Source organism: Cupressus sempervirens, chromosome 9 (genome assembly GCF_028749045.1).
Source record: "Cupressus sempervirens isolate cs-2001-9-10 chromosome 9, ASM2874904v1, whole genome shotgun sequence".
Taxonomy (NCBI): domain Eukaryota; kingdom Viridiplantae; phylum Streptophyta; class Pinopsida; order Cupressales; family Cupressaceae; genus Cupressus; species Cupressus sempervirens.
The window spans coordinates 2,167,718-2,311,896 of record NC_143126.1 but is presented as its reverse complement, the minus strand read 5'-3'; the positions used below and the strand labels follow the sequence as shown (position 1 = coordinate 2,311,896).

The 144,179-nt window shown below is 34.7% G+C and overlaps 2 protein-coding genes across 2 annotated transcripts; both read left to right on the top strand.

Moving 5' to 3' along the window:
- The first annotated feature begins 23,732 nt into the window (after positions 1-23,732).
- LOC149537325 (beta-phenylalanine coenzyme A ligase-like) lies at positions 23,733-93,736 on the top strand. The gene is made up of 6 exons (XM_089802836.1): positions 23,733-24,944; positions 25,839-26,028; positions 92,697-92,842; positions 92,919-92,986; positions 93,167-93,269; positions 93,378-93,736. The coding sequence occupies exons 1-6, from the start codon at positions 23,880-23,882 to the stop codon at positions 93,495-93,497; spliced, it is 1,692 nt and encodes a 563-aa protein (XP_089658962.1). The 5' UTR covers positions 23,733-23,879; the 3' UTR covers positions 93,498-93,736.
- On the top strand, positions 85,405-87,324 carry LOC149537326 (uncharacterized). Its single transcript, XM_089802837.1, has 4 exons — positions 85,405-85,830; positions 85,940-86,163; positions 86,267-86,452; positions 86,551-87,324. The coding sequence occupies exons 2-4, from the start codon at positions 86,130-86,132 to the stop codon at positions 86,763-86,765; spliced, it is 435 nt and encodes a 144-aa protein (XP_089658963.1). The 5' UTR covers positions 85,405-85,830; positions 85,940-86,129; the 3' UTR covers positions 86,766-87,324.
- Positions 93,737-144,179: the final 50,443 nt, after the last annotated feature.

Here is a 144,179-nt window from a genome sequence, read left to right as displayed (position 1 = left end):
TTGTGTTTGATGATTTGATTTTATATGAAAATGATTTATATTGTTAGGGAGATTTTATTATTCGAAAAATCTTAGTAATTAACATACTTTAAAAAGATGAAAACTATGATGTGTATGTTCACTGAACTCTTATGTTTCGATAACAAAATGAACTATGAAACAATGTTTAAACAACTTTATATGATTTGTTGAATCGTCTGGAATTCTAGTGAACTCAGAAACCTTAGTAAATCTGGTAACTAGAGAAGTGGAAACTGAAACCCTGTTTGAGATCGTAAACTTTATGAACTATAATATTTGAAAATAAAATAAAAAATGAAAACTTGAAAACCTTTAATGAAAATTAAACCGTTGTGTTTTCTAAACCTAATATTTTGTGAAAGTTACTTTTGTATGCACTCTTTTTATGACATGTGATTCTACTATTAGGTGTCGGGTTGACTTAGTACTTTGACTAAATTACGATGTTTACTAGAGGCTCGGGAGTTTTGTTTTGTGATGTTATGATGATGTTTTGATCACGGTCTTTTATACTCAACCATGGTAATGTGTCTTGTATGCTCTATGAGGTGTTTTGATCTATTGATTGTTATTGCTTTCTAGTGTTCTTGTGTGAAACTAAGGTGAATGGTCTAATATAACCTTTGAGTCTTTGATCAATTGTATATGGATTGCTTTCCAATCGCTTGTATAGGATTCTTGGTAATGTCATGTTATGATGTGGATTGGTTTATGTGTACTTTCTTGGATCATACCTGTTAGGATGATCATTTTAGTGATGCTTATATTTTGACCAATGATATTTCAATGCTTGTCAGTTGCTTTTTTAAGAACTGATGTATAGTATGTGGTCTTTTGAGATCTTTCTGATTTTACTGAGCTTAGGGTAGGTTATCTATATTTCATGTTGGGAAGTGGCTTGCAATGGAGGCAGAGGCCCTAAAGAGGCTAAGGGGTAACCCATTGTAGATTATTTAATAAGTGATAACATTTCATTAGATGGGTTTAAAATAAATTAATAAGTCATTATTTTCCTAGCCCATGCCTTGAGTGCTAGTACAGGCTAGGATGGGAGTAGAGAGGATGCTTGTTTGTGACCATGTTTCGTTAGTATTCCTTGTCAATATGAAAGGATATTAGTGCCACATAGAGTTAGTAGGGGGTCAGAGGATTAGAAGATTAGTCAGGTAACCTTAGAGTTGGTTCATGCGATAATAATTGCCCACATGCATAATAGATTTCCTACATGTTTGTGTTGCCTCTGGGATTGTCTTGGTACCCTTGAGATATTTTTCTTTCAGGTGATTCCTTGAACCTAGCTGTTGGTTTTGACTTTTGAGTTTGTTATCCTATTTGGGACTTGAGTTTATCTCCTCAACACAGTGGGAGTGGACCTTTTTGGGTTCCACAAAGTCAGGTGGTAGTGCTTTTTCTTATACCATTGAGATCTAACTATCAAATGTCGTTGTTGGATGTGTTTGTGCAGATGCTCTTGCTATCTATTCTTGTATCTCTATGATGGATGGCTATACCTAGTGTATTGTATTTGATTTCATAGATCTTACGAGATGATGTTATCTATTTCATGGTGTATATTATTTCAGCCTTTAATACCCTATGACCTATACAGTGGATGATTGTGCATTATGATTATTGCCAAGTGGCATTTGAGATGACTATATATTATTTAAATGGATTCATACTTGTGTATTATTATTTGATGTGGATTTAATATATATTGGATTTAATGTTAATTAAAACTTAAAAATGTGATTCAATGTCATGGGACCCTTAAGAGTTGTAACATGTTTATGTGTTGTTGATATATGAGTGTATGTTAATTGCTTCTGTTATTCTATAACTATTGTTGTATATTTATATTTTAAAAAAATGTTTGACAAACTTAGTGATACTATAGGTTAATTTCTCATTTGCCAATATTGTTTAACATCTACTACTGTAGAAATTATCACTTCTACTATCTGACCGTTTGTTTACTAACTCTAAAATTAGTTTAGCTACTTCTCACTTGATGTTTATATTTGATTGTATATTATTCTACCTTGTATCTTATTAAAAAAGATTTCTTAAGACCTGTTGACTAACTGATGCTTTGTTTAACTGTTTGGATTTATCTTTAGCGTAAAGTCAAAGCTAATTCTGCTAGTAAGAATGAGATTTACATTATTCAGTTTGATTAAGATGTTTATTTAATTTATGGTTAAATTACTTCTAATTATAGATTAATATATTTTCACTGTTAACACCCTTATTTGCTAGCTGATCTGCCTCTTTATTACCTTCTTGGAATATATGTAGAATCTAAAAATATTCGAAGAGATCAAGGAGATTAAGCACTTCTTCCAATTTTGAATTTAAAACCCAATTTGGTGTTCCCCTTTTTCTAATGGCATTCAAGACAACCTGTGAATCTCCTTCAATAATGAGTTTTGATATGCTAAGATTTAAGCAAATTTGTAGACCTTGAAGGGCTTCTAGTTCAGTGAGATTATTAGTGGTTGATCCTATAAATTTAGCCCTTTTCGCTATCCAATTTCTAGAATCATTATTAATAATACATCCTATTCTTGCGGTACCAAGATTGCCTCTTGAGGCTCCATCAAAATTTAGTTTGGTCCAACCACTGGGGGCTGGAATCCATCTACATTTTTCCCATGCCTCTTTATTCTTTTTTTATACATAAGTGGGGGATTAATTAGGTTTTTCCAACTCTTTTTCATTAGACCATCCCATTCTGAAAATGATCCTTCCTCTTCTGGGTTTTCCTAAGGTGAGAGTTTAAGGTTTCACCAATACAGACGTCAATTTTATTAATAATCTCACCTACAGACATAGCCTAATCATGAAATATTCTTCTATTCCTTTCTTTCCAAACTTCCCAAATAAGGATAGATGGGCAAGTATTCCATAGTTTTCTATATATACAATTACTACTATTAGTTGGCCAGCCCCTAAGGAGATCATCTAGCAATTCTAGAAAAGGAGCCATCCAACCCAACATTTGTCTGAGCCAATCCCTATAGTATTGTGTATATAGACATTTATATTAGAGATTATCAGAATTTTCACTGTCTTGCTTACATAGCACACATCTTGATGGTCCCTTAATGCCCATCTTCCTAAGTTTGTCTGTCGTTAAAATCCTCTTCTGGAAGGCAATCCACAAAAAGAAGCCTGCCTTTGGTAAATAGGATGAATCCCAATAGATTTTAAGGGGATATTCAAAATTCTTCCCACCTTTGGGATTAGGTGATTACTCTATATCCATTTTTAACATTATACCTGCCGTCTTTTGATGCTACCCATATGAGTTTGTCATTTCTCTCTAACTTCTTTATTTTCCTCTTATGGATATTTTTTCGTAAACCTTTTTTACTACTAGTTCTAAGTCAATATTGTCTAGAGATTTCCATTCCCAACTTATACTGCCATTATTATCTTTTGTAGTTTTATAATTGCTAACCTTACACCCCTAGGGTTTGACTAATTGCTCTTTAAGGATGGCTAATATCCCCATGTTGTCAATTGGGGGGTGACCATCCGATGAATCCTCCTAGAAGAGAGTTTCATCACCATTACCAACATCCCACGTGAGATATTTACTAATAAGGGGCTTTTTACTATAAAGTTCCAGCTTTTAGATTCTTTAGGGAGGATCCTCATTCTAAACAAGGAGTAGGGATCGGCTGCATTAAAGTATTTGTTGTACATAGTTTTAGCACATTTTTTATCGCTTTCAAGAAAAATTCACCATGCCAGTTTAGCCCCTAAAGCTTCATTTTGCCAATTTCAGTTTTTGATACCCTAGGCCTCCTACTTCCTTTGGTTTACATAATTTTTCCCATTTTATAAGAACCAATTTTTTATGCTCATCAGTGTCATTCCAAAGGAAGCTTCTAAGTTTTGTTTCAAGCTTCTTATTGATACTTTTATATAGCAGTAAGAAGGAAAGGGGGTATGTTGGAAGGGCAGATAAAACTGCTTTGATCTTAGTAACTTTACTCACTTTTGTAAGCCATTTATCTTTCCAGCCTCCTATCCTTTTATCTATCTTGTCAAGGATATTTTGTCATCCTTTGTTAGTTTTACTGTCTTTCTCTAACTCTATTCCTAAGTATCTATAGGGGAATGCACCCCTTTTATATCCCATAAAATTACAGATTTGTTTTTCTATTTCAAGTTTGGTATTAATGAAGAATATTTCTAATTTTACAACATTCACTCTTTGACCTGAAGCTTCCATATATTGTTGAATGATTGTCTTGTTGTTTAGGGCCTCTTTTATTGTACTTTCTCTTGGTAAAATGATATCATCTACATATTATTGGTGGGTTATATTAGAGACATTTTTGCTTACATTAATACCCCTAAATTTGCCTTTAGAGTATGCTTTGGTAATTGTCCTACCAAAGGCTTCTACCATGATAATGCATAGGAAAGGAGATAGGGGGTCTCCTTTCCTTATACCTCTTGATGTATCAAAGAAGTCTTCAGGGGTCCCATTAATAAGGATGGGGATTTTAGTTGTTGAAATGCATTGATAAATAAGATTAATCCATTGGTGAGAGAATCTAAATGCTTCTAAGGTTTTGGATAAAAACCTCCAGTCAACCATATCATATGCCTCTGAATATTTAGTTTCATGAACATGCTTGCCATTTTATTTTTATTGGCAGAGTGTAATTTTTCTTGTATAATGAGTATCCCATCTAGAATCAGTCTTCTTGGTACAAAACCTGTTTGTTCTTCTGAAATAAGCTTAGGGAGAAACACTTTCATTTGGTTAGCTAGAATTTAGATATGATTTTATAAATGGTGTTGGAAAGAGCTATATAGGTCTAAAATCTCCTAGGTTTTTAGGATCTTTTTTTTGGTATTAAAGTAAGAAAGGTAGTATTAATTTCTGATAGTAGTGACCTACCATTTCTTGATGCTTCAATGGCTTTCCAAAGATCAATTCTAATAATATCCCAAAAATTTTGGAAGAAGAAAGCTTGGAATCCATCTAGACCTGGAGAACTATCAGGGTTCATGTTGAATAACACAGATTTGACTTCTTCCAAAGATACAGGAGAGTTTAATGCTTTATTATCTTCTATATAAATTACTTTTGGAATAACTTCAAGTATTTTTGCTTGAGCTATCATATTCAAACTCTCGAAATTGTTTAGTAAATTATTGAAATGATCTACAAAAGTATTTGATATGTTGTCAAGGTTTTCAGTGATAGATCCTAATGAGTCTTTAATTTTATTAATTTTGCTTTTAGCTCTATTATATAAAGTCTTGTTATGAAATTTTTTTTTATTACGGTCTCCCTCTTCTAGCCATTTTTCTCTTGATTTTTGTCTCCAAAAAACTTCTTTCTTTGATAGGATTTTTTCCTATCTGGCAAGGAGTTCTTTTTCTAGTAGGAAGTTCTCATTATTCATACCTTCTTTAATTATTTCTATGTTTAATTTTTTAATCTTTCTTCGATGTCTAATTTTTCTTTAAATATAGTGTTGAAATGTTCTTTATTCCACTTAAGTGTATTTTCTTTAATCTTTTTCATTTTGGAACCTTTAAAATTGCCTTGATTCCACCATTCTCTAATGAGTACATAGGTGAAAGACCAACTCAACTTCCCTTTTATTGTTGTTCGTCTATTGAGTACATAGGTCAAACTTCCAATGTGAAATAACTCAAAAGTGTCCCCATAACCCCAATCAGTCATAGAAACTACTATTCAATACCACTAAAACTGGTATGGGCTTCAAGAATATACACATCACAAAGGGCTTACATTTCATAGTGCAACAATCAACATTGACAACATTGAATTACATAGGTTGACATTCATAACTATTTAAAGGGTTCATGAACTTACAAGACTTAGTGTACACCCCATCTTCACTTTCAAAAGATATGCACACATTAAAAAAACTCCATATATTGCTTGATAAAAAGAAGAGAAGACACACTTGACATCATTATCAAATGCAATTCTTAAAACACTATAATTTAATTGCAACCACTCCATATTTTCTCAATAAATTAACCAAATTTTTAATACAATACATATACTTAGTCAACTTTTATTCTCTGTGGTATTCAGTTAACAATCAATGTCTTCTTATAATAACCAACCATGTATCTCTCTATATTAACATACCCCCCCAATTCCCCTCTCAAATACTATGTCCTTTACTATATTTCTACAAGTTGTTTCCCTTTACATAAATGAACCAAAATTGTTCATCTATCAAGTAATACTCATTCTAAAAAATGACAATTGTTAATAGTGGACATACAAAAAGTGTCTCCACTTTTGTAAATTATTGTTATTAGTTGCTCTATAAACATTACAAATATTTGATAAGTCACATTCTAAAAAATGACAATTGTTTAATAATGGATATACAAAAAAAATGTCTCCACTTTTGTAAATTGTTGTTATTAATTACTTTATAAACATGACAAATATTTGATAAGTCACATTACTAAATATTAAAAAAATTGCACCTTCCTCAAAATTCATTTAATATTTCACATCTATGCTCCCCTCTTAAAAAAATTTGGACCTTCCTTAAAAAAAATTCATTTCAAATTTTACATATACACTCTCCTCTCGTATCTCGTTAGCATACCCATTGCACACATCATTGTACTATTAAGTTTTTTCATTAAATGATAATTTCCATCAATTAATTATTTGCTTTTTTTTTTTTTTATGAATAGTCCTGTATTGCATAAAATGTAGCTAAGGAATAAACAATAAGCAACTAGGCATATTCCTACATATTCATGCAAACCTCAAATATGAAAGATATGGAGAAATCATGCAAATGTATTGAAATAAAAATAAGAAGCTAATTTAATATACTCAATACAACACATGTAAACCTCCCCAAAATGAAGAAGTGTTGATGTTGTTGTTGAGGGTGTGTGGTTGCTCACAAAATCTATAGCATAACAATGGGTAGAAGATTGCCTATGGAAATGAGAAGAGGGTTCTTCTTTTATAGAAAATGAGATGAAATATATATTTGAGATTCAATGTAAGATGAAGGGCTGGGATCTCTTAGGATCGATGAGGTGTCAATGAGGTGGAGGCCAAGTGTACTCCATGTGGATTAGGGTTTTTGACTATTCAAAGGGGGAAAGATGCTCACACATGTGTGATAAACCTTTGATGCAATGAGTCAATGACAGGTGTAAGAGTGTTGGAGGATCAAGGTTTCTCACACATGTGTGAGACACCTTTGAAAATGATGGGTCAATGACAGGTGTAAGAAGGTGGAAGCTCAAGGTTTCTCACACATGTGTGAGACACCTTGATTCACATGTGAAGGAGGACAAATGTGTAAGTGTGTAAGAGCCACATGTCACATGTGACTAGGGTTTGCTAATCCTTTGATTAGGATTGTGCAAATGATTAAGGATATGATTAGATGAGAAACTAGGATTAATTAGTGGATAAGTGGATTGACCTAGGTTAGAAGGATGGGTTAGGTCAGGGAAGTGAGGTTAGTTGAGGGTTAAAGTTAGGAGCCATGTATTCAAATAGATTTAAATTTAATATTTAATTCCAAGTGGGATTAAAGGGATTAATTAAGTAAAATAAGTAATTTACATAATTAAAGTAAAGGATTAAGATGCAAGTGGGATGAGGGGAAATAGGCTAGGATTAAATAAATCTAAATTTATTTAAATCAAGGAAAGATGAATGTAACTAAATAAATGTAAATTTATTTAATCAAAGGTAGGATAAGACTAAAATTAAATAAATAATAAATACCTATTTAATTGGTTAGGAAAAGGGTATTTGTGTTCAATTGGAAAATTTTAGGTGTCTAAAAGTCTTTTCTATTAATAAAATAATATACTTGTTACATATTGACAAAAAAGGGGTCAGGGGATACAAGATCAGCCCATGAAAGTTCACATGACAGAAGCTAGAAATAACAATTATTCACCAAAAAAAATATAAGCAACTCCCTCAGGTCGTAAGAGCAGTGTCAACTAGAGGGGGGGGATCATCATGATCATTATAACCCCAACAATCCCTAGATTGGTAGGCGAACTAGGAATAGTCCAACCATAAGTAGTGTCTTCATCAATAACTTTATCTTTGTCTTTCTCCTCCACCCGCAATGGAGAAATTGCTAGATCGTGGTGGGGGAAAAGACCACTTGGAGCCACCAAAAATAGGAGAAGCAACATGAGGGGGAGCCACAAGAACTGGGGACCATCTAGAACCGTTGCGAGGAGGAGAAGCCGAGTGACACTGCTAACCAACATTGCCACCACTATGAGAGCGGTGACGGGGACCCTACGAGCACGATGTATGTGATCGATGCGTAGAAGAATTGTGACCCCGATGGCAGCCCCAGGGGGAGCATGGTTAGCCGAAGAGTTAGGAGGAACTCTAGTGATCATGCAAGGTATGTTACCCCAATGATTAAGCAATTCCTGGAGGTGGGCCACCTCCAGCGCCACCTTGTTGGCTTGGACCTAGATATGAAACATGACATTATTACAAATGCATGCTTTAGTGTACATAGCAACATTGATATCAAGAAAGTCGTGAGTAAAAAGAACAACGTTCCTATTTTTCCACAAAATAAACAAAATCTCCATTCGAAAAGTATGCCAGATCTGGGTAAATTGATGAGGAATCCTTGGGGAATCACCCAACATAATCATGTGCCAAGAAAAGGGTTTTGGGTTGAAAGGCTTGAAAAAAGCTTGTATCCATTACCAATAATTCTGATCACGCCTACAGAACCAAAAAATATGCAAAAATAACTTAGGATGCCCACAAAAAGGACACCAAGGATCAAGAACACCAAGATGTTTGGGTTGCAACCCAAGGGGAGCCCTTGAAACAAAAGGCACCAAACAAAATGGAAATCTTAGGCTTAGTGATAGCATCCCTAATAGTATCAAATTGAACCCTCCAATGACGAGGAGAAGATTGAAGATGCCATCTTTGGTTAAGAGTATTAACCATAGGGAGATGGGGAGAAACCCATCGATACCCTAAGCTCAACTTATAACTAGCAAAGGGTGTGGCAAGATACCACTTCCAAGCTTTCCACCAAGGTCGTACAAACTGGATTCCCAACTTGTGAAGCAAATGATCAAGAATGACAAAGAGCAAAAAATCAAAAGTATGACATTTTGGACAAGCAAGACAAAACTAGACTTGCATATCCTCCCAAGATCTGAGACTCATAAAGACCCTAGAGAAAAGGTCCTTAGGAGTCTTGATGCCATGTTTAAAAAAACATAGAGCACTGGCACCTTGAGCCTTGAGCCTTGGCTAGAGGAACAACCTGAATGGAAAACATTGAGGACCACCAAAGGTTCTATTGATTCAACAAAAGCCCATCAGAAAACCCATCACCATCCCAGTGAAGCCAAGGCTTTACAGCTTCCCAAGCTTTGCAAATGTTCTTGATAACAAAAGAGCCTTGGATATGAGCATGTTCCCACATAATGAGAAGGTTTTGAAGATCAATACCCTTCTACATAGGCATGTTAATAGGAAATCTAGAAGAGATACCATGTCGAACCAACACTTTTCAAGCTTCATCACTAGTAAGGGAATGAATAATCCACTTAGCACAAAGAGAAAGCCCTTGTTGTTGTGTGGAAAGAAGGCCAAGACCTCTAGACTCTTTAGGGAGACAATAGGAATCCTAGGAAACTTTGTGAAAGTCCTAATGATTATAATGATAAGTTGAAAGAAAGTCATGAAGAAAGTGTTCTAGCTTGAGGTAGGAGGCTTTGGAGGGAGCCAAACATAGCCAACACCTTCAAGAAAATCTAGAATTTCCCCGCAAGAGAGAGGGGTTTGGTAATCTAGTAGTCAAGATTTTTCTCAATTTTCATGAGTACAACATTCCACAAACCCACCAGAGAAGCTTGAAAGGCAAAGGGGATGCCTAGAAAGTAGAAAATCTCCCCATGAGTGACACATTTCCACTCATATTGAGCAATCCAAGGCAAATCTAGAAGAAAGAATTGCCTGTAATAGAGCATCTTGTGTCATTGAACAGCTAAACCAGAAGCTTGACCAAAGGTATCCAAGCATTGCGAGGCATTAGTAATATTCTCCTCATCCTCCAAGAGAGTGAGAAATGAGTCATCAACAAAGTAACCATTGAAAAGCTAGGAAGAAGAATTAGGCAAGGAAATGCCATGCACCAAACCAGAAGAAACAAAGTGGGCAAGTAGGTAACCAAAACCCTCACCAACAAGAACATACAAAGCCAGAGCCAGAAAGAAACCCTAACAGATAGATTGAAAGAGCCCGAAGGCTTTAGATTGAGAGCTGTTGATGGTAATACAAGCATTAGCATCACCAAAAAGCATCTCCATAGACTGGAGCAAATTAGGGTTGAAACCCAAAGCTGGAGTATAGCCAAAATGAAGGGTCATTCAATTTGATCATAAGCTTTGACAAAATCAATTTTCAAAAATAGAGTCTGTCGGTTAGACTTATGAGCCCACTCCATGCCTTCCTAAACAATAATGATGTTGTCAAGAATATACCTGGATTTGATAAAACTAGTTTGCTCAAGTCACACGATTAAGAAAAGAAGATGTTGAATCTTGAGAGCTAAGGCCTTAATAATGATCTTGTATGACACATTAAGCAAGGTGATGGGATGCCAATTGCAAATATCCTCAAGGTCACCAGCTTTAGGTATGAATTTGATGTTTCTTTTGTTAATGATGGCTCCTAGACTCTTAGCATGATATGCTTCAAGATAGACTTTGTGCAAGTCTTGGCCAATAGACTCCCAAAGATGCTTGTAGAATTCATAGGGGAACCTGTCACACCTAGGGGACTTGTCATCTACCATAGAAAAGACTACCTCCTTGAGGTCCTTGATGGTGAGAAGTTGCTCACAAAAAGCCCATTTCTTCACTGCTAGATGGTTTGGAGTAACATAAATACACTTTCTGAGTGCTTCCTCTCGGGCAAACAAATTTTCGTGCGAAGAAAAAACATTTTCATAATGGTGCACAAAACCTTGTAGGATGTCAGGGAGATTGGAAAGAATAGTATTGCCTTGTTTAATATTTTTAATCCCAAAGTTGGTATGATGGGACTTGAGAGACTAGAAGAATCCTTTAGAAGCTTTATTGCCAATCTCCAACCAATGAAGGTGAGCCTTGATTTGGGCATCTCAAGCAACATAGTTATCAACAATTTGTTTATCATGGCAAAACTTGGCAAGCTAGACTTACAAATAAGAATCAAATGGATTAATGGAAAGAGCTTCAAAAGTCTTCTTGAGAGCCTTGGTATTGGCTTCATAAGACCTCTTTTTGAATATAGCCAATTGTAGCCCATAGATGCAAAGAAATCTAATGGTTCTGGTAATAGCATCATTCCACCATTGAATCCAACCTATTTGAGAATGGGGTCTTGGCTCCAAATTCCAAACATGCAGAATGTGAGCAATAGTGGAAGGATGTGTCAACACCAACGTGTTGAGGAAAAATTGTGTTCTGACAGCTTATTGGACAACACTTTTTCGAGAAATGATAAAATAAATGGAATAGCGGTATGATAATGTCACATTTGACAAGGGAATAACATGTAACTCTTGATCTTCAGAAAAGGAAAAAAAGATTGTGTAGTAATCATGTCATGATCAAGACGTCTTAATATATAGTTTTGTAAGAATTTGTCTTAGGGCAGAATTCACCCAAGACCAAGGAACTCAAACACAAGCACAATAATAGACCAAAGAGAGTATGATCAGCATGACGAGATATTCATTCAATATGCCATATGAAAGTACACTAGGAGTGCCTATATATAAAGGCCTCTAGAGAGCTTCTAAAATGCATAGAAGTCAGCAACATGATAAGTCATAGAACCATGCACATGTCCACCAGATATGGGTTATCCTCCATTAAGCATAGAAGTAAGTGCGATGATGAGAGGATAAGCCTACAATGGTGTAGCACACAAATTTATGTTGTAGACAACATGTGCTAAAAAGGGAGTGTGAATCACTATGTTGTCTACATGACAACTCAGTGAATGATGTAAACTCCAGTGTTGTAGACACCATGTGTTGAATTAGAGTTGCGTACTTCTGTGTTTTCAACACGACAACTCATGAAGGTACACAAAATCCAAATAATAAAATAATGCAATATAATAAAATAATGCATTAACCTAAGTAATAATTAAAGAATAAATAGTAAATACTTATTTACACCAACAAGTTTGAGCCAACTCAAAAGTTAGACCATGTGTGCCAGATCCCACTTTGCCGACAACGGTTAGCATTAGGATAAAAAAGGTCCAATTTATTGCGCATAAAATATCACACTTTGCTTTCCCCTACTGTCTGTCCAATGAAAAGACAAAATACCTTCCTTCTTAGAAGCCAACTCTACCATTTTAAAATCACTACACATAACCCAAGTAGCAAGTGGTAAGTTGTCAACCATTCATCACCAAAGTTGAGATTGTTCCACAACATCGTTGGGAGCATAAACATTAAATATACCAACGGAATGATTATTGATAGAAAGCAACATCCAAATAATTTTGTGCATGGGGTCAGAACCATGCAAAATAATAGCATAATTAAGACAGGGTTAAAGGAGAGTAACTACACCCCCTCTACCAACTTTGTGCTGAGAGGAAAACCTAATGTCATCCGACCAAATGATGCAACAAAAAAAAGAAAGCATGAAACCAAAGATTTAAACCTCTTGCATTCAAAGGAAATCTAAATTACCAAGTCTATGATGGATATCCCGAACATAGTACTTTCTAGAGAGGTCTGTAAGACCTCGCATATTCCATGATAAAAAATTCATGAAAACTCTTCTATATTTGTCTCATCCTCAAGGGAGGAGTACATATTTTGTAAAAAGGTTAGAACTAGGTTAAAACCAAAGGGAAACCCTCAAGGGAGTGATTACCTACCGCTTCTCTTCTAGTTTCTTAGCACGCCTAGGTGGACTGTGAGAATGCTGCATTGTCTGTGTCTCAATGGAGGACACAACGAGTGGAGTGCAAACCACTAAAGGAGTGGTAGCCCTCATAGTAGCCTTGATCCCCTAAGGAGCAACAAGGTTTGAAACTTGTGAAATGATAGGAATTAACTCCTCTAAAATTGTTATCGAACTTGCAATGGCTAGGGTTTGTGCTCCATTCTACATAAGAGGGGTGGAAGTTGACGCTAACTTTGACTATTTGGGGGCTGAGGAAGCCTTTCCTTTGCACCCAACAATGGTTCATTCCTCCTTCTAGTTTCCTTCCACTAGCTTGACATGAGCATCCTTGGGTGGGGGTTTAACTCTAGACATTGCCAAAGGACAATCCCTAATCTTGTGTTTTGTCGACTAACACCTATAACATGTATTTGGTAGGTTCAAACAAAGCACCTTCTAGGAGAAGGTGTGGGAACCAACCTGAATCTCCATAGAATCCTTGAAATCCTTCGAGAGATCAACCTCAACAAAAATGCACTTATGAGGGCAACCATTGAAAAAATTATCATGTTCCTTAGTAAAAACTTTGCCAAGGGTGTTGGCAATAGACTCAAAAAATGACCAACAAGGTTAGGGGAGACTAGGGTACTCAACCCAAATAGAATTAGAAAATAGAACAACAAGAATACAAAGCATAAAACAGAGAAAATGAAGAGCTCATTAATTTTGTCTATTGAAAATAGCATAAGCAATACATATTTATACACAAACTACAACCAACTACTCTCCTATAAAACTAGAAACAAACTCTACATCTGGCTATGACTAATTGACAACAAACTAAGCCTTATTGATAGCAAACTAGAATTGTTGACAACAAACTAGAATTATGAATAGATCACCAGTTCTTTACATACTCCTATTAGAACTCAAACTATGACTCTCTCTTTGTTGATTTATTCCAATACTCCCCCTTAATCAACAAGGGAATTAAGATGCACTCCTAACATATCTCTACATTTTACAAACATTATTTTTCCCAATGACTTAGTGAATACATCAGCCATATTATCATTTGTGTTGCAGTATTGCAACTCTATTTCTTGAGAGTGAACTTTCTCTCTTACAAAATGATGTTGAATTTCAATGTGCTTTGATCTTGCATGATAAACTGGATTACCGGCCAGCTTGATTGTACTTTGATTGTCACATTTGATTGGAGTAGGTCCATCTTGCTTTTGTTCCATATATTCAAGAATTCTCCTTAAGCAAATTGCTTCACAGGTAGCACTGCACAATATTTTGTACTCAACTTCAATAGATGAAAGAGGAATAGTTGGTTGCTTCTTGTTGGTCTAAGAAACAACACCTAATCCTATGTTGAATGCATAACCAATTGTTGATTTATGATCATCTGGATCTCTTGCCCAATCAGAATCATAGTAACCTATCAACTCAACATTCAAATGGTTAGTATATTCAATGCCAAAAGATATGGTGCCTTGTAGGTATTGAAGAACTATTTTTGTTGCATTCTAATGGACCTCTAGAGGATAAGCCATTAATTTGCTAAGTATGCTGATCAAATGATGCAAAAGCATCCAGTGGTGTAAGGGCAATCCTGTATCACCCAAAAATATTCTTAGTGTTAGTTTATGTTTAATGTGTTTTCATTCTTGGATACCCATTTGGGTCAAATAGAGACTCCAACTCTCGTAGTTCCACTATTGATTTTTTGGGCTAGAGTTTTTGAGCACCTTGGGGTACATGCCAATGTAGAAAATAGGTTACTTTGTAATTGAGCCATAATTATGATAGTTAGAGGGTTTAAGTTGGAGGGATGATTATACTTGTAATTTAAAGCACTCCATAAAAAAAAAAAAGTCAAAAGATTTTACGGTTTGAAAGTTATTGCAGTTTAAAGTTGCCTAGAGACCCCTTGAGAGCACTTCAAAGTCATATTTGAAGCACTAAACTGCCTCATATGGACCCAAAAAATGAGGGACAAGAAAAACTGGTCCATAGGGCTATAGAGTGCTTGGAGAGATTTCTAAAAATGTAAACGGTTTGTCAATTGAAATCCTGGATCAAAAGTTATGCCTCCTAGAAGTTGGACTGCCATTTCTAGATTCTTCTAATTTTACACCGACTTCTGACGTGTTTTCTAGAACCTTTTATTTTGGTGTTGGATGCCAAATGGCATATTCTAAAATGTATTCCTAACTCTAAACCTAATTCGGGTTACTTAAGGTCATTTCTTGCATTGTAAATTCAGTTTTCGATGGAGTTTGTTTTCTCCAGAATCAAACAACATTGTAAGCCCAAGGGCACATCAATGGGTCTTTTTTCATTGTATTGAATGTAATAGCATATCACTTTTGATAATAATATTCCCCTTTTTCTATTGTTTTCATTTTTGGTCTTGGGTTGTGCCCTCATCACAAAATATGAAATATCAGGTCTTGTAGTGGTCAAGTAGTTGAGACTTCCCACCATTTGCTTGTACAATGTCCCATTGACTTCTGAAGTATCACTGCCACAAGAGAACTTGAAATTTTGTTCCAATGGAGTACATGTTGTTTTAAAATCTTGCATATTAAACTTTTGGATTAATTTCTTTGCATACTTACTTTGAGCAATCAAAGTCTTACCATTTTGTTTCCACACCTCAGTTCCTAAGCAATAATGCATTTCTCCGAGATCCTTCATTTCAAATGTCTATGATAGAGCCGCCTTGATTGCATCAATCAATTCTATAGAACTTCCTGTTATGATTAAGTCATCGACATACAAAGAAATCAAAACAACATTCCCATATTCATCATTCTTTATGTACAAATTTGGATCATTTTTACTCTTGATATATCCTTGTTGAAAAAATAATTTATTGATTTTATCATACCATAACCTTGGTGCTTGTTTGAGACCATATAATGTCTTTTTTAACTTTCATACTAAATGCTCTTTTCCCTATTTTACAAAACCTTCAGGTTGGACAAGATAAATTTCCTCTCTTAAATCACCATTTAAAAATGATGATTTAACATCCACTTGATGAAGAACCCAATCAAATTTTGTACTAAGTGAAATCATTAGTCTAATACTATTCATTTTAGCTACTAGTGCAAAAGTATCTTCATAATCAATTCCTTCCTTTTGTGAGTACCCTTTTTGCAACTAATCTAGCTTTGAATTTATCAATAGTGCCATTAGCATTAAACTTTGTTTTGAACAACTATTTACAACTAATAGAAATTTTATTTGCTAGTAGTTCAGTTAGTTCTCAAGTTTCATTATTCAAAATTGAAACATATTCTTCATGCATTGCATTCATCCATTCACTGTAATTCTCAGCTTCTTCAAAATTTTGAGGTTCATCTACTCTCATTATTTGAGTCACTAAGCCATAATAATATTACTTGATTGGTGCCTTGATTTTCCTTATAGATCTTCTTAGTGCTTCATTATTAGATGGAGTGGCCTCAACTTGACTTGTCTCATGCCCACTTTGATCATGAGTTTGTTGATCTACAATATTTGAACTTTCATTCTCTACTCCAAGTAGTTTAATGAAATGGTTTTGTCCACCTTTTCTTTATCTTGAATATTATTTGCAAATTCATGAAATATAACATCTCTACTAGCAAATACCTTATGAGTAGTAGGATTATACATCCTGTAGGCCTTGAGATCAATACAATAACCAACAAATATGCATTTGAATGACTTTGCATCAAGTTTCCTTCTATTCTCTTTTGGAATATGACAATATGCCTTACTTCCAAAAATTCTCAAATGACTAACAATTGGCTTAATTCCAAGAAAAGTTTCATAAGGAGTTTTGTTTGTAAGATACTTGGTAGGTCTTCTATTTAGAAAATACACAACTATATTAACTGCTTTTGCCCACACATTATTAGGGATATTCTTTTCTTCAGCATACTCATAGCACATTAAACAATTGTTCTATTTTTCCTTTCAGCTACACCATTTTGTTCAGGAGTATGGGCCACTACATATTGCTTAAGAATGTCATTATCTTTACAATATTTCACAAAATTTTCTAACATATATTCCCCACCTTGATCTGATCTAAGAATCTTAAACAGTGAGCTATTTGTTTTTCTACCATAGTTTTGAATTCTTTGAAATATTAAAAAACTTCACTCTTATTCCTTAAGAAATACACCCAAGTGTATCTAGTGCAGTCATCATCAACTATAAGAAAGTAAGATGCTCCCCCAAGCGATCAAGTTTGCATAGGACCACACACATCTGAATGCACTATTTCAAGAATAGTTCATTCTTTTACATTAGTTCTTATTGAAAATTCATTTCTATGTTGTTTTCCTAATGCACATCCATCACAACTGATTTTTTCATCTTTAAATGTTGGAAGACCTTACACCATCTCTTTTCTTTGTAGAAAAATCAAATCTTTTAAATTTAGATGACCATACCTCTTATGCCATAGCTCTTCAATAAACACACTTGTAGAAGTCATTGCTTTAGCAATCACATTATTTTGATTTTTCATATCTTTAACTTGGAAACCTCCCTTGAAGAACTCAACTTTTAGACCTTGGTCAGTAATAGCTAAAACTAAAATCAATTTTTTTAAAATTCTTGAAACATACATAACATTAGAAAGTTGCTTTACATGGCCATTAGGTAATTGCACACTTATATCACCACATCCTTTTACATCATGTGACCTATTATCTCCTAAATAGATCTTTCTACCATCATCCTACTTTTGGAAAATTTTAAACCAATTTTTATTACCTGACATGTGAATTGATGCTCCTAAATATATAGACCAATCATTACAATCACTTTATTCAGTTGAAAGAGCAGAATCAAAAACAAACAATTTTTAATCATTAATGTTGTCAGTTATTGTATCTGGATCACCATTCACAAAATTACCTTCATATTTGTTATTTTTGGACTCATTATACTTCTTTTTTCTACATTCATAAGCATAATGTCCAAACTTTCCACAATAATTACAATTACCATTTTTTTTCATATTTGGATTAGATGATACCCCTTCATGATACCTCTTTTCATTGCTAGACCCTTGATTGTGAAAATTTGTTACCTTCATTATTCTTTGGCAATTGTTTTCCTTTGAATAGATTCTTTTCTTTTTCCATCGAAGTTGAATCCGTACTCTAAAATTTATTGTCCACATGCTTCTTCCTTTCTTCTTCTCGTAGAAAGATACCTGCCAAATTCTCAAAAAGAGTGTTTTCTCTTGCAACCAGACCAACAATAAATGCTTGATAATCATGCACCATTCCATTCAATGTAAAAATAATTAAATCACTACTTGAAACTGATTCACCAATGTCAGCTACTTTATCCCTTAAATCCTTGATTTTGGATAAATAACTACTAACATTTTCATTTGCTTCCATGTTAATTGAAAGTAACTTGCTCTTTAAAAACAAAATTTTGTTTGAATTTGTAATCTCATTCAAACCTTTTAAGGCATTCCAAGTACCAATAGAAGTAGTGTTGTCCCTTATATGAGGGATGATAAACTCTTTTATAGACATTCACAAAAGAATCTTGGCTTTGGTTTCTCTTTTCTTAATCCTGAACATCATTTGGAGGTGTAGTAGGCTTAGCCTTAGAACCATTTACAATGCTCCACACATTATATCCCTCCATTAGAGTATGCATCTTAAACTTCCAATTAACATAATTGAAACCATCTAACTTATTTGACTCAGTTAGATAAGAATCAAATAGACTTGTCATTTTTGAAGTTACTAGAGAATAACAAATAATGAAAATTTACCAATTCTTGAACTCAAATCAAATTGTTGAACATATACTAGTTGCAAATTTGAGAAAATCAACTCAAACATGGCATCTTCACAGCTGCTCCACTTCTAGAAGGTTGGATTAGACTTCTTTCTTTATGAACTACTTTTACAACACTATCAACAAAGGTTGTACTAAGCAGGAGACAACACAATAGGGCATTACAACATTCCTCAGCTCTGATACCAAATTAGAAAATAGAACAACACAAATACAAAGCATAAAATAGAGAAAATGAAGAGCTCACTAATTTTGTCTATTGAAAATAACATAAGTAATACATATTTATATACAAACTACAACTAACTACTCTCCTATAAAACCAGAAACAAACTCTACATCTGATTGTGACTAGTTGACAACAAACTAAGTCTTATTGGCAACAAACTAGAATTGTTGACATCAAACTAGAACTATGAACAGATCACCAATTCTTTACAGACTCCTATTAGAACTCAAACTATGATTGTCTCTTTGTTGATTTATTCCAACAAACAAGAACTCTAAGCTTTTTGTTATCTGAGACTGTAAAGTCTTGAGACTGCCTTTGGGACACAAACAAGGAGGAACAAACCAACCAAGGGCCATTGCGAAAGACCGCATCAGCCTAGGACAGGTTAGCAAAGTGGAAAAAAAAACTTTTGGTAAGGTCTTGCACAACCTCAAAGCGGACTCCGTGAAGAGTCCAGCTCTTGGTAACCCATTCTTTGACCATAGTTTCGAGAGGAGTCCTACCCACAAAATACCCTATCAAAGTATGTTGTTCTAACCATTCACATGCAACATCAAATTCTTACATAGGAAAAATAATATCAAGATTACCTCGTGGAAGACCTTCAGGACGAACTTGCGAGAATGTTTGTTCAATGGAGGTGCCATGGCTATCCGAAGCAGTAACGCAAGCACTGGTATCAACTATCAGGTCGTAGTGGGTCAAAGCCATTATAATCTAGCCTTAAAAACTCCTACACTAAATACGCTATGACAGATGGAAAACTCAAGAGGAGAGCTTATACAACTGTACGCAAGAAACACATGAAACCCTAATAGAGCAGAAAAACTAACCAATTTTTTTGCTATTTTCATAAAATGATCATTTCGATTAATTAGCCGATAGGCTTTCCCTTTGGAGTTCACTCCAATCGAAATTTGTCTCACGCTGAAAAATGATCGTCGGTAAACCATTTTTCGATCGTGGTTTCCAGTATGATCCGCATACAATGTTGGATGTTAGAATCACATCAAGTCTTTGTTTACCATATCACATCATTTATTTTCAATCTTCCTCTACACACTATTTTGCTGCTTCTCCCCACATTATTTCTACTTAGCATCACACTTATGGTGCAGGCACTCAAACATAAAATAATTTAATTTCTAGTCCAAAATATCCTTTGACAGAGACAAAATTGTCTTGAGAGAATATCTGATCAACCTGATCCCTTTGTTCATATTACCATCAATCCGGAGCATTAATTGAAATCATTTTAAAGGCCGAAGATGAGTTGTATGAAGCGCTAGCAAATTCAGTTGACTGAAGTGAGTAACCATGATAGCTATATTGCTAAGAGCTCCATGTCACATATCCTGCGTTAAGTACACACCAATTTCACAAGGTCACCTCCTCTACCGTGGAATTCCCAAAGCACAAGGCCTCAAGTTCGGTGCAACTCAAAAGGCAAGCTTTTACAGACTTTTGTGTAAAGCCCAATTGAGTCTAGATAAAGGAGAACTGGGGTTCGAATCCCTGAAGGTTAGTAACGCGGGTAGTTCAACAGAGCTAACAGATAACATCGTGGGAGAAGACACTGCAGTCTTTGACATTAGCAGGTAGAAAGTGCTGTCTTGGATAAATTTTAGTTTAATTCTTGGTGTTGTTCTTGGAATTCTGTATGTCGCCCAGATCGATCCCTCCACCGACTATGGTGACGATTTTGTCGATGCCATTTCATCACTTTCTTCCAGTTTTGAGGTTAGACTTTGTCCATCCTAAGTTCTTTTGGTTATGGTGTTGTAGATGGGGTTTTTCACAGTGCTTGGGATTGAAAATGGAAAATATTTGGGAATTTAAATTTTATTTTTATTTGTAATAATACTTAGTTTTCATCATTGTTTTGTTTGACGCTATATTACATTACATCTCTTTGTATATGAATATTTTGTGACAGACTCGTTATGATTTCTTGTGCTTCTGTTTGTGGAAATAATTACTCCTATAATGCCTTCAATGCAAGTATATGTTTACCTAATCAAAATTAAAAACATTACGCCTAAAGTACCTTAGAATCTAGCAAATTTAGTCTGCACGTGTAAATTATATGTACCAAATGACGTACTCTTATAAATTTAAATAGCCCGTGGGCAATTTTTTTATTTGTCATTGTTTTAAACATATTTGAGCATAAAGATAGCAGATTGTGCAACGAAGGAGGATGGAAGAGCCTATGAACAATCAATCTTTGGGATTATACCAAATCGAGATAATTTTGCAGAATGATATGGTCCCCATTTTGGCATTTTGCCTATTGGTTTCAGCTTTGAAAACTCAAGTTAAGTTTTTGCTACTTAGAGGTCATTTGCAAAATTAGTTTGAGCTGGTTACGTGCTTGTTTTGCTCAGAATTACTTAGCATATACCTTAGTGAAATTCTATTGAATTATTCTTTTTATAAACTTTTTTCTACTCTTAAGTATGAACAAATCTAAATTAATAATATTACATGAGCTTATGAGTTTTTCATGATAACTTTTAACTGAATTTATTGGGTTATAGAATATTAGTTGTTATATAGTTAATATTTTCTATACAAATAATTTATAATTCTAAATTTAGTTGTTGTAATTAGATTATTTATACAAATATTCTAATAGTTGTGTACTATTGAATCAATAAAGTTGCACAATTCTTTTAATTATTATTTTTCTCATCTTATAGTCATATGAATAAACTAATATCGACACACTTGTTAATATTTTAGAGTCATTTTAATTGGTGAAATGCAATGGATAAATTATGTAACATGTAGAGGAATATCAAACAAGAATGCTTCCCTTATCATTTAAAATTTTGATCTACTTGATCTACAACTTATCGTTTGACATCTCTCTTCTCTTTATCATTACTAATAATAAATCGTAAAATGTGATAAAAAAATGTTGATGAAATGTAATATGGATTCTCTAATATAAACTCAGTTAATACAATATTGCTAAAAATCAATGTTGAATTTTAGTAAATAACACAAATTTTGAAGCACAAAGACTTAATATGGATTCTCTAATATAAACTTAATTAAGGTTAGCATATTTTAATGCTAACTCACACTGAATTTTGAACATTTTAATTGTACAATTACAAATAAAAAAATTATTATTTTCCTAATAAACCCATGGCTGATAAAATTGGGTGTGAAGTAGCTTTGGTCTAGTACCAACTTCAAGCCCATTACTTTTTCGACCCTAATTGAGTGAAGTAACATCGTGAAGGGTTGTCCACTTTTAGTCACTTTATATTTCACTAAAATTGTATTCAATTATGTGTCATTTGGTTAAACAAAGTCTTTTTCTATTGCAATGAGGAGAGATTCATTATGAGGTTGGTAAAAAAATTAATGGCCATCTTGTCGTAGATATTTATTTGTGTTTAATATGCAGTCTTATCATTTTGGGAAATGATTGGTTATATTTCAGTCTTTGTGAGATAAATGGGCTCATAGTGAGGCAGATGCCCATCTTTGTTTACATCTACACCTCTATTCAAAGTAGTAGGGATCACAATGTCCACATCCTTCATCAACAAAAAATAATTAAATAGATTTGTCTCCATCTTTCAAGAGTTTATTTCAGTAATAAGCATACAATGTAGTTTGGGTTTATGACAATTAACCTTGGGGTTGTAAAAAATCAATATCTCGGTGAAATGGACAAATTTAGGTGTAAAAGAATGTATACACCTTTCTTCTATGAACATTGGTCTAGAACTCACATTTTCTCTTATGACCCAAATCAACAATTTCAAGAAGTCACATTGTTGGTGATATAAACCTTTCTTGAAAAGCATGATATACAAGAGAAAAGCCTTTTCATTTAATTTTGTTTCCTATCTTTAAGGTAGAAGTGATACAATTTTATTGTTTTGTAGTATTCTATGGAGTTGTGTATGCCTTTGTTGCATGTGCATCACACTTGTGGTGGAATTTTTCTTTGATTTGATCGAATATCATTTACATATAATGGAGTGATATGCATCACAAATCTCTTTCTAATTTTATTTTTAAAAAAATTAGATTGTTCAACATTCCTATTTTAAAAAGATTGCATAATAAAATGAAATCAGGAGGTTATACATTGACATATTTGTGATAGAAACTTGTATGTGGATGAAACATATACAAACTTAAGGCTTCTAAAAATACATCAGTGCCAATAGTTCATTATACTTTTATTTTATAATTATTAGTATTTCTTTTAATAGAATAAATGATATTATCTTTTAACTCTTGAAATCTATTGCCCATGGGCTTAGTTTTTTATGTTTTGCAACCTTATGTGATCAATTTTGGTATGCATTGATTGATTTTAGTATTGATCTTGTGTTTCTTATTTATTTTGAATTTTACATTAAAAATATTATGTCAAACTAAGAGAATGAGCTCTACACTCACTTTTAATGTACTAATTGTTAAATTACTTTGTTTCTTCAATTCATAAAAATTATTCAGTCACATATTATAACATTTCACCTTTTGAATTAGAGAAGATTTGTAATTAGGAATAAAACATTTTTTTTCACATATTTTAGTACAATTTTTTTTAGGACCTACAAAAGCCACAAACTCTATTTGGCCCTACTATTCTGTAGATTGCTTTCTATAATTTTAGTATACAAAAGTTCAATTATAATTTCAAATTAAATACCTATCCGCGTACCTCTTGCACCTCTTTTGGGTGCAAGTGCTAGTTAATATTTTGCTAGTGTTTTTTCCCGCATAGAGAGTCCAGCGATCCGTGAAAGCCATATGTTGCAATTTTCTGATGTTCTGAAACCCGAATTCAGGGACCGCACCCATGGCCAACAGCTCAAGGATTAAACCTGCAAGCTTCCATATTGATGGCAAGAGTGGTTTCTGTGAATTGACAGGGATCTATCACAGCAAAAGAGAGGCCGTGACTCTGCCTTCGCCTCATGAGCCCTTAGACATCGCCACTTACCTTTTCTCCCAGCGGCATCACTCAGAAATTGCTCTCATTGATGCCCCTTCCGGTACTTCACTTACTTATTCCACGCTTCGCCACAATGTGAAAGCCCTGGCCACCAGTCTGAAGCGGCTGGGGATTCGAAAGCGTGACGTGGTGCTTGTCATCTCGCCAAATTCAATCCATCTTCCCTACATTTACCTTGCCGTACTGTCAATTGGAGGAATTCTCACGACCGCCAATCCTCTCAATACCGAAGCCGAGATACAAAATCAGGTGAGAGATTCCAAACCCACAATCACCTTTACAGTTTCCCGACTCCTCGGAAAATTAAGCTCGATCAGAACACCATTTATTCTTATCGATGGAGCCGAAGTCAACAATTCCTCGACATCATCCCGCGGCACCAGCGTTTCTGCTCTTTTGCAGTCAGGTACTGGCGCACAATTATCTAGTGAATGGATAGATGATGGAATTAGCGAGAAAGAAGCTGCCATTGCACAGGACGATATAGCAACCCTTCTGTATTCATCAGGAACTACGGGTAAGAGCAAGGGGGTCCTTCTAACGCACAGGAATCATATCGCCATCATTGCAGCCAACCGTGCAAGATACGAAATGCAAGGTATCTACCTGTGCACAGTATCAATTTATTATATCTATGGCCTTCGCTTCACGTTGTGCTCGCTGGCAGCCGGGGCGACCGTTGTGATCATGCCAAGATTTGATATGAACGAAATGCTGCACAATATAGAGAAATACAGGGTGACTTTGTTGCCCACTGTTCCCTTTGTTTTATCGGCGCTTGCCAAATCAAACGAGGCCTGTAGGTATGATTTGAGCTCTCTGAAGCAGATTGGTCTTGGCGGGGCGCCTGTGGGGTACAATGTCATGAAGGACTTCTCTGCTAAGTTCCCTGGAATTGAACTCAGACAGGTGAAGTATATACATCATTTTTGTGAATTATGGTTTTATGCTGTCTATAAATTGTCACCAAATATCAGGTTCAAGAACATATACCTCACGTCTTTATCAGGAATTCGTTTACTAGCTAAGGACTTATTTATATTAAGGCCAATATTGCCTCCTGCTAACAAAGTCAGTCACTGGGAACGCATGAACTGCACCAACATCATCCAACCTTATGCCTGCGTTCAGTACCCCTGTTTACAATTGAAACTTATTCATATATGGCAGCACCATCCTGTACTAAATACTAACTAAGCCAGTCATTGGGATTGCATATAGCCTCAACACTATCCATCCATGGCCAAGCATAAAATACTAGGTGTAGATAGCATATTGTAACGCTAGTGTTAGCGTTGTTTAGAGCCATTTATGTACTCCAAATGGTCGGCTTTGTTTACAGGGAACAATCATTTTCTTCGCATACTCTCTTCATTATCCTAATTCTAATTCAAAATGATGTCCTTCCCTCTGTACATATTCACCCACGTTGGTGCCCAGTTTAAAACGATGTCCTTGTCCCTGTTCATACGCCCCCAGTCTAGTGCTCTAGATCAGAATTATGACCTTGCATCTGCTCTTACACTTCCACTCTAGGGCCGTCAATCAAAATGATGTCCTTGCCACTCTCCATATGTCCTCACGCTGGTGTCCGAATTCAAAATGATGTCCTTTCTCCTCTTTATATGCTCCTGCTCTGGTGTTCTCTTCCAAAACAATGTCCTTGTCCCTCTTCATACACTCCTGCTTTGCTGCCCTAATCCAAATAGATGGCCTAATCTCCATCACCCATATCCATCTGTTGATGATGCCAACAGAAAAAATTGAGTGAATTAAAGATTGAATGGAATTTGATTTGGGCAGGGGTATGGAATGACTGAGACTACAGCTGCAGTGGTTTACACCAACAGTAATGAGGAAAACTTGCATAATGGTAGTGTGGGATTGTTGAGTGGTGTTGTGGAGGCTAAAGTGGTAGATCCCATTTCTGCAAAATCTCTGCCCCCAAATCATAGAGGAGAGCTTTGGCTGCGAGGCCCCACAGTCATGAAAGGTACTCTGTGCCCCAATAGTCTGGTATCCATTTCTTTAGGAAAGTCAGTTATTGTACTTGCAAGATCTAAATATAAAGACTTATACGAAACATCAGTAATTCGGAGAATTTGATAATAGGAAATTGGCGGAGGGTTCATGTAATGCCTCCCTATTGGACTTCCATTAATTTATTTCATTTGTCTGATTGCAGACCAATTGCATATTTCTCCATTTCTGAATGATTATCTCTCAAAGTTATTTTATTGTATATATATACTCTTAATTTCAAGAGTCGTGTATTTTTATAAATAAATATTATATTATATTAATAATTTAATTATATCAATTATATTACTAACATAATATTTATTAACTTAAATTCTCATATTTAATATATATTATGTAGTGAATATAGCAAATTTAGCATTATTAATATTTAATTTATTTATTATTTAATTTTACGAATTTATTTTGACAGGGATATCACAGTCCTCCCTTCTCTAATTTTTCTTGTCCTAAAGTAAAAATGACTTTTTGTAGAATCATCATGCAAAGCATATAATTCGGTGCAAGAACATTCTAGTATACATCATAATCCATGAAAACACAAAGCATACATGAAGTTGACATATGGATGCATGAAAACACGAAGCAGACATGATGTAGACACATGATACATGCATTCTTGATTAATGCCTTATAGTTCACTAGAGTCAAGAAGATGATTTACCAAATTTACTTCTTTGATAGAATCCTGCAACCACAAGTGACCATTAGTACACGTGTATATATAAGTTCAAAGAAAATGCGAGTTGTGATAAATTACTCCAAGCGAATGCATACGAAGTCCAAGAGCGGAATGCTTGTTTGTTTTGCTCTTATTATCATTCTTAGTCAAGGAGAAAACTTAGGATGTAAACAGATTGTAGGCATTGAACTCAACGGTCTTCCTCAAGGTTTCTGTGGATCCAAGCCCTTAATCCCATCTTGGAGTAACCTCAAGGCAATATGACCCCATCTTGGTTAATCCTCAAGGCATCTTACAAGGACATTGATCCTTACCCATCTCGGAATAACCGATTGGTTGGATTAAAAATTGTAATCTATTTCAATTGCAATTCTGAATTAGAAGAGTGTTGGATCATAGAGGATTGTTTGAATCCAACAGCAACAGCCTTCCTCAAAGTTTCTATGGATCCAAGCCCACGATCCCATCTTAGAATGACCTCAAGGCAACTTGATCCCATTATGCTCAAACCTCAAGACAACTATAGGGATGCTGATCCTACCCATCTCAGAATGGCCTATCAATTGCACTAAACAAGCCTGCGCTATACCTTATTCTTCTAATTCAGTATTCTAATGATTATGATATTGTATACTAATTTAATAATAACAGGAGGTGTGGGACACTTACCTCAATATTTCTGAGATAGACCAATGATTTAGAACCATTTACTATGTCTGTTTGTGCACTGACGTTTGTCTGGTTTTACCTAAAAAAAAAAAGTATTAGTATAAATAATTTCTGAAACTTGCCGATGATCACTTACAGAGCAGATTCTATCTGTAATCTCCAGATTAGTGCAGGTATTTTATTACTGCTTTTCTTGTTTTCTTTTCGTTCCATGTTATCTATTTATTGTCATTTTCCTTAACTCAAAACTGTTCTTAATTAGAAATTTAATTGCATGAAACTTCTTTCAAACCCAGTCGCAATTGGCATCCCATCTTTTGTAACAATATTCTTAGCACCTTCTACTGTTGGCATTATGATAGCATGTAGATTTGTATATCTGGGAAATGTCCAATCGACAATAGTTGGAAATGAAACATTTGTATTTCATTGCTCAAACCGTAGTTATCCACATAATATAAATTAATCCGCTTTGATATTGGTAAATGTTGATGGCAATGAAAGTATTTCCTGAATAAAATACTTCTTCCTCAATTAGATTAGTGATACTTATTTGTCATTTTTATTCGTATGTGGCTGTGTATAAAGTGGAAGACTGCCAATATTCTTCTCCGTTATCGCCGTTTATTTCAAATGTATATTTAGCTGCAAGATAATTTATCAAATTTCCAATTCAGGCGTTCATCCAAAATATTTTTGATGCCTCCATCACATGTTTCTATATAATTATATATGTACTCTTAAGGTCCCTTATTGGCCCTTGTCAGCCATCTCCCATATTCTTTCATTTTCGATTCTTAATATGTGTTGGCCGCCGAAAATTTATCTCTGCGCACTTTGAAGATTCCATCTTAAAATAAAGATGCTACCGCTTCTTTTATTTTAATTCCTGCAATTTATCAACAACCCCTATTTAATTCCTGCAACACTGCAAATTCTGTTCACTCCTACACTTGTCCAAAATTCCTCATTTTGACAGCTACGTGTAGTAAGAACTGTAACTCCTCTCTTTGTGTTGACTTCATAAGAACCGCTCAAATACAACGAGAATGGTTGTCGGGTAATAAATGCCAAAGAGAATCATTCCAATTTACGAAAGATAGACTTGTCTGTAGTTGCAGGCTCCTGAAATATTACACAAGCACAATAATTTGAAAGGTTTCCATAGTTAAAGCAGAAACAACCCACATAAGATAATCTTCCACCACAATATTGGAGAGTTGGGATGAATTATTTAAGCTCCAACTATAATATAATATTTGGCTCCAATATTTATAGCCACATAAAGCTTTCGAAAACATTCACCCATCTTTCAACATTTATATAGATTGAGGCAACATCTGATCAATAAATGCCTCCCCAAAAGCATGTGCCATCAATATATATTCTTCCTAGTAAAGACAAACTTCAGATGTATTTTTCGGCGGTTATAGACATGTGAAAAAATATATATGCAAATATTCTGAGTTGAGTATAAATATATTTCTTTGTTTTCTTTAATTTTGATAGAAATTTTAGAACTGCATATATCCATTATTCTCTCTGTATATCTGCAACTATATTCTGATAAAACTTTAGATTATTCCCAATAGGATGGCAGGTTCAATGGTTCTGATACCATTTGTAATGCCCTCCCATGGGGATTTCCATTAATATATTTCATTTTTCTGATGGCAGATCAATAGCATATATTTTCTTTGATATTTCTCCATTTCTGAATGAAAATCTCTCAAAGTTATTTATTTCTATATATATTCTCCTTATTTTAAGAGCCATGTCTTTTCATAAATAAATACTATATTATATTAATAATTTAATCATATCAATTATATTAATTATATATATTATATTACTAACATAATATACATTAACTCTAATTCTCATATTAGATATATATTATTCAATGAATATAGCAAATTTAACATTATTAATATTTTATTTATTTATTATTTAATTAGATGAATTTATTTTGCCAGGGATATCACAGCTCATTATAGTCTTGATAAACTTCATTGTGCTCTGGCAAGCTTCAATAGTTTTTGTAATAAGAATCCCCAGTAACACTGAACAAGATTTCCACCAATATAGTCTACTCTCCTACATATAATGTTACGATTTAAATACTATGCAATTTATTGTTCGAATCAGAATGCTATCCCCTGCACCCCTGGGTCAAGCACATAACCTGTAGTCATTTAAGTGCTATCTCACCTTGCTAGTTGAACAAAACAGAAAGATTGTTTCCCTTTTTTGGAACCCTGACAAATTTTCCAAAAACATTACTTAGGTTCTCCAGCAAGGCCAATAACAACTTTGCACTCATAGATGCATCTACTGAATGCATTAGTTAGTATCATGAGAAAAACAAAAAGGAAAGTATAAACCAAGGAAATTTTATGGTTTGCCCCACAAATAACAAAAAGCAACATTCAAAATGCAAAGTACCCGTCCATTAAAGAGGCACAACATTTACAATATATGATGAGATAAAATAAACTTTGCACAAACTCATTGATGAGATACCACACAGACTACAATGTTATAATTTGTTATTGCATTTTTGTCAAACTTTCTACTGTGAGAAGATTTCCCAACCTTTTCAATTTAATTCTCTTTTAGTTTGTGATTAAGATTGTGGGAAACAAAATGCTTTTCTAGCTTCTTCTATGCTGCAGGAGCAACTACAGGAATAACATTTATGTATTGTTTATGGGGGGTACAGTGATGTTTTAGGTCATTTTATTATTTTAGTGCATATTTTAATATTTTTCTATCACTTAATAGATGATTGATGTTTAGGGCATATTATTTTTAATGTTTTAGGGCATACTTTGATGTTTTGTTAAAGGATTGAACAAAACATTTACAGGTCTGGTGGTTGCCAAAAACAGTTTTAACTGTTTATCATTGTTTATATATTCTCTCCAAAGTTGATCGTTGGGGAGGAGGATTTGATTTTCTTTTCTGTGGAAAGAAGGCTGAGATATTGTGAAAGTTATCTGAATAGATGAAATAGATAGAATTGTGGTGTTTTCTTGTTACTTAGTTTATATTTTGTTGACACTACAAATTGATTAGAGGCAGATATCATAGTTATTGGTTTCTGAATAAAATAGTAGTGGCATTGTTTTTTTGTGTAGAAATTATTGCTGCAGCAAGCCAGACTCACACAAGAATCTCTGGAAATTAATTTGGGCAGAAATGCCTCTTGCTTGCATCAACACCATGTGAAGTGGCCTAAGTGTGGTGGAGAGCAAGCAGGAGGAATGTACCATATTTTTCCCATGGTCATTTGCAGGAACGGGCTAAAGTTTGAAGAAACATGTGTTTGGTAAGGCAGCATCCCTATGTGCTTGCCATGAATGAACACATGTAACCTGTGAGGTGCTGTTTATATTTAATGTTTTCCCTATAATCTTCTCTAGTTTCTTCTTTCCATCCAATTTTGAAGCTATTATAGGCTTTATTTTTGTTATCTCCTCATCATTCTATCACCAATTGAAGATCAGCCATCCCGTGTTTGCAACAAGGGCCTTTTAGATTAGCTGCATGATTGATCAGCAGAAAGACCTGAGTACTGCTATGAGGCTCAGTAGTTTGTGAGCCTGAGCATTGCTGTGAGCATAGTTGAAAAACTCACTAAAAGAAAACACTCACCGATGCTCGAAAAAACAAACTTGGTAACTTAATATTTTGTGTAAATTTAATTAGAAATGTATTTTTATACAAAATTTAATGAGGACATGCATCCAGTGAGTTAGTAAATGAGTACATAAAAGAAACAACCTAAGTCTAGATATATTTTATTGATTTAAATGTAGTTTGGATACAAAATGGCATCCTTGTGTGTAATGCTAATGGCTAGCAACTTATATTTTGAAGCAAAATTAAAATATAAAATTGCTTTTGTAAAACAAAAAGTGAATACAACATTAAAACATTTTACATCTTCCTCTTCCCATCTCTAGTTAAAACTGGGAGAGAGGTAGCCGTAAATTTAGATGGTCTAGTCCTAGGAGTCCGCTATGGCCACACCTTATTGCTCAACTCAAATGGTTGTGCTCAATCTCCATCTTGGATGTAGATGTTGTTGGGTGGATATTTTAAAACCAGCAATTTTGTGAAAATCCAGTTGCAAAATAGGATGACCAGCCACAACGTATGAGACAGAGTCTCTCCTACCTTAAAGGGAAGTGATGCATGAGCATTTTTGGGGTAGTCAGCAATCCTGTATGTAGGAGCTTTGAGCTCAAATTTGTCAAGTTGTGATTCGCGTAGTTGGGGATGTGTTTGAGACATATTGGGCAACCTTTTCCTAAGTGCGTATAATGATTGGAGTAATCGTCTTGGAGTTAGAGCCTTTTTGGTGGCTGCTAGTAACATGTTCTTGATTTACTGGGAGACATTAGAGATTGTTCTTGTGAGGTTCTATTTGTGGGAGTTGGCTTATGCGCTCTTGGATTTGGATCGTTGGATGGCATGTGGACCTATGTCTAAGTGCGCATATTCTTATTTGGTCATATGAGTTAGTTATGCATTGTAACTAGGGGACTTGTCCTAAGCATTTAGTTATTTCATGTATTTAATGTCTGTTGCAAGCCGACTTGTGGCTTGAGAGTTTATTTAATGTAACTTACTAGGCTGACCCGTGGCTTGGTTTAGTATAAGTAGAGGGTTTTGTGGAGTCTTGAGTAGAGGATTCATTCAACATGGAGTAGTTGAGAGGAACGAAGTTTAGCAAAGCTAGTAGCTAAGTGTCGGCTTGAGAAAAAATAAGGTTGCTTGGTGGCTTGCGAGCACGAGTTTAGTTTCTTCTTTGAGTTCTCCACTAGATTGCAGATTTGGACTAACTAGGAGTTGGATCTTACGAGGTCTTGTAGAACTGTTATTGTAATTACTCATGTACTTGGCCGTAACCCAGAAGGCTTTACAGACGGGCATGTTGGATGTAACCTTATGATTCTTGGTGTTGTTTTGGATCTAAATCTTTGTGTTATTGTTATTATTCCATCATGTGGTTATTTGTTAGGGGCTAGGACATCTCCTTGGGGATTCTCCTACCTTGCACTGCATCAAGTGGTATCAAAGCCTAGTTGATCTTGTGGATTTGTTGCTTTGAGTTTGCAAAGATCTTGGAAAATGCCTCTGAGAAGATTGGACCCTAGGGTGATTGATGATCTCTGTGATACTGTGGGACTAGGATTTCATAGAAGGTTAAATCAGAATTTAGATCTGAGATGGAGTTGATGAAGAATGATATGGTCGCTAGGATCATGAGAGCTATTGTTGGTGTACCAAGGAATGTGCATACTAAGGATGGTTATGAAGAAGCTGCTGAAGACTGAGGTTGTTAGATCTAGTGGTGAAGATAGAGCTGATCGCATGGAGAGACCTGTGGAAGACAGAACTGGTTGGTTGGATAGATCTAGAGCTCAGTTGGAGTTGAAACGCCAGATGAATGTTTCTAATTTCTCAAGTACTTTGAATCCTGAAGACTTGATTGATTGGATTGATGAGTTGGAAGACTCCTTTGAGTTAGAGGATATTGGTGATCCGCTTGGAGTGAGGTTGGCACAATCTAAGTTGAAAGGACATGCTTCTTTATGGTGGAAAGAATTGCAAAAAGATAGAGAAGGGGAAGGTGAAATGAAGATCACTAGGTGGAGATTGATGGTGACAAAATTGAAGGCGAAGTTCATTCCTGCTGATTATAAACTTGAATTGTTTAAGAGATTGCAAAATCTAAAGCAGAAGGATATGTTTGTGATACAAAGGAGTTCTATAAGTTAACTATTCAGTCTGGGCATAGAGAACTTTCTAAGGAAAAGGTGGCTAGATATATTAATGGCTTGAGATTCAATATCCAAGATGAGATTGGTATGCTGAATATTGCTTCAGTTGAGGATGCTTATTTGTATGCTCCAAGAGTCGAAGAGAAATTGGAGAGAAGACATCAAGGTAGTTCCAGAGGAAAGGAAAGAAAGGAACACTTTGAGAAGGATAAACAGATTGTTGAAGATGAACCAAAACCTGTCGAGCAGAAGAGGAGAACAAATAGAGGTGCATTTAAGGGTATTTGCTACAAATGTGGTGCAGGACAGATCTTTTGAATGTCCCAATACTAATAGGAGAGCTAGTGATTAAAGAGTTGTTGTGGTGAATGAGAATGTGGATTCAATGAATGAGCCTAAGATAGAGGGGGATAATTTGTTCATTTAAAGAGTGTTGCATCGTAAGAAGACATTGGAACCTTGTCAAAGGAGGAATTTGTTCAAGACTCGTAAGTCTAGAGGTAAATGCTGAAATGTGATTGTGGATGGTGGTAGTATTGATAACCTAGTTTCTGAGGAGATGGTTCATAAACTTGGTTTGAAGACATCGAGACATCCTTATTCTTATAAGATCAATTGGTTGCAAGATGAACATGCTTTGGAAGTAAGAGAACAATGTCTTGATAATTTTTAGATTGAACAATATGTGGATCGAGTGTTATGTGATATTTGTCGATATGAGTTCTTGTCACATATTACTTGGTAGACCTTGGTAATATGATTGCAGGGTAGTGCATGAGTGTGTCAAGAATTTGTTTACTGTTGAGAGGGGTGGCAGGAAATATTCCTTGATTCCTTTGCGGAATGCAGAACTTGGTAGGAGGAACCTGAGTTTGGGTAGCCGAGTTGAACTGAGGAATTCTCAAGGGGTTAGAGATCAGCATGGGAAGTAGAACTGTGGCACACTAAAGATAGTTGTGAAGATGATAATTGTAGGAAAAGATTTGTAGAGGTGGAACAGAGGCAAGAGTGTATAAGTTGATAACTTAAAAGGACATGTGTGTAAAGAATTAATTCGAGGTTTATGTGTTGAACCCTGAAAGATGTTCTTCCAATTATTAAGAACATATTTTCTTCGCACCTGGGGTGTCTGATGTAGGAGCATCCTGGGGTAGTCAACAATCTTGTATGCAGGAGCTTTGAGCTCGGATTTGTGAAGTTGTGGTTTGCGCAGTTGGGGATGTCTTCAAGACACATTGGACAACCTTGTTCTAAGTACGCATAATGATTGGAGTGATCGTCTTGCAGTTAGAGCCTTTTTGGTGGCTATTAGTAACGTGTTCCTAATTTGCTGGTAGACCTTGGAGATTGTTTCTACGAAGTTCGATCTGTGGGAGTTGGCTTATGTGCTCTATGATTCGGATCATTGGATGACAGACAAACCTAGCTCTAAGTGCGCATATTCTTATTTTGTCATATGAATTAGTTATGCATTGTAAACTTGGGGCTTGTCCTAAGCATTTAGTTATTTCATGTATTTAATGTCTGTTGCAAGCTGACTTGTGGCTTGGTTTAGTGTAAGTAGAGGGTCTTGTGGATTCTTGAGAAGAGGATTCATTCAGCATGGAGTAGCTGAGAGGAGCAAAGTTTAGCAGAGCTAGTAGCTAAGTGTGGGCTTGGGAAACAAGAAGGTTGCCTGGTGGCTTGCAAGCACAAGTTTAGATTCTTCTTGGAGTTCACCAGATTGCAGATCTGGATTGGCTAGGAGTTAGATCTTGTGAGGTCTTTCAGAATTGTTATTGTAATTACTCATGTACTTGGTTATAACCTAGAAGGCCTTGCAATCGGGCATGTTGGATGTAATCTTATGATTCTTGATTTTTTTTTGGATCTAAATCTCTGTGTTATTGTTATTATTCTGTTGTTTGGTTATTTTCTGGGGGCTAGGACATCTCCTTGGGGATTCTCCTGCCTTGCATTGCATCAGGAAGGCTCCCCCTTCTTACCGTTCCTTGGATAAACTCAAGGAAAGCAAGAAGTTAAGAGATTCTAAAAGGGTATTACCAATATTCTTTCCTCTTAACCTTCAGGAAAGAAACCACTTACGTGCAAAGCAAGTAATGGGCAAGATGAAATTTCTAACTACACTTCTATTTAAAGCTAGAAATAGTAATATTGATAAACCAACACTAACTCAAAGGCTAGTTGAAAGCGTACTAGTTTGGCTCTAAGTCCGGTTATAATCTATTCTATAAGAATAACCTTTACTATTGGGGCTCAAAGACGTCTAAAGTAAATAATTCTAACCATTTTTGTAAATTAAGAAGGTAATACAAGCTACAGTCAAAGCTCCTAGTCTATGAATTACCATAGTCACTTCTTGTCAAAGCTTCAAATCTGACTGTTTCTTAACTCTTTATGCTCATTTATTTAAACCAAACAATAATATCATGAATCAAAGAAGACAAACACAAATTACAGCCAAAGCTTCCAATTTGCACTAATCACAATTGCACTCAATCAAAGTTCAGCTCCAATTGTTTCTTTGTATTTTTTTTCATCCAAAATAGTACTACACAATCAAATTTATGCTTGCACAATTCCTTAGAGCTTTCTTACATACAAAAAAGATGATTTTTACAATGGGGGGGTACTCTTTTATATAGGCAAAGCAGTTGAGGAAAAAGTAGGAGCAACTTAACTAACTTTGACCCAATCAAACTAGGTGAGAGAAATTATTGGATTACATGTCATAAGGATATGTAATTGAATTACAAGTAATTACATAATTTCATGCAATTCATTCTCAACAACTACAAACACGAAAACTAAATAAGGAAGAAGACAAAAGAAAGTTGAAACAATCCTAGGGATTGTTTTGAAGGCCTTGTACTTGTCGATGCAATCACGTACTGTAGGAAGATCTGAGATTTTCATTGCCTTCGATATGGCTTCAATTATGACTGCATCGGCATATGCTAATTTCACAACCTTGTAATTTGGTGAAAGAGAATCCCATATGTGCTTTGCTACTGATTTGTATGCAACAAACACCTTTTCATCCTATGTGATCCAAATTCTTCAAAATCAAGATAAATATTCACTCTGATTGTATACTTTGAAGTTATCTCCTCCTCTGTGACCAGGTTATCATGTTCATTAAGGACATTACATCCCGTTTGCTCCAAATTATACATGATCTTTGTTTTAATTGTTTGGCTTCTTGCAACTTTATTAAAAGTTTTTCCAGTGTCTCTTCTTTGTGGCCCACGAGTCCTTAACATCTGTAGAACATTTCTGAAGATGGAATGACTTCACATGCAATCATGCCGTCCAAATCAGCATTAGCCATTTGATTCCAACCACCCTGGATTTCTTTCAACGTATCAACTTCTTGATTCAAAGAAGCAATCAGGTCATGTAACATTTCTTCAACACTTCGGATACGTTCAAGAACTTTGACTACATCTTTGATGACCTAAACTCCTTTAGAGACAACCTCTCCAAACGAAGTGTTTGCTGCTTCAATTATCTATTTTTCCTGAGGTGTTTGAGATGTGGTGATGGCATGTTGTGAAGATTGTTGGCGAATGACCTCATTTAGGTGAGTAACTTCTTGTTTAAGTTGATTCTTCTTCTCCCATAGCTCGTGATTGCTTTTTGAAACATTGGCAAGTGCATCTTGAGCATCTTGCAGACAACTCAATCGTGATTGTTTACCAAGTTCAATTTTGGTGAACTTGTAATTTGAATGGTTAAGTTCTTCAGCTGGTTTGGCTACCAAAGGTTTAACAATTTTTGCATACTCAGTCTTCTCAGAATCCACCACAATCCTCAAAATAATCTTGTTTTTCAAATAGTTATACTTATTTTTCTTGATAGGAAGATTATCTGGAGGTACGACAATCTTTCTTCTTTTCATAGTGATTTTACCCAACCATGCAGGCAAACTAAAATCCTCATTTGTTGAAACAGGGACAATGGCCACCATAGATATTGATCCTGATTGTATTTCTGTTGTGACCGTGCATGCTTTAGTTTGCACGGCTGAATTCATGGGCGCCTGATGAGAAGATTCTGTCATAAACATTTCAAAGCCAATCATTGAGGCATCAAGTTGGGAAACTTGACCTTCCACGAGAGTTGAGAAATCTTCAAATACATTTCCCAAATTGTCAAACTGTTCAACTGTGAGAATAGGAGGGGCCGCCGAAGAGATAGGGAGTGCCGACATGGTCACCTCTGAAGCGAGGATGGTAGATGTGACAACTGTGGAGAATGAGTCCACATCATTGTCTATATCATCCAAAAGGGATGTTTCTTGAATGGATGGATCTTGAGTTTTTGTCGGCTACAGAGGAGAAATGATCAAAATCTCTCCTTCCTCTTCGTCTTCCTCTTCATACTCTTCTTTAGATCCGTCCTCAGATTCTTGAGCGTGCACAAGCACTTGAGAAGATTCCTAAATTGATTTTGATCCCTTTTTACCTTTAAGCTTGAACTTGCGAGATTTAGTCGAAACTGAGGAAGATGCACCATCTTTGCTTGAAATCTCTACTTGAGTTTGTTGGATTTGATTGCCGCAAATGTAATGACATTGCCTATTCGGCATGTATTTTCCAAATGACAACATTATATTATTTATATTGAGAATAAGCCGAGAAGAGACGTCCCTCCATGGGACATGTCTATTCATTAATCTTGTAATTAATATAATAGCAAATTTAATCTCTCTCTCTCTCTCTCTCTCTCTCTCTCATACACACACACATCATTATTATATTAATTTTTCTCATATAACAATAAACATATATCTCAAATATATTGAACAAACATATATAAATTATATCTCATATATAATTATAAGTTTATCCGACTAAGCTATCAAACATCAACACTCCCTCTTAGCTAGGGAGGATAAATACAAGACAAATATTACACCATTGGTAATATTAGGAATGACAAACTTTTAAGGATATCTTTGATTAGAAGATATCCACCTTTTTGATATCATGAGTATTGGCCTTCAAAATATATGATATTCATTGAATACTCTGATTAATGGTCTTTAGAACATTAACACTTGATACTCACCATGTACTCAATAAGGTAATGGAATGTAGAATATCAACATATGATATTCACCATTTGATATCACATTTGAGTATTGGTCTTTAGAATAAAAATATATGATATTCACCAAATACTATTTGAGTATTGGCCTCCAGAATGAGATGTAAGATATTCACCAAGTCCTATGAGTAATGGCCTCTAGAACATCAAGCCGTATGATATTCTGTAACATCCGGATTTTCTCAGGTCTAAATTAACATTTAACATACTCAAGGAATACAGTTATAATTTCGATTTCATAGGAAGGCAGTTACATCATTCAGGTTCATGTGAATATGATCTACCGTTAAAATCAGTTAGACAAAATTTCTTAACTAGAAACTTGAAATACCATGAAATTACTTTAGAAAATGAAATCACATACCTCGGAAAAACTGTGACTGATAATCAACTAAGGATGCTTCTGCAACCACCTAGGTTAGACCACAAATACACTATAACAATTTCACAAGTCAACTATCATCTAAAAACTGCTATCTCAAAATCATATGATGATTACAACTAAATTCCACTATAATTAAAATTTAGGGCATCACAAACCACTGTATCAACTAGGGCATCAATTACCATCGGTTCATTAAGGGCTTTTGATATCGCTTTACCACTTAGGGCTTCCACTACCACGGATTCATTTTAGGGCTTCCGCGACGATGGATTTAATCTAGAGCTTCCGCGATGACGGAATCAATTTAGGGCATCCCCGACGACGAATTCAAATAGGGCTTTCGATTTCTTTCCTTTTGATTGCCTAACTGTGACAGTATCTCAAGTTAGAAATATACTTTATTTGATTTCCTTATAAACGAAAAACAATCCTCGATTCTATATCTTGCATCTAGGTGTACAATAATGGTAACAATGAACTAACTCATTTTAATCTTACCTTCTCATAAATGCAAATGATAATACTTGTTTCTGATAACAATTGAATGCGAGGCTTATCTCTGTTTGACACATGTCCGACATCTTGAGAGAGGTGAAACATTGTCAGGGGCTTTACCACCCAACTTCGGACCACAGCAAATCCCCACATGATCTCCAATAAGAAAGGCCCTCCCTACCCGGAATTGACAGGGAACATCTTACCAATCTTTGGGCATCAAGATATACAACATGCCATACGACTTGGCAGCAGGAGATCACAATAACAGGAATGTGCATGAGCTATTACTTAATTCTTATAAATGGTAAATATTGAAATGTCATAGCTATATTGTTTCATACTATTCAGGATTCATCACCCATCTTCTTGGCTTCACCGTCGGGTGAGTCCCAAGTATTCGGGATTCGCAGAGCAGACGACTCCTTTATTTATTCAACCATCATTTCATATTCTATGATTATATTCTTAAGAGTTCTCAAAAAGTCAACATTCTTGTATTTTATTCTTTAACAGGTTCATTTACACCTCCTCACCATAATATATTACATTCTTAGCCTGGTGAATTCCTTAGTACTCTGGTTCATTAATTTATCTTAGTTATAAGCATTATCTCAATTTGTATAATAAATTGATCAAAGAAGAAAATGAAACCTTTCAAGGATGATTTACAGAATTTTGCATATTCGAATGTTGAAATAATAAACAGACTCAAATTGGAACATCACAAAGATAGTCGATTGCTTTTGAAAGATAACAGTAAACTTTGGAAAAGGATGACAGTCGGCTTCAATCCTTATCTTGCATCACTATTAATATAAAGGCAGATTAAATATGGAATACGTGTGGCTCATTCATGGCTCAGATTTTGTAATACATGAGGAAAAAGGATACACATATATATGACATTAACAAAATATATAAATACACTTGCATATGGCAATGACAATATATATATAAATACACTGGAATATGTCAATAACTATATATAAAAGTTTGGAATGATTGCAGTTAGCATAATATATTACATCCATTACAAATAAATTAAAAAGGTTGAATAAAAGAAGGAATGGCTTCATACTTTTAATAACAAAGAAAAACATTTGTCAAACTTGCATAGGTTTAACCTATGTTCGACTCAGCTTTAGAAAAAAGATAATTAAAGAAAAGAAGAACCACTCCTTACGTGACACACAGTCACCGTAGTCAGAGAAGGCACTCGCTTGGCTTTGAATCGCCTCTCTACTTTGTATTCCATTGTGATTAGCAATGGTAATAAGAGGTGCAAAAATGATTAGGTTCTGGATGCAAATGACACAGTATTTTGTTAATAAATTCAATGAAGAAAATGTGCATGCAAGGAAACAATTTCAAAATATATGAAGATGTCACAAGGAAACTTAGAATGGATTTCTAATAGCTTGAATTACACAGAATAAATATGTGATATTCAGGGGATTATCATCCCGCTCAAGATTAAAGGAAAGGAACGCCAAAGGCTTGGAGAAAACCAAGATACGACATAGGTTGCAATAATATTATGCCGACTATACGGCTACCCCGTAGTTACGAAGATTACTCAAATTTTTAATCAATTTGGCCAAGGCAAGAAAGGTTTTAAAAAAAAAGTTAATAAGCAACATCACTTATTAGATAAATAATAAGAGCCTGACTCTATGGCTTCCCTCAGTTACAAGAAAATTCCTACGAAAATCAAGATGACCATTCTGATTCCAAAATATTAAATTGACTAAAAAGAAAAGAATAAGTTGGAAAGAATTGGAAAATTAAAATTCGAATATTATAATAATACAATTATTATAATCCGAACATTATTATAAAGTACAACTATTAAATTAATGGTGCCAAATCAAGGTTATATTTAAATAAACATTTATAAACAATTATTAAAAGTACTACGACAAAAGGTAATTTAAAAATCCTTTAAGACATGATTTATAAATAATTTAATTATTTTAATTAATTAATTTATTAAATAACTCAATTATTTTAATTAAATTATTTATTAAAATAACTCATGCGATTCCACAAATGTATTCTGTTCCAAGTCACTAGGTCCTCTATCTGTCTGCCTAGTGATGGTGACGCCCTGCCTAATTCTTTTCTGACAATGCTTCACCCCTTCGGCATGCTCCCTGCAAGAATTTTCTCCATAATTAAATTATAAATTATATAATCATAAATAATCATAAAAGTTATCCTAATTCCATGAATTCGTGATTAACGATCAACTAACATGTCATCTGCACTTGAAATCATAACGACCAACTAACTTACCATTTTGCCAGATTATATCAAATTAAACTACCAACTGACTTCATGCGAACCTCAACATCTATTTTTCAAGCTAGGTCAAAAATTGGAATGTAACGTACCATTCCCCTTGAGGTTCATCGTCCTCGATGAACTGGAAATTGCAACGAACATTATAAAGGAATATTTTAAAATTGGAATGTAACGTACCATTCCCCTTGTGGTTCATCGTCCTCGATGACCTTTGCAATTTAGACATTAGAAGAATATTCCACATACAAGATATTTATATTGTGATATCATTTCTTTTCTTAATTGGGTTAGAATGAAAATCATAATCGAAAAGTTTCCAGAAGATACTTGCATGGTAATATAAAATTTATCACATACTCACCCGAGTTCTCTTTACCTTGTGATTTTCTTAGCATCTTTTGAGTAGATTCTATTTCATGTTCTTGTCATACTCATGTAGGCATTCACCATATCATTAGTTCAACTTCATTTTGATATCTTCATTTAATAAAATTTTCAAGATTCAATTATTGAAATTAAGATAAGTATTCAAAAATTGAAATTCTTCAACCAACAAGTTCCTAATCATAATTTAAATCAGTCATATGTCCCATCTGGCATATGGCCCTCATTAATGGATAGATCTTCCTTGCAAACTTACAGATTACCTGTAACAAGTTAGTGAATCCATGTTTTTCCATTGTATCCTTGGCCTTCAAGCCCAATATTTCATTAGATTAATCATTTCATGATAGGATATCTCAAAACAATATACAACAGCTCAATATGTAAAGTCAACATCGCATGTGTATTATACATGTATAACAATGTGTCAAAGGGTAAAAACATGATATATATGCAAGATTATCAAATCAAGACCATAAGCATTTGAAACAATTTATAAGATTCTCATCATTCATTTGTAAATATTCATCTTTCCCATTTCTGGAATTCACGCTTCCATGCCCATTTCATCAAAAGTTTATATCTGTAAACAAACATTGATAGTTCCAACTCCTTACTGGAGCACATAATGATCTTTTCGTTAAACCAGTATCAGAAAGAATCATGGTTCACAATTTTGTTTTCATTCAATTCAGGTTCAAATTGGTAACAATTTAATTCTTTCATTAATTTGGGTCGACAAACCCACTCATGATGGATTTAAATATCATTTTATCAAGATTTTAAACTGTGTTGGATTGCGCAAGTCTAGGCATCGGGACCCTTTTTAATCTTCTCATTCTCGACAAAGAATGGCCCTCCCACCAGGGATTAATACATATGTAACATTTTGGTCCTGCCACTGAGTAATCAGGTGGGTTGAAATCCCAACAGTTATTCAACAAAATAACTGAAGCATCAGGACAATCAACAAGATCAATTGTTTTGGCAAATCTGCCTAATTCTACCCTGGCCAGGGATTTCAAATTTTGGGTCGTCAAACCCGATTTCCACCACTCAGCTTGCCAATCCTTTTTATCTTTTTAATTGTTTATACGTTTGTTCACTTTATATCATTTCAGCCTTCCTGGCTATTCTAAATGATTTTCCATTGTGTTTTTCCAGTTTCGATTGCAATATTCGGATATGCAAAAATAAATCTTTTTCAACATATACATTTTCAGTTTTTCAAAAACAATGCTTGACCCAAGGTTTCATTGTTGAACCCAGTGCTCTGATACCATATGTAACATCTGGATTTTCTCGGGTCTAAATTAACATTTAACATACTCAAGGAATACAGTTATAATTTCGATTTCATAGGAAGGTAGTTACATCATTCAGGTTCATGTGTATATGATCTACCATTAAAATCAATTAGACAAAATTTCTTAACTAGAAACTTGAAATACCATGAAATTACTTCAGAAAATGAAATTACATACCTCGGAAAAACTGTGACTGATAATCAACTAAGGATGCTTTTGCAACCACCTGGGTTAGACCACAAATACACTATAACAATTTCACAAGTCGACTATCATCTAAAAAGCGCTATCTCAAAATCATATGATGATTACAACTGAATTCCACTATAATTAAAATTTAGGGCATCACAAACCACTATATCAACTAGGGCATCAATTACCATCGGTTCATTTAGGGCTTCTGATACTGCTTTACCACTTAGGGCTTCCGCTACCACAAATTCATTTTAGGGCTTCTGCGATGACGGATTTAATCTAGAGCTTCTACGACGACGAAATCAATTTAGGCATCCATGACGACAAATTCAAATAGGGCTTTCAATTTCTTTCCTTCCGATTGCCTAACTGTGACAGTATCTCAAGTTAGAAATATACTTTATTTGATTTCCTTATAAACGAAAAAAATCCTCGATTCTATATCTTGCATCTAGGTGTACAATAATGGTAAGAATGAATTAACTCAATTTAATCTTACCTTCTCATAAATGCAAATGATAATACTTGTTTCTGATAACAATTGAATGCATGGCTTATCTCTGTCTGACGCATGTCCAACATCTTGAGAGAGGTGAAACATTATTAGGGGCTTTACCACCCAACCTCGGACCACAGCAAATCCCCACACAATCTCCAATGAGAAAGGCCTTCCCTACCCGGAATTGATAGGGAACATCTTACCAATCTTTGGGCATCAAGATATACAATATGGCAAGAGATCACAGTAATAGGAATGTGCATGAGCTATTGCTTAATTCTTATAAATGGTAAATATTGAAATGTCATAGCTATATTGTTTTATACTATTGAGGATTCATCACCCATCTTCTTGGCTTCACCGCCGGGTGAGTCCCAAGTATTTGGGATTCTCAGGGCAGACGGCTCCTTTATTTATTCAACCATCATTTCATATTCTATGATTATATTCTTAAGAGTTCTCAAAAAGTCAACATTCTTCTATTTTTTTCTATAACAAGTTCATTTACACCTCCTCACCATAATCAAGCCATCTGGCTGGTGATTCCTTGATGCCTGAACATTTAGCCATTACTGATATGACATGTACCTTATTCACCTTATTCTAGCTCTTAGCCTGGTGAATTCCTTAGTACTCTGGTTCATTAATTTATCTCAGTTATAAACATTATCTCAATTTGTATAATAAATTGATCAGAGAAGAAAATGAAACCTTTCAAGGATGATTTAAAGAATTTTGCATATTCGGATGTTGTAATAATAAACAGACTCAAATTGGAACATCACAAAGACAGTCGATTGCTTTTGAAAGATAACAGTAAACTTTGGAAAAGGATGACAGTCGGCTTCAATCCTTATCTTACATCACTATTTATATAAAGGCAGATTAAATATGGAATACATGTGGCTCATTCATGGCTCAGATTTTGTAATACATGAGGAAAAAGGATACACATATATATGACATTAACAAAATATATAAATACACTTGCATATGACAATGACAATATATATATAAATACACTGGAATATCTCAATAACTATATATAAAAGTTTGGAATGATTGCAGTTAGCATAATATATTACATCCATTACAAATAAATTAAAAAGGCTGAATAAAAGAAGGAATGGCTTCATACTTTTAATAATAAAGAAAAACATTTGTCAAACTTGCATAGGTTTAACCTATGTTCGACTTAGCTTTAGAAAAAGATAATTAAAGAAAAGAAAAACCACTCCTTACGTGACACACTGTCACCATAGTCGGAGAAGGCACCCGCTTGGCTTTGAATCGCCTCTCTACTCTGTATTCCGTTGTGATTAGCAATGGTAATAAGAGGTGCAAAAATGATCAGGTTCTAGATGCAAATGACACAGTATTCTGTTAATAAATTCAATGAAGAAAACATGCATGCATGGAAACGATTCCAAAATATATGAAGATGTCACAAGGAAACTTAGAACGGATTTCTAATAGCTCGAATTACACAGAATAAATATGTGATATTCAGGGGATTATCATCTCGCTCAAGATTAAAGGAAAGGAATGCCAAAGGCTTGGAGAAAACCAAGATACGACATAGGTTGCAATAATATTAAGCTGACTATACGGCTACCCCACAGTTACAAAGATTACTCAAATTTTTAATCAATTCGGCTAAGGCAAGAAAGGTTTTAAAAAAAAGTTATTTTAATTATTAAAACAAATAAGCAACATCACTTATTAGATAAATAATAAGAGCCCGACTCTATGGCTTCCATCAGTTACAAGAAAATTTCTACGAAAATCAAGATGACCATTCTGATTCCAAAATATTAAATTCACTAGAAAAAAAAGAATAAGAAGTTGGAAAGAATTGGAAAATTAAAATTCGAATATTATAATAATACAATTATTATAATCCGAACATTATTATAAAGTACAACTATTAAATTAATAGTGCCAAATCAAGGTTATATTTAAATAAACATTTATAAAAAATTATTAAAAGTACTATGACAAAAGGTAATTTAAAAATCCTTTAAGACACGATTTATAAATAATTTAATTATTTTAATTAATTAATTCATTAAATAACTAAATTATTTTAATTAAACTATTTATTAAAATAACTCATGCGATTCCACAGATGTATTCTGTTCCAAGTCACTAGGTCCTCTATCTGTCTGCCTAATGATGGTGACGCCCTGCCTAATTCTTTTCTAATAATGCTTCACCCCTTCGGCATGCTCCTTACAAGAATTCTCTCCATAATTAAATTATAAATTATATAATCATAAATAATCATAACAGTTATCCTAATTCCATGAATTCGCGATTAACGATCAACTAACATGTCATTTGCACTTGAAATCATAATGACCAACTAACTTACCATTTCGCCAAATTATATCATATTAAACTGCCAATTGACTTCATGTGAACCTCAACGTCTATTTTTCAAGCTAGGTCAATAATTGGGATGTAACATATTCACCCTGTACTCTGTGTAATGGCTTCGAGAACATCAATTTGTATAACAATCACCATATACTCAAAAAATGTTTATAAGGTATGTGCACATGCATTCTCATAATGCTTACCATATAAACATCCACCATGCAAAGTATAATCTATCATGATCTGATGCATAGACATCCTAAGATATCTATAGTAATAGAAAATTAAGTTATTGTAAGATCGTCACCTTTCAATAACTTCTGCAAATACAAGTGACATCATTTGGAATATGTCACTTCCTCACGATGGACACAGGGGGTAGGCCCATATAATCATAAAATATATTCATAAATCATTGTCCTGTTGATTGCTACAATTTATTGATCAGTGGAGAATCCATCTCAACATGGTCTACTCCCTTTGAATCAATAGGACTGAGATCACCGAAGGTTGACTGAACCATATCCTCTATCTTCTCCCTCTCTTTCAAGATTGCCTCTAATGAAATGTCAGGCCCCCTCTGAATCTTAATCTCCCTCTTCCTGCAATAACATTCTCAAAGAGAAAGATCAAGACAACTAACTCTTATAGTACATATAGAATTCCAAATAAAAGATTGACCACAAAAGTAATAACAACAATATATTATTTTTATTACTTTCCATCCAACTTATCATAATCTCCTTATATTATTAATATATATGTTTCCATGTACACATTAAATACTCAACATATATCTACTCATATATTAGTAATTTAAGGAAAAATAAGTTTAAAATAGTACAAAGATACACTTCACCTTAATGGGATTGGCACTCAAAACCCATAATGAACCCTTGTATATCTTATGTCAATGTCTTTATATATAAATGTGAGTTGGTGGCTCATATTTATAATTACAAAATAATAATAATAAATGGTTTTAAATGTCTATATTACCTATTTGGTCAAACCATATTAAATTCTTATTTATATCATATTCATCATTTTAACCAACATAAAGAAGTCATACTTACCTCTGTTGATGTCGGTTTTGTACCACTACATAACATATAGCAATTGAATATCTAATACGGAGTATCAAACACACAATTCCTCTCTTGAAAAGTTAATACTCATGAAGACATAAGCAAAACTCCAATGTTCCTTACACCTGTTGATACTAACTCAGTTATCGATGTGATTTGCTGGTAATCATGTAGGCGGCCTTACACTATTTGTTTGAGGACAACTTGGACTTTTGGTGGGATGGTGGTGACGATGGTTTTGTATGGGTTCCAGATGATGTTGATGGAGATGGTGATGGTGATGGAGAGTGAGTATTCTAATGACTTTATGCCTTCCTAACCTTCTTCGAAACTCCAAATATTATACTACTTGCTATTCTACTCCTACTCCTATGAATGGAAAGATTAGCAAATGGGCGGGGATCAAATCTAATAAAAGGTAACTAGTTTACCACACAATGCTTCCCAATGAGCTACTAGGATGCTAGTGGCCTAGTTATAGATCTGTATTAAACATCCACTAATACTACTATGCAACTATCCATCTACTTCTCTCTCTACTTAGCAACTTGAAATGAAATCTATTTTAACAACTTCAAAGAAAATCTTATTCTAACTATTGGAAGTAGAAACCATGCAATAACACAAAAAATTCTTAATCACCATGCAAGTCACAACAATGAGAAAGAAAAGTGGTTTTGGTATTATCTTAGCAACAATTTTCTTTGACCCTTTACAAATGAGAGCAAATGGCCTTATATAGAGGCCAAAATTTACAACCGACGGTAGAGATAAAGAGGCAAAACCGATGATCTAGTTTGGATCCTAGAAACCCTAATTAGGGTTGCTACCCCATCGGCTAATGAGAAGATGCCACCTCATCAATGGACCAATGAAAAAAAAGGAAAAGTGGCAACCAATGAGAAGGCACCAAAATGGTAGCCAATTAGAATTAGACACTTGTCCTATCCAAGAAGAAAGAGAAATTGCTACTTGGGCTTACATCAAATGATCTTCTAATATAGTTCTACCCTTTTCTTTCATCTTTTTAGCCAGAGTAATGAACTTGGCTAGCTTGTCGTTAACTTCCTTCATGCGAGGATAAGGTGTGTGTTTCATCTTGAGCTCAGCTGAATTCATCATGCTGCTTGCTGCTTGCAGTGTCTTCTCATGGTCCTTTTCATACTCTTTTGCATATCCGATAAAAGCATTGAGGGAGGCAAGGGTGCTCAAATGTTTCTTCTTGATGGCAACCTTCCCCAACTCCTCCAATCTCGATCCGAAATCTATCTTATTGATGTTCTCCTCTTTGATATCTTCAAAATCAAGCGCAGCTCCAATGTCGCTCATCATGGTTGAAATGGAAGTGTCAACGCTTGGGCTGTGCTGTGCAATCTTGCTCTGTACCTCTTCAAGTATTCTCAATCTGATAGTCAAGGCAACATCAAGACTCCAACGTACTCAATCCTCCTTCATCAACCAACTTGGCCCTTTCCAAATATTTCTCCAGTAGCTCAATGAAAGCCTGTAGCTTGGGAATGGCTAAGTCCTTGATTGAAAGGAAATCCTTTCATTCGCCTTCAAATTTTCTGAATTTATCTCTAACAGCCACCAAGGACTTGAATGTCAAGACAAAGGAAGCCAAGAAATTTCGCCCATCTTGGATTGTATCATGGATCCAATTCTTGACTTTACGTAGCTGAGCTGATATTTTTTCTATGTTGCTTCTGCTATCTTGAGGAAGGGCTGCCTGGTGCAACTATTGGATAGGCTGGCAACATCTCCAATACTTGTTCTCGGCCTCCAACTTTACAATCCTTTTATTTGCTTTCCTCAACCTTTCTCTGATTGAAACTATGCCTTCCTGGATCTCCTCACATTCAATGTCATCTGTGTTTCTTCCCAAGTTATGCTCTACTATTTCATATTCCTGAGCTGCAATTTCATCCAATGCCTTGTTAACTGTTGGTATAGCAATCTTAACCTTTTGGTGACCATCACTATCGTTCCTAATCACCTTTGCCACTGTTTTTGCAATTTGTATTTGGTTCTTGCTATCACCCTTTCCTACTAATCCTTGGATGTCTTCAACTATTTGAACAGTCACTACCTCGCCTCTTGGCATAAGCATTTGCCTTAACCATAGTGTTGCAGTGCATCTCCCCAAATCTGGATTCAGTTCGACTAGCAAAGCATCACTAGCGGCCTCGAGCGCCTAGCTCATTTCCTCAATATCAATTAGCTGATCTTCTTCTCCACTAATGACTGCCACATCTTCTCCATGTTGGTTCTCCGAGAGAGGAGAGTACTCGGTGCTATCACTGTAACCACTTGATTCTGAATCAGAGCTCACCTCTACCGCGGCCCCTTGTCCACTTGTATTATCTTCTTGGCCTCTAGCCTCAACTATGCTCTCCCTTGACAGCACTGCATTCTGTCTCTTTGCTGGAGGTTCCTGATGTTCTTTACCCTATTCACCCTCCAAACCTCTCTTCTTACTTCTAACTATTCCTTGCTGTCGGCTACCTCCTTCACCCTTCTGTCCGACTGATTCCGTTGGACCTTCCTTTGGTTTCATTTTTTCATAAGGTGTACTCTTTGACTTTGTAATTTCCTCAACTTCCCATTGTACCATGACTCGGTATGCAAATCAACTACCCTTGTAACTGCCTCCAAGGAAGGGTCCTGATGATCGTTCCAATCCACTGGATTCAACTCTGTTCCCTCCACTGTTTCATAGTCTTCTCTTAGCACATTTTCATCATCTTTCGGTTGATCGGGAATATCAAGGCCTCTCCATCTGATCGCCCTAATCATGTTCACTGACAATCTTGAGAAAGCTAGCTTCCTCATGTGAAAGTCATCCTGTGCATTGGCCCAGAAATCTTCTATAGTAGGAACATGTTTGAATGTATTTCCATGAGATGCCTTGATAAGACCATTAGGATCAAATCCTTGCATAGCATCCTAGATGATACCATTCTAATTCTTTATCTGCAGCTGCAAAGGCAATAGGATTGGGGCAACTATCATTGCCGATTCCAAATGAGAAGGTAATCCCTGTCTCACCTTGAAGTTTCATCATTTTGTCATAATGCTCAAGTTGCCTAGCCAACTCCATCAAAACTACCTTGTCGGGTGGGTACCTTGGAAGTCTCTTGGGACAAACTGTACTTCTTGCTACTCTAATATATGTGAATTGCGAAAATTGGATGAACCAACTCCCATACTTCTTGACTTTTGCTTCTTCTTTCACTGAGAGTCTCTTAGCAGGTGTCCTTTGCAATATCCTTACCGTTTTTATGGCAAAGACATCACAAAACATCTTATAATCCTTGGTGTTGTGCAAATGAAGCTGTGGATAGCACTCATGCATCAAACATTGCCTCAACCCATTGCCAATTACTCCTAAAGCTTGAAGTCCAAGATTTTCATACAATCTCGCAATCAAATAGAAAAGATAGGACCCCATATAGAATTGCTTTTGATTTTGTACGGTTCTAAGTTGCAATTCTAGATTCTTGCATATGATCCTAACCCAATCAAATCTTCTTTTTCCTTTTTCAATTTCATCAATAAAGAAGTATATCCAATTTTTGAATTGCATACTTTGAGCTAGGCCCATGATCCGGTTGAGAAGCACAATGAGATCGCCATACTCTAATTTGAAATCTGACATGGTGAACCTTGATGATCTAGTAACTTCCTTCTTGCCTTCGTGTAACCAATCCTACTTTAGATGAATGAAATAAGCGTCCTAGTTATCCTAAAAATAACTTAGCTGCCTGATCCATCATTACCACTGTCATGCTTTTGTATTGGGGGATATTGAATGCTTCTTTGATCACTTGTCTGCCGATGTTGGCCAACACTCTATTCCCTTCATAAAAAATGATGGACTTACTAACCAAATCAAACTGGGATGCACACTCCATTACCAACTCTAGACAAGGCAAGGTAGGAGGGAAGGCCGCTACGTGTACAATTCCACTTTTGTAGATCTTCTTTGCCATGGGGGATTGCCCTTCCTTCAGTCTGTCCTTTAGCTGTATCATGTTTATAGTGCCGATATTGGTATCACTTATTCGCCTCACTTTCGAGAAGAAGGTGGTCTTAGGCATCATGTCTTCCTTAACTTTTTTGGTGTTCGTTCCCTTTGAGTTCTTGCTTGCACTAACATCTACCATCCTAAACACTTATTTTTGCCCCTTCGTTCTAAGTGATATGGACTACCCTTATCGATCTCCAACCTTCTTTTTATCGATGAAATCTAGCTTATTTCTGCCTTTTCGTTACCTTAGGATGGACTACACTTATATCTTCCAACTTCAACCTAGGGTGGTCTAGCTTATTTCTGCCTCACCAAGTGTCCTATTATGAAATCTACACTTATCTCTCCAATCGTCAACCTAGCAATGGGATGATGAATGCAAGAAGAACATAAGGGAAACGAAACCAAGCAAGAACAAGGAGTAAAATCCGCCTTTGAACCAATCTTCAGCTCTAAAATGAATTGAATTTTACTTTAATTTTACCTTTTCCAATAGCTGGGTCCTCTTTGAATTCGGATCAGACCTTAAAAAATTCAAGCCTCCGTGCAAAAAATCAGAATTTCGATCTCATTGAAACTGCCCATATCTGCCCAAAAATTGGACCTTCAATCATGCATCCTCTACCAAATAAAAATTGCCCAGATCTGAAATTGAAATCACAACTCTTTGCAAGAAAATTAGTCTTTGAAAAAATCGCCAAACAAGAAGTTTCAGATCTGCCTCAAATAGCCTAGGGCAGAAATCGCAGCCCTTTATGCAAGTAGGAAATTGATACCAAACAATGACAAATCTGCTCCAAGGAAAAAGATCGCTGAGTTTGAAATTGTCCTCCAAGAGAAAAATCGCCAAGTGAGAGAGCTGCTCTTCCAAGGGAAAGTTGCCAAACACATGAAAGCTGTGATGGAATGAAGAAATGGGAGAGGGAGGAGCCCTCTTATACCACTTTCCCTTTACTCCTCCAAGTTGGCCGACTAGCACCTATAGGAGAAGAAAATTAAATTAGTGTCTCATTAATGGTCCCAATTTAAATGCCAAGTCAAAATCAATTTTGCCTATGGTGAAATTTGCACATTTAATTGCCGGTTAGGACCAAAAATTGCAAAATAAAATTAGGAAAGCCTTGGAGATATTAAAAAAATTCATTTAAGGACGTTTTGGTAATTAAAGTATCATTAAAATTGGATTAAAATTGATTTTCAAATTTAATTTGCCAATCTTTTAATTTTTAATAAAAATCTTCAAAGCAAATTTAGCCAATTTAATGCAAAATTTTGCAATCTAATCCATTTTTTATTTTGCAATGTAATTTTTTGGTTTTTTAACCAAAATAAATCATTTCTCTAACATCCCAAAATCAACTTTTCCAATTCACTTTCACTATCACAAAATTTTTTCTCTTTCACCAAAAATATAAAAATATTTCTGAAACAATTAAATCGAAAAAATTTCATTTTGAAAATGCTAAAGATTATATAATTACATCCAATTTTCAAAATAAAATCATCTAAGTCCAAAAATTAATAAATTTATCTTGCCAAGTGTTGTTTTATGAAATTTGTTTAGCCTAAGGATAAAATTACATATCTCGGAAAATCAAGCTAAGACCAGGTGAAAAACAAATCTAACCACATCCCTCTTGGCCCAAAGGCGTCCAAGGTGTAAGATTTTCAAAATCAAAATTTTTGGACAACCCCGAAAAATTTGTCAAGGCAATCTAGAAGAAAGGGGGTCCCCAAAATTTTGGGGCAATGATGTGAGAACCTCACAACAACCTCCTGTGTAAACCACAACCAATAATATTTGATATCCTTTGAAGCACCTTGTAGTTGTTTTAATATTTCTTCAATACTTATAAATTCTTACCATTTGTACCTTTCGTATTGTCCAACATATGATTTTTTGTCTCACATTGTTTATTAAAGTTGTTGATGTTGATCTTTGACTTTTTGCAAGAATGAAATAAATCTTTTGAATTCTCACTGGTCAATCTTCCTCAATAATCACCGTTGGACTTGAAGCAATTAACGTTAATTCTCGTACAATTTTTTAAATTCACTTTAAGTCTATTCTTCTAAACTTGGAACAACATTTCAGACGGATCTAGTTGTTGAAGATCAATGATATCCACATTGTTGGAGTATACCAGTCTATCCCTACATTCACGACTCAACATTGTTATTAAACTTATTATTTATTCAGTTCGGCACGCAATTGGCTTTGCATGTGTAATCTTCCTTGGTGAACTCCTAGGATAGCTGCTACCTATCTTCTTCTTGATAATGATTCCATCAAAGGTATTTTCTTCTATTTATTTAAATGTTAATGTGAAAGCATAGCCATTTCTTTGACATCGCAGCTTGGCTATATATCCTTTGGTTCCATGGATTTGGAAAGCCCATTCAACATGACAAAGATAAATGTGCATATCACGACCTAGTTAGGTTAAATTTTCTTTTGAAAATTCCCAAATATCCACATATTCTTCAAAGAAAGAAATCACATCACATTTCAATGATAATGAATTGAAAGAGCAAGTTGGCAAAGGGCATCCACAGGCACTCAACACATTATTCCGAAGTAGGTTATTTTCTGAGTCCACGGTGAACACAAAAGGTACACCGAGTTTGGTCTTGATCTTCTTAAAGAGAATTTTAGTGTTTGCCTACAGTACCCAAACTACTTCAACACAGTTCTAACTCAACCAGCAAGCATAGAGGGTATACAACATGGAGTTATGAGAAGAAGGCCCGCCTAAGATGTCTTGCCAAATGATTCTCCCCTGTCAATGCATGCTCAAGACCCATCATGGATGTAGACACAAATATATTGAAAACCTGAAAATTAATAGACATTGCAAAAGTTCAAAATATCTGCAAACTGCAAAAAGTCTTAAAACACGGGCTCTCCATAGTAAATGAATTTATTCTGGCGGCATGGTTCCCTGACTATAGGAAAATGGTGCGAGTGTGATTACATACCCCAATATCTGTTTTGATACATATAAATGGAAATATCCATACTACCGTGAGATATCTTCTTGTTTTGTCGTTCTCTATGGATGTCCTAAAGCTCCAAATCCTCACGTATACTTTTATCACTTTGTTGAATATCTATATTAATATATGATTGAAATCTTTTTATTATGCGTTTAATCACTTTCTTACATTTGCTACCTAGCTCTGATACCATGTTGGATTTTCATGGATCGCTGCAAATGTAATGGTACTACCTATTCGATATGCGTTTTCCAAATGACAACGATATATTATTTATATTGAGAATAAGCCGAGAAGAGAGATTCCCCTCATGGAACATATCTATTCATTAATGTTATGATTAATATAATAACAAGTTTAATCTCTCTCACACACATACCCATACATACATACACACACACACACACACACACACACACATATATATATATATATATATATATATATATATATATATCAATATTATATTAATTTTTCTCATATAACAATAAACATATATCTCAAATATAATAAACACATATATAAATTATATCTCATATATAATTATAATTTTATCCGACTGAAGCTATCAAACATCAATAGAGTTGTCCTTCCAACTAGTCCGAACTGATCACAATCTACCCCAAGCTTAGGATATACTCTCCTGAGGTGATTGATTTTCAGCCACTTGATAGTATTAGCCAAGATGGATTGAAATCTATCAAAGATCGAAGCACTTTCTTTCTTTTTCCACTGTATGGGAAAAAGACACTGCTTGCTAAAACTAGCTTGATGATATTCTGGATCAAGAATGTTGCCATAATTTTTAACTTGAAGATTGGGTGGGATCTTATTCATGCCAAGATCAATGATTTGCTGCAATATGAGCCTACAATAATCCATCTTCATGAGATCCAACTCTGTGCACAAACTGATCCATATGTCCTCTATATGATGAACATGGGTGAATGCTCTTTTGATCTTTGAATGTGTTCCTCGATAATCGAAATCAAACCTAGTTTTGAGCTTCTTCAATGTGATAAGTTGAAGTTTTGCTTCCATAGCTTTTTCCTTGAAGACTCGATTGATCATATATTGACCAATTACTAAGGGCTTGGCTGTAGTGATACCGAATCTTGGCTTGTGTTGAGTATTTTGATATGTCTGCACCTCCATAAGTTGTCTGGCTAACTCAATCAGACTGATTTTATCGGTAGCATATCTTGGTAAGGTATATGGTTCTTTGAAATAACCAACCCTCAAATAAGTGAAAGTTGGAAACTGCAAAAAGATGCAACCATAAATTCTAAGCTTCATTTGATACTCTCTTGATTACTAACTATTTATTAAACAAACACCTGAAATGTCCAAACAATACGTCTTAGACTCTCCTATACTGATATTTTCTTTGTGTCAATGCAATTTGATCATGATAGTTCCAAATTGGAACTTGAAGCTGACCTCCTTTAGTTGAAAGTCCTGAGAAGGATCCCATAGATGTAGCAATGTAAACCCAGTATGAGTTCATGTAGAATGGTGATGAGGTTCTCACATTGAGCAACTACTCGCATAGTGATGTATTGATAAGCTCTCCCCAAAAGATGGGTTGGTTATCGTCAAAGATTTGAAAGGTGAACTTGTACATCTATGGTTCAAAGTCACTAGACTCTTTGAGACCACATATCCTACTAAGGAGGGTTATCAAATCTTAGCATTCCGACTTGAAGTCACATTTGTGGATTGTCTTGGGCCATCTTGAAAAATTATTTCTTGTGACATCCAACCAATATGCATTCATACACCTCTGATAATCTGACTTCTTCTCATTTAGAGACGTCTCTTTGGACAAATCTACACACTCTACACTTTGAGGAACTCAGAAGATTTGTTCAATAACTTCTGGATCCAGACTAATGATGACATTACCATCTGCATCCTTGATTGTTTTGGTCTTAGGATTGAAATGCCAAGCACATCCTAAGACAAATTCTGGTTCTAGGGTAGCCATAGGGAAAGTAGACACCAAATGAATGTTACTTCTCTTGATGCATATCATCTCTCTGTTTGAAGGAGCTTCAACCCTTTGTAAGAAATCAACCATGTCAACGTGTCCAATCTTTTTGTCGGATACTTGATCCAGAGGATATGAGACATGAGATGTAGATGCATGAGCTAACTCCTTGTCATATTTGTACTTCATCTTTCCTTTGGACTTCATAGATGTGGGCATGTCTTGTGCTGTAACATGAAAATTCCAAAGGGTGAATACATCATCAGAAGATATAGACTCCATGAGGATATTGGCAAAGATGAATCTCTAAAGAACAATGTGTTCGGAGTATTGATTAAATACTCATGGAACTTATGCAATGAATTGAATGAGATATGAAACGTACATGTAGAGGGCGAAAATGGGAGTTAGGAAGATGGAATGCATGTGGGTTTAGATGAACTTTATGTAAATGCTTCAGGAATGTAAGCTAGGTGGATGAAGTAACGTGCAAATGATGACCAAGGTATGTGAAGAGTGACCTTCTATCAAAGTCTGATTCTCTGGATGCAATTACATGTAAAGTGATTTACATGTAATCATGATTTGATGTAAACATGTAATTAGGTTTGGAGGATGGAAATACATGTAAGTGGGTATGGAGGATAAGTTTGTATGAAAATGCGTATGAAGGATGAGATTACATGTAAATGTGGATGGAGGATGGAATTACATGTAAATGAAAATGAATGTATTTGTGTATATTGGAAAATGGACGCAATATGCTTTGGCATGTGTTGGTGGAATATGAAATGATGTGATGCACTTGCATGGAAAGTTGGAAAGTGGAACGATGAAGGATGCTCTTATATTCTTGGGAAAGAATCAAAACAACAAGAAAACAAAAAAAAAAACTAAATGCAAAACAAAAACATACCCTTTTTTTTTGACTCAAACATGATGATGGAACTTTAATTTTTTTGAGTTTCCATTTTTAAATACGATGGAATATAATAGTGGTTTGCATTTTATAGGCCATATACATATGGAACTGAAAATTGTTAAGTTTCCAGGATTTGCTACAAATGTAATGGCATTGCCATGTAATCAGGGATATGTTTTCCATATGCAACATCCTCTCATTTATATTGAGCATGGGTGAATGAATAGACATGTCTATTCAATGAACATATAATTAATAATAAAAACTTAATTATGTTATATATATATATATATATCTCAAATTATAAGCTTATATCTCACATAATATTATATCTCATATATAATTATATGAATAATCATAAAGTCATCCGATAGAAGCTACCAAACATTAACACTCTGTCTTAGCAAAGGAGGATAAACACAAGACAAATATTACACCAGTGGTAATATCTCAGAAGTTTTCCATCATTAATATTGCATACGATAACAAGAGTATTGATCTCCAGAATATCAACATATGATATTCATCAATTACTCAAACTTACTGTAAGATATCACATTTGATATCAAGAGTCTTGATCTCCCAGAATATCGACATCCGATATTCATCAAGTACTCAAAAACAAGGTTTGATATCACATTTGATATCAAGAGTATTGGTCTCCCAGAATATCGACATCCAATATTCACCAAGTACTCAAAATCATTTAGATATCACATTTGATATCAAGAGTATTGGCCTCCCAGAATATTAATGATATTCACCACTTACTCAAAACGTTTAGATATCACATTTGATATCAAGAATATTGGCCTCCTAGAATGTCAATGATATTCACCACTTACTCAAAATGTTTTTAGATACCACATTTGATAACAAGAGTATTGGCCTTCCAGGATATCAATGATATTCACCAAGTACTCTAAGAGTAATGGCTACCAGAATGTTGAGATACAAGACATTCACCGTTTACTCAATTTATTTTACCTCATAATGCAAGTTATTGTAAGATAGTCACCTTACAACAACTTCTCCAAATACAAGTGATGATCATTTAGAAGTCGTCACTTCCTCATGATTTACATAGGGGTAGGCCCATTGAAATCACATTGTCACAAATTATGAACCACAGTCCTCATCACTGTCACAATTTATAGATCACTAGGGAATCCATATCAATATGGTTTACTCCCTCTCAATAAGACCAAGATAACAAAGGTTAACTAAATAGCATTCATAGTCTTCTCCCTCTCTTTCCAAGGTCACTTCTAATAAACAGTCAGGCTCCCAGGCTCCCTCTGAATCTTAATCTCCCTCTTCCTGCATAAAACATTCTTAGAGGAAAAGATCAAGACAAATGCTCATAAGGAGACTACTATTATACTCGAGAATAATTTTGCATAATGATGTAAGATCATTTCAGTATAATATAGAGTTGACTTAAATCTATATTTTCAAAATGATACTTTCTTATTAAAGAAACATATAATAATCTATGGTGACAATTTCAATAAAATACATTTGACTTCATGTTTAATCACCATAAATTTAATATCATATTATTCATTGATTTAATAATGTAGAGGAACCTTTAATATACATTCACCTTTCTCTGTATCAATCAAAAATATTTCATATTCATCGCATTATACATAGAAATGCAAAACTTATTTGAAATGAAATAATAAGAATGAAATAATACATACAAATTTATACTTACCTTAGCCCATCAGATGGTTATGCATGTAATTTTAGGGTCAGGATTTTGAAACAGTCACAACTATTTGTGCACCTGTCTTGGTGGAATCCTACATGGGACATCCCTATTCTCCATATACATGAAAAGAAACATTATTTCTTGGATTCTTAATGAAATGTTCTCACTAAAGAGATTGTATATGATATGTGTGTCATCCTCTATTATGCCAAGCAATCTTGGCGTTCATCATTAACATCATCGCTGTCTCCAATTTTATCATAAACTGACGACCATGAGCATGTCTGAACACGAGCATTTGACCTTGGATATTTGGATTGCAACTTCATCCACCATGTTGATCTTTCACGAAACACGTTCACCATTTGTAGTGCCTTCAAGGAGTCCGTAATTTGGGATCTTCATATCGAACTTATGAGTTTAATGAAAACATATTTAAGGTAGACACCACAACTGAAAAACTTTGGTAGGCACTAATACTATGCACGATAATAGTTCTAAAATATTTCAAACTAATACAACTGGCAGATGGCACTCCTTGTATCCACGTCATAGGTATGTCCATTTGTATTGTTATTAATTACGATGACAATAATTGCTCCACCACAACTCTTATACGCACATTAATTCTAAGGACGGGTAATGCCAACCGGTTTAATTTTTCACTCGGGAAAATCATTAGTTAGAAATGACGACACATAGGGCACAACATTTCAAAATCTTCTTACAGTAGATCATCTTAACCAAATCCCATGGGTCGATTTAACAGAGTAGAAGCAAAAGATTTCATGAACCACGACGTCTCATAGGAATGATTGGCAACTTCTTAAACCTTTGGATTTCATAGGAGACGACGACCAACCTCTTAAACCCTAGCATCTCATTGGACACATAAACCATAGCATCCCATAGAGGACAGATGCCAGCGTCTTCAAATCTTTTGCAATTTATTATCCATGAAAATATTTATGTTTGTCTTAATCTCTAAACTGGTGACTGCTATAAATCGCTATGATTTGAAGGGAAAATATTGTGTTATAAGCATTGATCATAGCATATATATTTCTAAGGATTTTGTTCAATCATTTCCCTACATTTGCAGTATGGCTCTGATACCATGTTAAGTTTTTAGGATCTACTACAAATGTATCTCATTTATATTGAGCATGGGTAAATGAATAGACATGTCTATTCAATAAACATATAATTAATAATAAAAACTTAATTATGTTATATTTATATACTAAGTCACAAGGTTCGGCGAATATCAAGCTTGATATTCGGATATTGCCGAATGTGAAACTTGCCTAAAAAAATCGCCAAAATCCGCTATTGATTCGGCCGTTAAAAATAGACTTCCTATTCAGAGTCGAATGGATTTAGAAATTGCCATTTGCACAGTTTTTTAGGGTTTTCTCGTGCAGAAAACTCTATAAAACGTTGTTCGAACTCTCAAAGAATCCACCTTGCGAGTGTGAATGATCAAAGTTTCAGCATTTTCCTGAGCAGTTTTGTCCTGAGCAAAGCTTCTGCGTTTTCTTGGGCAAAGCTGCCATCCTCGCAAATCCCTGTCCCGACCCTTTGTCCTACTTGAAGCGGCAACATCGGCAACGTCTGTGTGAAGCAGCAAAGTCTGATTCATTTTTCGGATTTGTATAGTTTCATTTTAAAGTTTTAAACGCACGCCACAGATTTATTTTTCCCATTTGTATAGTTTCAGAACTTTAGGGGATTACATATTACATAGCTTGTTATTTGTTTGTAATATGTATAAAGTTTAAACCTTTCATATAGTTTGTAATACAAATTATATAGTTTGTATTTTCTAATAATAAATAGAGTTTTAATTTTTCATATAGTTATTAATTTTATATTTTGTTTTGATTTTTTATATAATTTTTACATATAATTAGTATATAGTTTTTTACATAATGTAATTTGTATGAAATTTTTATTTCAATTTATATAGTTTTTGTAATCAATTTAATTTTTTTAATTCTTCGTAATCTATTTTGTAATAGAGTTAATTTAATATTTACCGATTTAAAAAAATAGTTAATTTAATATTTGATTTATTTTTTAAAATTGATTTAAAATAGTGATATATTAATTTTTAATTAACATGATTCGGAAATCTTTTAAAATATTAGAGTTTAGAGTCCATCAGATATATATTAATATGTTTACTTTATTTTGCTTTGTAAGTTTATAATTTTTATTATAATTTAATAAATAAATAGATATATTTGTTATGTTTAATAAATTATAAATTTATATTTCAATTTTTAAATAATATAATTATTAGTGTAAAAAGTTGACCTTTAACATGTTTAATTTTAAATTAACATTTTTAAATTATTTATTGAATTATTTTGTTTTAAAGTTTGAAATAATAATATATTATTTTATTTTTAATTCTACATATTGTAATATGACTCCCAACAAATCAACTTCAGAGGCGTGGAAACATGTGACTAAAAATGGTCCTAATAAAGCTCAGTGTAACCTGTGTCCAAAAGTTATTACTAGAAGTTTAACAAGGGTCATGGATCACTTGCTTGGTATTGCGGCAAGTAAAGGTGGAGGTGTTACTGCATGTCCAGGTGTGACCCAAGAGCTTAAAGCGATTTTGGAGAAAGAGCATTCATCTTCTATTTCTCAAAAGATGAAGGCACAAAAGAAACAAAGAATTGAAGACATCCCTAGATTCACATCCACTATACCTTCATCTTCATGTCTACCTCAGGTTGTAAAGCCAACAAAAGAGAGCGGAACTCTGAATAGCTTTTGGAAACCATGTGAGAAACAAGTAGTTGATGATTTACTAGCTGATTTATTCTATACTAGTGCAATTCCATTCAATGTAGCTAGAAATCCACTTTATCGTGTTGTATTTCAAAAGGCTGGAGAGTTTGGCAAAGGGTACATACCTCCTTCTTCTGAGGCTTTGAGAACAACTCTCTTAGAGAGGTCAAAAGAAAGAGTGACTGATAAATTAGCTGTGGTCAAAGCCTCTTGGAAGGCAACGGGGTGCACTATATTGAGTGATGGATGGTTAGATATCTGTCAAAGACCATTGATTAATGTTTTAGTGGCTTGTCCTGAAGGTGTTGTATTCTTGAAGGTTATTGACACTATGAATCATAAAAAAACTTCTGAATATATATTTCAGATATTAGAGGAAGCAATTCTTGAAGTAGGGGTTGCAAATGTGGTTCAAGTGGTTACTGATAGTGCAGCAACTTGTGTGGGAGCTGGCAAGCTAATTGTAGAGAAGTACCAAGAAATTTATTGGAGTCCATGTGCAGCTCATTGTTTGGATTTATTGCTTCATGATTTGGCAAAATTCCCTTGGATACATGAAGTAATTCATAGAGGAAGAGAAGTTGTGAATTTCATACGAAATCATCGTCTCACATTGAGCCTTTACAGGCAACATGCATCTAGAGAGTTGTTGAGGCCTTCTGATACAAGATTTGCTTCATTTTATATCACTTTGAGAAGAGTAGTTGAAGAGAAAGCAGCGTTAGGATCTGTAATTTGTTTCAATGAGTGGGAAAATTCAACTCTCTCCAAAAGTGGTAAGGGGAAGATCATAGAGCAGATTATTTTAAATAGTAGCTTTTGGGAAAGTGGGGCAAAGGTTTTAAATATATGTGGTCCAATTGTCGATGTGCTTTGCATGGTTGATGGTGACACTCCTTGCCTTGGAATGCTTTATGAAAGCATGGACCGTTGCAAGGAAGCAATTCAGAGAGCACTAAATAATGTGGAAGCAGAGTACATAGAAATATGGGAGACGGTTGATTCAAGATGGAAAATGATGCACACTCCTTTACATGCAGCAGTTTGCTATTTGGAGCCTAAACTATTTCACATTGATAGACAAGGTGATGCTGAAATTATGGCAAGGTTTTATGAAGCCATTAGTAGATTTGAACCAAATCCAGTAATTGCATCTCTGATTAGAGAACAATGTTGGAAATACAGAAAAGCGAAAGGGATGTTTGGAATAGGAGCAGCCAAATATGATATGACACGAGATGAGGTACCTGGTTATAGATGGTGGATGAGCTATGGGGCAGAAACTCCTGAACTTCAGTGATTTGCCATTCGAATTTTGAGTCAAGGAGCAAGTTCATCAGCTTGTGAGAGAAATTGGAGTTGCTTTGACCACATCCATTCCAAAAAGAGGAACAAGTTGTCTGGAAAGTTGGGAGATCTTGTCTATGTTCACAGCAATTTAAAATTGCTTATGAACAAATCAACAAATGACTCATCTTCACAACAACAAACTTTAGAAGACACAGTAGTACCAGACGCAGATGAGCCTGACTTTTTTGAGGAAGAATTAGGTAGTGATACTGATGATGATGCTACACCATCTGAGCCAAGTGCTCTTGATGACTTCGAGCTTTCTTGAAGCTATGAAGTCTTGACTTTTGATTGTACCTTCACAACAAAATAATATCTTTGCTATTGTGATTTCACATGTTTCTTATGTTTTGTACTTAATAAATGTCTCATCAAGCTTATGAAGTTGTGAGATCTATTTAGCAATTTTTACTATTTTGATAATTGATAAGATATATTACATACATCTAAAAAATAATTAAAATTGTATAAGGCGAATTTAATTTGAATTTTTTCCCAAATTTTTACTCTTTTCCAAACTTCATTCGAATTTTATAGTTCCCGAATTCGAATTCAAATTCGAACCTTGTGACTTAGTTTATATATATATATATATATATATATATATATATACAAATTATAAGCTTATATCTCACATAATATTATATCTCATATATAATTATATGAATAATCATAAAGTCACTCGACAGAAGCTACCAAACATTAACAAAAATAAAAGAAGGCAATGCACAAATAATTGGGTTGAAAATCAATATTTCCATTCACAGTCATATCATAATTGAGCATGAATATTACATCCTTTATTACTACTGTACAAATCAGAACACAAGGAAATTAAAGGGTTCCTTGGCTTCACACATATGCACTATCAATTCTTGGAGACTTGAAGACTTGTCAAAACCTTCCTAAGTCACATATTGACATACAAATAATTTCTGGACAATGCTGTGGTTGCAGATTATAATCTGGAACCTTAGAAAATAATATGAAACGTAGACATTTTGAGGAGATTGGAAATGCAGTGTTCTTGATGTCTGTGTGTCCTGGAACTGGACATGTGGAAATAACTGACAAAAGACTGCTTGGTGGGTGCATGTTTTAATCACACTGAAAGGAGTCATTTAGAAGAACTGAAATCTTGTAGGTGTGTGTGGTTTACCTTTATTAAACAAGCTGGAGTTTTATTTCTGGGTCACCTGTGCATAGAAATTCATTTTCCATAATCTATTGTGAGAAATAGAAGTCACAGTCCGGCCAGAATAATGAACTGAAGATTTTACGAATGTAGCATCATCGTATGCAGCATAAATCAACGTTGCAGTTTTACAAACTTATATCATCAACAACAGTGATCTAATTCTGGAAAAGATGACAAACTTCCAGGCTATAGTTGATTTTTGAGAAAACGCCTAATGTTGTGTGTGAGATAAATCTGCTACCATGGATGTTTTGAAAAACCAAAGTGAATTGAGTATCGAATGGCAAAAAGCAGCAATAGTAATATATGTGAAATGGCAATTTAATTGGTTTTAAATAACAAGGAAAAGTACAAGTCATGATATGATATGAATTAATAGCAAGAAAAAACTTCATAGTTGCCACTTTTGACACTATTGGACAGTGAGTATTAGTTTTGATCCATTGAAATATGTATCGAGCACTGTAGAAAATGCATCAGTCGACTTGCAAAGGAAACTACCTTAGCATGAGCGAGAACGGCATTGGGAACAATGAAATAAACGGCAGTCTTCCTAGGTTTGCATATCATGGATACATTAGACTTCCTCAATACATGACACATCATATACCTTTAGTGATGACATAAATGAAGACTCCTACAAGGTGTATTCTCCTTGTCTCTATTGGCATACTGTTATGGAAGGAAGGCTCTGACCATTATCCACCGTGGAGGCTTGGAAGAAACAGAGTATAAGTATTGATAATACACATAAGATGCCAGAATCAAAGCTTGAAAAGGTCAAGCAAGGAATTCTCAGAGGTTATCGTGTTTGGCAAGATAGTTGTGCCGGGTCGATGAATCTTCGAATAATTCACCGGCTATATATTATTGTTGTTGAAATATCAAAATTTGAACTATAGCCTCCATAAGCAGCCCGATAATCAAAGGAAGTCAAAAGTGAGTAACTACAAAAATAAAACTATGATCATATACCAATGGCGGTTTTAGATATTCATCAAATATATTATTACCATCTACACTTTGGTTAATAACATAATCTGATTAAGCATAGATTAAAAACCTTGATGCGATTAGAAGAAGAGGTGTGATTAAATAAATAATAAATAACGGAGTAAGTTATTTAAGAAAAGATATGACCTTTTATTCTAAAAGGTCACAACTTTAGAATAGGAAGATATAAACAGGAGTAGTTTTATTCAAAAAAGAGGAACCATCAATGTATTGTAATATCTGGACATCCATATTTTCTTAGGAGAAAAGTATTTTATATTTTATTATTGTATGGAGGAATAAGGGGCTTATTATGACTTGGTAATATAAATTCTAGTATTTTATTTTTATAATAAAATAAAATGTTCTTTGTTTATTATTAAAGGCATCAAGATTTAAATTGCAGGCGAATCGTCCTTTGTAATTATTTTCTGGAATTTTGTATACAATTTAAATATCGGATAAGTGGACATGGTCATTTAATATTTTAAATTTGATCATCGTAGATATTGTGAAATATTAAATCATTTCCGTATCTGTGTCTAGTTTGTCTCCTTGCCAGAGGAGTTAAAGTTCAATCTGAACTAATTTAAAATTGCATATATATTTGATTTGTCACATCTTGATTATTTAATTGTTGGTAGTGAAGCGTGTAAAACATTATGAAGTTGTATGTGAAAATTTACCGAAGTTGACTCTATTGTCTAGATGAGCAGAGGCATTGGTCTTTTATTATTGAAGTTAGAAAATCTATAACTTCCTTCCTACAAGCATCAAATTAATTATTATTCAATTTAACAAAACATTCAATCATTATCTAGTATTCAGTTTCATTTTGATCGAGTTTGAGGACCTTGCCGACTGGAGAACTCCAAAGCTTCAATTCGCTTTAGAAAAGCTTTGAACAAGGTGATCGGGTTTGAGGAGAAGGTCTACCCACCTAGGTGTAGCGGAGCCTAATGTGTAGGGGAATCGAGAAGTATTCCCATTTGTTGGCCATAATTGATTGAGAAGTCCTATTGGAGAAGTGGTAGGCTCTTGGATTTTGAATCTACGGTTTTGGGAACCAATAGATTGGCGACTCTACTGGGGAGAGTTGCTCGCAATACATATTGTGAAGTTACCCAGAATTTCTAAGTTCCTAGATTAGTATTAGAAGTTGTATCAGTTTGTTTGGAAGTGTACTCTGCTAGAAGTAAGAACCCGTAAGATCAATACATTCCTCGAAAGAGGTGGCAACTCTATTTAATAAAAGATTTTAGTTGGTAGCTCTACTAAGGGAGAGGACTTAGAAGGAAGTGATTTGATTATCTAACATGGACAATATGTACTTTGATCAAGAGGCGGATCTATGTTACACCATGGAGGAAGAATACATATACCCCTTAGATGCATTTTTCAATTTGGAAAGATATGAAGGTGAGACATCGACACATTTATTTATAAGGATGGTGGATATTTTTTGGGAAGTACCTTCAGACATCATGCCTCCATGCAAGGAATTGATAAGAAAGTTTCGTGAGTTGGGAATCTTGCCAAAAGATCCTGATTTGATGGGACTCTTCCAGATATTGGATGAAAGTCTGTATTATATTTCTCCTTTGGATGCATATTTGAATTTAGAAAAGTAAGAAGATGAATTTGCAACACAATTCTTCATAAGGATGTTTAATGCCTATCAAGAAATACCTTTGGAATACATACCTCCATCCTCTGATCTTCTCAATAGGATGCGGGAATTAGGCCTCTTATATGATCATCATTTTCTTAACTTTCTCAAACTTATGGATAATGAACTGGTTGCAAAGGAAAATGAATGTGCCACTGAAATAACATATGAGTCAAATGAAGTTTCAAATTCAAATGGAGATGAAAATTTTGAACATTCTGATACTTATATGCCGACAGATGACAATGAATATAAAAATGAGGAAGAGGATTCTCTCAGTGTGGAAGAAATTTCAGCCTTGTTAGATCTGGAATATCAGAAACATGTTGAAAGAAATAGTCCAAATTTTTTCTCAATTCACCATGGTGAGCAGGGTGATGGATCAGTGCATTCTCAAGAGGCATTGGATGAAAGAGATGATCATTCTGAGGAATCATATAGTGAGGTTGAAGTAGAACATCATATGGTGTATGAACAAGAGGAAATTTCAGAAGATAATGTTGATGAAGACATTAGTCTTCTAGATGAAACATATGATGATCCGGATGAAGGCTCTAATGATAGTATGCCTGGATTCTCCATGTACCTAAATCCGTTGTTTGAAGAAGAAGTGATAAAAGATACATTTGAATTCACTACATTCTCAAATCCATTGTTTGAAGAGGATTTTCTTTGCAATCATGTCTATCAACATCATGATGAAGATAGCAGGTCTGATTTTGAAATTGATGAAACTCATGATATGCATTCAGAGGGTGAGGTGTCTAATAGTTCGTCCCTTGAGTAGGAAATGTGTAATGAGATGGAATCAGCAAAGCAAAATGAGGATGCATTAAAGGGTAGTTCTGAAAAGTTTTCAAGTGTTCTATCTAATCAATCTCTTGATGAGAGAGAGGTAGCATTTCCTGAATATGAACCATCTTCAGAATCTTCTTGTAGAGATAAACAATGTCTTAAATATGTAGATAGGACAGATTGTGTACATGGAGACACTCAAGCAAAAAAGTTTCATCTAGCCACTTGTAGGGCTGATCAAATGCAAAAGAATTTTCCATTCAGCAAAGAATGTAGTTTACCTATTGATTTTTTGAAGGCTGAACATAAGAAAGATACCATTGACTTCATTTATGAAGTGGAAGCAATTAGTATTATCAATGAGTATGGTGCATCTAATACAGGTTTGATGTATGGGAAACAGACTGAAATGATGAAGGGAAAGCATATCATGATCAGAAGAAAGGTGTTACATGATCAGAACTATGTGTTTGATAGAGGAAAAATGCAGTGTTCACTTTTGAGGGGCCTCGCATTATGTTAAGAATGGATGCTTGGTCTGCTTCTCCAGAGATAGCTGGAATCTCATTATGCCCACAAGGAGCATATGTGCCCAATGAGAGCCACTGATGGAACTCTAATTTTTTTGAGGTTCCATTTTTAAATATGATGGAATATAATAGTGGTTTGCATTTTATAGGCCATATACATATGGAACTGAAAATAAAAGAAGGCAATGCACAAATAATTGGATTGAAAATCAATATTTCCATTCACAGTCATATCAGAATTGAGCATGAATATTACATCCTTTATTACTACTGTACAAATCAGAACACAAGGAAATTAAAGGGTTCCTTGGCTTCACACATACGCACTATCAATTCCTAGAGACTTGAAGACTTGTCAAAACCTTCCCAAGTCACATATTGACATACAAATAATTTCTGGACAATGCTGTGGTTGCAGATTATAATCTGGAACCTTAGAAAATAATATGAAACGTAGACATTTTGAGGAGATTGGAAATGCAGTGTTCTCGATGTTTGCGTGTACTGGAACTGGACATGCGGAAATAATTGACAAAAGACTGCTTGGTGGGTGCAAGTTTTAATCACACTGAAAGGAGTCATTTAGAAGAACTGAAATCCTGTAGCTGTGTGTGGTGTACCTTTATCAAACAAGCTGGAGTTTTATTTCTGGGTCACCTGTGCATCAAAATTCATTTTCCATAATCTATTGTGAGAAATAGAAGTCACAGTCTGGCCAGAATAATGAACTGAAGATTTTATGAATGTAGCATCATCGTATGCAGCATAAATCAACATTGGAGTTTTACAAACTTATATCATCAACAACAGTGATATAATTCTGGCAAAGATGACAAACTTCCAGGCTATAGTCGATTTTTGAGAAAACACCTAATGTCGTGTGTGAGATAAATCTGCTACCATGGATGTTTTGAAAAACCAAAGTGAATTGAGTATCGAATGGCAAAAAGCAGCAACAGTAATATATGTGAAATGACAATTTAATCGGTTTTAAATAGCAAGGAAAAATACAAGTCATGATATGATATGAATTAATAGCAAGAAGAAACTTCATAGTTGCCGCTTTTGACACTATTGGACAGTGAGTATTGGTTTTGATCCATTGAAATATGTATTGAGCACCACAGAAAATGCATCAGTCGACTTGCAAAGGAAACTACATTAGCATGAGCGAGAACAACATTGGGAACAACAAGTCTTCCCAGGTTTGCATATCGTGGATACATGAGACTTCCTCAATACATGCCAAATCATATACCTTTAGTGATGACATTAATGAAGATTCCTACAAGGTGTATTCTACTTGTCTCTATTAGCATACTGTTATGGATGGAAGGCTCTGACCATCATCCACCATGGAGGCTTGGAAGAAACAAAGTATAAGTATTGATAATACACATAAGATGCCAGAATCGAAGCTTGAAAAGGTCAAGCAAGGAATTCTCAAAGGTTATCGTGTTTGGCAAGATACTTGTGCCAGGTCGATGAATCTTCGAATAATTCACCGGCTATATATTACTGTTGTTGAAATATTAAAATTTGAACTGTAGCCTCCATAAGCAGCTCGATAATCAGAGGAAGTCAAAAGCGAGTAACTAAAAAAATAAAACTATAATCATATACCAATGGCGGTTCTAGATATTCATCAAATATATTATTACCATCTACACTTTGGTTAATAACATAATCTGATTAAGCATAGATTAAAAACCTTACTTGATGTGATTAGAAGAAGAGTTGTGATTAAATAAATAATAAATAACAGGGTAAGTTATGTTTTAAGAAAAGATATGACCTTTTATTCTAAAAAGTCACAACTTTAGAATATGAACATATAAACAGGAGTTGTTTTATTCAAAAAAGAGGAACCATCAACATATTGTAATATCCGGACATCCATATTTTCTTAGGAGAAAAGTATTTTATATTTTATTATTGTATGGAGGAATAAGGGGCTTATTATGACTTTGTAATATAAATTCTATTATTTTATTTTTATAATAAAATAAAATGTTCTTTGTTTATTATGAAAGGTGTGGAGATTTAAACTGCAGGAGAATCGTCCTTTGTAATTATTTTTTGGAATTCTGTATACAATTTAAATATCAGATAAGCGGACATGGTCATTTAGTATTTTAAATTTGATCATCGCAAATATTGTGAAATATTAAATCATTTTCGTATCTGTGTCCAGTTTGTCTCCCTACCAGAGGAGTGAAAGTTCAGTCTGGTCTAATTTAAGATTGCGTATATATTTGATCTGTTGTATCTTGATTATTTAATTGTTGGTAGTAAAGTGTGTAAAACATTATGAAGTTGTATGTGAAAATTCACTGAAGTTAACTCTATTGCCCAGATGAGCAGAGGCACTGGTCTTTTTATTATTGAAGTCAGAAAATCTATAACTTCCTTCCTACAAGCATCAATTTAATTATTATTCAATTTAACAAAACATTCAATCATTATTGAGTATTTAGTTTCATATTGATTGAGTTCGAGGACCTTGCCAGTCGGAGAACTCCAAAGCTTCAATTTGCTTTAGAAAAGCTCTGAACTAGGTGATCAGGTTCAAGGAGAAGGTCTACTCGCCTAGGTGTAGTGGAGCCTGATGTGCAGGAGAATCAAAAAGTAATTCCGTTCATTAGCCAGAACTGATTGAGAAGTCCTATCGAAGAAGTGGCAGGCTCTTGGATTTCCAATCTATAGTTTTGGGAACCAACACATGACAAATACCAAGTTGCTTTCCAACGCAATTTTGAAATTTGGTGAAATTCCAAGCACTTAAAAATGGAAGTCTCCATCTTATTTAAAGAAAATTTGCAAAATACATGACATATCTTTGGACAAAAGTACAAGGATGAATGAAAATATGCAATGAAATAGAAAAGGTTTGAAAACTTGAACTTACTTGGAGATCAGAGCCAAATGTGGAGGATTGATAGGTTTGAATGACTGACTTTCCGCCAATTCCAAATTTCCAAAAACTCTCTTGACCTTTTCAATATTGCAAATGATGGCTTTGGATGAGCAATGTCTTTGGACAAATATACAAGGATGAACCAAAATATGCAATGAAATAGAAAAGGTTTGAAAGCTTGAACTTACGTGGAGATCAAAGCCAAATGTTGAGGATTGATAGGTATAAATGATTGATTTTCCGCCAATTCCAAATTTCCAAAAACTCTCTTGACCTTTTGAATACTTGCAAATGATGGCTTTGGATGAGCAATGTATGAGGCATTTTTGTATATGGATACCAAAAATGTGTTCCTTAATCCTCAAAAATGTAAAACGTTTTCAAAAACACCTTTTATTTAGACATTTTTGATAAAAAATATGGTTTCTGAAGGCCATGAACATGAAACGTTTTAACAAGGAATGACAAAAATGTGACTTCCAATAGCAATAATATGCATCCAAACTCAAAAATGACTCCATTGAAAAACGTGAGCTGGAAATGATCAAATTTGGGCAAAAGCGTGCCCTATTTTTGCTTTGAAATCATTGATTTGGTAAGGAAAATCAACACCAAAAGTATGAATGTGCAAAGAAACTTGAAAATGCCCCCATCTAGATCGATTTCATGGATTGATATGAACAAATTTGGACATTCTCTCCAAAAATTTTCCCTTGAAGATCAAGAACATGGACGTTTTTGTTCTTGGAGGCAAAATCGTGGTCTCAAATGACAAATGCATGAGTTAGAATGCCAAATTGCACTCTCTTGGAGAGTTTTCATATTTTAAAATGCATGTATTTGGAGACAAGAGGCAAATCACACTCTCCAAGAGGTGTTGCATGTTTTAAAATGCATATAAGTGTCCAACAATGCAAATCGCACTCTCAAGGCTTCATTACATGTTTTAAAATCATGCCTTTGGAGGTTGAGAGAACAAACCGCTCTCTAGGACCTTCTGCATGCTTTAAAATATGCAATATGTAATTTGCATTGAGCAATTTTGGCCCTGGAAAGCAAAATTGCATTCTCCCAATGCATTTACATGTGACACTTAACATGTAAAAGACCATGTTTATGCAATTTGCACTCTTGAAGGTCTATGACATGTTTTAAAAACTTGTTTTAAATGTTTTAAAAATGCCTTTCTAGTGCAAATCGCACTCTTAGAGGCCCTTCGCATGTAAACATGTAAATGGGTTGAAAATTGTATTTGCACAACTTAAGTGATCAATTAAGCACATGTTTAATTGATTTTTGAGGAAATATCACTTGTGTCAAAAATAACATTTACACTCTATAATAAATATATCATGTGCAAATGTTAATCAAAAAGCAATATTTAACTTAGATGTTTTAAAATAAAATATAAAGTAACTCAAAAGTAAATTGGACTATATAGTTAATAAAGTAACTTAAGTGAATAATTAAAATGCAACTCAACTTAAAAATATAGCATAAAGTGGTCTAAAGTTAAGTGATAAATTTAAGTGAAAAGTAACTTAAAAACATTACATAAAGTGAATTTATGTTATATTTTTAAAAAAGTGAATGTCAATATTAAAAAATAACATGATATTTTAAATGATATTTTAAATATGCAATTGCATCTAGAGAGTCCACTGTTTGGGAACTTAAATGATCATATTTTTTGACTACCAAGTCCGATTAAGCCCTAACATGTATCGAATCAAAGGGAAAACTGAAAGCAATGGTTTGAAGAAAAACCAAAAGACCAAAAGCAAACAAGCACACACTCAAAAACGCAAAAAAGAACGTTGGAGGCTTCAAAAATCAAGCATAGGCTGAAGCAAAAAAAAAAAAAACTTTACGAAAGCCTTTAGTAAAAGAGTTCATTACGTGAATTGGGATCGATTGATTGATCAATGTCTCCTAATTAAACAACAAACTAATCTCTAAGAAATGCGAAACTAAGTTAAAAAAGTTTCGTACTATACCTACATTTTGTGGTGACAAAATGCAGGACAACAAATGATGTTGAGTCCATTGTGGCAACACCTTCTTGCTCAACACGAAAGGTTGTGGCTCAATCTCCATCTTGGATGCAGATATTGCTAGCACTGGCAATGATTCCTCATCAACCCCAATCTCCTCATCCTTCTCAATGTCGTCTAATGTGAATCCAAATGCGCCCCTTTTCCTCCATAGCCTACCTCTCCAAATCATAGATCTCATCCTCAGTAAACAACAGAGGTTGCTTCTATGCCATCCATTCACTATAAGGACCTACATCATCCAAATTAATTGGACTACCTGATTATTCCTTGTGCGCAACCAAAGATTATATTTCACAAAGACAAGGTCATTGAGACATTTTTGAGCTAACTTATTCATGTTCTTTGCATGGATGGCCTCAAACAAGCTCCAATGCATTTACAACTGGATGAGCTACAAATCTTCATTCCTTGGCGCAAATTGCTACAGACGACCTCATTGAAGGTTGGGAGGGTGCCTTTACACCAGAGGAGCAAAAGAAATCAGTCAAAATGAAATTAGAATGAGCATTTTTGCATCACAAGCAAGTAAAGTCTGAGTTTTTGGCATAAATACCCACCATGAAAAAAGAATCGCCAAATTATTGGCAATTTTTGCAACTATGGATGAGAGTGAAAGTTACTAGATTTAACATACAACTTTGTAGCTGCTGCTTACTATGACTGGTATCATTGCTATTGTGGCTAAATTGTGAGCTAAGATCACTAGATTTGTTTTCTTGTTTGGTGATTGTTTTGTTTTGGAGTTTTGCCTCTGAGATTAAATTGTTACTAAGACCGTGTTTTGTTCAGGGACAATCTCAATTTACCTCTATATTTGAGTTTGAAGATTTAAAAAAAAATTGAGTTCCATTTTAATTCAATTTCTTCCAAGTTCCTGTTATGAAACTCTTGTCTGCACTTCTGAGAGTTTATTGGTTTTCCTTATCCACTCCACCTACTGCACCAAATGACCCAAGGAAGGTGGATTTTGATGTGAAGAAAATGAAATCATATGCAGCTTAATAGTGTGATCACTATGTAGCTTAACAAGGTGATCACTTGGAAGATATTAATTAAGCAAGACAAGGAAAAGTTGAAGTAATGTGCAAAACTGCTTTGAGTATTTTGAGGAAAAAATTACATGATTCATAGGCAGGGCCAAATAAATACATTATTATTGTGAGAATCAGTCTCCAAGTAAAGAGAAGCAATTGAGTGCATTGGAGACATAATGGTGATGGCTTGTTGCACTGGCTACTGTATAGGTTATAGGTTTTACTTAGTGAAGAATTCCAGATTCTGATAAAGTTAGCCAACTTAAGAACTTGATGGAATATAAGAGGAGTAATCTTAGTATGTAAATCTTGATTTAATTTAGAGATTTAAGGTGTCCTTAAATGCAGAAGATAATATAGTGCTTTCCCATATTTCCTTGCATCAATGTTCCAATTGGCCATTTCTTTTTTAACATATTATAAGAATATTACTGCATGTTTGTCTGACACAGGTGATTCTCTGCTGGAGAGAAAAAAATTGCCTTTCCAATAAGCTAGAGAAATCTTCCAAGCCTATTTTTATTTTCTTACACTTCAATATTACGAAGCATTTAGTGTACAATATAAAAATAATATTATGTGGAGAGAAATCTTTGTTGGGAGGTTGATGCCTCCGTCTCCTCTAGGTGAAGGTACCGATTAGCATAGACCAATGGATTTGTCACATGTGCTTGATCGCCTCTCTTGGATCCTTGTCTCTGGCTGTTGTGACGTTCATTAAAAGCTCGAGATTTTGGTGTAACGACAACAATGATACCAACAAGTGCTATCAGAGCACAGGGTTATGTGTTCAAATACACAAGTTATGTTGGGGGGGATTGTTGAGAGGTTGGGGCCTCCGTCCCCTCTAGGTGAAGGTATCATTTAACATAGATGTGACATTTTCTTAATCGCCTCCCGTGGATCCTTGTCTCTGGCTGTTGTGACGTTCATTGACAACTTGAACTTTTTGTGTAACAACAGTGGTGATTCCAACAACCTTTTTGTTGAATGAGTAACCCTTATTCATATTCATATCTCGTTTTTTAAATTGGCTTATTGGGTTATATGTGTGGGGATCTAGGTACAAAACTCTCATTCTCGCCAACATTGAATTTAGAATTGGACCTTGCCTATAACAAGCTAACTTAACTTGCAAGAAAAGTAATAGGATTTGGACATTATTTTCTTAAGACATAATCTCTTCATCAAGCATTTTTTATTGCAAGAAAGAAATTACTAAATATACTGCAACATAAACTAAAGCATCAATATATGCTTTTACAAGAATTAAATAACATTGCAAGAATATAGATCAAGTATATAAATGTTGTCTCTAACTCCAACTTTGACCAATATGCAATTTAAAGAATTGAAGAGAAGTTTAGGGACTTGTTTGAATCAAGTTTGGAATTCCCAAAGAACATTTGACAAGCTTTTAAGAGGGAGAGCATCATTGAGGTGCTTTACCTCCATTCATGAACCAAATGGTTGATGTACACCCTCCTACCAAGAGTGGCATTACCCTACACAAGTTTGTAAACAAGTGATGGGTCTAATTCCTTCTGAGATTTGGTGTTTTGACCCTACTTGACTCTAGTTGGTCACACACTGAGGTATTTCCAATTTAGCATGATCTCTCTAACTAGGTGATGTAATCCAGGTCATGTGAATTGACAAACACATGCAAGGCATTGTGCCACCTCAATGGAGGTTTAATGGTTTCAAACTTTCAAGCATGTCTTATTGTGTAGTTGTTGTTCACCACCCTACTCTACTATAATGCAACTCTTTCAAGTTTTACTAACGTGGCACAAGTTGGTTTAAATTTACTTGCAAGCTGCAGTCTATCAATGTATGAGGCATTGTGTAAGATTCTAGGTTTAACAATTTACCTCTAGTCCATCATAGTTCTCCTATCTTTTACCTCACAAGCATATACATATAGTATTCAAATCACGAATTGAATTCTCTTAATTAGAGTTCTTAACTTCTTATATATTTGAACAAAAATATTAGACTCCATGAAAGTGTGCATATAACATTCACATTATGAATTAAATTCTCTTAATTAAAGTTTTTAACTTCTTATATATTTAATATTTGAACAAAAATATTTAGGCATACCTGCACAAGTCCCCATATTGTACAATTTTTTTTATTGAATACACTTAAACCCGTTATGGTTTAAGTTTTTCATCTCAGAATGTTGCTCGCTCAAGTTCATATGAAACCAGAAGTTCATTTCTTGCAAGCCTAAAGGCTTCTCAATAAAATTGCACGAGTTTTGGTTGCTCAAATTAGAATATTTTCTTTCCAATTTCTAATCAATAAAATTTATTTTAATTTATAACTTCAATATCTTCTTTTTAGGAAGAATAATTAGTGTTATTTATTTTAAACTTCAATAAAAATGGTCTAGTGTGAGTTTTTTCACTGCAAGCTATGGCTATCATATTCACAAGAAATAGTTTAGAACTTCAGAGTTGTAGAGAATAGGATTTGAATCCCTTTAGGTTGGCTCATTATGTTACTGTGTTTATTCTCAACATTGCTTTACATGTTCTTTCTTCTACATTGCTAACGAATCTTAAAGATTTCAGAATTTAAGAAGTTTTCCCAAATAGGTAGAAGTCACAAACAAAGAAAGATAGTTTAAGTGTTTCTATGTGAGACATGGAGGAAAACATCAAAACCTACAAAATGTTAAAAATCTAAAATTAAATACTAGATATACCAGGAGAAGCCTCCTTGTTCTCTTTGGGTTTTGTAGCCTTCAACAATGCCTTTTGTTCCCGTGTATACAATGAGTACGGACAAAGGAAGGGCACCTATGCTGCTCAAACCTAAGGTGCACCATCCTTTTCCTATCCCCCATTGTCATAGATATAGCTTGCCATGTTATTTATGGTAAGGGAAAGAGGTCTCTTAAGACTGCACCCTCTTGCTTAACACTTGCACTTCAGCCTCCAAGGGCATCCTTATTTCTTCCTACTGCCTACAAGGTGAAAAGAGGATGATTATGATTGAGTTGACAATTGCCATGAAAATGTCACCTCCTACTTCATTTGTGAGGCCCTCCTCTTTGCCAACAACGACATCAACGACCTCTTAGGCTTTTGAGCCCGACCCACATCTATGTTGGAACAAGCTTGCATGTGATCATAAGTGTCATTGTTGATAGAGGGCCTTAGCATGCGAGGATGCCGTGAGGGCGAAAAGTACATCTTGTGAGCCTATGTCTGCTGCTTTCACTTATGCTCCTAGCCCTACTCCTACATTTGTCTTAGTTGCTTCAGCCTTCCATCTTGCAACTGCCTCTGTCTCGCTTCCCCTTGCACCGAGAATGACCATTAGGCCTTGCACCAAGTGGGTCTAAGTCTTCATGTCTTCATCGCAAGAGCCACGACTCATCAACGCCTTGCCTAATATCCTACCTTTTTCCACGCTAGTGAACATGCTGCACACCTAGGTGATATCCAACGTAGTGATTTCCACCCAGCTTGTGCCAAATCCATCCCATGATTGCCATCTGAGCTTCCTTGATGTCCTTAAGGCTGCTAGATTGGATTGGAGGGCTTCATCTCTATCATTTTTGATGTCCCCATTTTTAGCAGGGTCCTGCAATTGGCTTGGTCAGTTCACCATAGCGACCCTCGTGAGCTGATAGTGGTATTTGAGGGTCTCAGTTGTGTGGTTATAGGCTTTCTAGCAGCCTATGGTGTATTTTGGCTCTGTTTGAGGGACTTACTATTTATAGTAAGTCAAATTGTTGGTTTCGATGAGCTCAGTTGAGTTAGAGGATTTGAGTGATGCTCTCAGTTCTTATTTCGGACTTCCAATTTGGGCTCCAAGAATCTTCGAGAAAGCATCTATTTATGGTAAGTTCCCCTATTAGGTTCATTCGTCGTCTTTCATCATCAGGATCACTTTGGTGTTGTCAAATTTCAATTTTGATGCTTCTTTAGTTGTTTTTGCAAGACGGGTGAATTATTATTATTATTCATCTAAATATGCTGAGGTTGCTATTTTTGTTGGTATTGTTTGTTGGTCACCTCAGTATCATAGCTCGTTGGAACTAGGATGAAAATTTTTAAATCGCGGGAATAAGAAACAATGGCTTTATGTGTCAAAATATTAAGTTATGGTGGAAAAGCTCATTTTTGGAGCCAAAAGCAATTAATAAATCATATTCTAATGATACTTTATTATATTTTAGTGTTGTGTGGAGAAAGCTTCTTAAGTGAAGTTCATTTGGGAAACTTGTGCCATTTTGATGATTATAAATATTAGGCCATTTGATGGGAAAGGCATTGAATTGATTATTTACTTTTGTTGTTTGTGAAGAATTTTTTGATGTTTGCTTTTGTGCCCTTGCAGAAGTATAAGGGTTTTATGCTGGTTTTTGTTCTCCATTGCTGAATTATAGTGGAATTAATTATGAGTGGTTCAAGTTCGAATTGATTGAGTCTTCCTTCTGTATATGCTGTGACTGAGAAGAGGTTGGGTTATTTCAATTTGGAAACCAATTGCACTTGACTAGGAGAGAATTGAAGAAGTTCACCTCCACCTTGGACGGCTTGTTTTTGCAATTCTAAAATCTAATTGCTAAGCTACATGTGTGGGCGTTTCAAGTTTACTAAATTTGGGTTAACGTTGGCACTAGCAACCAACACTGCATATCCAAATTGATCTTCCTGTGTTCCTATGTTCTGCATGGTTGTGGTTATATGCACTTCATGACACCATCCATACGGTGTTATTATTGGCTTCCTCCATTCGTGTCCATACGGTGCACTTCTATGGCCGTACAATAGTATGATACCCTCCTAGCCGTACGGTATGCTCAAAAGGGGATCGTATAGTATGTTTTCTATCCATAGGTATTTGTAGGCCATACAACACTCTTTATCCACATGTATCTATAGGTCGTACGGTATGCTCCCTGTCCCTAGTATGGTTCACACTTTTGTCCTTTAGTTCCTATAATGTTTTGTCTTTACGGAATGTATTACGAGCTTGTTATTGGTCGGCCGTACGGTAGTCCTTTTCTTCCAAATAGTGTCCTTATGTGTCCTATATTTGCTTGATGTCCGTACGGTGCTTTTTCTTCAATAGTTGGCTATACATTGGCTATATAACCTTTAGTCTATTTTGTTGTTGCTCATATAATTTTAATTTCCTCTTTTGTATTTACGTATTTGCTTTCTCAACTAAGGCTATACTATGAGAATTTTAATGTGCTTTTACTTATAGATTATTTACATTTATCTTACATATATACATTTATTATTATTATTTTTATCCCTCTTTCTTTGACATCCGTTGGGGTACGTTATTTCTTTCATGGTAGATTTTCAACTTCGACCCGTTCACTGCATCAGGCACTTCCTGTCCAACCTCCATAATTTGATTGCCACATTATCACCAATTTTGTAGATCTTGTATGGTCCTACCCACTTCACTTTGAACTTTCCTAATTTGATCTCATTCTGCCCATTATACTTCTAAACTAACTGGCCCAGTTGAAATTTATTCAATTTTAAATGCTTGTCATGCCATATGCTTGTTTTGTGTAACTTCCGTGGCCCATTGTGCCTGCAGTCGTCGCTCGTCCAGTTTATTTAAATTGTACAATCTCTCCCTCAGACTTTCCATATCTCCTACTTTGTTCTTAATCGCGATTCTCAAACTTGGTACCATGAATTCCGTCGACACCACGGCCTCTTGCCCATACATCAATTGAAACGGGGTGTGTCCGGTGGCTACCTTGTATGAAGTACAGTATGCCCATAATGCTAACGGTAGCTTTTCTTCCCAATCTTCTCCCTCAACTGCACAAGACTTAAAAATCACTCTGACTAGGATCTTATTAATGGCTTTTTCTTGTCTATTAGCTCTCGGGCAGTAAGGGCTCGACAGACAATGGTAAATTTTGAATTTTGTAGTGAGTAGTCGGATAACGTGATTGACAAAGTGTCCCCCACGGTCGCTTGTCAACTGCAGTGGAATCCCATACCTTGTGATTATCTGCTCAGATAAATTTAGCTATGCTTACTGCAGAGTTGTCTGGTAGTGCCCGTCCCTCCACCCACTTGGTCAAATATTTTGTCGCCACCACGATGTACATGCATCTTCTAGTTTTACTTACTTTAAGGGGTCCGACAAAGTCCAACCCCAATCTTTCAAATAGCTCTTGTGCCTGTGAAGGATTCAAAAGCATGTAGTCTCTCTTTAGTGGTCTTCCAGCTCTTTGACATGTATTGTAGGCAATGATCCACTCCTTGGCATCGTTGTGCACAGTTGGCCACCATAACCCTGCCAAAAGTATCTTCCGCATAGTTGTGTCTGGCCCCATGTGTCCTCCTGCTAGTCCCTCATGTGGTTCCTTCAACACCTTAGGAATCTCCTCTTCCAACACACATCGTCTTAATATTTGATCGGGTCTCATCTTATATAGTAACCTGTTGATCAACTGAAATGTCCAACTCCTTAGTATGAGTTTCCTCCTTTCGTTTGGCAACATTTCGCTAGGAAACTGTCCTATCGAAAGATATTCTCCAATATGTGCATATCAAGATGGTAGTACTGCAATCTGAAATAGCTGCACATTAGGAAAATCATCGTTGACCCCTTTTGGTGGCTCTCCTGATCTTATCCTCGACAAGTGATCCGCACTTACATGACTCTCACCTGGCCGTACCACAATCTTGAATGTAAATTCCTGTAATAATAACCACCTACTTATCCTTCCGTGGATTATTGACCTGTTCACAAGGTATAACAATGCTTGATGATCCACATAAAATACAAACAGTGTCGCTAGTAAGTAGTCTTGAATTTCTATACTAGGTACACCATTCCGAGTGCTTCTCATTCTGTCATACTGTAATTTTTCTCTACTTTAGATAGTAGTCTACTCCAAAGTATATTGGATGATTCAGTTCGTGGTCACCTGTCTATGCCAATGTTGCTCCTTATCCTAGTTCAAATAAGCTAGGATTGGTGTTGTGGCCAACCTTGTTTTTAGTCCATCGAAAACTTCATTCTACTCTACTTCCCATTTATAAGGTTCACCCTTGCAGGTTAGCTTGTCCAGTAGGTAGGATATTTTCGCAAAGTTCTTGATGAACTTCCGGTCGTATACAGTATGTGCGAGGAATGATTTTACTTTTGATACATCTGTCTATAGTGACATATCCAAAATTACACGGATTTTGTTAGGATCCGTCTTCAATCCCGCTTTGCAAACTACGTGTCCTAATAGCTTCCCCTGTGGCACCATGAACCTGCACTTCTTCGGATTCAGTACCAGTCTCACTTGTCTACATCTCTCCATGCATTCTTAGAGTGTTGTTATATGCCGAAGCGTTACATAGTCCAAACAACATCCTGTAATAGGCATATACTCCATCTTCCACTATGAATGTTGTTTTTAGCCTATCCTCTTCGGCGATGGATATTTGGTCGTATTTAGAGAACCCATCCATGAATGAATAAATTTCATGCCCCGCAACTTCTTCCAGAATGCTATCGGCGAATCGTATTGAGAATGGATCTTTAATCGTTACTACATTTAGGCATCGAAAATTTATGCATATTCTTATCTGTGTGGTGTCCTTTTTCAGAGATATCACAATCAGTGATACCCACTCAATTGTTTGCACCCTAAAAATAATTCTTGCTTCTAGCATCTGATCGATCTCATCAGTGACCCGTGTGGCATAATTTTTGTTCATCCGGTACGACTGTTTCCGTACAGGTACTGCACCTATCAACGGTATCTGGTGGACACATGACTCCAGCGGTACCTCTTTCAAATCCTTATACATCCATGCAAACACGTCCTTGTACTCCATAAATATTTTGAATGCTGCTGCCTTCAATACTAGATTCTAGTCATCTCCCACAAAGATATTTTTTGAATTGGTTTCATCTCCTAAGTTCATCATTTTTACAGTGGGCTCTTCATACTTTATAGGTTTGTCATCACTAAACGTATGCACTGGCATTTCATCTACATGTGCTTCTCCCTCCTTCAACTTCTAACATGTTTCATTTCGGAAAGAGCTCGTAGTCCTCCATCTGCCAATGGAGTCAGTCGTTCACCATGTCTAGGTCATTATCATTCGACCCTCCTTCCAATCTAAATATTCCTTCTTCATTGGGTTCCATTCTTTTCTTACTCTTGCCATCACCTTCGCCTTCGGCTTCAGAATCTGATGACGCTGCCTCCTCACCTAGCATCTGTATGCGTAGGTCGATTATAAATTTCCAGCCTTCGCCTTCCATGGACAGGTGTATTCCGCTTCCAATTATGGTTTACCTTTGCCTGTACCAGCTAGCCCCGTCTGAGGATGGTGTCGTACCCTTTTCTTTTAACGGTATGACCACAAAATCCAATAGGAATGGCTATGTGCCGATAGTTATAGGTTGTGCCATTAGGATACCTAAGGGCTTAATCCCATGCTGATCGATAGTGAGTAATTGAAATGTAGGTGGCCACAACGTAGGTTGTCCCAACTTTTTCCATATATCCTTCGATAGTACGTTTACTCTCGACCCTCTGTCGATGATTGTGTCTGTGAGTACGGTTCCCAGGATATCCATCTCTGCTACTGCCGGATGTCTTCCCATAGTGAGTGCCAATAGCATTGGGTCAGTTGCAGTTGCTCCACTGCCATCCTTTCCTGTCTCTTCCGTTGCTTTCAGGAGTGGTGTCATATTCAGTATCGTTGTTCACAACAGAGGCATTGTAAGGTCATTTAATTTCATAAGAACTTCCATTTGCATTACTTGCCTTGTAATATTTTGTTCTGCCAAGTTCCTCATGGAGGTGCTAGCAGTGTCTTTTGCTTGTAATTTTTCCATTTCTATTTGTTTTTCCAACTCCGTTCATGCTTGCTGCAACCTCTTCTTTTCTTCCTCTGCATTTGGGTATATTGCCTTCTTTGCTTGTTCGCGAGCGATGGCTAGTATCTCCTCATCACATGTTTTGATGCTTAACAAGTTCACTCCTTGCTTAAGGCATTTCGAATCCTCATGGTCTCCCAAACCGTACCATCTGCACAATAGCTGTGGTGCTTCCTTCGTGGTACAGTCTCTGGTGAAGCCCCCCCAGAGGTTGCACACACGACATTGTATCATCGGTTGTCCACTTGAGTCATACTGTATCCGACTTTGGTCTCCATTGTTATTATTATTATTATTACCACCTTGTTCGTGTCGGTTATTGTTACGGTCATAGATGGAACACTCGTCGAGTACTCGGCGAGTTTCAAACACTTGCCGCATTTTTAAGCTTGACGAGTTTTTCCTAGTTTGACTTGCAGGGAAAAAAAACTTGCCAAACATGCAAAAAATTGCTGATTAATTGCCGATTACTTAGCAAGTAATCATCGAGTTTTTGATTAAAACTTGCGGTTCACGAAACCCACACGTTGTTGCAATCTCTGTTGCACTTGTGCACTCTAGAGCCTTGAGGTGTGGAGAGAATGAGGTTTGGAGGGATTCTTATTTGATTGCAAGTGATTCAAGGCGGATTTTGAGTGGATTTGTAGAGGATTCTAAATCTCTTTCCAGGTATGTTCTTTTTATCATTGTTGGAAAACTTTTTATAGTCTTAACAAATGTTCTATTGTTTTTGTTGTTGTTTGTAAATGAATTCAAATCATTTAAAAGCATTTTAAGTCTATGTTTGAATCATTTGAAAGCCATTCAGCTCTATGTTTCACAATTTTTTTTGAAGAATATGTAAGATTTTCTAAAAACAAACCCTAGTTGTTTTAACTTTGTTTATTCATTTTTCTATAAATTTATGTGTAGGGCAGCAGTCAAACATTAAAAAAATATGATAAATCTGTAGGAAGAGTGGCCACAAACACTATGCCCATTTGGATATATAGGCACTTAGCCTAGAAATGCAAGACGTAAGGCATGGCGGTATGCCTATGAAGCTCCAAATGATGTTGGGAAGGTTATATGCATTCCATGTGAGAGACTTATTTTTGGAGGCATAAACTGCTTCAAAAACCACCTTGATAAAGAAACATGATTCAAATCCTTGTCTCAAGGTAACTAAAGAAGAAAAAAGATTCATCAATGCCCTACTTGCAGCTGCTGAAGAGAAAAAATTGAATAGGGAGAGGGTGAAATTAGCTATAAAGGCAGCCATAACTGAATCTCAAGGAGCTCCTTTTGATATGCAAGAAGAAGACGCACTTGAGAACATACCAAGATCTCTTCGTCGCCCATGGATCCGCAAACAAAATGCCTCTTTTACCGGTTCCACTTCTTCTACATTTCCTAGTTCTTCATCAGCATCCACATCAGGGATAGGGAGTTATTTTGTGCCAAGGAACACAGTTGGATCACAACCATCATTAGAGGGCATTGGATGGTTCAAGGAGGTGCATGAGCAAACTGATATTGCAGTAGCTGATTTTTGGTTTTTCAACAATATGTCAATGTATGCGGCTGATAGTCCCTATTGGTTGAATTTGGTGAATTCAATTTCAATATCGAACAAAGGGTACAAGCCGCCTACTTGCAAGAATTTGAGTGGAAGGTTAGTATTTTACTATTTAGTAATTGTAAATAATTGTGATTCACTTCAGTTCATTGTTATATTTTAAATCTTAATTGTTATTTCCTATTTTTTTACTAACACTTTATTACACCTAAATTTTGTACGTTGCTTGACCATGCGGTTGGTAGGACAAGAGTATTGATAGAAGACCAAAAGAAAGAGTGGAAGAAATAAGGTTGCACCATTTTATCTGATAGGTGTACTGATGGAAGAAGTAGAACCATTATTAATTTCTTGGTTGCTTCCAAAGATGGTGGTGTTTTAGAATTTGTTGACGCCTCCAACAAAGTGAAAAATGCACACACATTGGCTTTAATGTTGGAGAATGTTGTCATGGAGGTGGGAGTAGAGAATGCGGTGCAAATCATCATAGATAATGTAGCAGCAGGCAAATTTAATTTTTTATGTTCAATATGAATCATGAATGTAATGCTATGGTATTATTCAATTTAGATTTTTTACTAATTATTGATTTTTTACTAATCTTTTATGTAGAATCCTCCAAGAGAGGCATCCCACACATTTTTAGTCACCTTGTGCAGCACATGTCCTTGACTTTCTTTTGGAGGACATAGGAAAACTTGATTGGGTGAGTCCAGTTGTGGAAGATGCTAGGCGAGTCACCAAATATATCTATAATCACCCATGGGTTCTCAGTTTGATGAGAAAGATCACTAAAGGCAAAGATTTGGTGAGACCCGCTATGACAAGGTTTGCAACGGTGTTGTTGACGTTGCAAAGTATTCTCGACCACATATTGGCTCTGAAACAAATGTTTGTGTGTGCTGATTGGGTTGCTTCATCTTACTAAAAGAAGCCCGAAGGAGAGGCTGTGGCACGGATAGTCTTTGATGATAGTTTTTTTTGCAAAGGCTAAGGAGATTGTGGAGGTAAGTTCAAGAATCAAAACATTATATTTTTAGTTGATTCAAGTTTCATTATTAATTCATAACTTACTATGTTATTAACTAATTTGTATTTTTCAAATTTCAAATGTAGATGTCTATGCCCCTAGTTAGAGTCTTGCGCATATGTGATGGGCAACAATCCCTAATGGGAGGTCTTTATGAGGCCATGGATAAGGCCAAAGAGGCTGTTAAAAATTACTATCATGTGGACAGACTCAAATTTGACCCCATTTGGGAAATAATTGATAGGAGGTGGAACAATATCCCCCACCAACCCATTAATGCAGCAGGCTACTTCCTCAACCCCAAATTCAGGTACTATGGTTGTCCTTGAAGTTGAGATTTTACTAAGACTTTATTTTACTTTACTTTTTAAGGTTGTGTAATAAGACTTGATATCATTTTCTATTTGTTTTAGGGCTGATGATTCCTACTCAGATTCTAACGAAGAGGTCATGGAAGGTCTCTCTAAATGCATTGAGAATGATATCCAATGAAGCGGAGAGAGACCTTGTTGTGACTGAACAACAAGTCTATGTGGAATCGAGGGGTAATTTGTTTTCTTCTATGCTAGCAAAGAGAGCAAGATCTACTCAAGCACCAGGTAAAGTGTCAAAGTTTAAAACTTTTGCAAATTGATAAGTTGTGTTTTCTAATTATCTTTTTTCATTGCTTCATAATTTTTTATATTTTGTTTTGCAGATGCTTGGTGGGCAAGTCGAGGTGGCAATACCCCCAATTTAAAGAATTTTGCTCTCGAAGTCCTATGCCAACCTTGCAACTCATCCCATTGTGAGTGCAATTGGAGCTTATTTGAGTACATCCACACAAAGAAAAGAAACAAAATGACTCAAAAACTGCTTAATGACCTTGTTTATGTGCACTATAATCTTAAGTTGCACATAAAAATGGCATAGAGTTCAACACTACCTAGTCAACTTAATCTGGAAGAGATAGATCCTTATTCTGATTGGACAGCAGAAGAGCCAGGTCCATTGTTTTCACTAGATGAGATCGCTGATTTGGAGAGGTAGGCATTGGAGGGGGTGGAATAGATTTTCATTTCACAATGGATGACATTGAGGACGAGGATGATGTTGATTCTAGCTCAAAGGACGAGGCATTACCAATGCCACATATAGGAGATACATCCTCTTCTAGGACACTGAGCCAGTCAGTAGGGATGTCGAGCAAGGAGGCACAACTATAGACTTCACAGTCATGTAGTGCACGCCCTACCCTAGTGCGGGGCACTTTTTCGAGGCCTAGATCCCCTCACTTTCCTGCTAGTAGTAGTGCAACTAGAAAGAGGAAGATGTGATTGTATTGAATCTTGATGTATTTACTTTTAGTATTTACTTCTAGTGTGACAGATTGAAATTATTTACTATTTTGCTTCTCGCCATGAGCATTCCGCATGAGAATGCAATTTTGTACCAACTATGCATTTTTATATATCTAAACTTTGCTTGTTTCTTTTGTGTTCTCTTTAATTAACTTATTAGATGCATCTTCTCATTAAATTTTGTAAAATTAATGTATTTTTAATTAAATTTCAGCGGTTTTTTTAGGTTCCCGAGTTTTCTCAAGTTTTTAAAAAAATCGCTGAGTTTTTCCCGATTAAACTTTTGGGGGGCTTGGCGAGTTTTCGAACTATGGTTACGGTATCTTCTAGAGGTTGTGTCATTGTTTGTGTTTGTTGCTCCTGCAGTGGACACTTCCTGCATTAGTAACACTTGCTTGTATCCCTTTGCCTTCATATTGAACGGGCATTCCTTTGTGGAATGTGTTGCAATCTGGCAGATATTGCAAAATTGTTTTTTCGGGCAGGAGCACTTTGTGTGGTCCTCCTCTTTACAGTCCGCACACCACAATTCCCCTTTCACCGAGTCAGGATTCTTTTTTAGATTTTTAAATTCCTTCATTTGTAACATATCTTTTTGCAATGCTCAAACTTTCTTACTTGATTCTTTGTCACTGCTGCTACTTTCGGAAGATGAATCGTTTGAGTCCGATGATTTGTGTTTCTTCTTTTTGCTCATTTTCTGCTAACTCTCCAAATCCATCGCTCGATTATATGCATCTATGTACGATGCTAGAGGTACAATTTTCATCTTTTTCTTTAGTGCTGACCGTAGCCCTTCAACAAACCATCTTTTCTTTAATCTTTCCGTTGGTTGGCTCTCCATCTTGTACACCAACTCTTTCAACCTTCTTCCATACACACAAATTGTTTCATTCTTTCCCTACTTTGTATTTGAGTATTTCTGCCACAATTTCATTATCGTCCCTTAGCAGTCGAAACTTTGCTATGAATTCCTTCCTAACTTTTGTCCATGTAGTTAATTTCTGCGGATCGGCATCCAAAAATCAATCAATTGCTACACCTTGTAGCATCGCCGGGAACTATTGGACCCAGTCATCCTGCTCTATTGCACCATTTACTGTCCATATTGTTTCACATGTTTTGCAGTGTTTGATCAGATTTGCCGTCCCATCACCGTTGAACTTCGGCAATTTTTCCTTTGGTACCGCCATTGCTACTTTCTTCTGATTCTATGGTACTTGCTGAGAACTCGCGCTGTTTTGAGTACCTGCGTTGTTTTGAGTGCCCATGTTGTTCTGAGCACCCGCGATGTTCTGCACAACCACGCTGCTTCGAACAACCACCCTACTTTGGACAACCGCATTACCCAATGAGATAAGATCTTCCTGAAGTGAAGTTCAATTCTCTGCCTGTATCCCTTCGTCGGGTGTATCGGAAACGAAGAGTTCACTCCACGCTCATGCTCCTTTAGCATTTCGAGCCATGCAAGTTACTTCCCTTATGTTTAGATTCTCTACCCTCAACTTATAGAAGTTAAGAAAATCCTCCCTTATCTCTTCCACCAAATTCAATCATTGTCGAATTTCTTCTAGCAATTCCTCGGCACTCCTCGATCTGCTAGGTGAATGCACCCCCTCCGTCTGTGCTCCTTCACCCCCTCAGTGTCCATCAGTAAGCTATTGAAACTTTTGTCTACGCTCCGCCTGTTGTGCTAAAATTAATAATTCCTGTGTCGTGCGTATCTCATCCTTATCTTTTATCTTATTCCTATCTTTATTAAGTAGATTCGACATTAATCTTGATAATACTTCCTTTTTTCCAAGTTCAACTGGCAACAATGCCAAATGTTTACCATATAGGGTAAAAGGATACTTATTGCATGTAGTACAGTTAGATATAACACAAAACAAATACTTTATTCATATATGCAATATGCACTCCAAGTACAATGCTTATAATAATGATTATGATGATGTCTCCAAAGTCCTTCCAGACGGTCTACATATACTTTCCCAAAGGGGTGACTCAACTGTCCCATGCCCTTTTGGATACAATTCTATTCGTCGGCTACAATATAGAATTTACTGACAACAAGGAGGTGAACCTTATTGTTATGTATTTCGAACTTTGTTTTATTTTAATCACCTTCTAGGTCGACCAGTTTAAGATATTTCATTTGGCTCTGTTAAAGGTTATAAATACAAGTATGGGTGCCTAGATGCATGCCCATTCTCATCTCAATCACAAGTTCTTCCCTCAATTAAATAGTTTTGCTCTTAATCTTGGCAGAAATCAGAAGGCAATCTGGAAATCAATTTCAAATTTCACCAATTAGCTAGGTCAGAAATTAGCGAAGGAGCTGGAAATCATCTTAAAACAACTCAAACTGCACTTGATTTCACAGATCAGAAATTTACTTAGGAGCTGTAAATGGTCTCCAAATTGCCCAGATACTAGGTCGGGATTTAGCAAGGGAGCTGGAAATGAATTTTCAGATTGTCCAAATACTAGGTCGGATTCTAGCAAGGGAGCTGGAAATGGAGCTCAAACTTGACCATTTGCAATTTCACATAAAAAATCATGCTACTTCCAGGTTGGCATTTTATGAGGGAGCTGGAAATTGTTTTTCACCTCCAACCAATTTGCAAGTTTTCACTGGAAACAACTTTAACCTTAGGTGGATTTGAAGAGTGGAGCTGGAAATCAGCGATTCGAGTTTTACCACTTCATCTCTCAAAATTAATCTTCAAAACTCCTTAAACCTGGGATCAGAGTCCATCACTCTCAATGCCTTCAACTTCAACTTCAAGGTTAAGCAATTCAACTTCAACTTGACTTGGCCATTTTATCTCAAAATATCATGCTTCCCTCAAGGTTGGAATTCCATGAGGAAGCTGGAAATGCTTGTCACTAAGGTCAGATTTCCAGCCTAAAGCTGGAAATGAGCAAACAGCTTTACTTGGACCTTCCACATTCTTCCTTCAAAATTTTTACCTCTGTTGAAACATGAAGATTTCCTTTTTCCCTTCTTAAAACCTGGCTTGTAAATTCAAAATCTATCATTTCCATTTCAAACCTCCTTATAATTTTTTTCTAATTCTTGGGAGATTTCAGTGATGAAGCTGGCCATGAGAAAAGAGGGAGGTCGGGTTTAGACTTAGAAGCTGGAAAGTCAATACCAAGGAGGTCAGAAATTAGACAAGGAGCTGGAAATGGGCTATCAAGGAGGACAGAAATTAGAAGGCAAGCTGGAAATGCGTCTCAACTGGATAGAATTTCACCAAATGAGCCAGAAATGCAAAAGTTTTGGCCCAAGACATCCACCTGTAGGGAACTTGATTTAATTTTTAAATTGATTGTACAAGAATCATTAAGGATTTTTTTGCTTTATCAAAGATTTTTAAGAACTTTGTCTTTAACTTTTGCACTTTAACTTTTGCATATTTCTATCCACTTGACTTACAGCCTTAAGGAATTTCTATCACCACCCTTGCTTTCAATTTGAGTTGGTTCACGACGGCTTCATACCCATGAACTACCTTGACAACTCTCTTGTCAACTTTTCCACTACACTGTAGCAACCTGTTAACAACTTCCCTTGAGATTTGCTTGACACCTCTTGCCATTTGCTTTCAATCCTTAAGTGATAAATTTTAGACTGAGGATCGATGACTTGCTCACTTCCTAAGGAGAGGACTAAGAGTCCAAAACAAATACCAGAATTAAAACTAAGCCCAGAAAGACCAGACCACTAAGCAAAAGAGGGGCTCCCTGTTTGCAATGTATTCATGTGTAAAACGATCACAACAGGACCCTGTAGCCAGATGATGCAGCAGTTTGGGTTGGATTCTTGCATGACATAGACACCAGTTTGGTGCTTTGTCATCCATGTGGCTTTTATGAATCAACTCACTAGAAAACTCAAAGATCTAAATACACAGAGACAACGAAGAAAAATTATTACACTTCCAAGTATGAAAGAAACTAAGAAAAACCATTTTGCTCGAAATATTTAAATGGGAGACTTCTCCAATCACCAGTAAGAATGATAAAATGTAAAGAGAGTGATAGCTTGAGTGTCAGGTCACAAGATAATTTAAAAAAATGAGGAATAGGAGGAAGATAAGGGAATTGGATAGCCATTCAGATTCAGTCTAGAGTGGTTAGTGCTAACTTAGGTAAGTAGCATGTGGTAAAATTGTCCAAAATGACCATTAAATCACAAATTGTCATGGGATGCTAGTGTTGCACATTATTCAGACTGTAATCTCTAGAAATGGCCAAATGCTAGAAACACAGAAAGCTAAGACAACTGTAACATCAATATTGACAAAAGGGATCATGGGAGGCAAGGCCTTGGCACCATGGGTGAAAGATAAGGCTAAGGCAAGGGTTGAATGGACGTAAAAACATACTAGGGGAGATAGACACCATAGTGAGGCCAAAACATAATGCAAAGTTGGAAGGACATGCAAAATCTGTCAATATGATAAAATGTTACATATGTCATTCTCTCTCTCTCTCTCTCTTGGGGGAGGGGGGTAAAGGTACTCGGAAACCAAGCAGCCTTGTTGTTGGTGTAAATATTTCAATGTTCAAACTAAGTGTAATATTCTAGTTATTTATTTTATTTAAGATCGTAAATGTATTCAATTATTCTCAACTTATTGGCCAATAATGATAAGTTCATGTAGACAAGTACTACCGGTGCCTCAAGATGGTAGTTAGGTGCTACCTTTGTTTTAGTTAGATTGAATTTACTCACTTCTTGATTGGGATTGCTTGAGAGTTAAAATACATCCCTCTTGGATATGTGATCGCCTTCATTCATGCATCCAAGAGGTCTTTATGTTTGTATGTCACTCTTTAAGATTTGCTCTATTATATTGAATATCATTTTATATTCACCTGATGTTGTGGTTAGTTCATAGGCATTAGGTCCTAGGTAGAATTTTTGTTTATGCAAAATTCTAATAGTTTTAGATGCCCATTTGTATGTCTTCCATGGCATTTGCTAGAATTCCATGATTACAACCTATGGTAGCTATAGCAGATTAAAGATCATTGAAATTTTACAAAAGAAAGCCAGTATCATTTTTTTGACATTTATAAAAAAAAGTTGGTTGTGAAAAGCAATGGGAAAATATTTCCTGACCATAACCATATATGTTAACGATGTAGGCAGGCCCTTATAAAATAGGCCACACATGATTTGCTTGGGGTAGGAATAAACAGCCACATATATCTTTTGTTTATGCCTATGGCCATTGAATTCTCTAACTGCACTTTAACAAAAAAAACCAGAGATTAAACTATATTTCTCAGAATTGTATGTGCAAGCTACACAATTTATTATTTCCATTCTTATTACCGAATTGTTATATATTTCAGATTCTGACCAATGCTGGCTCAAAATCAGAATCTATTTTTCTAAATTTAGGTCTTTCTTTAGAGTTGGAAAAGAGAAGTATATTTTGATATACAAAGACGTGCTGATAATGTTTCATTTACAAAAAAATAGGATATTTTATGAATGAAGAGGCAACTTTGGCAACTTTAGATATGGAGGGATGGCTCAAAACAGGGGATCTCTGTTACATTGATGAGGAAGGCTTTCTTTTTGTTGTGGACAGATTGAAGGATATGATAAAGTATAAAGCACATCAGGTATGTACTAAAATCGAATTCATTGAAGCATAGTGGAGTGACTCTTGCTAAATCACACACATCATTTGACTTGCAGGTTGCTCCAGCAGAACTAGAGGAGTTGCTTCTCACTCATCCGGAAATTTTAGAAGCTGCTGTGATACCGTTAGTATCATGAAGTCATGCTTCCTAAATTATATTTGTGAATCCCTAAAACATAAATTCAGCACATTCTCATATCAGAAGTGATTTCTAGCGAAGAGCCATTTGTATGTTTCATCTATCTCCATTTTTATATCTTGTTTTATTCAGATTACTCTTTCTTTTTGTGGTTTGGCATGCCAGGTATCCTGATCAAGAAGCAGGCCAGATACCAATGGCATATATTGTGAAACATCCTGGCAGAAAACTTAGTGAGAAAGATGTAATAAATTTTGTTTCAAAACAGGTAATCTGGAGAGCTTCTGCATTCTTTCTAGAAAATTCAAATGTTTTATGCTATGTTGTTTGGCAAGCATAGAAACCTAAGGAAGAAATTTTCTACACATCAATGCAGGTTGCACCCTACAAGAAGATACGCCGAGTGGCATTTGTGAATTCAATTCCAAAAAATGCATCTGGAAAAATCTTAAGAAGGGATCTGATTGAGAAGAGCAAGTCTCTCTCTAGATTGTGAATGATTAACCTTAAATAGAGATCAACTTTTCATGTTCTAAAGTAGTTAATAATGTTTCTTGTAGTTTACAGTGATTGCTAACAAAAGGAGTTTTTTGGCAAGGGGATTTTAGATAATTAATTCATATGCTTGACATGTTAGAAAAGCTAATTAGTTGGCATATAGCAATAGGGTCAATATCTGTACACAAGTGACTTTAAATATGAAACTATGCTTAATTCTCTATGCTTTTAGGTCTATTTTCTAGAGTCCCATACATGTTTCAGCTTTAAAGTCAACTATTGACTTTGTTTAATCTGTTCTTCAAATAATAGTTAGTGGTATGAATTATTTAGATTCAAAACTATAAGCAACAGTCAATTTTAACATGGAACATATGTTATCGAGCTCAAAATATTTGAATCAACTTCTTGCTAAATAATTATCACAGAAAATTGGTGCTTATTTCTTTTGGGTCTATCATTAGAAGGCCAATAAGCTGCCATGATTTGCAGCTGGGAGTGGACTTCCAGTTGCCTGCCATGACTTTTTCCTAGTTAGCACTTACTTCACTAGAGTGGCTTGCAAATACTAGAAGGATGACACTGTTTTTAATCCTGGACAGCTCTCAGTAAATACATATATTTTGCATCCAATGGCATCACCAGTAAATTTGTTTGAAATTCCAAATTTTGATTCTGCATTGCAGAACTTACAGCAGGCATTAGCTTGAATCAAACACATTTTGTGATGCAAATGCACTTCTGATAATTAGGAAGCTGACTTTCAACTAATTCCTCAGAAGCATAGTTGATTTTAACTGTTTTAACTATGTTTAGTAATAGCTTTAAGTGGCTCAGTATATTAGAAACTGCTGCAAAGTGGTTACTAAAAATTAGTGTTAAAGAGTCCTTTTAGGAGTGGGTTTAGTTGGAGCAAGGAAAGGTGTAATGTTCCTAGGGTGAACTCGGCCAATAGGTGATCTCGATCCGTATGCAATTACTTAGGTAGCCTTGTTGTGTGCTCCTAGTAGCAAATGCTTCAGGTAGTTCTCCCTTCGTGCTTCGGTTAGTCTTTCCATTGCCTCAAGTAGTTCTCCTCCGTGCCTCAGGTAGTTTTTCTAGTGCCTCAGGTAGTCAGTGCATCAGGTACGGTGGAATCAGGAGGCAAAAGGGGTGACCGTACGGTCCAAGAAGGATGTCCGTATGGTGATGGGTAAAGCCATACGGTAGTCTAGGACAGGCCATACGGTAGCAGTAGGGTTGTACGATGGGCCTTGGGTAGCCGTACGGTAAGTAAATGAAAAGTTGTATGGTGCGGGATGGAGAAGGAAATCGCGGAGAATGGAGTGAGGGAGGTCCAACAAAGTCGCTCCACAAAATATATCGATATTTGTCAGAATCAAATCAAAAAATACTCAGATGGAATAGGGTGAGGGTTAAATCCCACCGAAACCGCACAAGCCAAATAGGGAAGACCTTTCACTTTCGAAATGGTGAACGATCCAAAACTCCAACAGGAATTCACCGTACATAGAAAATAATCCAAAAGCATACTAACTACAATCTACATGCCGTGCTTAAATACTCTTTGGATAAACATCCTGATGGTGTACAAAGATAGCCGATGGTCAACACCTACGGAACAATTAATTAAAAATGGGTCCGAGATATGCTAAATCAATTGGAACCCACTAATACAAACATTAATAACTTGGAACAATTAATTAAAAATGGGTCCGAGATATACTAAATCAATTGGAACCCACCAATACAAACGTTAATAACTTGGGCCCCAAATTAATTAAAATTGGGAACATTACAAATCCTTGCCACCCAAAAATTGCTTGTCCTCAAGCAATTCGCAACTCTAGGATCCCAAACCATGCATGGAGGTTGATAGTTGTATCTTCTGAAGTCTTCATGTAGCATCATGATCACATACACATAGTTAGGAAAGGAGAGTAAATATTCATCAAACTATTGCTGCGACACTCTGATATAAACATTGTCGAGTACTGAGTCACCGGGATCCCAAGGATGCCAACCATAACATACATCGATGTCATCATGTTCATCAATCTCTTTGGGTATGGTCATACACACAGACACCGCTGTTGGTACAAACCCAAGAATTCTAGCTGTAGATAAAGCCTTGGCGGCACATAGAATCCCGGTTGAAACCTCGACAATGGATAGAGCCTCGACAATGAGCAATGTCTCAATGATTGTAGCTGCACTGGCAGACACACAATAATGACACGGATGACCATGATGACGACAACGGTCACAAGCTCGGTGTTGATAATAGACACAATGACGGTGATTGACACAACGATGGTGATAGATGCAACGATGACGATGAATACCACGACGATAATGATGGTGACGGATACAACAGTGATTGACACAAGGATGGTGATAGACGCAATGACTACGATGAATACGACGTTGGTAATGGATACGACGACGGTGATTGACACAGTGATGGTGACAGACGCAATGATGACAAGTACCACGATAGTAATGATGGTGACGGATACAAACTTGACGACGGTGACGAACACAACGACAAAGATAGACACGATGGTGGTAGACATAACGGTGACTGACATAAACTCGACAACGGTGATGGACACAATGGTGACAGGCATGATGGTGACAGACATGGTGAGGGACTTTGCAATAGACATGGTGACGATGACAGACATGGCGACGATGATGAAAAAAAACACAACTATGGTGACGGATACGACCACAGTGATAGACATACAACTTTGATGACGGACATGACCACGGTGATGGACATAGCTTCGGTGACAGACACAGTCTTGGCAAGAACCTTGGTGATGGCAATAACTTGATCTATACATGTCTTCCCAAGATCTATGCAAGCAACCTCTTCATTTTTTAGTTTTCTACCCAGTTTGGTGTAGAAGAAAGATTTAACAATTCCTCTTGGAGTAGCCTTGTAATAATGCCTTCCTTCCGGTGTAATGCATCATCCTTATTACTGCCATCTATTTTCTCCCACTTGTGCAAATGAGATATTAGTTTTTCTTCACAATGCTTGAAAATATGACTGACCAATCTACATGGAGCTATAGAGGGGACACATTCAAGATTACGAATAGCCCATAACATAGGTGTGATAGGTTGGGATATTTCATCCATCTCAATGCACAAAATCATAAGGCTCTCCATAGCAACTGAAACCTTAGTATCATGATCTTCCTTGATGGTGGCCAAAAAGTTATGAAACATGTCGTCGACCAAATTTTGCAATTCGAGATCTAAGAGGAGGTTACCCATTTTAACATTTGCAAAATTCTCCAAGATTGTAGATTTTCTACAAAAGGGATCAACACTAATGTCATCTAGACTCTGAAAGCTGTCAACAATCAAATGCAGGATCTCTATCATGGTGTTATCATCATATGGTGTTCTAGGAGCTGATATTCTCAAGATCTCACTAAGACATGCTGCAATTGCCAACCTTTTCCCCTTGTCATGGTGTCTCCTAGGTTGACTTAAGGCATCTTTAATCGGTGAGAGGATTCTCTATATAAATCTTGAAGGTAATTGGTTAACCTTACACAAACATACTTCCAACAAAATTAATGGAAGATCAACACCTTCGCTAAGCTCCTTACCAATCCCATGTAGTGTCTTCAACCACCACTCTTCGTCGCTGCTTGGCGCCATAACGCTATCCCAATTCCAAAAGCTCTCAATCATTCCAACAGGCTAGCAAGATCATTGACTCTGATACCACTGTAATGTTCCTAAGGTGAACTTGACCTGTAGGTGATCTTGATTCGTAGGCAATTACTTAGGTAGCCTTGTCATGTGCTCTCAATAGAAAATGCTTCAGGTAGTTCTCCCTTTGTGCTTCAAGTAGTCTTTTCAGTGCCTTAGGTAGTTCTCCTCCATGCCTTGGGTAGTCTTTCCAGTGCCTCAGGTAGTCAGTGCATCAGGTACGATGGAATCAGGAGGTGCAAGGGGTGACCATATGGTCCATGAAGGATGTCTGTATGGTGATGGGTGAAGCCGTACAATAATCTGGGATTGGTTGTACGGTAGTTTGGGACAGGCTGTACGGTAGTAGTAGGGTTGTATGGTGGGCCTTAGGTAGCCGTATAGTAAGTAAACGAAAAGTTGTATGCTGCGAGATGGAGAAGGAAATTGTGGAGAATGGAGTGAGGGAGGTCCAACAAAGTCGCTCCACAAAATATATCGATATTTGCCAGAATCAAATCAAGAAATACACAGACGGAATAGGGTGAGGGTTAAATCCCACCGAAACCACTCAAGCCAAATAGAGAAGATCTTTCACTTCCAAAATGGCAAGCGATCCAGAACTCCAACAATAATTCACCGTACATATAAAATAATCCAAAAGCATACTAACTACAATCGACATGCCGTGCTTAAATACCCTTCGGATAAACATCCCGAGGGTGTACAAAGATAGCCGGCGATCAACACCTACGAAACAATTAATTAAAAATAGGTCCGAGATATACTAAATCAATCGGATCCCACCAATACAAACATTAACTTAGAACAATTAATTAAAAATGGGTCTGAGATATACTAAATCAATCGGAACCCACCAATACAAACATTAATAATTTGGGCCCCAAATTAATTAAAATTGGAAACATTACAAAAGGATATTAAACAAAAACCTTGAAATGAATCAAGGGGCAAGGGAATCTAGAAAGGAATTGTTGTGCATTTGTATGGTGCCAAGACTTTTTAAGCAATTTTATCTGTAAATCTAAGGTAGGTGAGTATTTTTTTGTGTACTAGATTGCATAGTATTGAAAAACAAAACAAGTAGAGTAGAAATCAATTGAGATGGGAAACCCAAAAAATGGGCTCTAAGGAATTCAACTTAGTTCATTAATTTATAAGGAAATACATAATAAATGCTTATTACACTGTAACTGGAGTTAGCAATAATATTTAGTATGAGCAGTTGAGATGGGTGGTAGAAGGCGGCTGTGTTGTGTTGGACGGTGCTTTAACGCACTTGGTCTGTGTCGACATATGGATAGTTCTTTGGGATAATTAATTTACTTTGTTCACACATAGAAGGTTTCTTTTTTACTTGAGTTGTATTATTTATTGAATGTGTACCTATCTATTTATCTATAGACGTTCTTGAATTTCTGTTTGTATTTGCTTTTGCGAAGCCACTTAATGTTTCCTAGGTGGGAGCTAGAAGCCAACTCTCTGCATCAGTTTGGTATTGGAGCATCATAAGATGTTGGTAGTAGAGGATTCATTAGAGTTTAAAATTGTTTGAAGCATAGAAAATGTAAAGACTTTGTAAATTTATGTGATTAGACTTTGATAGTAACTTCTATATTGTTTGTTGTTCTTGATCTTCTTTCTATCTAACTTGAAAAGAAATGTCAATATCAATTGTTATTCTAAAATATATTTGTCTCAATAAGTATTCGAGTATAGGCAAAATTACTTAAAGGAACAAACTTATTTGTCTTGTGTGTCCTTTAACTACAACCACACCTTGTATAAATATCTTAACCAAAGGGCATGTCTCTTGAAGGTACATGACCCTATCTAGGTCAGCCCAATCGTTGCGTTCTCATAATTAGCGCCCAAGGAAATATTGTTTTAGCAAACAAGGATAACTAAAATTAGTTAAGGTAAATGCTAACACACAATCATCTAGGAAATTGCCAATCATGCCTAGTCAAAGAGCAATGTATTTAGAAGCCATTATAAGACAATATATGAAAGATAAAGTTTGTGCGATTTGCACAATCAGATCTATATGATGATCGAAGTTATTGTTTTAAAAATTTTCTCTTAACTTGATAATCATACTGAGAGATAGCATATCTAGCATCATCAATTTCAATGAATAAGCATAGAATGATACTCTATCTCTCTGAATCTTCTTAGCTTGTGGTATTATTGAACATATGATACTATGTCATATTACTATACCTGTGATATGACTTATCACTAATACTAGTGATAACAGTATTGCATGGAATGCAACACACAGGATAAAATTCGAAGAACGATTAAATTTTTCATTTATCCAGTTGTGACTCATAGGTACTGGCAATCCTATATCACATCATGATCCTGAGTTAAGATCTGCTAGAACATAGGATAAAATATGAAGAATAAATTCTTCCTTTATCTAAGTTGTGACTCATAGGCATAGAAATGTCTTTGTCACAAATGATATTGAACTCATCTAGATTTGATAGTTGCTCTCCACTGTTCAACACATTATTTAAGAGATCGTCATCTTTCATAATGTCTTTTATACAAGTGTTCATTATCTCAAAGATCGTCACCTCTTAAATAATGAATACAAATGGTGAAGCCCATAATAGTCAATAGCCTGACAATAAAACTATTTTATTAATAATTAAAAAAATACAAAGTTTTTCACAATTCAACCATACCAAGTCTTTTCCTGAAGTGATCTATCTTCACTCGAGAGGTTTGGTAAGAATATCTATTGTCTAATCTGTAGTACAAATTTATTCTAATTTTACAGTATTCCTATCTACCATATCTCTAACATAATGATAAGGAATTTCAATATGCTTGGACCTATCATGAAAAATTGGATTCACAGAAAGCTTGATGGAATTCTGATTATCACAATGAATAATCATAGGATTCATAGCTAGACCAAATATTCTCACAAGTAACTTTTTAAGCCAAATTGCTTCCCAAAAGGTCATTGTTGCATCAATGTATTCGGCTTCTATGGAACTTTGTGCTATAGAAGACTACTTTTTGCATATCCATGATATCATCGTTGAGCCTAAACTGAAACAACATCTTGAAGTGTTCTTCTTATCAGTAACACTTACAACCCAATTTGAGTCTGTGCATCCATGTAGATCTAATTCAAATTTTTCATACTTGAACCCAAGGTTAAAAAATGCCTTGTATCTCATGATGTGTTTAACTGCAAGTAAGTGAATCTCTTTTGACTCACACGTAAACTGACTTAATGCATTAACAACATAGCATATATTAGATCTTGTATTTACCAAGTACATAAGGGACCCAATCATCTATCTATAAAGAGTAGAATCTATGGAAGGTGATTCTGCTATTGCTTCTTTAAGTTTATGTAAATTGGTCTCCATGGGAGAAGACATAGGCCTGCAATTGCACATTCCAAATCTCTTCAAGATGTCTAATGTATACTTTCCTTGATTAAGTATGATGCTGTCAGAATTTTGCCATACTTCCAGTCTCAGGAAGTAATGAAGGAGTCCTAAATCTTCATCTTAAATTCTCTGATTAGATCTTTTCTGCATTGATCTATGAGATGATCATCACCTGTTATTAGTAAATCATCAACATACAGTATCAAAATTACCATATCATCTTTATCCCTTTTATAATATAGATTTGGATCAGCTTCATTCTTGGAGAATCCTAAACTAGTGAGATACTTATCAATTCGTTCATACCATGCCCTTAGAGCCTATTTAATCTCATAGAGAGCTTTCTTGAGCTTGCAAACAAAATTTTTAGGGTTATGAGTTTCAAATCCTTCGAGTTGCTCCAAATATACCTCTTTTGTAATCTTTCCATTTAGAAAATTTTGTTTTTACATCCATCTGATGTACTTTCCATCCCTTCAATACTGCAATAGCTAGGACTGCTCTTATAGAGATGTATCTGGTAACAGGAGCAAAGGTTTCTTCATAATCAATCCCCTCTTTCTGAGAGAATTCACTGGCTATGAATCTTACTTTATATTTTTCAATGCTACCATCAACAACATGCTTGATTTTAAATATCCATTTAGAAGAAACAATAGATTTTCCTTCAGATCTGAGAACAATTTCGTAAGCATCATTCTTTATAATGGATTGGTATTTTTCTATCATGGCATCCTTCCAAGCTGTATGTTTAATAGCATCTGAAACATTGGTTGGTTCTGATTTAGACAAATCATTCATGTTTGTTGCATAACTAAAAAAATCTTTTGGGACTTTTGCTTTCTTTGAAGGTTCCAGATGGTGCAACAGAGTCTTGTGCTTCATCTACTATCTTAATAGCCCAAAGTGGTATTTTCTTAAAATTTTGAGTTAGTTCAAGAATGAGATTTTGAATTCATCTTCAATTTCTTCAATATTCTCCCTCTGAAACTCAGATTCATTATTTCCTTCAGAACTAGGTAAGGGAGAGGGATCTCGAGAACTTAGGGCTCTTTTGAATGCTAAATCTTCTTCAAAAATTACATTCATATTAAGTTCAATATTTTTCTGATCAAGTATGAAAATCCTATATGCTTTAGATGTTTCACTATACTCTACAAAAATACTTTTCCTTCCGGAGGGTTTTAACTTAGTTCTCTTTTTTTTTGGAATATGTATATATACTAGGCATCCAAAAATCCTAAGATGACTCATATTAGGTTTAACCTTAGTAAAGACTTCTTCAGGAGTTTTATCTCTAAGGTAGGAATGAGGACTTCTGTTTTGAATATAGACAGCAGTGCAAGAGGCTTATGCCCAAACATAATATTCTAGATTTTGATCAAATATCATAGCTCTTGCATCTTCTATAATTGTCCTATTCATCCTTTCTGCTACCCGTTTTGTTGTGAGTTATAAGGAACGATATAGTCCCTTTTAATTTCTATTTCTTTACAAAACTCTTTAAACAAATTCGAGGTATATTCCCCTCTATTATTAGTCCTAAGAGTTTTAATTTTATGTCCTAATAAGTTTTTAGTTAAGGTTTTAAATTCTTTAAATCTCTTAAGAATTTCTTTCGATGCTTTACATTTTAAGAAGTAAATCCAAGTTTTTCTAGAGAAGTCATCTATAAAAAGTATATAGTACTAGAATCCTCCAAGAGAAGGAACAAACATAAGTCCACATAAATATGAGTGGATTAATTCCAAAACATTGTTAGTTTTTATAGTGCTATCATGAAATGGACTTTTGTTGTTCTTACTTAGAGTGCATCATTTGCATATGCTTGAGTGATCTTTAATCAGTTTTAACCATCTTTTTCATTGTTGATAAGGTTTTGAAATTTAGATGTCCTAACCTTCTATGTAATATTTCGTTTATATCAGCAACTTCATGAATTAAGGCTTGAATAGGTTGACTAGCTTCTAAATTTAATTCATACAAGTACCCCTTTTTTTGACCAATCAATTTTGCTTTCTTAAAAGAGGAGTTCTTAGCCTAGGTCATTGCTTTACCGTCCATGAATGCAACATTATGTCCATCATCTTCAAGTGCTGTAATTGAGATTAGATTCAATTTTTATTCTTGGTACATAGAGCACTCCTTTGAGATGAAGAGAACTACCTGACTTTAGTTTCAAGGTGCAATTTCTAATTCCTTTGATGGAATGTGTTGAATTATCAATGATGGTGACTTTGCCATTTACTTTTATAGATATAGAGTCTAGTGCTTCTTTGTATCCTATAATATGTCGAGATGATCCACTATCAATCACCCATGTTTTACTTGAGACTTCATTTGATAGTGTCGAATACAATACACAATTCTTCAGATTATAGTTATCTTCTTTCTTAGTAAACTTTGTACAATTTACTTCTTGTTTAGAATTCTCTGGGCAATTAGATCTGTAGTGTCCAAACTTTTCGCATTTAAAGAATTTTATTTTGGATAGATCTTTCTTAGGTTTGTCATTCTTTTGATTACCCTTTTTCTTGAAGTGCTTCTTCTTACCTTTATAGGAATTTGTGTTGAGAACATGAAGTTCTTCGTCTTCAGTTTTCAACTTTTTCCCTTTCTTAAGTTTTCTGGATTCTCCCTGAAGATAGTCTCCCTTAAGTCTATTGAAGTCAAGAAGGTTATTTCTAACACTTACTCCTTATGCGAATGTTTCTCATGAATTTGGTAATCCATCTATAGTCATCAGTGTTAATTCTTTGTCATCAATTATGGTTCCTATACTTGTAAATTCATCTTGTAGACTAGCAACCCTTAGGAAGTAAGAATTCATTGATTCTCCCTTCTTTATCTGTATATGATTTAGTTACCTTTTTAGTACGAGGACTCTAGTGGCATTGTTAATCTCATATGCATTCAATAATGCATTCATTATATTAAATGTTGTTTGATGTTTCATTAGCATTGGTACTATTTCATTTTTTACTCCATCTAATATGATTTGAATGGCTTTCTTGTTTCCTTTACTCTAGATAGTTTTATTAGGTTCAGTATCAGGTAGCTTGGATGCTTTATCAACAAATTATTTCACATCATTTTCTTCAAGAATCTTCATGATTTTGAAGTTCCAAGCATCAAAGTGTTCTTTCCCATCAAACCTGTGCTCGGGTCTGATTGTGTATGCCACTAAAGATAGGAGAATGATGCTAGATATGCTAAGTCTATTTAATTTGTAGAGCCTAGGTTTGACTATCAAAGTTTTGATATCATGTAAAGTTTCTGTAAATTTATGTGATCAAACTCTGATAGTAACTTATGTATTGTTTGTTGTTCTTGATCTTCCTTCTATCCAACTTGAAAAGAGATGTCGATATCAATTGTTATTGTGAAATGTATTTGTCTCAACAAGTATTTGAGTATAGGCAGAATTGCTTAAAGGAGCAGACTTATCCTTCTTGTGTGTCCTTTAACTACAACCACACCTTGTATAAATATCTTAACCAAAGGGCATGTCCCGTGAAGGGACATGACCCTATCTAGTTCGGCTCAATCACTGCATTCTCATAATCAGTTCCCAAAGAGATATTGATTTAGAAAACAAGTATAACTAAAATTAGTTAAGGTAAATGTTGAGAATTGTGTCTCAACTTTGCAAGCTTTTTCTGGAAAACTCTAAAAAATTTTAGCCAGAAAACTTTTTTAAAGAAAATTTTAGAATTTGTTTGAGGTAGTTTTTCACATGTTTATGAGTTGGAAAAAGGTGTATGAGTTGTTAAAAATGTGTCTAGTCTCTAGAAAAATGTAGAAGAGCTATTTTTAGAGTGTAACCAACTCATTATATGACTTTTATGGGGGTCTAAACTAGAGGACAAAATTATGGACGAAAATGGTATTCTTGGAGTTACAAATTAGAAGTGGATAACATATGGCATGGTTGTTTTGTCCATGGTTTTGTAAAACAACAGATGGTTTCCAAGTGGCAAATCACTATAAAAGGAGAGCTTGGGGAGGTGTTTGAATCATCGAGTTCAGTTTGCAAGACTGGTGCTAGGAGTCTCTTTGATCTTCGATTCGAGTTTGAGTTGTGGTGATGCGCTCCAGTAAGAACTTCGATTGCAAATGTATTGTAATCTTCTAGATTTGAGAATAAATTGTGCGGGGTTTGGAGGGTGGGGTTTTTCTCCCGAAAGGGTTTCTCCACTGTAATCATTGTGTTATGTGTTTATTGTTATTTTGATTATGTTATTATGCATTTCTTGAAATCTCTGCAATAGTTAGTTGAATTTGCATAATCATCCTCTCAAAATTAGTGTAGGAAGCGATTCTACACACCTTAGCTTCCTTGCAAGTGGTATCAGAACCTGGCCAGTTTTGGTTTTGTTTGTTGAGTACAGAGTTTTTTGAGCTAATCAAAGGCTTGAGTGGGAGTTTGTGTAGAGGTTTTTATTTCTGTGTTGCAAGATTGCAAAGATGGCAAGCACATCAGGGAGGATTGACGTAGAGAAGTTTTTGGCACAAACTTTGAAATGTGGAAGTTGAAGATGGAAGATCTATTGATTGATCGAGATCTATGGGATGCAGTCGATGAAAAGAAGCTAAGGCCCATAGATCTAACTTTAGCCGCAAAGTATGATGTGAGAGACAGAAACGCTAAAAGTCTCATCATATTATGTCTTGCAAACTCTATATTGATTAATGTCCATAAAGAACCTATTGCGAAGAAGCTTTGGAAGAAGCTAAGTGAGATCTAGCAAGCAAAATCACTTGTGAACAAAATTTTCTTGAGGAAGAAGTTGTATTCCTTGAGAATGGGAGGTGGTGGATAGATTTCTGAGCATCTTGAAAGTTTTAATATGATGGTGACTTAGTTGACCTCAGTTGGGGTGTGGATGGATGAAGAAGAATGGTGCCAAATATTGCTATGTTCATTGCCATAGGGAGCACTTCAATTGTCTTGAAGATGGAAGACATTGTTGGTTCTTTACTTTTTGGAGAGATGAGAAGGAAAGTCTTTTTAAATGCCAAAGAGGCTTTGAGTGTTCAAGGAAGACCAAAGGAAAGAGGCAAGAATAAGAAGCAGCATGACCATTCTAAGTCCAAGAATAAGGGGAGATCAAAATCTCGTGATAAGTTCAAGGTGATCTGTTAGAATTGTGGCAAATCTGGACACTTCCGAAAGGATTGCAAATAGGAAAAGAAAAAGAAGAAGCAAGATTATGATTCTGAGTCCGAGAAGAAAGATGGAGATGCTTTCATCGTAGCCTTGGCCACTCCTATAGGTGATAATGCATGGTTGATAGAGTCAGGTGCATCTTTTCACATGACTCCTAATAGAAAATGGTTTAGCAAATATGAAAAGTTTGATGGTGGTAACGTGTATTTGGGTGATAACTCAGTTCTTGATATTGTTGGTTGTGGAAGTATTCGTGTGAAATTTTTTGATGGTAGAATTAGAAGATTTGATGGTGTCTTACATATCCCAGGACTAGTGAGGAATTTGTTATCTGTTAGTAAACTAATAGATGTAGGTGTGCATGCACAGTTTTCTGAAGCAGGTGTGAAAATGGTGAGATGTGCTATGGTAATAGCAAGAGGAAGCAGATTGGGTACATTGTACCAGCTTGATGCATGCACGATTGAGTGCAATAGTACTTCTGATAAGATTGTGAAGAGGACTACTTTGTTGGAGAAGGAGAGAGTTTCTCTTTCAACAGATGGTCATGGTTTTTGGGTACCCAAGGGTGCTCTATCTACTGAATCAAAGCTACCTGTAGAAAAGACTATGTTATGGCACCAGAGACTTGGCCACATAGGTGAGAAAGGTCTACGAATCTTAAAGAATAAAAACCTTGTTGATGGGTTGAATGACTGCAATCTTGATTTTGATTTTTGTGAGCATTGTATCTATGGTAAACAAAACCGCGTTTAGTTTTACTCAAGTTCTCATTAGTACTCATGTATTTTGGATCTAATCCATTCAGATGTATTTGGTATAGTTGATGTTCCTTCTATTGGTAAATCAGTTTATTATGTTTTTTTCATTGATGATTTCAGTAGAAGAACATGGGTTTATTTTCTTAGAAGTAAAGCTGAAGTTTTGAGTCATTTCAAAGAATTTAAAGCAATGGTTGAGTTGCAGACTAGAAAGAAGATAAAACATTTGTGCACTGATAATGGCGATGAATATTCCTCCAATGATTTTGACACATTTTGTAAAGATTGTGGTATTAAAAGAGAGAAGACAACTCCATATTCTCTACAACAAAATGGAGTTGTAGAAAGAATAAACAAGACCTTGATGGAGAAGGCTAGGAGTATGCTGAGTGGAGCTGGAGTGGAACAAAAGTTTTGGGTTGAAGCTGTAGCCACTGCCTACTACCTGATAAACAGGTCTCCTACATCAGCTCTTGTTGATAAGACACCAATGGAAGCATTGTCGGGCCACAAGCCTTCACTTAGACATTTGAATTTTTTTAGTTGTGAGGCATATGCTAATGTGCCAAATGAGAAGCAAACAAAATTGGACAACAAAGCTATCAAATGTATCTTCATCGGATATAGTTATGGTGTGAAAGGATGCAAGCTTTGGGATCCTGTTGCACAAAAGGTATTTTACTCCAAAAGTGTTATTTTTAGAAAAACTAAGCCTTCTTCTGTTATAGTGCAGCCAGAATAGATAAAATAAAAGAAAGATGTGATTCAACTTCTTGCTACACTTGACACCTGAGAAAGTTGAACCAAGGCCCTTAGAAAGACAAGTTGTTAAAGAGAGTTCTACAAGTTCTAAATCATCAAAGGAAGAGGGAGAACCTGATCATGAACTTGAACCTGAACCTGAACTAGATCTTGGTTGAAGGCCTAGTAGACAGAGGAAAGCACCAAAAAGGTTTGGATATTCTCCTAATGATTGGAGGTGTATATTTGCTTTGAATGCTAATATTGATGAACTGAAATCTGTAGAAGAGGCTTTTGGTATGAATGATTTAGAGTCTTGGAAGATAGCCATGGAAGAAGAGATGGCAGCTCTTAAGAGGAATGACACATGGGACCTTGTACCATTGCCTAAAGGACGGAAGCCTGTTGGTTGTAAATGGGTGTTTAAAAGGAAGATGGGTTCAGATGGAAGCATTGAGAAGTATAAAGCATGATTGGTTGCAAAAGGTTACTCCGTAGGAATTGATTATGGTGAAATTTTTTGTCTTGTTGCAAATCTGACATCCATTCGATTTTTACTTTCCATTGCAACAGCTTATGATCTAGAAGTTGAGCAGATGGATGTGAAGACAACTTTCCTTCATGGAAATTTGGAGGAAGAAATTTATATAACATAGCTAGAGCACTTTGTGGTGAAAGGTAAAATTCATTTGGTCTGTAAATTGAAGAAATCTTTGTATAGTTTAAAACAAAGTCCTAGGATGTGGTACCAGAAGTTTGATATATATGTATTGAGTTTGAGATTTGCGTGATCCAAATCTGATCACAGTATATACTACAAGTCTGACGGTGATTATTTCCTGGTTATTGCCTTATATGTTGATGACATGTTTATTGGCAAATGAAAATGTTTGACTGCAAAATTAAAATCTTAGCTCTCAGTAAAGTTTGAAATGAAAGATCTTGGTGCAACAATGTACATTCTGGGAATGGAGATTATAAGAGATCGACAAAACAGAAAGCTTTGGCTAGGCCAGAGTAAGTATGTTGGTAATAAGATTCAATATGCAAGATTCCAGACCATTGAGTGTCCCTGTTACTATTGGAATAAAGCTTTCTAGCCACAGTGTCCTTCATCCCCATTGGAGATGGAAGAGATGAGTCGAGTACCATATTAGAGTGCTGTTGGAAGTTTGATGTATGCTATGGTCTGTACAAGACTAGACATTGCCCAAGCAGTGGGAGTATTTTCCCGTTATATGTCTAATCTAGGAAGAGTACATTGGGATGCAGTAAAAAAAGTTTTCAGATACTTGCGGGGTACCTCAAAGTACTCTATATGTTTTCATGGAACATGATATGAACATTTATTGGATATTCAAGGCTATGTGGATTCAGACTGGGCTAGTGATGTTGATAGAAGAAGATCCACCAGTGCATATGTGTTTACATTATTTGATGGTGCAATCAGTTGGATGAGCAAGCGACAAGCTATGGTTGCTTTTTCCACTATAGAGGCAGAGTATATGGAAGCTACTCATGCTTCCAAGGAAGCCATCTGGCTAAAGAGATTGTGTACAAATATAGAGTTCAAACAGGGTGCAGTGACAATTTATAGTGACAATCGGAGTGCAATCTGCCTAGTGACGAACCTGACATTTCATGCCAGGACCAAGCACATTGATGTACAATATCATTTTGTGAGAGATATAGTCGAGGACAACAAGGTGAAGCTAGAAAAGGTGGAGACTTTGGTGAATGTTACTGATGCATTAACTAAGCTTGTGAGCACAGAGAAGTTCATATGGTGTTCGGAGTCTATGGGTCTCTCGGCCCCTAGCAATTAAGTCCATGACACTGTGATCCCCTAACTCTTGCAAGGTATTTGACAAGTGGGAGAATGTTAAGAGTTGTGTCTCAACCTTGCAAGCTTTTTTCAGAAAACTCTAGAAAATTTTAGCTAGAAAACTCTAGAAATTTTTAGAAAATTCTGGAACTTGTTTGTGGTAGTTTTCCACATGTTTATGAGTTGGAAAAATGTCTATGAGTTGTTAAAAATGTGTCTAGTCTCTAGAGCAATGTAGAAGGACTATTTTTAGAGTGTAAACAACTCATTATCTGACTTTTATGGGGGTTTAAACTAGAGGACAAAATTATGGACGAAAATTGTATTCTTGGAGTTACAAATTACAAGTGGGTGTAACATATGGCATGGTTGTTTTGCCCATGGTTTTGGCCCATGGTTTTGTAAAACCACAAATGGTTTCCAAGTGGAAAATCACTATAAAAGGAGGGCTTGGGGAGGTGTTTGAATCATTGAGTTTAGTTTGCAAGACTGGAACTAGAAGGAGTCTCTCTGAGTCTGAGTCCGAGTTCAAGTTGTTGTGATGCGCTTCTGTAAGAACTTGCATTGCAAGTGTATTGTAATCTTCCAGATTTGATAATACATTGTGTGGGTTTTGGAGGGTGGGGTTTTTCTCTCGGAAGGGTTTCCCCATGGTAATCATTGTATTATTTGTTTATTGTTATTTTGATAATGTTATTATGCATTTCTTGAGATCTCTACAATAGTTAGTTGAATTTGCATAATTGTCCTCTCAAAGATTAGTGTAGGAAGTGATTCTGCGCACCTTAGCTTCCTTATAGTAAATGATAACACACAATCATCTAGGAAATCGCCGATCATGCCTAGTCAAGGAGCAATGTATTTATAAGCCATCCTAAGGTAATATATGAAAGATAAGGTCTGTGCAATCTGCACAGTCAGATCTATATGATGATTGAAGTTGTAGTTTTAACAAAAAATATATTGTGTTGAGCATAGAGAAAGAGGAGCATGTGTTTGGAGTCTTCGTTAGCGTATCTTCAGTAATCAAGAGCAACCATTGATAAGCCAAGGTGGGGCTTTGATCTTAATCTCTGTAGCCATCACTTTTGAACCAGTTTCTGTGCCAATAATTATCTTGATGGTCACTGTTGTGTTATGGTTTTAATCCCACAATTTGTAGGGACCTACCCAGTGCTTGTGTTGCTGAGGAGAAGCTGAAGTAGAAGATGAGTGAGACTGAATTTGGAAGTGTTTATTCAAATAATCATTTGTTTATTTGGATGTCTAAATGGGCCACATTAATTATGATATTTACTCGGTGGAATTTTGAAAGCATTAGCACTTACAGGTGGCAATTAGAAATGAAAAGGGGAGTAGTAATAAGAAATGTTTATATAAACTCTCATATTGATGGGATGACAAATCTAACTTAAAGAGAGCAGTGTGCTTGAATGTGTGTAATATGTATCAGGTAACTTTGATTTGTTACAAATGGGTGCTGATGAATGCAGTCTACTTGATGGGGCTTATCTTAATGTTTGAGCTTCTTGGAGAGGCTACAATAAATTAACTAGTGTAAAGGGATGAAGAATAGGAAAAAAAAGGTTGGTATATGATCAATAGATCATTCATTTGGAACAGAAGAGGAGAGTTGCAGCTTTATTTTGGGACTCTGGATATAGTTATTGATCTAGGAGCTGTCTATGGTGCAACTAGGATGTGCAACCATATAGTGTAAATAAACCATACTTAGAAAAAAATAACAGTATATGTGGATGCGTTTTAGCTGACCCGTAGCCAGGGGTATTGATCCAGATTTGGAGTTGCATCATAGCGTAGGAAAGAGGATAACTGAAGTGGAAGATAAAATAAAACAAAGGCGGAGCCCACAGTTAGTGAAGGACCAGCAAACACCAGTTAAGAGTTTAAATTGGAGTTATGGTCAATGTTAAAATATTATAACACACGAAACATTAAGAAGCCAAAAAGAATAAAAAATTGTGCAACTGTTAGAAGTACAGAAAGATAAAATCCCTGGAAGAGTTGGCAGAAATATTTAGGAAGAGTAGGATGCAGTTGTTATCGTATTCCAAAGGGGAAGACATTGGAGATTACAATGCAGAATGAGAAGAGTTAGCAGACTGCAATGAAAACAAGAGGAAGCACAAATTGTTGTCGCAGTGATAGCAGTTCACATTGGAGTGGAAGCTGCACTAGAGGTGAAGATTTTTGGGAGTCCCATTTGCTATGAAATCTAATATTTTTAATTCTTTAGTTGGCAAAGATAGATGGACGAATATCTAGAGTCCCATTAGTAAGGAAAAAGTAGAATATCATCATTTTTTTTAGAACAAGGGTGATTGAGGAAGGAAATAAAAGCACAAACATTTGTTTTGCAAAAGGAGAGGACAACGAAAAAAGAGAGGTGAAGAACATGCGAAGGCCTCCTAAAGGAACTTGAAAGCAAATTTAAGTGGCATAATTTAGTGGAGGAAGCACTTATGACAAATTTGTATTCACTTTATTTTTTGTTTTGAAGAGTGATGATGATGACTTTGAGCGGAGAACTTTTAAGTCTTCAAGAAGCTGGGAAAAGAGGGACGAGCAACTATCAAAGGAGAGGGATCTCTATTCCAACAAGCGGTTGGAAACAAATGAGGAAAAAATGTGTACAACTTAGGAGATATTTAATTTAGTGGAAGGGAAGACTTGCTTCATTCTTCAAGCGCACAAGATTCTATCATCTATTCCAAATTCTTTTCTAGATGTTTGATATAGGCAGGATTTCTAGCATCACCCAAAAAATAAAATACAAAATATGATTTTTTAATACTAACGGGCTGAAGATAAGGTTAGATTACTTATTATTTGTTGAAATTAATTATTATTATGTTTTAAGTTCGAGTAGATTTAAACTTCCCACATGAGAATCTCACAATTTACTATTGTGTTTTAGGTTCTTCTTAAAACTACAAAATACAATACTTAGATTGTAGAGATTCTAAATATTTTAATCGTCGAAGTATCTTCATGTAAATAGACCTTGAACTAGGAGATTCATAATTTTTAAAAAACTAAAGGAAATGCACTCTTGACAGAATAAGAAGCTTGTTGTCAACTAACTCCTTAGAAGCTGGAGTTGGTTTTAATTGTTTTCACTACGTTCAAACATAGCTCTATGTAGCTTGATATATTAGGTATTGTTGTAAAGTGGTTGTGAAAAATTGAAGTGTGAGTCTCTTGTTAGGAGTGTGTTTCTTTGGAGCTAGTAAAGGATATTTAAATAGAAAGGTGGCAAAAAATTTTTTTTTATGTTGGCTTGAATTGAAGGTCTCTTTTCTTCTTGAGCTGTTGCATTATTAATTATATCTACTTCACTATTTATTTGTAGATGATTTTCAATTTCTGTACAAATCTTAAATAGGATTACCACCACACTTCCTTTGACTGATCTATAACCATTCTTATTAAACATTACATGCATTCCCACATCATTCAACCTTAAAATTGAAATCAGATTTTTAGCTAATCTAGGAATATGTAAAATACTATTGAGAATTTTAATCCTCACATTGTTTTTGATTAAGGAAAACAGGTTTTGAAGGGTGTCTGAAACCCTGTACACTGCTATAGATATTCAATGATCACAGAAACAAAACTACGGCTAACCAAAGAGGAACAAGTCTCCCCCCAAAAGGGTAAGACCGAGGTGACAGAGAAACCTATCACCAGCCGAAACCAAGAAAGGAAGAAAAGATCTGAAGAAAGGACCTACTTCCAAAAAGGCCAGGCACAACAAGGGAGCTCAAGATACCCCCTTTGATTTGGAGTCTCCCTTGCTAGACTAGAGATACATATCAAAAGGCGGAACGAAGGGCTTAGTCATTTTTCTTTTTACCTTGATCCAACCATCCTCCACCCTAGCCGCCGCACCAATCCAATCCCCAGAAGAAACAAAAGAGTGGAAGCCAAGGGGAGTAGGACCAGCAAAAAACTCCCTAGGAGAGGAGGGTTGGTTTGCCACTGGAGCAACAGTCGAGATAGGGGTAGGGGCAGGAGGGGCCAGAGGCCAGACTCGAAAACTTGCCAACATCAGCAACCACTGGCATCGAATCAACAAGAGGAGAAGGCCTGACATCCACCGCCACCTTAGGCTCTGGGATTTCAATAGCATGGGGATCATCCTCAGCCTCTGAGGAAATAACCGAAGACATGTCCGAGGGCTTAAGCACCATGTCGTGTTCAGGGGAGACCCCAGCCCACCAAGAGGGTGGACGCCTTGGGTTCGACTTCTGAACAACACAAGAAGCAGTGTGTCCTATCATATGACATTTTCTGTAGCAGAAGGGGATACCTTCGTAATCCAACATTTGAGTCCAGGGGCCTTGCGGATAGGCTTAATCACATTGTTGAAACACAAGAATACTTAGTTTCTGTAAAGATATATGTGTCCTTGACCTTGTAAGTCCTTTAATATTTTATTCCCTTAATGTCATTTCTAATTTAACCTTATAAGTCCTTTAATATTTTTTTTCGTTAATGTCACTTCTAATCTAACCATAAGAAGATAATGTAATATCCCTCCTTTATTATCATTGTGGACTTTGTTGTTAAAGTTTTATTTGACTCTTTTGTGGACATATTAACTCTTAACAGATATTTGAAATACGATACTTTGATATGTAGGGTAACTGATTATCTCAGATAGTAATGGTTGCTTGTAATGATGATACTTTCATGTGTCTATTAGATGATTATGATTACCTTTGTAAATTACTCTTAGTAAATAAATTGCTTCCATAATTATGCCATATGATATGCCTTCAAATAATGATAATGAGTTTTTTATATTAGAATATAATGCTACTTATACTAATGATTTATTAGTTATACTTATCCCATACTTGCATGTGTAAGGTGTCTGTGTGTATTTCATATTTATGTTTGACGTGCCTGATGTGGTTGAGGGAGGGAGTCATAGTCACCTACGAGTGTGAATCTACATGATGTACCACTTCCCGACATTGCATGTTATAAGCGGACATTGACTTCTCTAAATTTCTAAGATGAGCATGCCCTATCACAATAATTCAATAGTAAGCATGAGGAGATAATGTTCAGGTCCAATCCTAGCCAAAGCCTAATTACTTGTGTTGAGAAAGAGAACATATATATGATTGACTACCATTTTAAACCTATGAGTTTTTCTTTGTGTGTGTTGTTTGATGTTGACTTTGGTTGATTTTGCTTATGTTACTTTTATGTGGGTTTGACTATGTGATTTGCTTGATAAATAATTTAATTAAGGTGCTTGCATTAATCATATGATATTAGAATTATTAAATATTAATTGATTAGAAATAAATATTAAATTATGATGATATTTAATTGAGAAATTAATTAAATATATGCTCTAATTTGATTTAAAGACTTAATTTAAAATACTAATTTAAAAAATTAGAAAATAAAATAAAATACAAAGAGAACTAAAATATTAAAGAATAAATGTCAATTTATTATAATTATTTAATTAATAATTATAAAATTAGAATTGTACTTCAATAGTGGAGTTTAATTATTATTATTAATTGAAATAATAAATTATGATTCTAAAAATGTCATGTAAAATAAATAAAATAGAGAAAAGAAAGAAAACAATATTTAAAACTGGTAGTGTTTTGAGTGTGTATGAAAAGATTTATTATATTAATTTATTTAATATTTAATTAAAAGTGAGTGACACTTTTTTATAAAATTAAAAAATTAAGAAACCCTAGTTAGAGTGAAGGTTCTTTATTAAAGGTTTTTTTGGTCATTTGAGTGAGATAGGTTTCAAGAAAGCAATTATGGGAAGCAAAGTTAAAGAATTTGTTCAAAGCTTAGGAATATTATAGATTGTGTGCTTCAGACTTGTGTTATTTTGGGAAATCTTTTGGTAGATTTGAGGTAGGGTTTGAGAACCTTACAAATCTTTCTTTTAAAAATATTGTCTTTTTCGTGTCTGTCAAATTGTATTATAGTGATTGTTAAAAATTATGGATGATTTTTTATTTATGAAAATTTAAAGAGAAATTATTCTTGATAAATTTTAAGAGAAATATTTAATGTTCTTAAGAAGGAAATTTTGGTAAACATTAAATATAGAAACCCTTGTTTTAAAATTAGCAAAAGTCATATTTTATGAAACTTGACAAAACCTTAGGTTCTGGAGAAAACTTACATAACAATAATTAGAAAATATGAATATTCAACCAATATAGAGTTTGATTAAGTGTCTTTGTAAATAATTTATAAAATTATAACAAATTGAAAGTCAAAGATAAACTAGACATTATCATTCCAATTAGAAGATAAATTTAATACCTAATTTTTTAAAAGAAAAATTATATGTTAAAATATTGTTACTAAAATTTTGCACGTGTAAAATTTAAGTATGCATATGATGAAAGTACAGAATTGCCATTATTTCATTTTTGTTAAACAATAGAAATGTCCTTGTATTATTTACTTTCAGATATACATTGATGTTTTCAAGCAAAGAAATGAAATAATATGCTGAACAGAAAAAAATCTCACACAAGCCGTGAGTATAGATCATTGTACTAAATTTTTTTCATAAGGAAATACACAAACAGATACATATGAATGAAAGAAATAAAGAGTAGAGATAACCAGTCAACGCCTGCTGCTTTGACTGGTTATGCATTTTTTTCCCTGGTGCAACAGAATCCAGCTCCGAGCTCCGTGATATCCAACAACTGCAAAAACATGAAAGCAACTGATGTTAGATCCTGAAAGATCTAAGCAATGACTACCTATCTCTACGACTACATACTCTATCTATCTATGCATTTCGTCATGAAAGAAAAGTAAGTAGTGATATTGGAATTTAGTGCTAAAGGAAATAAAATCATTTATGAGTGTCACAAACCCGTGTTCGAACCTCATGAGAGATAGCTTAAATATCGCATAAAAATCAAAAGTATCCTAACAGTGAGGAGAGCATCATTTCAGCATGCAAAGATAGAGGGGATTTAGATGAAATGTGTAAAACAGAGATCCATCAACATCTATAACATAGAGGCAACTCAAAATTCAGAAGGGAAATCAAATTACAAAGAACTCATGGTGGAAATTACAGATAAATAGCTACAACACAGATTTGGAAAAGAAAATGTGTTTTCAAATGTCCATCATATACTTTGAAGACAACAAGATACTCTCAAGAATTGCAATTAAGAAAATGTATGTCAGTTTGTTCCAAAACCTCAACTAGATATGGAGGCAATTTCTACCAGGTTGAAGCTCCTTTTAGGCTACCTACAGTTGAATAACCAACTTCCACTAACAAATATACTTGTATTGCTTGCACTAGAGATTCTTGCGGATTCATCACCATCCTATATTAAAGATGAACTTTACAATGTCAAATGAAACATTTGGAAACCTTTGATGGAACACAACTATACCCCTACATTGGCATACAAGTAACTCAAAATTGATGTTCATGAACCTATTATATGGGTTGCCATGGGCTTTTATAATGATCTTCAACTAGATAGAGTTTATGGCAATTCTAATTGACCCAAGTTGATCCGAAAATTTGAATAGATTTGATTGATATAGCATAAATGAGGTTGGAGTTTTTCTCTAAAGACAACACCTACCCAAAGGCCTCATGAAGTTTTGGTATTGGGAGTCCTGTGATTGACACTATTGGGAATATAGCCAAAATCCAAAAAACTAAATGTTGTGAATCAAAAAAGTTTTTCTATGAAACAATCACAGTTTTAACAGTTACTACTATTCTTGATTATGTTGGAAATGTAATCATTCCTTGACAACCTCTTAAAATGGCAGAAAATAGAGCACTAAGGCAAGATGGCTTTCTTATTGGAGAAAAGTTTGATTATTTTCAATCCAGACTCTTGCAAAAAATATTAAGTTATTTGTCCCAGCCTTTTTGAAGACAAATTCCTGGATAAATAAGATATGGAAAGACCTAGGAGAAAATGAACAAGCAAAGACATGGGTTGAAGGAATTAAGATATGGTTGGAAGAATCTCTATGGCCAAACAGGGTACACCAATTTAGTAGTATCTATTATGCTTGACAGTTACAGTTCATCATCATACTCATATTTAAAGCCAAAGTTTTTGTTAAGGGTCTCACTAAAGGATATCTGGAAACCTGCAACAAAGGAAGTTTGTGGAAATGACATCTGAAGACAAATCCAGGCAACATTCTCAGTTCTGTTTTCATGTTCAACTTTGAAGGAGCCAACATTAAAGAATTAATTTTATTGTACACTATAGCAACTGCAAAGAAAGATGTTGAAAAGAGAGATGATTTTCCCACCCTCCAGTTGGAAATATACAACAGGATTCTATTTTCGGATCTTAAAGTGTTTTTTTTTTTCAAACAAGAAGCTCTCATTTCAAATACTGGATACGTTGCACTTATTATTAATGTAACAAAAAAAAATGTTAAGAGGTACCATTCTCTCCAAAAGATCATGCAACTGTGAGCTCATTTTTTCAGGTAGAAAGAAGAAAATGAGATGGCGAAAATCAAAAGTTTGATGACGTTTGGGAAAGTTCTTCAAATGTATGCAAACAATTCAATGGAACAACAACATGAAAATGTATGCAAATAATCTAATAGTTTCAAATTTGAAACAAATGCAATCATTTCTCTTCCAAACATTTATATAAAAAAAAAATCAACTTCATAATAGTAGTGAAAAGAAAAGCAATGCTACCATATTCAGAGATAGACAAAAGGCATATATTCCCAGTTCGTGCCAAGAAAAAACCCATATGTGAAGAATGTAAACAGGAACTTATATGCATACAACAAACTATACATGGCGGCTCCAAATTTCAAAAAAAGTTACCAGTAAGATTCAACAAAACCATATCACAACTTTTACTGGAGAAAAGTTAAAAGAATTGAGCTTTATCTCTAGTAACAACAAATATCATCATGGCAGCTTTAATAGCAGCGGCCATACCTTCAAAGCCGATCACTATGTGCAAAAATCCAGTCTAGATATGGCACCTGTGCAAAAGCCACCAAATTTTCCCAAAATTGATTGATGAAACCCTTGTTTTCTTCCTTTGAGACCCTTCAGAAGTTGAAAATGAAGAAAAAGAAAGAAGATTAGGGCTTTTCAATATGTTATGCCCTTTTGCTTTTTGCATATTCTTTGAAATTCGCTAGGGGGGGTCTTTGATGGGATTTGTTCCCTTTAAACTTTATGCTTTTTATTAGGTTGTGATGAGGGATTTTAAACTTTGATTAATCCTTTCTTTTGCATGAATTTGTATCTGTTAAGAAAATTATTGCAGTGATATAGTTATAAGTCACTTAATATTTTTCTATTTTAATGCACAATGAAAACAATAAGAGCCTTTTTAGAAAGGAATCTAGGGTCGACTTTGAACTTATTATGGCAATTGAAGAGCCTTTATTGACTGTTGGAGATTTTTTAGGGTCATTTTGAGTGAGTCATAGGGTTCATTATGAAGTAGTGGCTTTTTCTCAGGCATAGGACTTAATTTCATGTGCCTTTAAGTCCTCTTTTTTGTGATATCATTCTGCATATGACCCAAAGAGTTGAGATTGTACTTATGGAGTTGGGTAACTCTTTTTGAAGGAGTTTTGATTTTGATGATAGAGTTTTGAGACATCTTTCTGAGTCCTAAGCTTTGTTACAGGGTCTGTAATTCAACATTTTTGAAGAAATAATACCAGTGATAGTAGTGTGATCATGCTTTATGGAGTTAATTGCTAAGCCCTTTTCCTTTCTGCAAATTCTGTGTGCGTCTTTGGATGATTTGATGGACTAACTTGTGAATGTTGCATTGTTTCTTGTTTTCGGTCTCATTCCAGTACCTTTTTGTAGAAAAGTAAGTTTGCTTGCAGGTTATGATATGTGTTTATAGGTGAAATTAATCAAAGTGAGGTATTAGTTTATCCTCCTTTTGTAGTTTCAATATTGAAACCTTATCATAAATCACTTGTGTAAGCCTTTATAGGAAGTTGTTCTTTATGTGCATTTCATATAGCTAGATAATCCTCCCTGTTACATGTTTATTACATCTTCAAAATTACTTTCGGTATATCACCTTCTTAGTTTAAACTTTAGGTTTTAGGTTTGCTTTTAGTAATTTCTTACCTTTTCCCTGCAAGTTTTCATGAGTTTTAAGAGATATTCACTGAAAGATTAAATAGGAGCCGGCCTAGAACCCGAAGGTTTCATTTCATTAGCCAGTCTCACATAGTGAAATGACTCCCATGTTAAGTAAGGGTTATTGAACTTTTTCAGTTTAGTTAAGGGTGCAAATCCTGAAATTTAACAAATATATTTCCTATTTTATAAATAAGACATAATACATTTATTATGAATATAATTATGTTTAAAATTATATGTATAAAGATAGACATGCAAATCAATGTAGTAAAGTATGTAAATGTATAAATACAAATGAATATATTTATGTATGTACAAATGAATAAATGCATTTTTTTTATTGGTAAGAGGTCGAAGCCAAGATTCATTATTATTATGTGATTTATTATAATTTATTAAGCTTGTGTAGTGTCAAACCCAAGACCTCTCCGATAAGAGGATCACAATTTACCATTGTATGGTAGGCTCTTTCCTAATGAATAAATGCATCTTATAAAGTAAACAGGTAGGTGAAAATAATGCATGCAAGCTTGTGTGTGTGTGTGTGTGTGTGTGTGTGTGTGTGTGTGTGTGTGTGTGTGTGTGTGTGTGCGCGCGCGTGTGCATGCGCATGTTTAGTTGAATAGTTTTGACCCCTACTATTCTATGGGGGACCCACCCTAAGCACACACACACACACACACCTTATATTTTAAAGATAAAAAACATATATTATTATTTATTTATTTTGAAAAATTAAATCATAATTAACTTATTATTTTTATATGTAAATTGTAAAATAAATAAATAATAATGATTTTATTTATACAACTAAGTACAGATAATTCTTGGGGGATAATAATCTATTTAAATGTTTATAAATGCATGTGTAGTAATAAATTAGTAAATATATTTTTATTATGATTTAGTTATATTTTAAGTGAAGGTATAGTGAAGTTAACTAGATAATCATTTATTTATGGTGAGTTGATACAATTTGTGGAATTATATTTAATTTAATTGCAATTAATGTTGGTAGGCATTTTACAATGGCAGAAAGGGTGGAGTGGGATGGTGCGAGTGTGTCAATGTTAACATTTATCTTAAAGGTTAAATTTGATGACCATCTAAATGTCAAAATCTTATTATTATTTATAAATAGAGTATATTTAAAAATAAAAATAAATAATTTATAAAATATCTGCTAAAATTATAAAAGTTTGGAGATATAAATAAATCATTTTTTAAAGAAATTAAAATAAAAAACTTAAGTGAGTGCAAAAAAAAAGATCCAAGAAATTATAAATATTTTTAGATATAGTAAATTACATTTTAATCATTTTATAATGGACATCTATCGACGTTTCTTTAGATAGATTTATTTAAGATATCTACACTTGTTATAATTATAATTCAAGTTGATATTTATAATAGAACTCTGAGCTCAATAGAAATTAAATATTAAAATTAGACTTATATGGAAGTTAAAGTAATACTTTAAGATAAGATTAGATAAGATAAATGTATTAATGTCCAACGAAAGACCAACAAAGGTCTATGGGACTGAGAACTTACAACCATGAAAGCAACAAATAGGAGAACACCAAATAGTATATGAGAAAGAACAAGAACAAAAACCAAAAGAAGAAGCGAGCAAGAACCGCCCCAACAAAGAGTAGGGATCCAAGCTCAGAGAGAGAGAGAGAGAGAGAGAGAGAGAGAGAGAGAGAGAGAGAGAGAGAGAGAGAGAGAGAAGAATGGCAAAAGCGCTGCCACCAAAGAAATGTCTATAGTGTTTAGGACCTACTTTGATCTCGACTCCCAACTAGTAGAGAAAGTGTCTCGAATCATAGCCTTGAGATTTCTAATCACTAACCTCCTTAAGTTCTGCCACCTACGATCTAGTGAGATCGTCATCAAGATAAATCTTGATGGGGAGAGAGAAGAGTTTCCTCTTTGCCCTAAGAGTTTGAAGGCAGTCAGCAAGTGAACGAAACGTGATAAAGAGAGTATTATTATGCCCAACCCAGACACAATCAAGTGAGATGTCAGTGATATCCATTTGGTCTTCAAGGAAGGAGTAGCCTACTGCAAGAGGCTCAGAAGAGTGAGACTGTGGACCCTCAAGTTTAGCTCACGAGCACGCTTGACCCTTTCATTTTCTAACTTAGTCTAGACTGGCTTCTCTATGCTAGAGAGAGTAGCAAGAGGGGAGGAAGAAATGGGGTTGCTGCAAATAGATGCCCATGATTTTAGTTGTTGTTCTACATTGGTCTATAAGGAGCATTGTTTTTTATCAAGTTCCTCTTGCTTCAACTTTAAATCCTAGATATCTATCATTTTCGTTGTGGTGTGCTAGATTGTTTCTTGAATTCTATTGAGGTCAATGACTGGATTCTGTTGTAGGCAGTAGTCAAGTTGTTCCTTCAAATTTGTCAATATACCAGTGAGAGAGTTGTCAACGTGCTGCTTGAAATCATGAACAGTCTTGCATAGGGATAGCACGGTATCATGAAGAATTTGAATCTCAAATTCAACCTCTTTCAACTGGTTATAGAGCTTAAGAGAGAGCAAGGATGTTGCAATAGCAATGTCCTTTAGGGCTACATTATCAGTCTCAACTTTTGTCATGTGGTCAAGTAGCTGTTGGACTGTGATTGGGTCGAGTTGGGAGTTCAAAGTGGACAAACCAAGGTCTAACATTTTGTCAAATAGTTTGCTAACCCGTAGACACAACCCTAGTGTTGCATGTGACCTTAACCATTTGAGATGGATAAACTTGCACTCGTCTAGTAAATGGAAATGTGCCCTCCGTTGGATGTTGTTGTTACACAACTTGCAACTTTCAAAACAGGTCTAGCAATCTTTCAAATAGTTGGCATGCAACTCGTAATCACCAAAAAATAGCAAAGAGAACTAGAGAAAACCCCGATAGAAAACCCATGACACCCAATAGGCCACGACATGCACAACACGATTCTCATAGCTCTCACACGGACAACAATAGTCAAAGGTTCATGACTGTGCAAATGGCATTTGCTATGGAATAGGATAGACAGGGCATGAAAACTTCTGGGCGGACAAGAAACACCAACGAAGAACCCAACACATGGCTTTGCAATGGTGGCTAGGGCAATGAGAACAAACTTGAAAAATCTCCTATAAACCACATCATGACTATCCTACTACAAACCACGACATCTCATGGCTCATTACATTTGACATTCAACAAACCACGACATTAGAGACATGATACTAGGCAGCAATGACTCTACATCATAATGGCTAGGGCACGACTCTGCATTAGGCCACGACTAGAAGAGATATTTAATCTAATACTTTATTTTATTAACCAAGCCATTTATAATCTAAGATCATTTAAATTAATAATAGCATGATAACATGAAATGGTTATAATTGATATAATATTAATATTTAATTGTGAGTTAATTTTTTAGTTAAATAGTAAATTATTCAATAAATTATTAGAAATAGTATCATTATAATATTGATGAATTTATGTGATTTAATATATATGAAGAATTTATTTACACTTTTACCATAGGATTTCATTCATGTTTTTTAACATAAACTCTTATAGGAAAATCAAACCTTAGAATACCATTGATCCAAAGGGAACCCTATAGTTAGTGGCACATGACTTGTTATTATGCGAATAGGTGGAGGAGTGAAGGAGGAAAGAGTTTACCTCTGTTGTGCTAACAGAATTGGGTTTTTCTTTCTCGAAGGATGGGATGGAGCATCAGTTGCATTAATTGTAGACATAAATGCCTATCTATACTAGTTAAGGATTAGGATTGGGAGAAAAGGCATAGAGTTCATTGAGACAAGAGCTTGGATTGTATTTTATTGCAAAACTAAACTTAAATTATTATTATTATTGTGATTTCTTAGTATATGGCTTTGTTATATTTTCTTTTATTATATTTTGGGGGTTATGTAGTTGGCCAATTGGTATTGAACACAAGAGGCTACGAAGTTTTATTTTCTATGTGAAATAACCATTTTTATGTCTCAATCAATTTGTGTATAGTTTGGACTATAAGTGTGACTAATCCTTGACGACCATTATTTTGTCAAGTCTGATTTACCTAGACTTTTTATGTTATCATTATGTTGATGTATGTTTTGGATGGTTGTGTTGTGTATTATGTTATCTTATTCTATAAGTTGAATGATTATCTTTATGGTTGTGTTGTGGATATCATTAATATTGGTTTATCATTATTCTTGAGATAATGAGACTTTTTGCATTGTTACTATGATTATGACATATCCATTATGCAATGGATAATTCCATGAGATGGATAGTGAATCCTTGTGTGAATCTGATAGTCTTTCCTATGCTCCATTAATTTACTTTGGTGAGCTTCATGGTTATGGTTTATGAGAATATTTTTGACATTATTTTGAATGGAGCATTAGTGTTGGTTATCTAGGTGTATAGGGGGGAAGTGACTTGCAATGGGAGTTGAGGCCCTAAGTGGCTACGAAGGTAACTCATTATAAGTAACTTGATTAAGTGATAACACTACAAATGAAATGAGAGGATTTAAATTGAATTAAAAAGATTAAGTGTTCCTTGCCCATGCCTTGAGCGCTAGTACAAGCTAGGATGGGAGTGGGAGAAGATGTTTAATTGTGATCTTGCATAGTTAGTTTCCTTGTGTGTACAAAAGGATTACTAATGTCACATAGAGTCACTAGGGGGTCAAGGTCTAGAGAGTATGTCAGAATAATCTAAGAGTTGATTTATGTGATGAAACTTCCCCATATGAATCTTAGGTTTCCTATTTATATTTATGTTTTTGTTTTTTTTTTGGGTTTCCTTTGGGATTGTCTTTTCGTATGAGTAGCACCACTTTTTATAGAGAGCTTTCACGATCCTTGCCTAGGATTTGTGTTTTTTATTGTGTAGTTTGATTACCCATGTATGAATCGTACATTATCTCCCATGCATGGTGGGAGTGGGAGCCTAATTAGGTGACCTTGTGATTGGGTGGTAGTGACTTCTTACCATTTGAGTTCCCCCTCATATTGGCATTGATGTTGGATGTTCATTGATGCAATTGTACCATTCTTTCTTATTCTTATCTTGGAGATTTCTATTTGGTTGATATAAATATATATATGCATGTATCTCAAGATCCTATGGGATGATGTATTGTATTATTTTGTACTTGTATTTATTGTTACATAATCTGTGACATGTGCATTGGATGTACTTCATTGTATCAATTTTACTTACATATTTAGCTTATAAGATTATGTTTATGTTTTCATCATGGTTATGGAAATTGTACTTAAGATTAAAACTAATTAATAAAACTTTCTTAACATGAATCAACATGAATGAACACTTGAGGAATGGAAGTTGTAATTGTAATTTCTTGTGTGTGAGATGTATGTGTATTTGTCTTTGGCATTGTTATCTTAATGTTGTATAAACCTTTAGGAAAGAAATGTTTAGTAAAATATTGTAACATAATATGTTAATTTCTCTTGGGTTCTTGAGTGAGGCGTTATAGCTAATATCACTTTGATAATAGTGGCAAAAGAGCTCATGTATAGAAAAAGTTACAATTTCCATTTGGACTTTGAGACAAAGGAACAAATTTTTGGGCATCCCATTTGAGATCTTCTATTTTTGGATTATAGGACACATGTTAAGTGTTCAAAGTGCATGTATGATAGTCATGATAGATGCATCAAATTATGATGAGTTATTATGAATTAACAAATGACTTATATAGATGTTTAGTTTGGTGAGATGCCTTACAATAGTTGTAACAACATTTATAAGTCACTATTTTGGACTACAAGAACGATTCAAAAAAGGTGTGTTATGGATTTTTATCATGGTATTTTGGAATTTTGTTTTGAACTGTGATAATAATTTACAGTGGTATTTTGGGCCTCTATAAGTCTATATATTGAGGGCTTGAGATGGTAATATGAAGAGGGTTCATTTTTCTACATGGTTGAAGAGAAGGAATGATTGAATGTAATATACATTTAATGAAAGATAATACAAGCATATGCCTCTCTTCTTTGTCAGTTGTTTTTCCTTGAAAGGGATTTTCAACATAAATCATGTGTTATGAGACGTCTTAATGTGTTGTTATGGTTCCTTATTTATTTATTTATTTATTTTTAGGCAAAAGTGGCAAGCCACTATATTATTTTATTAATTATGATTCAACGAGGTCAACTAGGAAAGAATCAGAAAAGAAAACCTAGCATCGTCCCTAATATATACAAAAGTATAGATAGTTTAAACAAATAAATACAAGAGGTATTTCAACTACCCCCCATCGCAAAAGAGAAAGTGTCATGGCATTTTGGTAGTCTCCAAGCACTATCTTCATGAAAATGACCTAGCAAAAAACACAAATCTTACAAATCTACCCAATTAGATCCAAAACCACCTTCAAATGACCCTAGCTCACCAGGAAGAGGGCCCAAGCCAATACAAAACTCTAAGGAGGTTTGAATCCAGTCCAAATCCAAGTAAACCTGATCAATTAATTCTCAAAAATTATGTTCAATCAACAACACTGAAGCTACATTCATACCCCTGGAAACTGAAGCAGTAGAATCCTTTTGTAAATCAAGCAAAGCCTGACCTACTAACTTAATATGCTCCACCAATTGAACATCCATTAAATTTGGTGCAGAGCGCAAAGCATATTTCAAATAATTAAAGTTGCCAGTGTCTACAGCTTTCTTAATTGCTTCAAAAATATCAAAAAACTCATGTTTATGCAGAAGTTGATAATGTGAGAACGAACCACCAACTAGTGTCGCTCCATTCCATAAGTCGTATTTTTGCATAGCCAAAATCAGTTTATTATCAACCAGATAATGAGGACGGATTACCTTATGGGCCAATGTTTGAAGCAAATTAGGTGACTGTATTAAATCCATTCCATTAGAAAGGAAAATTGAAATAAATTGAGATGGATATAGAAACATAAGTGCCAAAGAGAAAAAGAAGTCTTCACCAATAATATATTGAATAGCTCTTGGAACTGTGGATGAGTAAATTAAAAATATTTGATCCATCACTTCATCCGTAATAATGTTCGGTAACACCTTTTCCTCCAAAGATGAAGATAAGCAAATATGAAAATTCTTTGGCATGATGGCATGGTGCTGTTTGTGACACATATCAAAAGCCCGAGCGATTTCGCACCCATAATTCATCTTGTAACCAGATCACAAAATTGTATTCTTGCAAAAAATGTAACTGAAGGCTGAGATAAATAAAGATTGCAATGCTCATGTAATAAATTATACAATGCAACATGCTAAAAGCCATCTATATTCGCACAAGAGAACGTCCTTGCAAGAGCTGAAAAAAGTACTAGTAACAGTGTATTTTAATGACTCAAATTTAGCCACATGAGAAAATCGAATCCCAGTATCAAAAAATTCAATGTTGTCAGGGAATAATCAGAATTGAAGCACTTAAAATATATTGTGCAAGTCATGTCATCATAAATGTTTATGAGTAAATCATGCGACATTTATTAATGTGTACTCTGTTACCAGGGCAAATCAGCACTTATTTGACAACTGAAAACCTTAAACTCAGCACCAAAACTCGACACGTACAAGTTTTCACTCAGCAAAAAACATACAGCTCTGCATCACTCGACACCTGATACAATTTTGAGCAACTCGACACTTGATACCAATCTGGACAACTCAGCACCAAATACAAATATTGTCAAACAAGCACTTCACCAACTAACATACAACTCTGCATCACTTAGCACCTCTATCTGACCAGCTCAGCACCTGATACAATTCTAAACAACTCAAACTAGCACTACACCATCTAACTGACTAGTTCGGCACCTGAAAAAAATTTGAACAACTTGGCTCCTGATACAATTTTGGACAACTCGGCACTTGATACTACTCTGGAAAAATCGACACCTAATGCAAATCTAGATTACTCGGCATCTTGATACAATTCTGGATAGCTCGACACTTGATACAACTTTAGACAACTCGACACTTAATGCAAATCTGGATTACTTGGCACCTAAACAACATACTCAACACCTGATAAAGCTTGGTTTGCTCGGCACTAAGAGGCATTTGAATTTAGTTCACAAAACTCGGCAGCTATGACATTTACTCAGCACCTGAAATATGAACTTCAGATGCCAAGTGGATAGATGTAGATGCATCCAAGTCTTCTTGAATAAGATTTTGAAGGACCTTGTATTTCTCAATAAAAGGAAAAGGGTGAAGAGTAGAAGTAGTAATCCTCGCACAACCCAAATATGATAAAAAATATGCAACTTTATTCCCTTCTTGATAAATATGTGAAATGCTAATATCTAAACATTCATCGAGAAGTCTCCAAATCTGATTAAGAACAAATTTTAGTTTCCAAGAAATGATCCGCCTATGGATATAAGCATCAATAATAATTGACAAATCCCCTTCTATATGTAGCCTATGGAAACAACCCTGTTTAGCTAGAATAAGTCCAACCAATAGTGCATGAGCCTCTGTAATATTATTAGTGTCAATAGGCAAAGGAGAAATTGTGATAGCCACAACTTGGCCAGAGGGATTTCTAATACATGCTCCAAAACTCGATGGGCCAGGGTTTCCTTTTGAAGCTCCATCAAATTTCCTTTTGAAGTTATGGTTCCTTATTGTTGCTATCTTATGATAAAGTAATGTTCATTTCTACGATGTTTCAGCTTCTTCCAATATATGTTTATTACACATGTTAAAGTGGTGGTTTTCGACATAAGAAAAAATAATTTCTCTATACCTTTTGTACTAAGACACTTCAATTTTGAGATCTACATACAATCACAATTTTTTATTAGATAGAGTCTAAATATTGAATCTCATCAATACTTCTATTAGATTAGAGATTTCCACTAATTTCTCAAAATTTGGTATTAAAGCTTCCATGGGTTCCATGTCTCATATATGTGAGTTGCATGTATTTCATTGAACTTGCACATGCTTATATGTGAAGGATTCATGGTGTTTTAGTCATGAGTATTCCTTTATTTTATCCTAGCAAGCTTGTGAGGATGAAATCCATCAAATTTAACTTTCGATGAAATATTGTTCTAGCAATCTATGGTGGGTATTGGATGCTTATGGGTGTGTAGTTGTGTGATTTTCCTAGACATTAGTGATTTGTAGATCTAGTTTGGCAATATGGTAGTCTTATCTTATATGGTGGTTATGCTCATTTCCATCTGGTAATGTGTAGTGAATAGGTGTTCATGTTGGTTGTGTGCAGTTTTCTCCCTAGTTATGTGGAAACACTTAGTTTTGGACTATAGTATGGAGTGCTTATGTTGGGTTCTTGGTTTCACCACTTAGTCATATGAAAACATTAGATGATTATCTTTTTTCTATTGTGAGTAGTGGAGTCGATTATCCTATGACCTAAATGCTCCTAAACAATTTGACAAGTTTTTGATTTCCCTGTTTCTAAGAGTAATGGGTTCACATATCTACATTTAATTATTACATTTTCTATTATTCATATTATATTAATCAAATGTCTACATGTTGAAGTGTATTTTAGATGTAAGGAGATGATTTTGTAGGTTTAACATGTTAACCAAAAGTCGTGCCGTGTAGCTTGTGATAATTATGTATTCAAGGGGTTATATATGAAGATAATTATAGATTTTTAGAGCTTCTTGGAGGGTTCTTATTGATTAGTGGTTACTCCAGTTTGAGTTTTTTTGGAAAATTGGGTCTTACATTGATCCTAACATTTAAGTCTTGAAAATCCAAATGTAAAGCATGATTATCTATAGTTTGCATGCTATTGAGATTTTGTTTGGCTGGCCTTATTCTCCATCGCCGTTATTATATTGATATGCCAATTGTAGTATGGAAATATTTTTGGGAATACTTGATATAGTTGTCAATTGAAATTTAGCAATATATTATAATGCATGCAAAGCCCTATTCACTTTCAATTTTTTTTTTGTTAATGCTATTGATTGCGATGCCATGTATAACTCAATATCATGTTTGATACTTTGATTCCAAGTTATTGATGTTATAGTGTATAGTAATTCATGGATAATATTTTATTTAAACATGTATGGTCTTTTACAATGGAGGTTGATGTGACATGAAGCTCTTGAATTTTATCTTTGTATTGTAGTGAGAATTTAGCATCCTTGTTCTATTGACAAAGGATATATATATATATATATATATATATATATATATATATATATATAAGATAGTGGATTTACGCTTTCCTTTTTTAGATATTGACATTGAGTTATATTGTGATTCTACAACACATGCCTCATTTTGAGCACTTGCTCAAAATGGAGACCCCTATTTTTGGGTCTTTTGGCTTTGTTTGTGATTTTCAGTCTTCAAGGTCTCACTAGGTTAATTACCTAATGGGTTAGATTGTTGGCACTTGCTAGGTGCTCCCATTAATCAAGTATCTTTCTAGTCATTTCTAGTAGTCTCCATGTGTCCTTTCAATCTTTTGATCTGGGTGGGTTGCTTGTTTTGTTTTGTTTTTTTTCTTCTTGTTTGTTTTGTTTTGTTTTATGTTCTTTTTGAAATTTAAGAGGTTCTTCGACTTTTGAAACCTTGAAAGATCTGAAGGTCCATTTGTTATTTATTTTTATTATGCTTTGGCCCCTTTTCTCATTTTTAGACTTTTGAAGTGTCATATGTCCCTTGACCCCCAAAACTTTGAGAGATCTGAAAACCCAAAAGCCTACCACTCATTAAATTTTGTTTTCAGACTTTCAAAATCTAACAAGCCACAAAAGTGACCAACCTTGACCATATGACACCCAAAATTTGGCTAACTCCATAACTTTTGTAGACCCGATTGACTATGATAACCACTTTTCAAAAGAAATAACTCTTGATCTATAGCACTTTGATTGTAAAGTGTCATCAGCCAGGGGTTTGACCTCGTTTAAGAGCCTCTAAGGCCTTCAAAATTGAACTCAAATATTTTACACAAAAAATGCTCAATAACTTCACCAATTCAGATGGTATGACAATAAGACTCAACTAGCAGACTGATATATCTAAGATGAAACTCCACCTATGATATCAAAACATTTTGAGCTTGTGTGACCAACTCACTAAAAATAGTAAATTTTCATAAATAGTAACTTTGCACCGAACCAACCCTTATTGAAAAAGGCATAAACATAAATTTTCTTTTGGTGATGCAAAATTTTCCTTGCACCAAGGATGCTCCTACATCATATAATTAAGTTCTAAGTAACTATCTTTTTAAATAAAGGTCTCTTGAGGATGACCATTTGAAAGAAACCTAAAAGTCTTCAAAAAAAAAAAAAAAAAGATACCCTCAAGAGCCTATAGTTTTTCTTGATTTCAAACATTAAAAAAATTAATAAAATTATTTGAAAATAAAACTAATTGATTTCTAGATGAAATATTAGTGACCTCAAAGATTGCACTTATCCCAGAATTACAAGTTTTCTTCATGTTGTCTAACTTTTTTATGTGAAATTTACAACCTTGGTAGTACATAGCTTTGTGGTGTTTGATCTGCAATTATTCAAATATGTCAAGTTATTTTTATTGATCTGTGAGTTGACTTTAAACTTATTAGTCATGGTTAGTAAACTTATACATACCTTCCTACCTCTTAAACCATATGCTAGATCAACTACCATTGATGTAACATTTGTATCTCCATTATGATGAGCTTCTTTAACTAATGATGCAACACCATCCCATTTTAATGAGAAACTATTTTCTTGAGATTGTTGAATCCATACTATCATCCAATCAAGATTATTTGCAATATACAAATGTAGTACATCCCGCTCATGACCTACTGTAAAGAAAATAAATAGATTGCTTAGAAACAACTTATGTTAAAGATTTATAAGAATTAATAAAATACAATAAGATCATATAATTACCTCTCACTTTCATTAATCTACCTTTCCCCATCAAGTACCCCCCTTTGAATTTAGTCATAGAGTTGGGATCTCAAACGCAATCTACATGGATATTTGCTACAAACTTAGGAAGATATTGACTAATGTACACCATGGTCTAATATACCATATATCCCTCCACCATAGAACCCTCAGGGCATGCTCTTTCATGTCGAACCAAACCCTTCATACATTTCAAGTGCCTCTCAACCACTCACATTGACCTAGATTGTATAAGTCCACACAATTCAATCTCTTCAACTTGATGTATGAGGTAGTGTTCTTGAGCATTGAAAAAAGTTGGAGGTAGACACTTTTGCATTTCACACATAAGTAGGGGAATTTTTGTCTTCCAATATTTTTAATATTTTTTTATCAATTTTTTTAGATGATAACCACCTAAAAGAGATTCAACTCGCAAGAACATATATACAAAATTTTAGAAAAAAATATATAATAAATTATATAAAAAGTATAACAAGTCATAAATATAATATATGTACACCAAATCTAAAAAATAACACTTCTAACCTCATGTATTTTTCAAGATCATATATAACTTTTTTAATTCTATTGTCAAACTGGTGTGGAAGGGATAGAGGTAAGACGTACTGCAATAATTAAAAAATGATCTTTTCAATATATTGTAAAATAATACAATAAAAAATATATGCAGTTTTAAAAATATATTGTAAATAGAGAACATGATTTACCTTGACTAAGGTATGCCAATCATGTGTTTTCAACTTTGGCCCAAAATCATCTTTCTTTGATACAAGACTACTTATATTTGCAGCAAATCTTGTGGGAAATTTTTTTTTTTTATTGAATTCCTTTAATGCATCACTTTGTTACTCCCTTAATAACCAAGGAAGGGAACTCATATTTATGTGGTCTCCATTGCTAGTTGATTCAATGAAATTTTTCAGTGCATGATTGGATTCATGAATGTCATTACAAATTTTGGCAATTTTTTCTCTATCACGCCTTCTATCCAATATTTTCCATAGTACCTCTGTTATATTATTTTCAATATGCATAGCATCAAACAAATGTACAATTGTGAGATCCTTATAGTATGGTAACCTACTAAATTGAGTAGGATAACTTTTTATTCCTCTAGGAAGTTGGTCATTGATGTCTTGACGACCTTCACGAGCATCAATTACATCATTACTAAATAAAAGGCAATATCAAAATCTAAATTTCAAACAAAAATTACCAGACAAACATTACCTCAATGATTTAGTCGATTGTATTCCAACCTCCATAAATGAGGTGTCATTCTTCAAGGCCTTGATGTTGTCTCTTCTTTTCCATTAAAAAATACTTTTTACTAATTCAATACTTATGCTTATTTTGGAGAAAGTGCCTAAACTCATCGAACACCTGCTTTCGTAAACTTCTTGAATGATGAGATTTCATCTTCAGACCGCAAACTGGACATGCAAATTTTTCTTTTGTTTGAAGACCTAAAAGATCATGTACAATTGGACCATGTACAATTATCATGCGCAACTTAAACATACAACAATAATGTGTAAGCACTATAACATACCAAAAATATGGGACCTTAACAATATGGCATACTGCAAAAATGAGTTAGCCTAGGGGCATCATGTATTGTCTATACAAGTATTATATGGAATAAATTGTCTTTGTCCTATTGGTCTAGAGATGTCATACATAGTGACCCCATTCCATAACTTCAACAACTCGTCAATAAGGGCTCAATATACACGTTCATATCTTTAACTTGGTACTTACCTAGTAATTGAATGAATAGAAATATTAAATAATTATTATGACCATTTTGATGTAGTATTTATAAATTAATTTAGATAACTATTAAATGAAAAATACTTAGTACAATCATTGACAACATTATGTGCTTTCTCTTTATAGACATCAAAGGAGGAATGTTATTATTAATACCAAAAATAGGTCATACTGAGTAAACAAATCTCATATCTCCAAATGGATTGACATTGTCCATTGCCAATGCAATCTTGAGATTATGAGGTTCTTCTTTAAAGTGGTCATGTTTTTTTTGTCTTTAAATGTAGAACCATCCGTAGGCATTCAAATAATATCATCTTAACTTTTATTGTGTGCATAGCAATCTATAAATTGTGCCAAGCTAGTGCACCTGAATAATCATTCAAGATGTGGAATAATGGGAATGTACTGAAGAACCTTGTGAGGCACCTTTTTGTTATTTGATCTAACCAATATCTACTAATATGATAATTAGGGCATTCTATTGCAAATTTATATTTTTTATAATATAGAATGTGATTATTGGGACATGCATATATTGTCAGATACTTCATTCCAATTTGATGGTGGTAACAAAACTCACCTATCAACCTACAACAAAAAATATAAATTGTTAATATAATAAATAGTAATGGTATGCTAACATTGAAGATGAAAAAAATGGCATACCTTAGCATACGTGACATTGCTACATTGGCTAAACCATTCATAACCTTCAAGTTCACCAACAACACTATAGTAGAGAGAAGAGTTGTTTAGGAGCCTTGGTATAGGGGCTTGTATGCCTTTTCAAGTATAAGTATATCAAGACCATCATTATCATCATTATCAGATGTGCTAGTACCATCATTGTGATCATCTTGATTAGTTGTGCCAATACCATCTTCTTTAACCATGTCCTTTGGCACATTATCAACTACGCTAATATCATCATCTTCAATTGTGTTCTTTATTATAGGATCATCTCCTTCTAGAGAGCATTATCCTAAACTTGGATATTCACACCTCCATGTTCCTCCAGCCACATTCACCAACCAATGAAAATTGTGCCCCCTTCAACGTGACCATGTTGCCTATAATGACTCTGCGCTGTTGTGATTAGAATTCTTTGATTCTATAAGCCCTTACACCTTTTCAAAGGACAATTACATTTATCAACTTTTCTTCAGAACTAAGACCAAAATCTAGGAATTTTCTCATTATTTTGTTCTAGATTCATATTGCTAGGCATGTTCTTTCTTCAACGAAAAATATTCGGGCTATAAATATACAAAATGTAAACACACAAGCATTAGTAGTATCTTGTATATAATAAAAAATAATAAAATATTACAACATTATACAAGATTTACAAATACACACACAAATCATGCTCACAAGATAAGGCCAATCAATTTGAACATTCCTTCCCAAATCATCTTTCCTAATATCTTTCCTCTACCGTAATTTGGACTTAGTGTTTTCATGTAATTAAGAATTTTTTCATTCTATAATACCACACAGACACGCATGCGATCATACACACATGCATGCGTGCACGCACACGCGCACACACACACAAAAATGCTCATGCAATCAAATACATACACATATAATGTACAATCATGTGAAAATGTATGGAACTAAATGTGATGGAACTTAGATTAAATGGTATATGAAGGGTTATTTTCTTCCTAAACAAGTTTTGAAACATATGATGAGGTGGACTATGACACTTTTACATTACAATTCTCAATATTAGTGGGTGGTGGTAAAAGGTGTTACATTGTTAACATCCTTAGCATTTTCATTTCATAGTTCATGGTTATGTAATGAAAAACTTCTATCCAATAGCTCATGGTTTATTTATCAATAGTTCATAGTTCATGAAAATTTTATTTCATGGTTATGTAATGGAAAACTATTCACTTTGGAGGGTCATTTGATTATTTCATTTTTAATAATACTTTTAAGTTGCTCTAAAATAAAATTATCCCCAAGCTCCTACACTTTCTAAGGACTATTGTGGACTAATGTCCAAATATACATTTGATATATAGATATGATCAAGACCACTTTTTTTTTATTGAAATTAGATACTCTATGGTTCTTAATATAAATTGAAGAAGGAAAATTGAAAGTAGTTTAGAGGTTTCTTTGAGACTTTTCTTAATCAAGTCCTCAGTTTGATGCTCCCACCTCCACAACAACTAGATAAATAGACAACCAATGATATATAAAAAAAGTAATGGAGTATGATAAGAATGATATGATGTGGTTAAAATTTATTGAATGAGATGTGGTGAGAGGATTTCTTTTAAAACACAAAGATAGGGCTCAATGGAATGAAGACAAGGTAATGATTGTATCTAGAAGACAATATTGGTGCAGAAGCACCTAGGCTAACTCCTAGTTAATTATTAATCATTAATCATTAAGGATTTCTTTGATTCATTAATCAGTTTGGTGTATGTGATCCATTTCTTTATTTCATGTGCACCATGTCACTGTCTTTCATGGTAGTGAGTTGTGACTTTCAAGTATAATTTTCTTATTTATGATACTTATCAATTGCAACCATTCTAGTTATTTCTCTTCACCATTTAAAGTAGCATGGTTGATGTTGAATTGGCATTGTCACTGGTTGGTCTAGTTTCTACATGGTTTATGGAGTGGCATCATTGAAAGTTAAGACTTATAGCATGGTGATAACTTGATTCCTTCTAGAAAGGAAAAATGAAAAATAACTTTTATAGTTTGAATTGGTTTTTTGTTTTGTTTTAGCTTTTGAGCTCTCTGCTATCAACCAATTCGTTAATTTTGATTTTCAATGTGACTTTGGCTTGTGGGTCTATAATCTAGGTTTTTGTTGTCATTCTTGGTGATTGCCTCTACGTTTTGTATTTGTCTTTTGTGTTTTTGGGTGATTTTAATTATTGATTTTTGTGGGTTTTCCTAATCATGGCCATTCTTCGGTGTTTGCAGAGGTTTTCATGGTCATTCTTTGCCTTCACGTGTTGTTTTATTTTGGCGTAGTTGTTTTTGCAAAGCATCAGAGGGTATTCAATTTCTCACTTTATTATGAGCCTTGACTTGGTTAATTACACATCTAACATTTAAGGGCTTTGTTCAGGCAAGCATGTGAGATGTGTATGTAGAAGAGGACAAAACTGTTTGTTATCATTTTATTTCCTACAACCTTAGTGTAACTATAGCTGAGGGTTCTCCCAATCAAACAAGGAATTGGCAGGTGTGGATAATTCCTTGAATTCTTTGAATTGATATGGTTATTATTCAATTGGCATGGTGCAGGCAAGGATACCTTTTGAAGCTATAAAGTTCGCTAGTGCTTTAGAAATATGTTTTGTCATTTTTTATTGCTTCAATGAGAAGACATACTATATCTACAAGTCTTCCAACTAAGTCAACCTAAGATGATTGTTATGTTCACTGTAGTGTAGAGGACAATGCTTTACTACAACAACCAACTAAATGAATTCTTATTTCTAAACCAGGAAAAATGTCTCAATTAGTTGAAAGTAACATTCACCAAAATATGATAGGTTACATAACACATGCTAATATCGTAAAATAATAAAAGAAAAAATATATAAATTTTATCAGGTTTCCACAATCCATTTTTACATGTAATTTGTTTCTGGATTTGATTGTGTATAGTTTTCAACATCAACATTTCAAATCACACCCTGTGATCCATCATTAGGATGAGAGAATGCAAGAATAGAATGGTAAAATATGCAGACTAAGCCTTATTCATGTAGAATAAAAGAAGGGTGAGGTAAGCACAAAAACTAAGGAGTATGAGGAAAAGGTCAAAAAACTTTTTTATAAAACTTAAAAAAAAAAAAAAAAAAAACAAAAAAAACAAATAAAAGAACATGAAGAAAGGAGGATAAGGCCCTAAGGTGAAAAATAAACGATGCAAACTCACTAAACCAAAAGGATACAATTGAAACATAACCAAAGAAAAAGTGTAACCTGTGTGTGCAATGTGTATATATATAATATTAAAATAAAGTATGTAGCTGATATGTATATGATCTACGATCTAAACTAGTTAAAGCTGTATATATACAAAGTGAGTATGTATGATAAGCTTTAAAATCTAAATAAAAAATATAATTATATAAAAAAATTATTAATTTAAAATTAAAAAGAAAAAAAAAATTTAAAAACTAAAAAATGAAAATGAAAATAAAAGAATTTTAAAATTTTTTTTTTCTAATTGGTGAATAATTAGTTATAGAAGATAGTTTATATATATATATATATATATATATATATATATATATATATATATATATATATATATATATATATATATATATATATATATATATATATATATATATATATATATATATATATATATATATATATATATATATAAAAGAGGTGTATTTTAATTTAGAACTTACACTTATAAATCATATAGTATATAAGAGGCTATATACTTAATTTAGAACTTACACACACACACACACACACACACACACACACACACACACATGTATGTATACATATATATACATATACATATATACATACATATATACATACATATCTATACATATGCACGCGCGCACACACACACACATTCTAAATTAAGTATATAGCCTCTTATATATTATATGATTAATAAGTGTAAATTCTAAATAAAGAACACAGCTTCCTTAATAACATATTCTTTATTTAGAACTTACATATGCAAGTCTCCTTATATGTGTGTGTGTGTGTGTGTGTGTGTGTGTTTTAAGAACTTAATACATTCTTTATTTAGAACTTGCATATATAATAGATCTTGTTATTAAAGTTCTAAATTAAAATACACAACCTCTTCTATATATATATATATATATATATATATATATATATGTATCTACATATATATATATATATATATATATATATATATATATATATATATATATATATATGTATCTACATATATATATATATATATATGTATCTACATATATATGTATATATATATATATATATATATATATATATGCAGGAGCAGAGAAAAAGGAGAAAAGAGAAATTTTTATTTTCAAGATGCATAGGTGGCGTAAATAGAAAAATAATAAAAATAGTTGTTATTCCATTAATCGAGGTGTGTAGGTGGCATCTTAGAAGTTTGAGGAAATTTTCTTAAATCATGCATTTAATATTTGTTGTGATCCAAAAAAAAAATGTAATTTTCTAATTGGGCCACGTAGTGGTGCTTAGTTGTATTTAGGTGGAAATTCTAGAAGGTTGTAGATATTGTAGAAGGTTGTGGAGATTCTAGAATGTTGTGGATAAATCACGCCTTGGGTGGTAAGTGCCTATTTAAGAAAGGCCTATTATCATTTGTAATCAAGTTCAAGAAGTTCAAGAAATGGAAGCTCTTCTAATGGAAGTTGGAGAAATAGAAGCTCTTCAAGTAGAAGCTCTTCGGATGTAATTTCTTGTAGAAGCTCTTAGCGAGCAATCTCTCTTATATTGTGGTGTGGCCCGTCATCAGTGGTATCAGAGTGGGAGTTCTTGAGTGTGCGGACAGATCGTCGAACGTGAGGCAGTTTGCACCAGGACCTTGAGTGGGTGAAGTTTATCAAGAAGTTCTTGATTGTGTAGACAGATCGCCGACTTTAAAGCAGTTTGCACGAGGTTCTTGTGTTGCATGAGATTTGTCTTCTAAAGACTTGATTATGGAGAAGAGAAAGAAGAAGATGACTTTTGTGATTGGATGGATTCTGATTATTCCTCGACTTGAGAAATTTAGAGCAAGAAATCAACAATCATTGCTAGTTGATTTGCAGAAGCAAGTGAATGAATTAGAAGCTGAGTTGCGGAAACAAAGAGCATGTCACCAGAAAAGAGATGTTGATAATTCATTGGATGTGGAAAAGAAAGATGATCCAGTGGAAGAGCAAGGGGATGAAGAGGAAATCATTTGCGAACCTAAAGTTGAAGAAGATGAACAAGAAGAGGAAGAACATAAAGATGACAAGACTTACGAACCTGAAGTAGATCAAGATGATTTGAAGATTGCAGCAATGGAGGAGAAGTATAGTGCCTTAGTTGGAGATCAAACAAGTGAAGTAGTTACATGCATGAAAGAGGCAAGAAAAGATGAATATGTCAAAGAGGTAAATTCTTATGAATTATATGATGCTGAATTTGAGGTGATTTTGAAAGATACTAATGATGGTTTGCATGAGGATCTTGTTCGTGATGTATGGTATGCAAAGGAAGATTGGTATGGTGTTGATGGGTTTATTACAGGTGTGATTAATTCAACAAGATTGGATGAGGAAGAGAGATTTTTGCAGCAAACACTTGTTCCAGCTAGGTGTTGGAAAAGAAGAAAGAAGGAAATATATCGACATCGGATACTTGTTCCAGCTATGTGTTGGAGGAAGAGGAAAAAAATCTGTCAACAGTGGCTACTTCATTTTGTGAATCCATATTCACAAAATTTTTCCTACCATGGGAGTCAGATGCAGGAGCATCATGCATCAACAAAAAAAAAATGTGGAAGATTTGTATGTTGGTTTTCTTGTCCCTATGGAGGTGGAAGCTTGTGGTGGAGATGAAGATGGTTCTATATCTTTCTTTTGACATCAAAGTGTGGGACACACTTTTCTATCTACCAAGGGAGTTTGATGCAGAAGCATCTTGCATGGGAAAATTAAATTATTAGAAAAAAATTAAAAAAAAGAGAAAAAAAAAGTAAAAAAAAATTTATAAAAAAAAAAAAAAAAATTTGGAAGAGAGAGAAAGTGACGAAAATAGAAGGAAAAATAATTTAAAAATAAAATAAGAGAAAAAGGAGAAAAGAGGAATTTCTATTTTCAAGATGCATAGGTGGCGTAAATAGAAAAATAATAAAAATAGTTGTTATTCCATTAATCGAGGTGTGTAGGTGGCATCTTAGAAGTTTGAAGAAATTTCCTTAAATCATGCATTTAATATTTGTTGTGATCCACAAAAGAAATGTAATTTTCTAATTGGGCCACGTAGTGGTGCTTAGTTGTATTTAGGTGGAAATTCTAGAAGGTTGTAGATATTGTAGAAGGTTGTGGAGATTCTAGAATGTTGTGGATAAATCATGCCTTGGGTGGTAAGTGCCTATTTAAGAAAGGCCTATTATCATTTGTAATCAAGTTCAAGAAGTTCAAGAAATGGAAGCTCTTCTAATGGAAGTTGGAGAAATAGAAGCTCTTCAAGTAGAAGCTCTTCGGATGTAATTTCTTGTAGAAGCTCTTAGCGAGCAATCTCTCTTATATTGTAAGAATTTGGAGTTTTTCCATTTGGAAAATATTCTAATGAATTTCAAATATTAATGGAAGTTTTATGAAGCATTTTGTCATCTCCATATTATTGCATTTTTGGTTGTGAGTTGGTACGGGTGGTGTGGCCCGTCATCATATATGTATCTACATATATATATATATATATATATCTACATATGTAAACACACACACACACACATATATATATATATGTGTGTGTGTGTGTGTATACATATATATGTATATATGTATATATGTGTATATATATATGTGTGTGTATATATATATATGTGTGTGTGTGTGTGTATATATATATACACACACACACACACACATATATATATACATATATATACATACATACATACATACATACATACATACATACATATATATATATATATATATATATATATACATATATATATACATATATACATACAATCTTGCATAACTAATTGTTCACAAATTAGAATAATTTTTTTATTTACTTTTTTTAATTTTTTTTATTTTTTAGTTTTTAATTTTAATTAATTAATTAATTTATTTATTTTTTATGTAGATTTTAAAGCTTATCATACATACTCACTTTGTATATATATATAGCTTTAACTAGTTTTAGATCGTAGATCATATACATATCAACTACATACCTTATTCTAATATTATATATATACACATTGCACATAGATGTTGTACTTTTTCTTGGGTTATGTTTCAACTATATCTTTATGGTTTGATGGGTCTGCATTGTCTATTTTTCACTTTAGGCCCTTGTCCTCCTTTCTTTATGTTCCTTTATTTGTTTTATTTATTTTTAATGGTTTTTTGACCTTTTCCTCATATTCCTCTGTTTGTGTGCTTACCTTACCCTTCTTTTATTCTACATGAGTAAGGCTTAGTCTGCATATTTTACCATTCCATTCTTGCATTCTCTCATCGTGGTGATGGATCACATAGTGTGATCCGAAATGTTGATGTAAAAATTATACACAATTGAATCCAGAAACAGAGTACATGAACACATAAATACTTGATTCTATAAATCAACAAAGACATACAACCTTAATATTCAACTTTCAAATGATAAATTGCATAAGATGCAACTTGATACTAATAGGGAGAGGATATATAAGCACAAGGTCTAATAGATGAGATGTTAGTCAACTTGTTAGGGACCCACACTTAGCCACATCATCCCTAGTATGTGTTAGGGGCCCACAAGTAAAAAATATATAATCTAGATTCAAAATTATACAAGGCCAAAAAATGAATAACTTTGCATAAATACTAGTTGTTAATACATGCATACAAATAACCATTCAATTCATTTCACTTCAAAAAATCAACCTATCCACATCACTGACATGTTTTAAAGCGCCCTTTATTAGGTCATTCAATACAAAAAACCAAGACATGTCAACTCAAACTATAAGCATGTCCAATCCAATACAACAATCCATTTACATGCAAATGAGGCTCATCACCTTAACTAAAAATAAGGCATTGTCACGTAGAAGTTCATTAACCCAAAATAAGTTGACAATTGGTGATGTAGTCCAAGTACTAAAACCATTAGTGTCTACTAAGACACCACCAACCTAAAACATTTGGAATGATCCTATCTCATCATTCCAACCACACTATTTCTTCATTTTACGTCAAGTTCACATCTTGTGGTCACTTCAATATTAAATCACATGCATTAACAAATAAAATTGGTTAAGGTCAACAATGAACATTAAAAGGGCATTAAAATATGAAATTAAAGAAATAATTAATGAATTCTTACAAGTAAAGCTAGAAATGCAAAATTCAAATTGATAAGAGTACCAAAATTAAAGACGCAACAACAAGCTTCAAATGTACAATTAGACTTGAAAAAATATGTTTATCTAATTCATGTCATTCAATACCCATTGAAGGTAGATTAGCCCTCAAACAAGAATATTCTTATCTATTGAGCTAGTTAAAACTTTAGTGGCAATTTTAAATGATGATAAATTGTGTAGCAAATAAAATTGAATTAGTTATTAAAAATTTAAATAACCTTCAAAGTAGGTTTCAAGAAATAAATAACAACACAAGAAATAATATAAAATATTGACCACACGTGACATTGAGATCAAAGAACATGAAGTGCATTGTTGGCACCTTCAAATCATGTTAAAAAATTGATTGAACCTCAAAACCCCACATGAAAGTAGAGGCAAGGAGCATTCCATTCATTCAAGTGCTCAAATGAATGCGCCTTAGGCCTATAGAAGACAAATATACTGACAATATATTGGAGGCTTTCAAACTAGTCCAACCCATAAATGAATATGATGCCCAATTCCTCAACCTTTTTCAACCCAGTCCTTGTTGGTGAATGGAAACCACTTAATGGAATTTGGGTGTTTATCAAAAGTCATGGAATAATTTCCTATGTATAGATTGAACAATTCTTGTAAGCATTTTCCTTGCACACACAATAAATGGTGGAGGAATTTGGAATGAGATTTGGGCATTTTCCAAAGCACAAATAAGGGCATGAGAATTATTTTGATTAATTTCTTTAAAGAAATATGATTTTGTGCACTATCACAGCCACAAACATTTGCAAAAAATAGGTCAACATGAGGTGTGTCGACAATGGAGGAAGTAGTGGTTGAGTGAATGAATAATTCATGACACCCTAGTCAATCTTTGCAAATGTATTTTCATGATCTAGTGGACAAAACTTCTACAATCTCTATGAATGGTTACTTGTGTAGTTGGGTGAAAGAAAAACTATGATAGCTGAATGAACACACTAACCTAAAATGGCTTCCGCATACACAAATTGCATCCAAACCTCCTCCAATGAAATAAGAAAGTGATGGTGCCTTTTTTTCTTTTTCTTTTTGTTTATGAACCCAATTTGGTCAAAATTTTGACCAAATTGGGAAAACCTAATTTGGTCAAAATTTTGACCAACTCAAGCATAAAGACAAAAAAAATGCATTCAACAAGCCAATTAAGGGCATGGTTGAAATAAAAGGTTGAAAATTGACCTATAATGTACTAGTGTCCTTATGGTACCTCTGTTGTTTCATTTCTATACACCTATTTTGTTAGTTTTTGTATCCTTGCCCTACATGCTCTATATGTGAAAATGATAGGTGCTAACAACTTGGCATTCAAGTTTTTAGTAATGTCGACCCTTATCCTAATCTTATTAATCTCCCAATTTGTTTCTACAAATTTGGTGCATATTTTTAACATCATTTTTGAGAGAGTTAAGATAGAATTTTGTGTTCCAATGTTTATGATGTTGTTTCACATATCGTCTCTATGAAAAACTATTCATTAGTTTGTGTTCTAAAACTTTGTGTTATATTAGTGATGTCAGAGCATCATGGGTGTAAGGGCATTCTTGCATCACCCAAAAATATTTTTGTTTTGTCTTTCAATAAGGGTTATTTTAGAGTGAATTTTTTTTTGAAGCTTACTATTTTAGTAAGTTGGTCTTTTGAGGTCAAAATGTTCTGATATCATCCCTCGATGTTCATTTTAAATATATCACCTTGCCAAAAAAGTTTGATTGCAATATCAATGTATTTGTGAAGTTATTAAATAAATATGATATTGACAATAGTGTATAACAACTTTGAACTTAGTTTTGAAGGCTTTAGAGGCTCCAGAGGTGTCAACCCTTAGTTGACTAAAGCTTGTGCTAGTCAAGCAATGTAGATTGGGTTGTGTCATTTCCAAAAAGGGGTAATAATAGTCAATCAAGTGACTAGCAATGAGTTATGGTCTCTGCAAGTTGTCTGCTTGAAATTGAAAATAAATGAAATTCCTTCAAAATT

Bases quoted from the DNA above. Each gene is read 5' to 3' on its own strand.
- LOC149537326 (XM_089802837.1), top strand. From the start codon at position 86,130: ATGCAGCAGGCTACTTCCTCAACCCCAAATTCAG. The intron at 86,164-86,266 runs GTACTATGGTTG...TATTTGTTTTAG, and splicing joins TTCCTCAACCCCAAATTCAG to GGCTGATGATTCCTACTCAG. The intron at 86,453-86,550 runs GTAAAGTGTCAA...TTTGTTTTGCAG, and splicing joins AAGATCTACTCAAGCACCAG to ATGCTTGGTGGGCAAGTCGA.
- LOC149537325 (XM_089802836.1), top strand. From the start codon at position 23,880: ATGGCCAACAGCTCAAGGATTAAACCTGCAAGCTTCCATATTGATGGC. The intron at 24,945-25,838 runs GTGAAGTATATA...TGATTTGGGCAG, and splicing joins CTGGAATTGAACTCAGACAG to GGGTATGGAATGACTGAGAC. The intron at 92,843-92,918 runs GTATGTACTAAA...TTTGACTTGCAG, and splicing joins TAAAGTATAAAGCACATCAG to GTTGCTCCAGCAGAACTAGA.